General features: G+C 45.9%; 1 protein-coding gene across 2 annotated transcripts; it reads left to right on the top strand.

Annotated features, from left to right (window-relative positions):
- Positions 1-30,913: 30,913 nt before the first annotated feature.
- FAM78B (family with sequence similarity 78 member B) lies at positions 30,914-119,821 on the top strand. 2 transcript variants are annotated; one of them, XM_063107036.1, is made up of 2 exons: positions 30,914-31,176; positions 119,767-119,821. In XM_063107036.1, the coding sequence occupies exons 1-2, from the start codon at positions 30,914-30,916 to the stop codon at positions 119,819-119,821; spliced, it is 318 nt and encodes a 105-aa protein (XP_062963106.1). The 2 variants fall into 2 exon arrangements, with proteins under 2 accessions (XP_062963106.1, XP_062963105.1); XM_063107035.1 differs by lacking the exon at positions 119,767-119,821 and adding an exon at positions 109,615-110,137.
- Positions 119,822-124,648: the final 4,827 nt, after the last annotated feature.

Raw genomic sequence — 124,648 nt, 5'->3', positions numbered from 1 at the left:
TGTCTTGCCCCTCCTATGCATATAAAATTTACCTGAAGTTATAAGTTAGTAAATGTACTCAGGTAAGTATAACACTGAGGTGATAGATGGGACTCTAGGAGTAGATAAACTCTCTGAAGGAGGCACAGTCATGTTCAGAACCTTGGAGAGAGCCAGCAAAAGAAGCAGATTTAGAGGAAGCAGAAGCCAGTCAAATGCTATGTCAAGGCTAGAGTTGTAATCAGTGCCAAATGCTGGAGAGAAGTCAGGTTAGGTAATCCACACAGGTTCTCTTCTGATCCTTGAACACATCAAGTCCGTTCCTGTCTCAAGGTTTTTGCCACAGGTCTCTCTTTGGACAGGAACCCTGTGCCCTCATAACTTTGCATGGCTTTCCACTTCTCACCGTTCAGCTCTCCACCCTGATGACGCTGCAGAAAAGCCTTCCCTCAGTCATGCCATCCCATTTCCGCTTTTCACTTTCTTCAAACAGTTATCACTGTTTGAAGCCACGTTATTTGTTTTTCTTTACTTGACTGTTGTCTTCCTAGCCTCCACAAGCTCCAGGAGAGAGTAGACCATGTCTGTGTGATCCACTGTCATATCTTTAGTGTTTAAAACCATATCTGACACCTAGAAGATGCTCTATAAATATCTGACAAATAAGCAAATGAAATAAGACAAGCAATGAGAACAAGAAATTAGACTTAAAGTTTAGGAGACTTTTGAGTACCTTGAACTGAACAGTTTGAGCTGGTGGCTGACACTTATTTCTGGGTTTGAAGAAACATGACTCAAGATGCCATGTAGAGACAGGTGTCAGCATGACCCATGGCAGAACAGGCATCTAACACACTCATCCAATGGCACTGCCAATACTGTATTTTAACTTTCAGAATAATTAATATATTTTGAACTAATAAAAACTAGGCAAAGGCAATCCCTTATTTAGGCCTCCGAAAAAGCAGCTACTCTTTCTCCATTCACTCTAGTGAGGGATTTTGATGTTCTTGACAATATCAAGTGGAGACTGACCAAGCAAATAATTGGGTGACTGACCACTCCACAGAGGTCAGTGAGTAAAAACCACTGCCTCTAGGCCCTCACTTACAGAATTCTTAGAAAATGAGAAAGTCCCACAGCTGAGGAGTTTGATACTACCACCTCTGACTGTGGGAAAGGCACACACCAGGGTGGTGGGGCAAACTGTCTGTCCAGGAGTTGGATCTGATAATCATGTTTGGTTTGGTCTACCCAATTTAATTGGTCACTAACATTTTAAAAATCTGGAGATTTCACACAAAATAAAGATTTCCAGTATCTCTTGAAAATTCAGAAGTTCGACAAATGTTGGACCTAGAATTCCCACCTGAAAACAAACACCTGACATGGAGTAGCAATTTCTCTCTTTGCATAGGATTTGTGGCTTCAAGGCTGCCACAGTGTCCAGTGCTACACCTGTGTAACATCCAGCTTGCCCAACTTATTTACATGAACTGCATGGCCCCTGAGCCATTTGAGTTTGAGGTTCCCTACTATGAAATACAGTATAATGATCAGATGATTCTAAGAACTGGGAACATGGGGATAAGCTATCTGTAAGTAATCACAGTGTCCATTTTCCCAAAAGAGCAACAAATCTGTGGTACATTGCAACAGGCATGAAATTTGCAGTTGTATGGATTATAAAGATACTTATGAGGATATCACACATTATTTCACACAGCGTCCCCTTAATGAGAATCTAGAGAAAATGTATATATGTGTGTATGTGTGTGTGCTTGTATACACATGTGCACATAGTAGGTGCTCAATAAATATTTATTGAGTAAGTTAATGAGAGGCACAAGAGTGGTCACCAAAATCCTAAATCCTAAAAATATTATGAACTACTGCTGTATATCTTACAGCTCTGAATCCCCTGCATTTCTCTTTTTTTCTCTTATTTCCCCTCAATTTTAGCCCAAGACTAATAAAGCAGAGACTTAATTAAAACCCATTGATAACTATAAAAAAAGAGTGGATTAATCAATCATCACTTAGTCAGTTTCCATTAGTGTGATGTGGTTTGATAGTACATTCATTACATTAGTGAAACCAGAACTTCTTGATTTGGAGATGTGGGTTCTGGCCCTGGCTCTGCTACTAATTGACTGTGGTTCTATGAGCAACTCACTTGGCTCTCTAGTCCAAAGTTTGCTCATCTGCAAAATTATATGACCTCCAGGGCTCTTCTCAGCTTTATGTTCTCTGTTACTGTGAAAAACAAAGATGCATGAGAGGTAAGTGACTGGAAATTCAGAGCCAGCAGAGTCTAGCAAGGAAAGCCCAAGAAAAGGTTTTATTTCCCCAATAATTAAGGCAAGGAGGCCTCCGAATGCCTGGGCAGCAATCCATGGAGGGCCAACAGTGGAGCATGAACTCATTAGCAAGATGTTGAGTAAAACTCAGAGAGGAAGAGAGGGTGATGGGGAAGGAGTCCAACTGGAGGCAGAGAATTATAAAAAAAAAAAAATGGAAAAAGTGCTGCTAATTAGGTCATTTAGAAACTGAACAACTGAATTGTAATTCTTGCTGAAGTAATAAGAAAACAGCCAGGGGATGCATAATAGTAACAAGAATATATGCTAATAGATAAAAACAGGATCCCCAAGTCACTTAGGACAATAAACACAATGCAAGCTGATAGATGTCAGATGGAAAACAGCACCTAAATTCCAACCCAATCTCATTTGAATACACAAATTTTAAAAATATATTTTAAAATCACATAGTAAGTGCCCAGAAAATATTTGTTGAATTAAATTATATTTTTAAAAGCTCAAATGTGCTTCACTATTTAAAAACTCTAACTTGATGAAGATGAAAAATATGACAAATCTCAGAGTAATTATTTCTTTTTACAAAAGGATTCACTGCAAGTATATTTTAAACAGAAATCTTTTGCCTTTAAAATATAGAATCAAAATAATTCTATTTGCAGAGAGTTTTCATTAACAAGACAGAGTTCAAAATCCACATTTTATTTAGTTTTGCATCCACTTTGCCTTAACACAGTATCAGGCACAAATGAGTAGTAAAATAACTTTCTTTTTTGTATTTAAAGATGACCGGTAAGGGGATCTTAACCCTTGACTTGGTGTTGTCAGCACCACGCTCACCCAGTGAGCCACAGGCCAGCCCTATATGGGATCCGAACCTGGGGCCTTGGTGTTATCAGCACCGCACTCTCTCGAGTGAGCCACGGGCTGGCCCTGGTTAAATAACTTTCAATGAACGAATACATACGTTTTGGTGATCTTTGCTGCATAGCAAACCATCCCGATTTATTGGCTTTTTTCCCCCAGGGATAAGTTGTTTTTATTTATTATAAGAAAATAAATGTATTCATAATATACACGGGTACTTCAAAAAGTTTGTGGAAAAATAGAATTAAAAGATGATACGAATCCTTCCATGGACTTTTTTTTAGAGAAAAAAACATTAATTTTGTATTGAAACACTGTACATATTTATGGGATCCAGAGTTATATTTCAATACATGTATACAACGTGTGATGATCTAATTAGGGTAATTAGCATATCTGTCAACGCAAAACTTAATCCTTCCTTTGTAATGTCAACATTTGATCCCCTCTCTTCTAGTCATTTGATAACATGCAGTAAATCATTGTTAATTATAGACTCCTAGGTTGACTGTACACCAATATAACTTACTTTTTTCTATCTAGCTGTAATTTTGTGTCCATTATAGAACTGAGATTCTGATACATGCTCCAACATGGATGAACCATGAGGACAACTATGCTAAGTGAAGTAAGCTGGTCACAGAAGGACAAATATTGTGTGATTCCAGAATAGGCATATTCATAGACACAGAAAGTGAAATAGAGGTTACCAGGGGATAGAGCAGGGGAAAATGGGAAGCTAATGTTTAGCGGGGACAGAGTTTCTTTTAGGGAAGATGAAAAAGTTCTGGAGATGGATGGTGGTCATGGTTGCAGGACAATGTGAATGTTCTTTTTAAAAAAAAAATTTTTAATAAATACATTCTAAGATGCTGCTGGGGGGGAGATGGGAGAAGGGAGGCTGCGGCTAGCCCCATGCCTGGTTCTGTTGCTATCCTGGTTACAGCGGTGGGGTGGCGGGCTGATGCCCTCAGCACCCCATTTCAGGACCTGGGGGTCTTCTGGCTCTGTTGCTGGCCTGTCTTCAGTCGGTGGTCCAATTTAAAGGCTTAAAACAACAACCACTTTCTCTTTATTTTTTGAATTAATTAACTTTTGCGGTATTTTTATTTTATTTTATTTTTTATTGTAACCTAGCTGATTGTACATAGCTGCAGGGTACAAAGTTGAACATCAATATGTGATGCTCAAATCAGGGTATTTAGTACATTCAACATTATACAACATAATCGTTTTTCATGAACATCCACTTTCTTATCTCTCAAAGTTCCACAGGTTGACTAGACTCCATGGGAAGTTCTTCTGGTGGTCTTACTTGGGTTCTGTCACGTGCTTGCTGGCAGATGAAAACTCAGCATGGAGTTATCTGGAAGCTTGACTGGGATGCTGCGATGACTTGGCTTCTCTCTCTGTCCATGTGATCTTTGCAGCAGGGTAGCCAGCATTCTTACCTGGTGGCTTAAGGATCCCAAAAGCACAAAATCAGGAGCTGTCAGGGCTTCTTAAGATTTTGGCCCAGGCTGGGCACAGTGTTACTTCCGCGGTCTTCCATTGGTTCCAGCAGGGCACAAGGTCAGCCTAGATTCAGTGAGTGAGGGAGCTCCAGAGCATATGGGCACCAGGAGCTGTGGTTCACTGGGGCCACTGTAGTTTGTGTTCCCTTTGGGCCCCCAACTTTCCATAGGGCAGGAAGTAGGCTTAGAGCCAAGCAGCTACAAACACAGGCCATTCTTATGAGGGAGGATGAATGACTCAGGCACAGAGCCCAGAGCCCAGAGGGGAACCAAGAGCTGGGGAGAGCCACTCCTAAAACACAAGAGTGAGACCTAATCAGGGAATAGCCCTTGCCTCAAGTCAGAAAATTGGTACATGCGCCAGGCTGGACTTCAGAATTGCTACGAATCAGTGACTGATAAAGCCCCCTTTTCTCTTCTTTTTGAACAGGGGTGTCAATTGCAGCTTCCCTGTCTCTTTTTCACCACTACATGTTCGTGAGTGGGGAGCAGATAACTTGTCCTTCTCCTTCCTTGGTCTTTGCACCCAAGAAAGTGTACATGAGGGACATAATCTAAGGACCCTCATCCACACTGGGACTTGATTTATAGGACAATGTCCTGTACTTTAAGCTGATGTATTGGGATGAGATTGGGTGAGTGTGTTTTTCCTACAGAAGGACATAAATTCTTAAGAGCCTGAGGGCAGTAGCTAGTCTCCAAAGATGACTCCCAATGATCCACACCTCCTCACATTCACACCTTTGTGTAGAGTCCTCCTTCACTGAAGCTGATCTTCCCTGAAACCTGATTTAACTAACAGAATATGGCAGATCTGACACTGGACCAGTTAGGGGCCTAAGCTTTATAAGTCTGGCAGCTCACACTTTTCATTTTAGGAGAGCCTGAGTCTCCATGTAAGAAGTCTGGTACCCTTCTGGAAAGACCACATTGAGAGATGACATGGAGAGGCCACATGGAGAGGGAGAGGTCCTGAGATTACATGAAGAGGGAAAGAGACACAGCTGTCCCAGCATCCCTCCATCTGACTACCACCGACCGCATGGGAGAACCCAGGAGAGACCAGCAAGAGAACTGTCCAGTCAACTCACAAAAATATGAAAGATAATAAAATGGCTGTTTTTACCCACCAAATTTAGGATAGTTTACTAATGCAGCTACAGAAAACAAAAACAGCATCAGTGAATGACTATAGGCAAATATACTATTTGAGGGAGTTATATTTTCACATGCTATGTGAAAGTTCTTTTCTCCGTCCAAGGAATACTTGTTGAGCTCTTACACTGGTCAACACATCCCTCTCATGTATGAAAGAATAGCGACCTTTCCTTTGCCCTACATACATATTCTCTCCTGAAGAATCAGGCTGAGACTTAAATCTAAGAAAAAATCTTTAATCGAAAGCTGGAGGTCTCCATGTCATTGGCTCCAGCCTCCTCAGGCCTTAGGGGCGGTGGTCTTGATGGAGTAGCAGGAGAAAGCTGGTGCAGATTCTCCGTGAGTGGCGCTATGTTGGAAGTGATGTTGGCAGTGGGGCACAGATGGGTTGCAGGCAGCGTGATGCGAGCTGACCTGGGTCCAAGCCAGGGTGGATGGGAAAGGAGAGGACATGATTAGAGGACTTGATTAACTACAGAAAATGAAAGAGAAAGGGCCGAAGATTGCTGAGACTGGGAGGATAATGGTGCCATTGACATAAAAAGGTAAGAATGTGAGGCACTTGGAAAAGGAGTTGGTTATGGGAAGAACAGACTTATTTGGACTTATTCATTTGGATGGAGGACGACTGAACAGAACAGGCAGTCAGTGATAAATAAAGTGCTGGGGAAGCAGATGATGGTCAAGAGAAGGGAAGGTAGGGAATCAGGATCTCGTTATCTGTTTCCATGCTTGGCCCACTTGAATCAGACATGGCTTTGCCCACCAGCTGGTAAACAATGTGGTCCAATTTTCAGTTTGTTTGTTTGTTTATTTTTAATTCTCTACAGAAAATTCACCCAATTTTTACCTGCACCTAGGGTGGACCATTCCCACCTCTCTACCCTTAGTATGCCAGATAGGGCTTGATTCTGAAAAACAACAGCATGGTGATGTGGCACTAAACCACCTCAGTTTCCCCAGTGTGAGTGGCCACAGACCAGAATGAAGAGACACAGATTGAAGCAAGTCTTCTGCATAGATTGCACAACCCACCTGGGACTATTTTATCTGTCTTTAGGATCAAAGAGCAAGCATTTAGCCTACCGCAGACATTCTCCTTGTTACACAATAATCAAAATAAGAAGAAAAGCCACCTCTTTTACCACCCCTTTTGTGTCAGAGTCTGTGTTAACTGCTTTGCATAAAACGATCTCATTCAATTCTCACAATAATATTAGGCAGCATTTTTATCTCCTCCATTTTACAGGTGAGGGAACTGAGCTCAGAGAAGCCAAGTAACTTGCCCAAGTGTCTAGTTAATAAGTGGCTGCAGGGAACAGATGGCTGATACTCACCAATCTCTGTCTTCTCTCTTCTTGGCACTGCTGGATGTGTTCCCAGCCCCCTTGCATCTAGATGGGGCCATATGATTAGCCAATGGAAAAAGAGAAAGCGATTTATGCCACTTGCAGCCCTGTCCCCTAAAACAAGTCCCACCCGCCTCTCCACACTCCTTCTTTCCTTGTCTGCTAGCTGGATGCACAGGATGCAGTGGAAGACTTGGAGGAGACATTTGATGAAAGGAGCCTGGGTTCCTGTATGCATCAGGGTTCTCCAGAGAAACAGAACCAATAGGATATAGATTTATATTTACATTTATAATTTAAATTTATGTAAGAGATTTATTATAACATATTGGCTCATACAATTACAGAGGCTGAGATGTTCCACAATCTGCAAGCTGGAGACCCAGGAAAGCTGGTGGTGTAGTTCAAAGGTCTCAGAGCCGGAGGGCAAGAGGTCAATGTCCCAGCTCAAGCCTTCAAGCAGGAAGCCATCAAATCCTCCTTTCCTCTACCTTTTTGTTCTATTCAAGCCCTCAATGGATTGGGTGAGGCTCACCCACATTGGGGAGGGTGATATTACTCAGTCTACCGATCCAAATGCTAAACTCTTCAGGAAACATCCTCACAGAAATACCCAGAAATAATGTTTAACCAAATATCTGGGCATCTCATGATCCAGTCAAATTGACACAGAATTAATTGTCGCAGTCTCTGAATCTCTACATAAATATCTGTATAAGTATGATGAACCTCAAGCTAGTCTTCTGGAGAATAGGACACCACATGGAGCAGAGACAACCCACCCCAGCTGAGCCAGACCCCCAGCCAGCTCTGCAGCTGATCACATACGTATCAGACATCAAATACATATAAATGAACTGTGACATGGAAGAGAAATATGCCTTTGTTGTTTATTACAGCCATTAGCCCACCTTAACACAGTGCCATGGCTTGAATTTCAGTTGACTCCAAAGCTTGTTCTCCCAAAGGGCAGAGAGCATGATTAGTAATAGATCCCACCCCCTAGCCCAGATCACCCAAGTTTCACCAGGCTATATAGAAACCTGTCCCTAAAATACCAACAACACACATGATCTCACCATTGTTACTAGTCTCTAGAAAAACCCTCAGGAAAATATCTATGTTTTGCTACATAACACACAACCCCCAGACCAAGTGGCTGACAACAAAAACAAAACAAAACAAAACATTGTTTTAGCTCACCAGTTTGAGAATCTGCAATTTTTTTTTTTTTTTAAAAAGATGACCGGTAAGGGGATCTTAACCCTTGACTTGGTGTTGTCAGCACCATGCTCACCCAGTGAGCTAACCGGCCATCCCTATATGGGATCCGAACCCGTGGCCTTAGTGTTATCAGCACCGCACTCACCCGAGTGAGCCACGGCCCGGCCCCGAGAATCTGCAATTTGGACTCTGTTCAGCTAGGTGATTCTGCCAGCCTGGGCCAGACTTCACTAACATCAACTGGGCTCCCTCATACATCTGTGATTAGCTGAAGGGCTGGCTAGGGTCTGGCTAGCCTAAGATGGCTTAGCTGGAACAGCTTTTCTCTGCTCCATGTGGTGTCTCTTCCTCCAGCAGGTGGCTTGAGCTTGATCTTTTGGTGGCAGTGGCAGAGATTGCAAGAACAGTAAGAGGGCAAGCCCTGAAGCACAAGCACTTTTCAAGCTAGTCCCTTTGGCCAAAGCAAGACACATGGCTGCACCAAAAGGCAGTGAGGGAGGGGATTATCAAATGCATGGACACAGGGAGGTGGGAACAAATGGGGCCATTACTGCAATCAATCTACCCCAATATCCCAGGACCACTGTGTGGGGACTAGAGTACAAAACAAGTATGTTACAGACTTTAGAGCTCCCGAAGTCATTTCTTCCAGAGTCTGACCTCCAAATCTCCTGCAATCCAATGGTAATAGATTCTAGAGGACAACAGCATCAGTCAGCTTTTTTTGAAGTGTATCAGAAAACATGCTTGGAAAGAAACGACCAATTCATTGTTCCCGTGGCTGGTTTGGCAGAACCCTGGAGGCAGAGAGCTGTCTCCATCTGACAGAAGGATAGTTCCACAGGGTGTGAGAAATCTTCTTGCAAAAAGTGAGTCATGAGAAGAATAGAGCGCCAGGCCTCCCTTGTACTCCTCAATGTGGCAAGGAGGATGTGACCAAAACCCTGATGAGTTCACCCCCTTTCCTAAAAGAGGAGGGGTGAAAGAGGATGGCAGGAAGAAGAAAACTGCTACCAGAGCTGCTGCCCAAGTTGTTATATAAACTGCTCTCTGCTACAGTTTCCCTTTTGCCTGATTTCTATGTCCAAGGGCTTCTCTTTGTAGCTTGTGGTTGTTTCTATAAAAATACCTTTAACTTGGCAACATCTTAACCAAGAAATGAAAAATATCTAACAAGAAGAAACGCAGGTTGTCTGTCATTTCGGTGACTTAAGGCCAGAGCAATAATGAGTTGTTTTGAATTTGAATTGCGTCCCTCCCCAAAATTTGTGTGTTAAAGTTCTACCCCCCAGAATGTGACCTTACTTGGTAATAGGGTTATTGCAGATGTGATTAGTGGAGTCATACCAAATGTGTACACAGGGAGAACCCCATATGATGATGAGGGCAGAGATTGGGGTGACACACAGAAGCCAAGGATCACCAAAGATTGCGAGCAAACCACCAGAAGCTAGGAGAAGGCATGGAATTACCTTCACAAGGAACCACTGTGCCAACCCCTTGACCTCAGACATCTAGCCTCCAGAAATGTGAGACAATAAATTTCTGTTGTTTAAGCCACTCAATTTGTGGCACTTTGTTGTAGTAGCCCTAGCAAACTAATACATGAGCAAACAACCTCCTATGTCATGGGCCATTTCACATGCATTCTCTTTTTTGCTGGCCCCAGTTCCAGATTAAAACATTGAACTGACGCTTGCCCATTGCTCAGCCAGCAGGGCCAAGTCCAGACTCAAGGCTATGCACTTTCCCTTGCACAGTGTGGCCATGTAAGTGTTGCTGACAAAGGTTAGTAGCAAAGCAAAGACTGGAGCTGCAATGTCAAGGTAGCTACACCTCCATTGTGCAATAGGTTGGTTTCTAAAATAATTAGTCCTTAATTGATTCCTTATAAACTCAATGATATTTTAAGTGCTCCAAAGGAGTTTCCTTTTTAAAAGAGCCCCGTGGGAGATTCTTTCCTATATCAAAGGGTCTTTTTGCATTGTGAATGATCATCTGCCTACCTCTAAATTCATTTGCTTTGCAAGAGTAATTTGTTTTCCTATGAGAGCTTTTTGTGAAAGTGGGCCTGCCTTAAATTCCACACCTCTGCCTTGGCTGGCGGGGGTTCAGTAAATGCTTGCTGTTACCATTGTGGTTAATGATAGCAATGAAGGACGCCCACAAGTAGTGCTGCCTTTTAAATACAGGTGATGTCTGGCATGATTTCCTCCCATTGCAAGCCATTTTGAGCATCCTCAACTTAAAAACATTGCTTGGGTAGAAAAAAGGAAAAACATCATTTTGTTAAGTGCCAACGTTTAACTATTAATTACTCCCTAACTATTAGTGAGCTCTGTGTTAATTACTATTCCAGATACCTAGGTGTTTGTAAATTAGCAGGTGCTTCATTTTCTTTTCTAGATCTGCCTTTAGGCTGCCTGTGCAGAAAGAGAGTCCCCTAGGGGGTGCATGTGGCCCACTGGAGAGAGGATGGCTGTAGCTGAAGGGACTAGAATCTTCTGACTTTAATAACAGCCTCTGTTTGGGAATGTGGGTTACCAATGTTTTAAATCAGTTTCAAGTTCTTTCCTGCAATTGCTTTTATTATTGATTAATTAATTTCATAAGCATCAACTGAGTACTTACTAAGTGCCAGGCACTGTCCTTGGCCCTGGAGATGCAGAGATGAAGAGGACTCCAGCTCTGCCCCTCACGTCTTCACTGTCTAGTGGGAAGATACACAAGTAAATCAGTAACCACACCAACGTGGTAAGCACTGCATTAGAAGGATGGAGAAGGCACTTGGGGAGTACAGAAAAATGAGCGCTACACTTTGCTGGAAATGGCAGGAATGGTTTCACAGAGTTTGTGGCATTCTCATGAAATCTTGAAGAATGAGTAGGAGTATGCCAAATGCATGACGTGATAAAGGACATTTCAAGAAGAGAGAGTAGTGCCTCTAAGATGCAGCAGTGAGAGCCTAGTGTATGGAGACTGGTGGGTGGCTGGACACAGGAAATGTTGAGGAAGTAGCAGGAAGTGAGTTTAAAATAGTCTTCTGGTGCAAGATCACAAAAGGAGCCTGGACGCTAACTAGTCTGCCACTGAAGGATTTCATCCTAGAAGGAACAGTGACCTGATTAAATCTGGTGGCATGGAAGGTGGCCTGAATGAAGGGGCAGAAGGCAGGGAGCTGAACAAGGACACAAATAGTATGGATGAAGGTCTAAGCTATGGCAGCAGCTGTGGGGCTGGGGGGAAAGACAATGATTTAAGGAATAGTTATGAGGTCAAATTCTGGTCTGTGACTGAGAAAAGTGAGAGAGAAGAAGGGTCTGGGATGACTACACATCTCTGGCTTGGGTATCCAGGGGTACTTACCAAAAATGGGTGATGCAGGCAGAGGAGCAAACCAATATGATTCATTCCCAGTAAATTTAGAGTGCAGAAACTAGAAGGAAGATTTCAGAAGTGAGGTTTCCATTCACTCCTTCAATGGTGGTTTGGGACCTTGCTTATTCTGACCTAGCAACTCTTAGGAAGTTGTACCTTGAATTTCTGTGATTCAGAATGAGTTCAGTTTGCATTCACATAAACAGGAAGCACTGGCCCTTAACTAATAACCAGAGGTGTGTCTGTCAGGTTCTTAATTACACATAGTAGAACTCCCCTCTTGCTACCCTGAGGAGAAAAATAACTTATCTAAAGATATTGGGTAGCTCAGAAAATCTCCAGGAGGCCCAGACAGCCAGGCTTGGAGGTGATATAACAAGGATAACACTTGGACCACACTGTGGATGGCTCCAGCAAAGACCCCACCCCTGACATTGTGTTCTGGAAGCCCAAAACTCTGCTTTTGTTGCTCCCTGTAGCCAAGTGTCCCATAGTCACCATCATCAGAAAATGAGTTACAGCTCTTGCTTCCTCACTCTACTTTTATCCTAATTGGAGTCTTCCTTTGGCATGTCTGATTGACAGAACTTGGATCTGTGAATATGCTCTAGCTCCAAGGAAGATGGGAAAGCAAGTAGCTGGCTTACCCCTTGAAGAGGTAAGATTCACAATGCAAAGAAGTGCCCCACACATAGGAATGGTTTCAGAACATGCTGATTAGAAAGCAGATAAATATTGTTTCAAAAGATTACTGTTTACGGAAGAAGCTAGAACTAACTGATCTCTTCCTCCAGGTGTTTGTGATTCACTGCTTTTGCAGGCATTATTAGTCTTGCAGACTTTTTACTTTATACAATAGTTCTTTCCCCCAGACTGGAAAACTCCCTGTGGCAGGTGAGGTATTGTTTTCAGCTATGTATGCCACATTGTTCATACCATGCACCCAGGAGGAGCTCAATAACTGTGGCCCTCTCCAAGTCCCTGACAACTATGAAACTCTTTCAGCATTCACAATGAGTGAATAAGTGAAACTTATTCACTCATTGAGCATTTACTGTACACCTATTGTGTGTCCTGATCTATGTTGGGCATTGCAGCTGATTCACCAGAAGTATTGAACACACCTGTGCTCATACTCGGCAGTCAACAGGGCGTGATATGTAATGTGCACAGATACAACACCTGGTGTATGTCATCACTACAGTAATCTATCATCATTATAGGAGCAATCACAGTTTGCCCTCACAAGGAGGCCTTCATGGTTATCCAGGGGGGTGAGAGCTTCCCTTGGCAGGGCCATCTTGGCTGCATCTGCTTGGCATTGGTTCCTATGTACTCCAACAAAAAGAAACCAGAAATAAAGTGACACTGAGAACTAACAAGATACAAGGAAAAGATCTTCTAGGCCATTAGGCCAGACTATCTGAAATGAGGACTCTAGCCTGGGTTAGAGGCTTAGCCTCCTAATAACTCTTTCAATTTGTCTTTTCCAGACAGCAGGCATCAGGGATGCTCAACCATCTAGGCCACTAGTTCCCCTGCAGCACAGGGAGCTTCCCCAACTCTTATTCCTTATTTCAACAAAGTCCCTCCATCCTGGGAAATCTGAATTACTGTAAAGAAAGGAAATCATTTATCATAACTCTTTGCTGAAGAGTTAATCAAGATCCCAAGGAGCAGAATGAAGCCCTGGGAGGACAGGCTTTACTTCTCAGTCTTGAATTTTAGTGTTGGGTGTTAGGAGACCCCATGGGGTTTGGGCCTGTTTCCCTGGAAACATGGTTGGAAATCATCTCCAAGGAAGCCAGGCAAATCCACTATTAACCAGCAGCACAGGCTCAACATTGCCTGCTGACTTCAGTGCCTTCCAACAGACTGGATTGGGGAGTTCACTAGAACTAGGGATGAAGTCAATGACTCGGCATCCAATGACGCCTGAGGGCTCCTCTGCCTTGCTCTAGTAGAGCTTTTGGCAGGGCCCAGTGTGTGCTTCTGATCTGAGGCCGGGATGAACTGATGGTATAGATTTCAGGCACATTAAGTTTCCTTTCCTGTTCCCTATATACTCTAGGTTTCCATGCTCTGTAGTTTTATGACCATGACATTATATTTTTGAATCTGAGATCCCTTAAAAGTCAGAGTTGTAAGCAATCTTATCGTAAGTTATTTTGTGTCCACTTCCAAAATGAACCAAATGATAAAAAAATAACCAAAGTTAGTCGTATCAACTTCAAGTAGTTGAGGTTGTTATAGCTTACCCTCCCTTTTTAAACAACTAGAGAACTGAACAAAGATATAGAACAAGGCTTCCGACATCAGGCAACAGGCAATAAAAAACAGGGCTCCCTGAAAGAGAGGAAACAAACCAAGGGGCACTCTATGATTCCAGCAGATTGATACCTGGGAAGAGTTTCCTGCACATGGAACAGAGAAGGGGGTCACAGGCAAAGGGGTTTCCCTGAATTGAAGAGATGGAGTTGGGAGTTTGGGGAGGTCAAGGTAGTTAGATTTCACAGGACAAAGTACCAGAGAAGTCACACCTGCACACAGAGACAGTTCCAGAGATTGGCAGACTCAAAAATCTGAGTCAGCTGAATACTGATTAGTGCTTGTACATGAAGAAAGTACTGGAGGCAAGAGAAAGAACCACCAGAAAAGAGCAGGAAAAACAATTCCTGAAGCTTGCACAGGGCTGGGAATAGTTAATGTTACCCACAATTAGAGTGGAGAAACCTGTAATTTGGAGGGTCGCAGGAAGAATATTTGAAAGAAAATTGCCAAATTAGCTCCACATAGGTTGTCTGGTCTCACCTAACAAAGTTCGAAAGCAGGCTTCAAAAGGATCACACTGTTTAACCCTTAACTTAAGTGTATCCCAAAACAAAACACAAAAATATTTAAAGTAGTACAAAAAAACAGCACCAAAAACATAGAAGGTAAAATGTTTAGCAACCAGTGAAAAATTATTAAACATAAAAACAAACAGAAAAATATGAGCCATGAGGAGAAAAATCAATCAACAGGAACAGACATCACCAATGACAGAATTATTAAACAAGGACATTAAAATATATTTGATAAATATATGACATATGTTCAAGAAGATAGTGGAAATCATAAGCATGGTTAAGAGATACAAAAGATATAGCTTTAATAATCCAAATTGAACTTCTATTGATAAAAAAATACATCTAAGGTGACAAAATACAATGGAAGGTATTAAGAGTGGATTAGACACTGTGGAAGAAAAGATTAGTGACTAGCAATAGAAACTCTCAAAAAGAAACAGAGAGAAAAAATCTGAAAAAATATGCAGAGCATGGATGAGCTGTGCAGCAACTTCAAGCAGCCTAATATATGTTAACTGTTGTCCCTAAGAGAGAGGAAAAGAAAAAGGGAGGAGTGGGCCGGCCCGTGGCTCACTCGGTAGAGTGCGGTGCTGATAACACCAAGGCCATGGGTTCGGATCCTATATAGGGATGGCCGGTCTGCTCACTGGCTGAGCGTGGTGCTGACAACACCAAGCCAAGGGTTGAGATCCCCTTACCGGTCATCTTTTAAAAAAAAAAGAAAAGAAAAAGGGAGGAGGATGCAGAAAAAATACTACTGAAGAAAATTTTTTTCCAAAGCATAAACACAAACTCAGAAGTCCAAAAGAAGAAACATTACGAAAAGTTTATCAAGGAACATCATAATCAAATTGTTTAAAACCCATGATCAAGCAAAAACCTTTTTAAAAGACAGATGAAAAAGATACATCACAGGCAGAGGAACAAAAATAAGAATAACAGGAGACTTCTCTTTGGAAATAATGCAAGTGGAAAGAAAGTGGAGTAACATCTTCAAAGCACCGAAAGAAAAAAACCATCGACTTAGAACTTCCTGAATAATTAAAAATGAAACAACACACCTATAAATAAACCATAAGTCGAAGAAGAAATCACAAGGAACAATACAAAGTATAAATCACAAGGAGCAAAATAAAATATAAAGGAACAATCTAAAGTATTTTGAACTGAAATAAAATGAATACACAACATGTCAAAGTTTATGAAATACAGTGGAAACAATGCTCCGAAGAAAATTTATAGCATTAAACACTTCTGTTAGAAAAGAAGAAAGGTCTCAAATCAATGACCTAAGCTTCCATTTTAAGAAACTAGAAAAAGAGTAAATTAAACCTACTGTAGGAAGAAAGGAGATAATAATGACAAAAGTTTATATTAATAAAATAAAAGAGAGAATAACAATAGAGAAAGTGAGTAAAACCAAAAGCTGATTCTTTGAGAATATGAATAAAATTTATAAACTTCTACACAAATGGATCACACACAATAAAGGGGAAAACACAAATGACCAATATCAGAAATGAAAGTGGGGGTGTGTGGTGAGATAACAGGAGAGTGTGGTGCTGATAACACCAAGGCCAGGGGTTCAGATCCCATATAGGGATGGCCGGTTCGCTCACTGGCTGAGCGTGGTGCTGACAACACCAGGCCAAGGGTTAAGATCCCCTTACCGGTCATCTTTTTTAAAAAAAAAAAAGAAAAGAAAAGAAATGGAAGTGGATATTGCACCAGATTCCATAGCATTAAAAGAATAACAAGAGAATATTATGAACAACTTTATGCCAATAAATTTAGCAATTTAGATGAAATTGTACAAATTTCCTAAAAGGCACAAACTATCAAAGTTCTATCAAAAATAAGTAGATAACCTGAATACCCTTATATCTATTAAAGAAATTGCATTTGTAACTAAAATCTTTCCACAAACAAAACTCCAGGCCCAGATGACTTCACTGGCAAATTCTACCAAACATTTAAGAAAGAAATATTACCAATTCTATGAAAATGCTTCCAAAAGAATTAAGACAAGTATGGCAGGCAGAATAATGGTCTCTCACAAATTTTCATGTTCTAATCTCTGAACTTTGCCTTACATGAAAAAAGGGACTTTGGAAATGCTATTAAGTTAAGAGTCTTGAGATGGAGGGTTATCCTGTACTATGAGGGTGTGCTCAATGTCATCACAAGGGTCTCATAAAAGAAAAAGGAAAGCAGGAGAGTTAGAATAAAAAAGAAATATCAGAAGATACTGCACTGCTGGCTTTGAAGATGAAGGAGGGGCCATAAGCCAAGGAAGTGAGGCAGCCTTCAGAAGCTGGAAAAAAGAATGAAACAAAATCCTTCCTAGAGATTTCAGAAGGAACTCAGCTCTGCCAACACCCTGATTTTAGCCCAATGAGATTCATCTTTGACTTTTGACCTCAAGAACCATAAGATAATATATTTTTGTTGTCTTAAGCCACTAAATTTCTGTTAATTTGTTACAGCAGCAACAGAAAACCTATACAAGGAGGGAACACTTACAACTTATTCTATAAAGTCATCATTCACTTGATACCCAAACCAGAAAATAACATTACAATAAAGAAATCTGTACAACATAACCACAAAATGTCATTGACAGATTTTAGCAAATCCAATCTGACAATATACAAAGAGGATAATTCGTCAGGAACAAATGGGATTTATCCCAGGAAAGCTGTTATGTATTCTTCCTCCATTGCTTCCCAACCTGCCCCAAATTTCTTTAATGTGCCTGGCCTCCAGCAACCCATCCTGTATGATCCTTCCTCTTTCCCCAGTCGACCCTGCTCAGGCTTATCTGCATCAGCCTTCTCTCCATTTCCTAAAAATATACGGCACCTCTATGTGCTCATGACTTTGCTCATGCTATTCCCCTGCAAACACTGTCTTCTCTTTCCCTCTCACTGCGGAACTCTTAATCCTCCGTCACATCCCAGAGCAGATGTCAGTCATCTCATGCTCTGAGGAAACTTCCCCTTCTGCCTCAGGCTCCTCCTCCCCATCTCTCTTCTCTCTCCCACAGCACTCTCTTAGTACTTCTATTACAGAACGTCATCTTCTATTCTAATTACTGCTTTCTTCCTAGACTGTGAGTTCCAGCAGGGCAAGAACAGTGCTTAATTCATCTTTGAATCTCCAGTACTTAGCACATACCTGACATGTGGTAAACCCTTCATAAATTATTTATCAATAGACACCTTAGTAGAGAGTAGTTGATAGTCTCTTGTTCTGGGGGACAGAGGGAACTAATCTGGAAGGAAGAAATGATCTTCAGAGGGGATTGGAAGGGTTCCAAAATAAACACATCATCTTTTCCACTCAAAATTACATCATATAATTTACGTGTGTTCAGAACCTCACCATGTCAAAGCATTTATACATATGACAGTTTATTTGAGGCAATAAGGAAAAAAATCCTATTTTCCTGATGAGAAAATTGAAGTTCAGGAAGCACACATTATAAATTACACTCAGGATCGTGGTATGAGACACAGGCAGGATCCACTCTCAGCTCGACCCACTTTCCAACGCCTCACTCTGTCTGCTCCTTCGAGTGTAAGCCACAGGTGGCTACTCCTACCTAAAGGAAGTAAAAATTAACAGGGCCTTTGTGCTGGACTCTGTGAATCTCATCTGTATTTCTGAATTGGATTCTTCCTTTTCGGGTCCCATCACTCTCTGTCATCTAGAAAAAGAGCTGAATTCCCTCCAATTGATCATTGATCTTTTTCATTTGTTTAATGTCGTATTTTAATTTCCTCCTTTTTAAGCAGGAAATTGCTCAATCTCTTTAGACCTCTGCCAAATTTCTCAGCTTTGCATTTATTTTAGCTACTGCCATAGCATGCTTTGAAAGATGCTGTTCCATCACATGGCCCTCGATATCCAATGACAAAGAAGAACAAATAATAACTTTTGTGTAATGCTTTCCAGGTTGGAAATGAAGTCACAAAGTTTGGGGGCACAAGCAGAGAGGACTTTAAGCCCTCTAAAATAGCAATAACAATATCTGACATTGATAAAGCTTTTCATGTGCATTATTCACCTGATGGCCCTTCCTTGCTCATGACAACCATATAAGGTAATCAGGGCAAGGCAGCTTTCAGCAGTAATAAAAAATAATTATTTATCCCACTGGTAGGTTCCCACAAGGATTTCTGCCCTTCTGTTGTGTTTATGTTCCCCATTTTGCATGTGACCTGGGTGTACTCAGGTCTCTCTTCTCCATGAGAAAGAAGAATTGGATTGGTTCAAATTCTCATCCCATGCCCTCAGAAAATCCATTCCCCTTTCCAAGATTTCTGTCAGTTCCAGGGGCTTATGTCCTCATAGTCTCCCCTGACTCTGACTTTATGCCCTTTCTCAAGTCTAACAAACATTTAAGAAAGAAATATCACCATTTCTATGCAAACTCTTCTAAAAAGGGTCTTGGTCTCCATTCAGACTCATAGTTTTTCCTACATCTTTGCCCCAGAATTGACCTAGATATAGAACTCAATCCTATTCTTTATTCTACACACACACATACACACAGCCTTTGTATGTAAAGAAAATTGTGTTGCAGGTTTGGATACACAGAGGAGTGGGCCTTTTACATGAAAGAATAATACAAACCCCTTAAAACTGAACATTAGATCTCCCTATGCTAATGGGTAGGTCTCCCTACCAATTTTGGGAGGCCATCCACTATCTCCTCTCTCCCTTGTCTTCTCTTTGTTCTATTCTCTTCCCACCCCCCAAATTCATACTCATTGCTGTGGGAGAAATGACTAGCACCTTATCACCAGGCCTCAAGTTCCTTGTCATCAGATGCTCATCTTCTGTCCCAAGCAGTTTTATCAAGGTATTTCCCAAGACCTCCCAAAACAGGAGGGAATCTGGAGACAGCCCTGAAAATAATCTTTTCTGAATTACAAATACAAACAAGGAAACTAAGGCTCAAAGAATGTATGTGACCTGCCCATGACCAGAGGAGTTAATATCACTGCCAATCCTTTGTTAACTGAAAGACACAAAGCCTAAGAGACACAATTTTCCAATAAAGCTCTCAGTTCCAGGCTGTGGGCCTATTTTAAGACACAATCAATTGTGCTTTGAACATTTTAGGGAAACAGCATGGCCGTCTCCATCTAGCTCCACAAGGGGTGTGTGAAATGAAATTGTGGTGTGTGGCCTGCTTGGTGCTTGTCTCGTGATGGTACAGGATTGTGGGTGTTGTCTCCAATTGCCTCAGGAAGTGTAAACACTAATGTTATTTTCCTTCTACTGTGTGTGATGCTTATTGAGCAATACAGATAAAATTAGTTTCTAGTCCAGTAAACACAATACTCAATTTAAAGAGAGTCTTGGGTTTTCTTCTTCCCTTTTGTACTGTTTTCTTCCTATACTGCTCACTCTCTTTATTATACTGTGGTTTGGACTTGCTTTCTATTCATAAATCAAAAGTTTCCAGCAGTAATAAAAATAATTACTTATTCCAATGGTAAAGACTCACAAAGATTTCTGTCGTCGTGTTATGTTTATTTAGCCTGGACTGAGACCTATGTTAGATTTTCTAAGTAAACACAGCACATGTAGCACTCCCCAAACAATCTGTTCCTGAGGATCTCACCAGCTCCTCAAATCCTCCTCTTGTATCTCCAGACACTTGTCCCCAACACTATATGGATGGAACAGTCTGGGACTAATGTGGAGACCCCAAAGCAGAGGCTGAGAGAAATGTGTCTAGTCCCATAAGCACAATGCAATGTCAAGCAGGTCTGGTTGTAGCACCAGAGCCTCCGACATGCAGTGATGGATGTGTCTTGGCAGGGGGCAGAACAGGGACAAGTTCAGGAGCAGCGAGAAAGTAGGCATATGAGGGAAGTCTGTGAATAAGAAGCAGGCTCCACCTTGATTTTTCTCCCACCCAGGGGGTGAGGGAAAGTCCAGGGTGAGATGGGACAACATCTCTAGGAGGACTGAGATATTGGGCAAGTAACCAAGACAAAGTTCCAAACTCATTCATTTATTCAACATATATCTCATGAACAACCACTACATATTGGGTATTGCTTTGAGAGCTGGGGAAACAGCAATGTAAAAGATAAACATAGTCCCTACCCTCATGAAGCTTGTAATCTAGCAAGAAAGACAGATCATAATTAAATAATCATAGAAATGATTAATTACTGATATAAGTGCTGTGAGGAGGAAGTACGGGGGCTTTAAGAGTGCACAGTCGTGAGCTCTAGCTGGGTCAAGGAGATTTAAAGCATTGCTGGGGGAGTAGGATTTAGATTAACATCTAAAGGATGAGTTGGTATGTGGAAGGGCAGAGACTGGAGGTCAGAGGCTAGAGGTTAGGGAAGCAGTAAAAGAGGAAGGGTGAACCCAACCAGAAGAAAGAGCTCACACAAAGGTCCCGAGGTGGGAAGTAGCTCAACCTATTCAATGACATGAAAGAAGGGAAATGTGCAGACGGAACAGATGAGACAGAACATGGTGCAAGATGAGGCAGAGAGAGGCAGCCAGGAGGTTGTGAAGTATCTTGGCATAGTCATGGCATGGGGAGACTGAGAATGAGGTCCCAGGAGCAGTAGAAGCCATTGAACTTTTTTTCGAGAGTAAGTAACATGATCTAATCTGAATTTTTAAAAGATCATGTTGACTCTTATGTTTAAAAAAAAAAAGAAAGACAATAGATTGGGGGCAGAGAAGGGCAAATGTGGAGAAACCAGCTGGGAGTCTCAGGAGAATCAGAGAGAAGCCAGGTCTCAGAAGTGAGGCGTGGGGTGAAGAGTGGATTCTGGGGAGAGATGAGGACTCTAGGATCAGGACCAGAGACTAACTGGGCACTGGTCTTGGCAATGAGGCCCTAGGTCAGATTTAGTCCACAACTAGGTTGCCCTGGCCCTGCTAAGGCTCAGAGGGTGTGGCTGGGCCTCCTTGGCAGCTCCTGGTAAGGTGAAACTTGATCTTGTACAGGCAGGGCAATGCAGAGCCTGCAGGGAGTGACGAGTGGCCTCAGCTGAAAGAGAGGACGTGTGCCACTTTCCTAGGACTGCTGTCACAAAGCACCACAAACTGGGTGACTTAAAACAACAGAGGTTTATTCTTTCACAGTTCTGAAGGCTAGTAGTGCAAAATTAAGGTGTTGGCAGGGCATGTTACCTCTGAGACTCTGGGGAGAATCTTTCTTTGCCTCTTTCTAGTTTCTGCTGGTGGCCATCAGTCCTTGGCCTTCCTTGGCTGAATCACTCCAATCCCTGCCTCTGTCATCACATGGCATTTTGTCCACCTCCTCATAAGATTGTCTTCTTATAAGGACATCAGTCACAGTCGATTAAGGGCACACCCTACTTCAGTATGACCACATCTTAACTAACTATATCTGAAATGACCCTATGTCCAAATAAGGTCACATTCTGAAGTACTGGCATTAGGACTTCAACATATCTTTTGGGCTACACGATTCAATTTATAACAGGAGGGTTATTGAGATGGAGGCCACCAGGGCCTGACCCATCCCTTCATACATGACGGTCTCTCTGCCCAGCAAGACCTGTAAGGGTATCAGCCCTAGTGAGACCTTAGCTTCCAATATCCCCATCTTTCCTTTCTGAAACAATTATTAAACACTTAGTCTGGGACACACACTGCATTACAAAAGTGAAAAAGACATAATGACCACCCCCAAAGAAGATGTGCACTAAGGAAACACCAACACATAAACAAGCAGTTACAGGACACCCTGGCAATTGCTAATATGGAAGAATATACAGAGCAGCAAGGGAAAGGAAAAAGAGCTCTCTGTGCATGGGAGAGTGTATGTGGGGGGCAGGGAGTAGGGAGGCTTTCAGGCTTCACAGAGGAGGTGGCTCTTAAAGAGTAGACAGTCATTTGCCAGAGAGAAAAGACCTAGAAGAAGAATCCGCATGTGCAGGGTGTTTGTGCATAAATACATATTCAGTGCCTACCATATGCCCAATACTGTACTAAGCATTTGGGATACGTTAGTGAATGAAAAGGCAAAAAGGCAAAGACCTCTGCCCTCGGAGAGCTTCCACGTTTGTGGGATGTGAAAATGAAAAGCACATGGGTGAAAACTGTCTGGGCAACGCTAAGAACCTCAATGTGGCTAAGTGACAGTGGGGACGGGAAGGAATTTAGGCTACAGGATAGGAAGGGGCCAGATTATGAAATCTTTTTGATCACACAGAAGAGCATGAGATCACAGGAGCCCATTTTCCTGGATTCTGTAAAGGCAAGGACAGTATCTAAGCCATCTTTGTATCTCCAGCACCTCATGCAATGTCTGACAGATGGCAGCTGCTAAGCAAGTAAATGAATGAATAAATGAATGCGTGGCTTAAGACAGGCCAGAAAACAATGAAAAGTGTGTTAAAACACACTAATTCTTAGTGTAACATAAAAGAAATAATTGAGAAAGGGAGACCAGCTAGAAGAAATTGCAATTGTCTAGATCAATGCTTGCCAAATAGGTTTGCTTATTTATTTATAAGTGATATACATCACTACCAAAACACTGATATATACATTAATGAAACACACCTAAAAATAGCAATTTTAACAGGAAAAGTTAGAGATAATGGAAAATAGAAATTCTACTATTTTCTTCCTCTGCTCTGGTGAAGACCACTTTGGAGACCAGTGCTCCAGCTGATGAGGATTGAAAGGTGGCAGTGGCAAAGGAGATGGACAGGAGCAGCTTATCTGTGGATGAATGGTGGCTCTGCTTCCACACAGCACAAGAGCTGAACAGCAGCCAGCCCTGCTGATGAGGAACATCAACGCTGAACTGCTGCTCCAACGCTGAGCTGTACAAATTCTAAAGCTAACTCCCACTCTCTGACCCATGAGGAGGGATTGTGGTAAAACACACCTTGTCCAAGATTAGGAAAACCCAAGGGTGAAGTAAGAAGAGAAAAAAAAGGGTGGTGGGGGGGAAGGTGGCTAGAAGAAATGTGAATGAGGTCAAGGCAAATCCAGAGAAGGTAACTCCCTTCCTTGGAGGGTGTTTACTGACCTAGATCTACCAGCAAGTGGTAATCCCACCTGGGGCCTCAAGCGGTACAACCAATTCCCAGTTTATCCCCTCCTGTCATGAAACCAAAACAGAGGAAATTGAGGGGCTGTAGCCAGGAGGTTCATCCACACTGATGATCTGCCTACTCTGGAAATTCCTACAGGCAGGGACTGTCCCTTATGACTTTCCCACAGGCTATCTTCTCTTGAGTACTTGGATAGCCTAAGATCAAGACCACTGTTTAGCTCCCAACCCACCAAGCTTTCCTCTTCTCATGTAATTTACCTTGACAATAATATTGTCATTCTCTAAGCTATTAGCCTAGAAATCTTGCACTTAAACTTGACACTTTCTTATCCTTTGATCTTTCTATAAATCTACTATAAAATTCTGTTGCTTTATTCATTTATGTATCAGTTACTCAGTGTCCACTGTATGTTCTGAGCAGGAGTTCAGGAGAGGTTTTCCAATGATCTTTTGATGATTTATAGCTGAAGTGCTCACAGACGTTCTTACAGGGGTCAGAGGGTCATTAGTATGTGGTCAGACACAGGTCTGAACCTTGGCCCAGGCACTCACTTACCAGCTGTGACCTTGGGGAAATTCCCTATTCTCTTTGCCCCTGCACCCTTATCTGCAAAGGAGGATAATGATATTACCTCACAGTCTTGTGTAAGGAATAAATGAGACACACATCATTGTCATGGAACAGAATGGGATTTGAATATGCTGTCTGAAACCACGGCTTAACTAAACCAGGGAAGAGGAAAGAAGGGAGATAATGGTGAGTCACCTATTTGAGCTGAGGTCCAGGGTGGATGGGAAGTGAGCAAAAACAGGCTAGAAAGGCAGGGTAGTTGGGGTCCCATCATGGAGCACTTCAATACCAATCTGAGGGAATTGTGGTAAATTTGATAGTTACAAGAAAACACTATATGTTTCTACAATAGGGAGAAACATAATAAAGATTTGCTCTGACTTGATCTGTCAGATGAGAGTGGCTGAGATGGACAGTGAGGAGCCCAAGATGCTTCTGAGCTTCAAGTCTGGGAAGACCCTGGTGCCTGCAGCTGGAAACAAGAAGCTGGGAGGAGATACTGGCTTTTAGGAAGAGATGTGTCAACTCACTGAGCTGGAGGAGAGGGCGGTACATCCAGACAGAAACATCTAGCAGGCGGATAGGAGTGCTGGCCTCAAGTTCAGGGGAAAGGCTGGGCTGGTGGGACAAACTTGGAAGACATCCATGAAACATAATTGTTCAAACATGGATAAATACCCTGAGGAAGTTCAGGTGCCAGAGACCCTAGGAAATACTACTATGGGAAATGGGAAAAGCAAGAGGAGTCGGAGAAGCTAAGAGAAGAATTAGGATTTGTAGAATCATGGGATTAAAAGAAGAAAAGTGTGTCAAATATTACAGGTAAGGACTGAGAAAAGGACTTTGAATATGACAGGGAAAGCCACAGGCAACCTTCAGCAGGACAGCTGAGGAAACAGGGCACCCTTCTTCATAGTTTCTGCAGCTTAAAATAACCCAAGACTGGTAGGAAAAGCTTGATAGATATTGGCTACTTGAAGCACAATAGCTGCCATATCTTTGGCTGAATGGCTTCCACAAAGCACCTGAGTCCATTGCCACGGTCCACTTCATGTTAAATTTCTTAGCCTGTCCTAGAAGAGAAATTGGTTAACTCTGCCTCTGAAGTGGTGGTAGGGGGAGTTCACAACTGTATTAGTCATTTTTGTTGCTTCTAACAAAATACATGGAACTGGGTAATTTAGAAGAAAACGAAATTTACTGCTTACAGTTTCTGAGGCTAAGTCCAAAGTCCAGGGAACGCAGCTGGTGAAGTTCTCAGTGGTGGTGACAGTGATGGCAGGGGATCACATTGTGAAAACGGTGGAGCAGAGAGAATACAGAGAGACAAACTCTCCTCTCGCTTCTATTAAAACCCTCAGAACCACACCCCTGACCACCATTTTTAATCCATTCATACTGTATGGTCCTACAATCCAATCACCTCTTCAAGACACTGTCTTTCAATTACCATAATAGGATTTCCCACCCTCTTAATAGTCACAGTGGGGGCCAAGTTTCTAATAGATAAAATTGGGAGACACAATTCAAGCTTCAGTCAGCTTTGGGTGGACATAATTTAATCCACTATAACAACCAAAAAGGAGTTGTTTCCTTAATCCTGTACTCTTGGACATGAGGATTCATTTAACCTCTTGCCTGTCTTTGGTCCCTCTAAATTAGGTAGAAATCCATCTCTGTTTTTAACAGCTCCAGAGGCAATTCTTCAACATCTTTTGGAAATCTGGCCAGCCCGTGGCTCACTTGGGAGAGTGTGGTGCTGATAACACCAAGGCCACAGGTTCGGATCCCATATAGGGATGGCTGGTTGGCTCACTTGGGAGAGCGTGGTGCTGACAACACCAAGTCAAGGGTTAAGATCCCCTTACTGGTCATCTTTTAAAAAAAACAAAAAACTTTTGGAAATCTGTTCTATGGCTTCTGAAAACCCTTGCCAAGGTCAACTAGAAAATAGGCCCTTGTGACCCAGAGTTTCTAAAAAGCTCACTTGAAAATTGAGTAATGAGTCAATCAAAAGGAAAAATAAAGTCAGAGATCACACTGCTTCTGGAAGGATCGAGTGCAGAGTCATCTGCTGCTGAGGGAGTGGATTGTAAAGAAGGCACAGAGGCCAGCATCCTGGAAAGTGTGCTGTAGGGCTCTAACTCGGGGAACTGAAGAGCTCTGTCATGCCCCAGAACATCAAAAGCTTGAAGTACAAAGGAGCATTTGTGCTATGCCCTGAGAATAAATTCCAATGAAGTTATTCACAAGAAATGATTGTCGTCAAGGTCTTGCCATTGGAGTTTTTCCATTTCTTGGTACCTAGAACTGATAACCTTCAAGACTGTGTCTAATGCTCAAAGACAAAGGGCACCACTTAACATCAAGGAGGCACACTGGGGAAAAAAAGTGGGAGGACAAAGAAACACAGTGAAGAAAGCGCTGGGCTAAAAACATGCTTGCTGTAGACGATGAGGCAGAGCTTATAGGGGAGATATGGGAAATCATGTTTGAACAGATCTTTAAGACTGCTTTCAGTTATTCAAACATACTGAGCAGCTCCTAAGTACCAGGCACTAGGCTGGGCAATGGGGCACGGTGGCAATATTCCCTGGAGGAGTGAACAGCCTATTGAGGATGACACGTGTGTGAGCAAACACTGTGAAATAGCACAAAAGGTGTTTATAGAGGCAGGGGAGATCCACTATGAGAGAAAGAAGCTTAGAAGAAGAGTAGCACTGAGAAACTGTTGCACTTCTGGGGACTTCATTCGAGTGACATGTACTGGTGCACTAGCATTTGCAGACTGAATATTCATAAATGATGACAGTCTCCCGTGAACAACCCGAAAGGTCCCTGTCATGAAATAATTTGCTGAGACAGAAATTTGAATGGGCTGCTGGGAGACCACAGTGTACTTGCCAGCCACTTAGCTAGCAAATGGACCACACCCAATACCTGGCATTTGTGTCCCAGTACAACTTAGCTCTTCTTTTCTCATTGACATACACAGTAATTCTCATACTGTGATTAATTTTTTTTTCTTTGTAGGGCCAGGGAAACACAGAATTAATAAGGTAAAGATATAAGGTAATGAAGTAAGAAGTTTATTTTAATGGCAAAATTTATTTAAATAGCTTTAGAAATTTCCTTGGCCCCATATTTATAGAATCATATAGGATTCCTTAAATTTTTCAGTTATACTTTACTGCATTTTATGGTGGAAATTATGCGCCATGGTGACATTCATGATTTTGGAAACTTACCAAGGTCATGGATAAGCCCTTCGAGAATGTCAAGTCTGTGAATAATGAGTTATATTTTACTGGCACTCTAGTGGATATAATAAGGTCTTATTTTAAGTTTGCAAAATAAGATATATACTCCCTTACATGATTTTTCTATAATTTGGGAAGGCTACCATCCCCCTTCAATGTTTATGAAGACTTAGCATGTGTCATCCATCAGAAGATAAAGGAGATATTTATCTACAAAACTGTAGCCTGACAAGTAACTCAAATTAACAAAGATAACTAAATTCCCAAATAACTGCTTTTCCTTTTGTCTATTTCCCAGAACTCAAACCCTGGCTCCCTCCCCAAAATACCCTCCAAGCACCTCAACTTAACATGACTTCACCCACAACCCCAACCTGCTTCCTTCCCCCTTCTGTCTCCTTCTGACCACATGTATCTGATCACTGAAGCTGGAAAACTCAGAGTTGGCTTAGACCTTCCCCCAACATCTAATCAGTTACCATGTAAATCAGCTTTACCTCTTAAATGACTCTCAAATGCAGCCAGGCCTCTCCAGCCCCATGGCACTGCCCTAGCTCAAGGCCAAATCATTTGTCATCACAATATCCTGAAACCCTGCATCCTCTATCCTCCACACTAATAGAGTAATTTTTCTCAAAATGCAAATCTTGCCTTCATCAGCTTCCAGTAAAGATCAAGATACTGTCCTATCAATAACTGGTTCTTAAACAGTGTTTCTGATGTCCATGGTCCTCACATAGAACTTTGAGAGACCCCTGGACTGTGAGATGTCTCTACTTCTCTCCCCGCATGAACACACTGAGTTCTTTCATACCTCTATAAATTTTGCATTTGCCAAACTCTCGTCCCACGCTGCCCTTTCACGCTTCTCTTCTTGGTGAGCCTTTATCAGTCCTTTAGGATCCAGTCTGAATGTCACTGCTTCAGTAGAGACACATGCAGATCTCCCCTTGGCTCTCCTGTTTGGCCTTCCATGGCACTGGGTACACACCCCTACAAGCAGTTTACTGTAATAACCTGTTAGCAGGTTTATCTTCTCCAGTGATCCATGTGCTCTTGTTCAACTTTGAATCCCTGGTACCTAGCACTATGCTTGCTTGGCTCCTGCCTGGCAGTCAATAAAGGTTTATGAATGAAAGGGCAAGTGATTGAGGTCTGTGGCTACACGGTAAAATGAGAGAGGCATGTCATCAAAGGGAAAAACTGCTTTTTTGTTAACTATAAAGTGAACCAAGGTGTCAGAAAAGTTAAAACAAGGATGAAGAGTGCTTTTAAATCTCAACCAATTTTTAAATCACTCATCACATCTGTCCTAGCTGAAGACTAACTCTAGCAGCCTCCTGTGGCCTGTTAGTCAGAGTATTTCACACTTGGGCACCAGATCCAGCAAATGTTCAATGATCATGGAAGAAATACCTAAAAATACCTTGAAAATATAAATGTAAGATGATGCCCAATAAGAGCACCTGCTAAACATTTTTCCTGTTTGGTACATTAGATCACAATATCAGACACATGACAGTGGTCATACCGTACACAATGTCCAATATCAGTGGTGGCAGTTTCCACAGGATTGTTGCAGCCAGGCTGTTCTTCTTTCATTCATTCATTCATTCACAGACAACTGTTGGGCAGCCACTAAGTGCCAGTCACTGTGTTGGGCTCTGGAAAAGCAAAGTCAAAAATGGGTCCCTGAAATTCCAGGCTTTAAGTGGGGTAGATGGATTACTACACATGGGTATATTGGACTTGTATTATTAAGCAGTTACTATTTAATCCTATCTGGTTCAAAACATGTTCTCAAGTTCCCCTCGTACCTCGCTGGTCCTGGGTAATGTGAAGAAGGCTACTAAATGCTCTAATCCAGCTAGATAGACGGACATACTATGCACAGTCTGTCTCAGAATGCAGAGACGTTCAAAACGCAGCGTTTTTCAAACCAGGGAGAGTTCACAACTGCTCTAATTCTCCAATGTGTGTGGTGTTTGGTTGAAAGAGTGTTTTCTAAGGAGGAAAAGATTTGGATGAAGGCAGGCAATGAGTAAAAGCTGAGCTCGTGCCTCAACCAAAATCCTGGCATTTGGGTGATCTGGCCTAAGGATACGGAGGGATCCTTCGGGTACCCTCATTACACACAGCGGTGGAAAGCTTCCAGAGCAAACCCAGTCAGGGAAAGATATCTGCACTGCACTGAGTACCACGGGTGGAGCCCGCGATTCAGCCTTCCTCAAGGTAGGATACTAGAGGAGCTCAAGCCTAACCCTAATCTAACAAGCCATTTTATTAATAACGACCAATCTCAGGTAAAGTTGCTCCACCAACCTCTCGGCTGCCCCAACGCTCAGTCCCCGAGCCCCTACTGGCCGCCGGGCTCCCACCAGACTCTGGACAGCGCCGCGCCCTTCTCGGCCCCACCCATCCCACGCGCCGGGGCTGTCCCGGCACCCCACGCCCAGCCCCCGGGCGCCACCTGCCGGGTCCCGTCCAGGCCGGGCCCCACGTGCCGAGCCCCACCCCGGCGCTGGCGGCCCTTTAAACACCCCCACCCTTACACATTACCCACCCCCCACACCCGGACGGCAGCCGGAGAGGGACAAAACTTATGGCGTACAGCCAGTTTCCTCCGCGGAACACGTTCCGAGAAGCCCTAGTCCGTGGGTCCTTCCATCCCGGGCTACAACCCCTTGGCGCCCCCCCAGGCCCGGGCTGCTGAGCCGAGGAGTGTCGGCGCGATCCGGCTGCGGGGCGTGGCCGGCGGGAGCGCGGGTCCCCGCCACCCGCCGCTGCCTCCGCCTGCCGCTCGGGCCGCCCGCTCGCCCGCCGCTGGGTGCGCTGCACGCGGGGGGCAGCCGCGGTGCAGAGGTTCATGCAGCGGCGGCGGCGGCGGCGGCGGCGGCGGCTGCTGCGGCCGCCGCGGAGACAGACAGATCGGGCTCTGCCGCCGCCGCCCTCCCCCGGCTCCATGCCGCCGCCGCTGCCGCCTCCTCCTCTCCGGCGAGGGGCGGGGGGCTCCGGCCCGGGGTGGGCACCACTCCTCGCAGCGCCGCTCCCCTCTCTGCCCTCCGCCCGGGCACTGGAGCCGGCGAGGGTGCCCGCCGCCTCCTAGGAGCGCACGCTCCGCGCGCCCCGCCGGAACGAGGGGGCGGGCGTGGGCGGGCGGCGGGGCAGCGGGGACCCCAAGCGGCGGCGAGGGGAGGGGGCTTCCCCGGAGGATGCCCGGCGGCGGCTCCCGGCTCCAAGGCGCAAGCTGAGCCGGACCGGGAGCGAGCGGCGCGTCGCCATGCCGGCGTGACAGGCGCCCCCGGCTGCCCGCGCGGGCCCCCGCGCTGCCCCACGCCGCGCCGCGCCGGCGCCGGGCGGCAGGATGGGCTGTATCCAAAGCATCACCTGCAAGGCGCGGATCCGGCGCGAGAACATCGTGGTGTACGATGTGTGCGCCACCATCGACCAGTGCCCCACGCGCATCGAGGAGACCTCGCCCATCGTACTGCGCTACAAGACCCCCTACTTCAAAGCCTCGGCCCGCGTGGTCATGCCCCCCATCCCCCGCCACGAGACCTGGGTGGTGGGCTGGATCCAGGCGTGCAACCAGATGGAATTCTTCAACACCTACAGCGACCTGGGCATGTAAGCGAGCGGCCGCGCGGCGCCGGAGCGGGGTCCCGGCCCCCTTCCGCACTCCCTCTTACCGCTGTCCCCATCCTCTTTCTAAACCTTTCTCCCGCCTCCTCACCCACCTCCCTCCTCCCTATGCTTTTGTTTCAGTGACAGGGCGGGTGTAGGGAGGCTCCTTGCGAAGGCATTTTCTCGTGGATTGCTTCTGACTCCCCTGAAACGCGAGGAGAACGGTGCGGGGCGGAAAGAACGCGGCAAGGAGGGTTCGAGAGGCGGAGGTGGGGGTGGCTGGCGAGTGCCCTGGGAGTTTCGGGCGCCGTCTGTGCTTTGCGGGGAGCTCCGGGAAGAGTTTGGGGGGAACCGTAGAGAGAAGAGTGGAGTGGAGTGCCGAGGGCGCATGGGCTGTGCCGCGCGTCCTTTGGAGAAGCCGGAGCGGGCTTGGAAGAGAAGGTCCCGGGCGTCCGAGCAGGAGTTGATGGTTCTGCCCTTGCCCACTAGACTGTTGGATCCGAGCCCTTGCACCCCAGGCCAGGGAGCCCGGAGGCGTTTCCATCTGGATCCGCAAGCCGGCAGAGCCTCCTCTCTGTCTCCGCGCCCTCTGGCTGAGTTCTGGGGCGGTGGGGAGCTGGAAGGCACCGGGCGGGTCCCGGCCAAGCAGGGCTGTTGGTCTTCTTCGAGCAGCCGCCGGCTGGCGCGGCGCGGCGTGTTTCTTATGCTCAAGAAAAGAATGGGTCTCCTATCTGTCTAGGGTCTTTACTTTTCAAAACTTTCCTAATTGCGACGTAGGAAGGGACTCCCCGGTGCCCACCGCTGAATCCTGTCGGAGAGCTGGGAGCTCTCCAACTTCTTTCAGCATCGCCGGTTGGTGCGCCCCGGGCTTGGCGGCTGCGGCGGAGACCCGGCATCGCCCAGGCTCTTCAGCCTCCAGGGACCGACAGCCTGCACCGGAACCGCAGGGCGCGGGCGGTCGCGTTCAGGACTTTTTTATTTACTAAATTTTCATAACTCCCCTCCCGACTCCTTTGAGAAGTAGACTGTGAGCAGTTGGCAACTACAATAGCCAAAAGGTTTGTGGCCTGCATTCTACCTGCTGTTTCAGTGTAGATCTAGAACACCCTAATTAGCCCGCAGCCTACAGGGAAACCCTTTTTCTGGTAATTCAACCTCATTTCAGTCATTAATCGAAAACTTTAGAGCTCCCAAGGTTCACCTATTTAGTATGGGTATGGGGTGGGAGAGTTTCCATTTTAAATGGTCAAACCATCTTTTTAGCAGCAGTTTTGAAGCTTTTTGTTGCACTCTGAGAGCATGTAAGTTAACACTAGTCATAGGCGCTAAAAGGAATTTTGACAAGTCGTTTTGTTTCCTTTTTCCTCCCAAAGGGTTTGCAGTTTCTGTTAAGCATAAAAGCTCTATGCTGAAGAAAGCTCATTCCTAGTGAAGAAATGTGAAGCCCAGTTTCTAATATGCCTCTGCACACTGTGTTCTTGTCTTTCTGGAAGACAGCTAGATGTAAGAAATGGGGGACATATTATTTTGTATGAATCATGCCATTGAGAAACAGACACACCCTCAAAAGAATGACTATATCCGAATACAAGTGTCTCTTAAAATTGTTTATTTATTTATTTAATTTTTGAAACCCATTATTTCCAGTCACAACAGGGAAAGCCATAGACAGGGCAAGGGCCCCCTTTCTCACCTGCCTGGTCTCACCCTGATGGCTGTGGGTAAACTTGCTGGAGGATAGTAACCACTTACCCCGGCAACCTGGGCTCCTGGTGGAGTAAACTGAGCAGGAGAGACTGAGCAGAAGCAGCCTCATTTTTCCCAAGACTGCATAATGGGACTCTGTTACCTTAAATCTGTTGTAAATCAGTCAATCAAAAACAAACATTTAAATAAATAATTCTTCCCAGAAAATATACCGTATATTCTACCTCAGGAGAAGTAGAGCTGACATATAAACAGACATGATCCTTGAATTTCCTTGAATCTATAGGAGCTGTGTCCACACTGGGACCAACTTCAGTAGGAATGAATCAGTGACATGGATTTCCTGACCCTTCCCCATTGAATTCTTGCATTTGAGATTAGGAAAGAGGTTTTGTTTTTCAACCGCCACTTTTGGTATTTTAAGATTCTTAGTTTTCATGTTGTTGATGCCGGGGAACAAAAATAGTCCCCTAGAAATCATAAAGCATATTATTACAGATCTCTGTCCAGAGTCTACCTGTCTCTTCGTGGTTGTGATAATTGCTATGTGTTTAAGGCCACTTTGGAGCCTAGTTTTGATTGAACCAATTTCCACAAAATGTTTACACCCCGAAAACTTTGCCAATGTAAACTTTTTCATGGGAACTCACATTGCTTGACAGTCACTGTAGTCTATGAGTTATTATGTCTGCTTTAGCCATTACCTTCAGTGGAAAAAATACCCCAGATTGAATTTTTTTTTTTTTTTAAAGATGACCGGTAAGGGGATCTTAACCCTTGACTTGGTGTTGTCAGCACCACACTCAGCCAGTGAGCGAACCGGCCATCCGTATATGGGATCCGAACCCGGGGCCTTGGTGTTATCAGCACCGCACTCTACCGAGTGAGCCACGGGCCGGCCCCCAGATTGAATTTTGACCCATGTGCAATGTTCTGTCATGTGAAGTGTGATATGGTGAAAAGGTTTGGGTTAGACTGCTGCCTTTTCAATATTTTGGAAAGGACTGTGCCAGAGAAAATCTACAGCTTAAAATGGCAAGAAACCTCTGTCTACAGGATTAAAATAAAATACAAGCTTTTGTGGTTTAAACTTTAAACTTTCCAAGAAGGAGTAAGTTTCTAAAAGAGCATTTGATAAAGTTGATGGCTGTGATGGCCAGAGCTTAATTTGAACTTGAACTCAAGTGACTTGAAGCTTCCTAAAATGATTCTGTAGGAACCAGGCTGATGAATACTTGTAGCACCTATTTATTTCTCATTTGGCCCTGGCAAATCTTGCTAATGCAGCCTTGAACAGACTGCTGCAAATCTTCACATCTTTCAGGGAGGAAGGGCTTCTGGCTTTTCTCAATCAACCCATCAGTAAACAAATATTTACCAAGTACCTCTGTTGCGCAGGCACCAGCAAAGAAAACAAAGGAATATGCAGGGAGACTCTTGCTCCTACATTGGTAGGAGGTATGAACACATGCAGAGAAAACCAGTGTTCCCCAGCAGTGTAGGAGAAATGCGTGAGAGGTAGGAGACCAGGCAGTGTTTTCTAGAGGTGAAAGGATTTGAGCTGGACTCTGGGGGATGGATAACATTCAGCTAGACAAGGAGGAAGGACTGATTCCAAAGGGAGAAAACAATGAATGTATGGAGGTAGGAAAATATAAGGTATTAAGGGTGTAAGTAGACTAGAGTAGAGTGTTCAAGAAGGACTGGAGTGGAGATGAGGTCTGAAAGGTAGGTCAGGGTCTGTTGGGGAGAGCCTAGGATAACACAGTCTGGAAAAGAGAAAGTGAGGGTCAGATCTTCTTGACCAGACAGGGTGTCAGGAGGCTGTCCATACCTTCTTCATACTTCTTGGGCATGCAGAAGCTTTCTGATAGAGACTGAAGACTTTTGTGATGAAACAGTTTTGAATGCTGGAGCACAATACCCAAGAGGTTTCCTGCGTGAAGTTGGATGTGGTTTGGGGTTCTTGGGCCTGGGATAAATGAAGTAAAGCTGAGGTCAGGGGCACATCTGGCCATAGCTAAAGGCCCTTCCCTCTCTCTGAGCCCATGTGCATTGTCTTCTAGAGCTGTAAGGGAGCTCTTCATGTTCAGTCCCTGGCTGATGGTTTGGAAGCCATCACGACTGCCAATTTGGAGAACACTGGCCTGGGTGAAACTTCAGGAGGTCATAACTCACTCCTCTCCTTCAGGAGACAGCTGCTGCTTGTCTCTCTACTCCTCCTGGAGGATTTGACTCTACCCGCCCACGTTGTTGCCAGTTCACTTCAATCCAAGCTGGTTTCTATCCATTTGGAAACTGCTTCTGCTAAATTAGTCCATGATTTCCATGTTGCCAAACCAGCAAATACTTTTGAGAGACACTCACCTTTTCAGCAGTATTCCTTGTAGTTGACAGCTTCCTCTGTCTTGAATCACTCCCATCTTTTAGATTCCATACTATTTTTCCAGCTGTTTCACTATCTTTATCTCACCTCAAAATATAGTTCATCAGGACATTTTCCTTCTGATTCTATTCTCTCCTTGGGTAATTTCATCCCCCGCAATGGCAGAAAATGCTCTGTGTGATATGCAGTCACCTCTGGTCTAGGTTTGTGTGTCTATGCACAATTTCCACGGGGCTGTCTGAAAGACATCTCAAACATAAAGTATCCACACCAGAAGTCATGATCTCCACAGTAGCTCCCACCTGAACTCTGCACCTCCACCGTTCTTCCCCATCTTAGTAAATAACACCTCTACTCCCTGAGTTGCTTAAGTGAAAACATCTGTGTGTCATCTTAGACATTTTCCCACACGTCCATGGATCCATCATCAAATCCTACTGATTCCATCACCAAGATATGTCTGTAATCCAGCTACCACTCTCTTATGTCCACGTCTACCATCTTAGGACACGTCATCATAAACTGTCATCTGCCCCTTCAGGGGCTCTCTAACTGAACTTGTCACCTCCATTCTCACCCTCCCTCCAGTCATTTTCCCACACGGCAGCCAGAGGGACATACTAAAAACAAAGATGTTATCACTTTCTTGCTTAAACCCTTTAATGACTTTCCATCACAATTGGGATAAAATTTGAAAATCTCTTTTCATTCTCTGAATTTCTGTTCTAAAGCCATGACAGCCTTCTTCCACTTCTTCAAAGGAACCAACTTTATCCCAACTCAGAACTTTTCCATATGCTGCTCTCCTTCTGAAATGCTCTTCCTGCCTACCCTGTTCTAGCTAATTCCTACTCCTCACTCAGTTTTCAACCGTTACCTCCTCAGAGAGGCCACCCCTGTTTCACAGTTTAAATTAGGAGCCCCTGTTCTCTTTCATAATGCCCTGTTCTTTTACTCGTAATGGTTAGTAAGAATGTGGATTGTTTACTTAACTCTGACTTATCCACTAGGATGTAAGCCCCATCAAAGCAGATATTGTATCCATTTTATTCTCTATGAAACAGTCCCTGGCCCATAGCAGATGTTCAGTAAACATTTGTTACAAAATAAATGAGCCATTTTTCTCACCTCAGATAGTCTGTGTCCTCTAGAACAAATCATGTCTCTTCAGAATGAGTTTTTCATATTAAACCTAAGCCTAACCCCACAGAGCCCTTGAACTCAAGACACTCCGGCAGTTGCTTAGTACTAACATAGTTTCACTCTGCTGTGCTTTTGTCATCTTGTTCTGTAGTAGCCCACCACATGGTCTGCTCCTCAGCACAGGGCTTCTGTCTGTCACTTCCTCTGTCTCCCTGCCACATTCTATACACTGGCAGTGGTGTTCTGCAAGCACAGACGCCTACCCCTCATATCACCTACCTGCTACAAGGTGGCATTTGATGTCTGCCCAAGGAGACGTGACATAGAAACCTTGCTGTAGCACTGTTCCACCTGCATCACTAACTCGTAAATCCCAGGACATGTGGAGGAGTTGGCTTAAAGGCCTTTCCTGGTAGAGTCATTTTTCTCTAAGCTAGAGCTCCCTGTCTTGTTATCAGATGCCTGCAGTTGTGTGCCCAGCGTGGCTTTCAGTGTGGCCCTCACTGATCATAGAGATGCCTCCTTTGGGCAACTTGCTTGTGAGGACCAGATCGGCCCATCTGTCCAGGGAATCTGATGGGTCTCCAGGCCACTTGTGCCAGTACCCATCCCCCCTTCCCATTACATTCCAGCCAGGAGGCTTACCACCTGGACGTAGCCAGAGCTGCTCCTCACCAGAAACATGGGGGACCCCGGTCTAGAGCATCAGATGGGAAAACAGGATCCAATTCCCTTATTAAAGTCCTGAGTGCCCTTGAAGGAGAGATGGCCTAACCCTTTTGCCTCTAATCTTTTCCATCTCTGCAAAAGAGGAACAGCAGAGGATTAACTGGTCTTATCAGCAAAGCACTAAGCTCACTGGAGATAAAGCACAGCTCTGGAGTTGGAGGGGGGTTGGAGGCATAGGGAGGAGACAAATGATTAGGGAAAGAAGTAGAAGGTGAGAAACAAATGAAGAGTTAACAAGATGTGGCTTGTGTGCCTGGGATGCTCATCTATAGCTGCTTGGGTGCTGGTGGATTGGGGAAAGCAAGGACAGGAGAGAAGCTGAGAGGGCATTGAACTGCAGAGTATCAGTGACTTTCCATGAGGCAGCAGGGGCAAATGCTGTTTTTGAGGCCAGGTCTGCAAGAGGTGTCATGTTCCAGGTTAAAAAATGAAAACTGGCAATTGAATAAGGAATCGCCAAATCCAGTGTGGAGTATAAGATCCTAAGTATCCCCTTTCTCTCTAATTTGTACTATACTCTCATCTCATCTGACCCAACCATGTTAGGAGCTAGGTACTGTTATCATGCTTACGTTGCTGATGAGGAAACTGAGGCTCAGGGAGGTCAGGTGGCTTGCTTGAGGCCATACATATAGTAAGTAGCCAAGGCAGGACTATAAGCCATGTCTTCTGACCCTGTGTCCTGCCTTTCTGTACACTGCTGCAGCTGGCCCTGTAAAGGGGACAGTCAGCCGTCAGTTCAGATCAGCACTAGAAAACCTATTAGTTATGGCAGCTGTAACCATGAACCTAGCTCTTTTCCTCAAAGCTTCTTGTGGGGAAGCTAGGGTTGCCCAGAGGCCCCAAGTAAATGATTATATAGCCTCCTTCTTCCCTTGGCCACTTAGGTCCACAGGTAAGTTGTCATGGATAACAGAGGGGCCATGATTCCCATTGTGTTAACACTAAATAGGCCACAAGAAATGGCTGTAATTTATAAGTTGGTTATTAAAGACTCCTTTGAGAAGAGAAATAATAGGAAATTAGCAGTAACAGAGCATTCTGGTGAATACTCACTGAGAGGCACAGCCTGTGTGGTGCTGAAGGTCCCTGGGAGGACTTGGAACCTGTACATCAACAGCAGAGATGCCCACACTGGGATATTCCCCCACATGAGTGGAGTCATGGGGTAGGTTGCCTCTTGTTCTCACCAGTCCATATCAGTGTGGCATTTAAGGATGGTTCTGGAGTTGTTGATGTTATGGGTTTTAGTAGAGAGGGGTGTGAGTGTGCATGTGATGGGAGAGTTGTCCACATCAAGGAATGCCTGGTGAGTCTGGGAGGTGCTACTTGGGAAGGAAAAGGAAAAAGAAGAGAATAAAATAGTACACATGAAAGGTCTATGTGCCTGGCACAGTGCTGGATGCTTTCCATTCATGGCCTCTTTGAAATCTCACTGAGTGAGGGAGTTCTACTACGAGGCTCAGGGAGGCTCAGTAACTAGCCTGAGGCCTCAGGGCCAACAAGGAGCCGGGCCAGGAGTCAAGCCCACGTACTCCAACTATTGTAACAGACTGCCTTCCCTCCCAGGAAAGAGGCTCTCCGAGCTTCCTCTGCAAAATAATAATGATGGACCTTGCTTGATTGTTTTCTCTGATTTATATATTCCCTCCTTTGGAAATTGAGTACATTGCTCCGAGATTATGTTTGTGCGCCTCTTTGGATACCCCCTGAGAATGACATTAGTGATTAGCAGTAAGAGGCGCATCTTGGTGAGAAGATTGGAGCAGAGATGGCAGGGAATGAGCTCCATCCGTGCTGAGGAGCTCATTCATGCCCTGGGAGCAGAGGGCCTGAGCTGGCCGGTCTGGGCTGCAGGTTTTTGCCCTATGCCTACACTTCCAGGAGCAAGGAGTGTGTTCCCAGCAGGCCACATGTCAACCCTAATGGGCAGCGCTGGGTCCCAGCAGACAGCCACCCAGGCCACTCAGGTACTGGATTTGGAGCTGTTAGTCTCTCAAACTCTCCAGACAGTTGCTATTTCAGAAGGTGATTAGGAGGAGGAGAAAGATGCTCTTTTGGTGGTGGAAGACACCCGTGGCTCTATCTTCAGTTCGTTGGACATTCCCCTGGCTTCCAGGAATTCCTGTACTATTCCTTGTATGGAGGCCCCCTCAGGCCACCATGTTAGCCGTGTGGCCCCTGCTTCCTCATTAGGTTCTGGGATAGAAGACAGCTGGAACTGTTCCCTGTGCCAGCTGGAGAGATAGCTGCTGGCTGCCCAGCACAGAGGTTCAAGACAGAAGACCTGGGGCCGAGCCCGTGGCGCACTCGTGAGAGTGCGGCGCTGGGAGCGCGGCGACGCTCCCGCCGCAGGTTCGGATCCTATATAGGAATGGCCGGTGCCCTCACTGGCTGAGTACCGGTCACGAAAAAGACAAAAAAAAAAAAAGACAGAAGACCTGGGTTCCAGTGTCAGCTGTGTGACCTTTGGCAGGTCCCTCCTTGGTTCAGTGTCTAGTTTGCCTGTACATCAATGGACAGTAATAAGATCTGTCCTGTCTCCACCACAGGCGTGAGGAAAAGAGTAATGTGCTGTGTACATAGTGTTTTTTATTATTACAGAGTGTGTCTGTTACTAATACTAGAGGGTGACTCTGGATCAGCCTTAAGGAACAGGAGGGGTGGTTGTGGCCCTGTGGCTTCGCTGAGCAGAGAAGCATTCATAATCTGCTGAGGGGTCCCTGACATGGCAGCCACCACCCACTCACAGCTCCACTCAGATCCAGAGGGGAAGAGAAAGGCTTGTTTTGTACCTCTGGAGCCAGGGCTGTTCACTCATACTCAGAGCAGGGCGATGGAAATCACCCATCCCACCCAGAAGTCTCCTCCTGGCTGTGCCCTGGCTGTGGACTCTGGTCAGCATCTAGAACCTGGCTGCTCCTAATCTCTGGGCATGATGCCTGCAGCTTAGCCACATCCTCCTGGGGACTGCCTGCCCCACTCCTGAGCCCTCCCTCAGTGACAGTATCAGTCAGACTCGGGTAAAGAGTGACAGCTTGTCCAAGCCAAGGACTCAAGGCGGGGGCGGGGTAGGGGAATATCACCGGAGTGTGTGAGCCATGCTGTTCGTGCTCAGGAAGGCTGTGGAGTGTTCAGCTTGGGTGGGTCGATGAAACCAACCCCTAAAGTCGTTTGTATCCCAAACTATACTTTATTCTAAGTCCCTTTTGTCATTTCATCTCTTTGTAAGAGGACCTGACATCACTAACTTCACAATATTTGTGAAACATATTTAGGGCCATAGTTATTCCCATTTTAGATAAGCAAGCTGAGGTCCAGAAAGATTAAATAATGGGCTCAAGGTCACCCTGGCAAGCACTGGTACAGTCAGACCTGCAGCCCAGTGCACGGTCAGCCAGCCAGGTACAGGAGTTAGTTGGAGCAGGAGGGGCCATCCTCAGAGCTGTGTGCATTGGGCACCCCGGGTCAGCCGCCATGTGGGCACTTTGAGGGGCATCATTTATAGTATCTGAAGACAAGAGAGGGAGGGCAGGAACATGTAAATGTGTTCAATAAATGCAAGGGGAAATTTTCAGGCTGTCAGATTAAACTAAAATAAATAGGGCCATGTGCCATTTGATGGCACATCAGTGGGGTTGCTGTGACAAACCTGCCTGGGAAAGCCTCTGGCTGGCTCCTGCTCCCAGGGCTGACCTTTCCGAGCTGGCTCGTGGGCCTGTGTCAGGCCCAGGTGGAGGCTGTCAGAGGTCTGGCTATTGGGAGGCAGTACACTGGTATCTTCAGTAGTAGTCTCTGCTGCATCCTCAAGGGGCAGGCAAGCCAGGCAGACCAGGCAGGCCAGGGCTTCTAGGGCATGAGAGGTGTTAGGGATAGGCTTTGGCAAGTCTGGGAGCTGTCAGAGACAGGCAAATTAGATGTCATTTCGTCCTGGGCATGGGGCGTCAGGGGCCAGGATACGTGGGGAGGGAGAGGCTTGAAAGGAATCAGACGTGTGTTCTCGGAGAGCAGGATGTTACCTTCTCGTTCCTCCTCCTGAGAGCCCCACCGCTGACCCTGCATTTCGGAATGACATCCTCCACACCCGGGCTAGGGAAGTCAGTTCAAGAACAGGTTTTTTTTTTAGATGACAGCTATTTGAGAATCTGTTTCAAACTCTCATCAACCATCTTTACATTCTTTGGGGACGATGAGAGATTTGTACCACAAAACTAAACCCCAATCTCCTGTTGAAATATTTTCTTGGCCTAGGGTGCTGAGGAACCTGTCTTCCTGGGACATTTGTACACTTTGAGTGATGGGCGATGTCTGCTTACTGTCTGCCTCCCCATGAAACCACAAGCAACTTACTCAGCTTAATGTTAATAATGACAACTATTGTTGAACACTTAACTAGTGCCACATGCTTCTAATGCACTATCTGTGAAGTAGGTACTGCTGTTATTTTCCAAATATTAGAGATGATCAAAGAGGCCTAAAGACGTTGGGTAACATGCCCAGCATTACCCAGCTTACTAGTGACAGAGCCAGATTTAGAAACCAGATCAAACTAATGCCAGTGACTCTTTATGATGTTGTCCTGCCTCATAAGGGTTGAATGAACAAATGAACGAATGAATGGATAACTGAATGAATGAATAGGGAGAGGGCATGTCCAGAACATTGCATGAGTGCTTGCTTTGGTTCTTGCTGAGGAGACCCGGGAAGCAAAGGTTTTAAATCAAATTGGAAATGGCCGAGCTGCCTGATGCACTCAGCAGGTCAGGATATGATGCTAATAAAACCAGAGTCATGGGGTCAGATCCAGGAGCCATCCCCATGCTTGAGTTAGTACTCCTTGCCCTTCCAGTGACATTGAAAATGACTGCTACCAGCCACCAGTCACAGCAGGGTCTGGATTAAAAAGTAGAGGAGTAGCCAGAAAAATGCTTGTGGTATGTCAACAGAGTCATCCTTGACACAGGTGGTATTAGGACAGTGCAAGAAGTCATCCAGCCCAACTGCCCATTTTACAGATAGGAACGCTGAAGCCCAGAGAAGGGCAGTGACATAGCCAGTGAGTGGTAGAACCATAGCCAGTGATCTTGACCACTGAACCTTTACCTTTGGCTCACTCCATGGGTTGAGGCTGGAGGCACCCCTAGCACCCCTGACCTGTAAAGCAGTAACTGGTGGTCACCACCTCCTATTTTTTTCATCACTTCCCTCCCCACTTTTAGATTGCTGAGGGTCCAAGTCTTCAGGCAGAGATGGCCACTTGCCCAAGAGAGGAAGCAGCTCAGGGTACAGGAAGAACACATCCCTTAGCAGCACAGAGGAACTCCAATCAGCCAGGGAATATTTACACAGTTGCTGGGAGCAGAGAGACCAGCCTATCCCCAGTGGCCATACACAGTGATTAGCAAGCAAGAAAGGAGAGGGTCTCCCTAGAGACTCCCATCACAGATGGCAGGAAGTGGGCTGGCTTGGCAGCCTGAGGGAGGAGGAACGTATGGGGAAATTGACATAGATGCCCAACAACCCACCTCCACCCCTCAGTACCCCCAACCCCACCCCAGCCCAGACGCTGATGGCATGCCTAGGCTTCCTGGCCCCCTGCCTACAGACAGGCAAGGTATCTTCATGGCTCCTGGCAGCTCCAGAAGAAACAAGATCCAAGTGGTGTCAAAGATGACAGATTGTGAGGGGGCCAGGGGACCTCCCCTGACAGCAGGGCTCAGCTGGGAAGCCCCTGTGGAGCAGAACAGATGGGTGAAGTCTGAGAGGGATATCCTAGCAGCCTGGAGGCTCTGTCTCTGTTGTAGCTTTTAGTTGGGTTTTGCTCAATTTTTTCTTTCTTTTTTTTTTTTTTTTCTTTCTCCTTTTTTCTTTTTGCTTTTGTTTGTTAACTTAAGGCACTTTAGCATAGGGGCATGATCTAATTTGTGTTGTCTCTGCTTACCCTAAAAGAAATGGGTTGGGGAGGAGCAGGAGGGAACAGGTTCAAGCCACTCCACATTTTGTTTTGCCCTTTTTGGGATCTTCCTTATAGAGAAAGAACTGCAGAGGGGGTTGAGTGTGTACCTACAAGCAGCCTATAACCGCTGCCTGTCTGGCTGACTCCAGAGCTGTAGTCTTAGTCTCATTCCAGGTTACTTCTCCTGAGGATGACTCTGGAAATCAAGGGCACTGTCAAGTGTCCATCTCCCCCTTACATAGTCCTGTTCCAGCCTGGCCCTCCCTCACAAAACTTGTACTAACCTACCTCTTGCCCTTCCTGGAGGCCTCCCTGGAAGAGGAGGCATCCTCAGGTCTCCTGGCCTATATGGGTCCCCACTATTATCCCACCCACCTGGTGTGGCCTGTTCAAGTCCTATAACTCTCAAGGCTCCTGACTTTCTGATCGGGCGCGCTGCCTGATTCTTCAGTATTGGTTGCCAGGCTCCTGCCTGCCTTTGTGGAGGTCTACTAACTGTACTGTCTCTGTGTCCAGCCCAGCGCCTACCTGTCTGGTTTCTAGCCCTCTGCTTTTCTCAGGCTAGTTACTCTTTCAGACTGCTGGTCCTTAGCCAAATCCTGTCCCCAGAACTGCTGTTCTTCTGTATCCTCCTACTTCTAATTGGCTCCCTCTCTTGAGCTCACCCTCTCCCACTGAGGTTGGAGAGACAAATCCAGAGGGAGCCACAGCTGGAGGAGCAATGCTGTCCTTCCCTCCAGGAGCAGAATCGCCCACCCTTCTCCTGGGAGCCATGAGCCACTCTGACCTCCACATTCCCTCCAGCCTGGCTGGGCTTCTGCTTTCAGCTCATGCATGGGTTTCCAAAAGCCATGGATGATCTTTATAAAAAGGATGACTACTTGTGATTCAGAGGTGCAAGTAATAGAATTCTGAATGTCTGGTGAAAGAAGCTGAAACACAGTTAAGACCAGAGTATTGAGTATTGAGGACTTCCCCAGAACAGGTGGGGTTTCTCCAGTGTAGGTGGCATTTGAGGATGCAGGGAGAAGGGGGATTCAACAAGCATTTGGGCCAGTTCATTCATAGAGTCTGTAGCAAAGAGAGGGGGTACAAAAGAAGCTTAAGAACATGGTTTACTGCCCTTGTCCTCTTGGTACCATCAGAAATGCCCTCATGTCAAGAGCAGACTCTAAGATGTAGAAAAGAGGACAGTTAATGGGGTGGAGACAGGGCTAAGGGAGGCCACAGTGGGCCTAATTCCTGCCCCTCAAGAACGGACAACCTCTTGACTTTTTGTCCTGCCCTGTCCTGCTGAGTATGAAACTGGGAAGCCTGGGCAAGGTTGGTGGCTGCTCTCATCCCTGTTCCTGGTACTGGAGAACAACTAACTGCCCACCATAGTCCTCTGCTGCAAAGATCCCTCAGGTAAATCTGTAGCCGGGTGGCTGAGCTGAATGGCTTTAGCTAAGAGGTTCCTAAGAGGGAAGGAGGGTAGGAGCCAGGAACACCAAAGTGGCCCTTCCACAGCCAAGGTGGGGGTCCTCCTGTACTGGCCAGTGCCTGGGCTTCTCAGATGTCTCCAAGAGACGTTGTCTTTTGAGAACCTGAATATCACAGAGAATCTAGACCATCTGGGTACCTGTGGGGTTGCTTCATCACAATTGAAAGATTCTCAGAGATGGAACCATTGCACAATTAGACCGAGAGCTGGACCTGGAGGAAGGTTGACTGAAAAGGGTCATGGTGCGGATTCAGGGCTAAGAGGCCACTTCCTCCGGTGGGAACCACCACGCCCTGAAGGTGAATGGAAGGGGAGAAGTAGCATTTTTCCACTTGATAAAGTTTTTGTGGAAACCCTATCTGTTGACCTTTAACCTTAGGATCTGAACGCTGTTACTTTTTCATGAAAAAATAATTGTCTTAAGCCAAATGGTTGAATAGCGGAGGGGGTCTGGCACTTGAAGCAGAGACACCTGGGAACAGCCCCTGTTGGGATTGTTTGCGAACGCCCAGAGCTTCAGGGATTTCCTCTCCACTTACAGAGGCTGCGGTTTCTGTGCTTTGTTTCAGCAACTTCAGGCTCCAGATTGAGAAGACCTAGGCCAGGTACCCCCACGGTTGGACAAAAAGAGCAGGGATGCTTCTGCATCAGGACGCAGGAGTGTTTAGCTCTTCATTCTAAGGGGGAAATCCCTGCTTGGATGCTGAGAGGTTTTTTCAAGATTTACCTTTAGCATCTGCTGCTTCCTGAAATGTCTGGTCATCAGAATTAGGATCTAGAATTACACGCTAGTACGTATGACTTTCCACAACAAGGAAAAGCATCTTGGAATATTTTCATGCCATCCCCCAAAAGCAAAGACATTGAATAAATATTCTATTAGAAAACCCCTAGTTAAACTGAAGCAGCATAATCAGAGAGAAAGAAGTGGGTGGACAGTCCGGTTGTCTTCATTGGGACATGTCAAGAGCTAGATGTGTCCAGAGTTCAGGAGCACAGACAATTTAGAACGTAGCACTGAACTCCTGAGCTGTTATAACTCTACATGCAATTGTTTTCAGTCTCAGGTGTTTACCTTCTTCTCTGATGCCATCCGCATGACCATCAAACTTCTACACATTTCTGATTTGCTTGTATGTATGCTTTAAAAAAATGTGTATCTTTTTTTTTTTTTTTTAAAGATGGCTGGTAAGGGGATCTCAACCCTTGACTTGGTGTTGTCAGCACCACGCCCAGCCAGTGAGCGAACCGGCCATCCCTATATAGGATCCGAACCCGTGGCCTTGGTGTTATTCAGCACCGCACTCTACCGAGTGAGCCACGGGCCGGCCTAAAAAAATGTGTATCTTTTATGTCCATAAGACCAAGCTAGCTAATTGTATTGTGCAAATGTTCTGTATTCTTGATCATTTTTATCTGCTTGACCTATTATTGAGAAAATCTGTTGAAATTTCTCTCTGTGGTGATACGTTCTTGACTCTTCTTATGGTTCTTTCCATTTTTGCTTGTCTCTATTTTGAGGCTGAACCTGTTTACTTTTTGAGTTTTCGGTTTCCTTTTCATTTTTGACCCCTGGGAATTTATTTTGCAAACTCAACCATGCATTCAAGAAGAAATTTGTAATGGAGGGTTTTTCCAACATATTTAGTCTATTATGATTCGCTTACTAGATTCTTCTTTTTCTCAAGATAGACAATAGTAAGCTTTTAATGGCTACTTTTTACAGTTTGAGTGATTGTCTTTCAAAGCAAGCTGCCTATCTAGGCAAAGCTCTTTGATTTAAACAAACAAACAAACAAAAAACACAACTAAGGTTTCTTAGCACTCTGCTGTTAGGAGTGGAGAGAAGAGCCAAGGCACTATGAGGGTTTGTCTAAGGCTGAGGACAAAGGAGTCCAGCAAGTTGCCCTACTGTGCACTGGGCACAACCACCTGGGGCATACCTCTGCCTCAGCAGACCCAGTTTCTTAGAGGTATTGTAAAGAACTCTTCAGAATGACTGTGGCATTTGTCACCCACCTATACATACACCAGGGCCCTGAGTCTGCCTTGATAAGCCGGAATGTTCTGCCGGAGAGGAGGCTGCATTCCTAAGATGCCTCAAGGCTTCCCTAAAGCACAACCATCCTCAGTGTCTCCCTGCAGCATCAGAGTCAGAAGTAGCTGGCTCCAGCATTCGCCGCGCTTGTTCCCTGGCCTTACCCCAAAGGCTCATTTTGCGCTGGCATTTGGCTTCTGGCAGGCGGTAAGCTTGTCTGCTTTCTTCTCTTCCAGATGGCTCTGAGAAGGACCAACCGAGGGAGGGGAGGTGGGGGCTATGGGACCTGGAGGCAAAGCTTCTGCCATTTGGAAGGTACAACCAGGGAACCCCAAGAAGGCACATGCCAAGTACCACCCTGGCCCTCAGCAGGCTGACTCTGTCCACAGGTAGGGAAGGGGCATGGGAACTCCCTGTGTTGAGCTTTTCTGGAATGGGCAGATGTCAAGCTGGTTGGGGCAATATAAACCTAGAATCTAATGAAAAAGGCTAGGCTAGAACTCCAACATTTACAAAAATGTTTTCAAGTAAGTTACTTCTTTTGAGCCTCACACTCAATCTTAGAGATGGTATGATTGTTTTCCATGTATCAAGTGAAACCCAAGGCTTAGTAAGCTGAACTGATTTGGCTGGTATACACAGTTAGGAAGTGGGCACACTCACCATTAGATTCCAAGTTAATTGCTCCTTTTAGGTAGCTGGTACTGGTAAAAGAGAAGGTGATAGAACTGTAGAAGCTGAAAAGACCTTGGAGGTTCCAGTCTGACGCTTTTATTTTGCAGATGAGAAAACAGATGTAAGATGTAAAAAGAGGTAAAGGAAATTGCCCAAGGTCATATGAAAAGCTAAGAGATCCTGAAAGAATGGAGTTTGTTTTGAAATCTGTGTTTTTTATAACATTTCCATTCAATCATTTTAATTTTTATGAACACTTATTTATCTGAACACCCCACTCTGTAATGGGATGACAGTCTGTAGGAATGACCTAGCCTATTGCATTGGGAGGAAAGGATCTGAGCCCCCATTATCACCTGGGCCTGCTGGTTTAGGGTGACAGAATGGGTTGTCTCCTCCCTCATTTCTGTTTAGTTCCTGTTGGAAATTTGAGCTGCGGACCACCCACCTACCTGACTGTAAATCCTTTCCTAACACAGATATCCATCATTGATTGTTCACCTGGTAAGCACAGGATAAACATGAGATGCTAGGTGCTTACACAAATGGTATCTCATGTAAAGTTCATTCAATTTCTTATTCCCTCTGTTTCACACATAAAGGAACTGAGGCTCTTGAAAGAACTTGTAACTTTCCTAAACTTGCGGTACTGGAACCAGAACTCCAACAGGTTCAAAAGATCCCAAATCGATGCTTCTCACCACCATCATGCATGCAGGTGCTTCACCTAAAAGAGAGAAATGAACCTCAGACTCTAAGCAGTGTGTGAGAAAGCTGAGAACAGCAAATAATTTGGATGTCTCATAACAAAACTATTTTAAACGCTCTTACCAAGCTACAACTATATGAAAGGTCTTTCAAGATTTACCCATAAACCAACAAACCCTCTTTAAAACCTGTTATCAAAAAGTTGAGTTCTTTGATTTTCCAGCTTTCTAGACCCTTCTTCCCATCTTACTTTGCATTCTTCTGAGGTTTCTGCATGGGTAGACCACAGAGGTAGAGATTCATGGTTGCTGTTGTTGCAGTTGAAGCAGTAGATTAACAGGAAGGTTGTACCACCGTGAAGAGCAAGAGGTTCAGAAGCCACCAGTCTCCAAGAATTCATTGCCCTTAACTCCTCTTTGACTGGAGGCAACATATTAAAAAGCACAGACTCTGGGACATTAGTACATAGGTTCAGATCCTGCCTCCACCACTTATTAGCTGTGTGACTTGAAGCAGATTAACTAACCTCTCTGTACCTCTGCTTTCCCACCTGTAAAAAGGGGTAATAATTGTATCTACCTTCTAAAGCTGTTAGGAAGATTAAATAACTTAACATTTATAAAGTGCTTGGAACAGTGCCTGATGCACTTCAGGCACTATGTTTTTGTTTAATTTTTTTTTAAATGGATGGACAAACAGCAGAATGGACAAATATTTATTGAATACTTGGTTCCTGTGCCAGGAACTATGCTAGGAAATTTTTCATACTATGAAGAAAAACTTGTTGTGGTTGTATAAAAGCCCTTTATACAGCTGAGTCAGCCAGCGGAGCATGTTTATCAGGCACCAAGGTGCTCGGCATTGTGGTGGGTCCACTGTGGGCTGGTCAGGGAGGCCCACCCAGAGCGGGAAGAACCAAATAGACCCATCGAGACCACTTGACAACACCATAAATTGCCTTTTCATCCAGGCTTCTCTGGACAGAATCGTGCCAGTTCTCTGATGCATCCGTATGGATTCTAACTTGTTCATCCTTTGACAACAAGAGAATATCTGGCCTGAGCCGGCTGCAACCGTGGCAGGACTTCACCGTGCCTCCTGCTCACTGATTCCCATCTAGGCATTATTATCACAGCATTGTGCCTGCTTTTTATCGCTGAAACCACAGCATTCTGGTACGAGAGGTTGGCTGTTAACCTGGACAACCTAGGACTTCTGTGGCTTTTCACCACACATTCAACCAATCGTTCCTGTGCTGATGTTAAGCAAGTTTCCCTTCCCTGTGTCCCTTGCTGCTCTTACTAAGCTGAACTTTGTTCTTTCCTGACTACCTCTGCTAGGGTGCGGGTCTTTCTGATCATGTCCTCCTAGATCTGGTTTCTTCTGAACTCTAACAGGAGAGAACCAGACCCAGAACTCAAAGTCCTGGTATGAGATTACGAGCTCAGAATTTCTAGGAACTCTGATGGTTTTGTGGGTGTGCTTGGTGGCATGGGGATTAGATCTGCAAAGAGATATTATAGGCCAGGGGTAAACTGAACTTCAGCACTGAATACTGAGGAGCTTACAAAAGAGGAAGCTCAGGATAACTCCTGCCAGCCAAGAAGAAATGAATACTAACTGCTCAGGAGACGATTTTTTCCTTTGCTGAGAGGTTGATTGAGATGTTGCCTAAGACTCATTATCCATGATTTGTCCACTTTGCCGTCCTCGTGGCCTTCTGGGTTCTGAATTTGAGCATCAGCTTAATGTGCCACCCCTTCTCCATTGTGTACTTCCAACCTCCCTTGTCCAAAGCATCTGGGTCCCCTTACAGGCAGCCTCAGACCCCACCAGCTAATTTCATATCTTGCCCTTGGCTGGTGAGAGCTCTGACCCTGGAGTGCTTGCAGCCAGTTACAGGTTACAGAAATCTTGTCCTAAAACTGGTGAACAAGAACAACTTTCTGTCCATCCTCATTCCCAGAGGACTGCATCTTCCTAGCCAGTCATCAGCCCTTTGTTCATTGTCAAAAATATTTCAAGCACCAGCTTTATATCAAGCACCAGGCTAGGCACTAGGGAGGGGTCTATGAAAACCAATAAGTTTAATTCAGAGATAGAAAAAAATGACTCAGTGTCCTAAATAAACGTAATGCTTTGTGGTCCCAGATGCTGTAAAACCCTGAATGAGGAAGATAGAAATTGGCCCTTGGGGTTGAAAGGCTTTTCAGCAACATAGCGGTGGCAATAACTCCAAGACATCAGTCCATTGAATTAAAGACCTAAAGCATCCCCCTGAATTATCCTCAGGGAAGATTCTGGACCTTCCAAGCCATGATGATAATAACTATCCTTCAAGTGAATATTAGAAGCTTACAAAGTGCTTTCATTCGCAGCATTTCTTTTGCCCTTTGCAGTAGCTGTGAGAGGAAGGCAGAGAAGGTATTATCTCTCTTTTGCAAATGAAGAAACTGAAACTCCAAGAAGTTATGTGACTTGTCCAAAGCCAAAAGGAGCAGACAAAAGACTTAAGAAGTATCTTCTGATTCATAACCCACTACCTGTCCACTCTACCATGCAGCTAGCCTTTGGGCTCTGAATTTGAGCATCAGCCTAATGTACAGCCAACCAAGAAAAAGTGTTTTTCACCTTTCACTTGGAAAGCTTGTATGGACGGGTTCCATCTGGTGCCAAAAATGTGTCTAACTTGAGCTTATCTTTGATAATGTACAGATCCAAGACTGGACGTTTTGCTGACTTTTGCTAAGTTAATGTGTTGTGGCCTGTCTTAGAGTCATAAAGCAACTGGCGGGGAATTGGGAAAACATTTGACTCATCTGCTCCCCTCCTCCATGCAACCCAGAGGCAGGTGGCTGTCCTGTGCCTTGCAGGCCCTGCCATGCTCCTCTTTGCCCATTGATAGCAATGTGCTGATACCAGGGTGGCATCTGGTACAATCTGCAGGCTGCCCTGGAAGGCAGGTTGCTGGCTACACAATGGAACGTTGGGTTGAGGTAGGGGAGGGAGACAGCACCCCCAGAATATAAAATCTTGCCTTGGTACCATGTGTAGGAGGCACCTCTGACTTGTGGCATGAACTGGATGGCAGCAACTATGGTGGAAGAGACAGGAGTATGAGGCAGTGCTAGTGGTTCCTGCAGTTCTTGGCCTACTGAGTTCGTGGATGTGAGAGAGAGGTTCAGCTTTTTGGTCCCAGGGCCATCCAGGTTGCACATCCTTCACTGTGACTAGAATGGACACAACCCAATTGGGGGGCATTTTCCCTGTCCCCCCACCTGTCTTCTTTGGCACAGTTTGAGATTCAAGGAACTAGGGACCAATGTGTGGCTTTAAAATGATAGTGAAGCCTAGTAGGCAGTGTTGAGTCCCCCTATCCCCTACCCCACCTCTGGCTTTTTCAAAGAAGCCCAAAACTGCTCCCTTCCATGGGCAGATGTGAGTGGCTTTTTTTACTTCAAGATGAAGCATTCCCAGAGAAGCCTCTGGGTGAGGTATCATGATGACAAACAGAAAGGGGCCTTCTCCCCTGAAGAAATGGCAGCTCTCTCCTCCCTCACAGGTTCCATTCCTTTGATGTGCTTTTCCCCCTTGCAGGGGAAGGTTTTGCCCTGAGGAAAGTTAGTTTACACCTCGTTACTGAAGAAAATAGCTGAGGTTTGAGAAATAAACAGCCACTCCCTCTCTGTCCAGAGCCAGCAGTTTAAGATGAATGGGGACCTCTCTCGGCCCCCCTTCCCGCCCACCCCATTACTCTCTGATTCTTTCTGCTCCGTGGTGAGGACAGCCAACCTCCTCCTCCCCATCCCTGCCTCCCACCTTTGGAGGGAGACAGATCGGGATTGAGCTAATCCTTTAAAAGATATTTAATGTTCACATGCCTCCCTTGCATAGAAGCATTTTAAGGGTTCCTGTGATTCTGGATTTAAATCTGTCTCTTTCATTTCCTACAAATTTATTGCCATCTGTTGATTTTATTTCTGTGACACCCACGTCAAGATCATTCATAAGGAGTATCGGACCCATTTCTAGACTCCTTCCTTACTCACAGCTCTCTCCCATCCAAATGCCTGAGCATGGATCTGTGAAAACGCACACACACTTGACAGACTGTCAGGCAGATTAGAGTTTGGGTTCATAAATAATTAGAAGTGGGCACCCACCAATCCCTTCATCCCTTGGGAACCCTGGTTCATGGACCTGTTAATTTGGTTTCAGGATTTCTTTGGTACCTTTTATCAGCTGATTTGGATTCCTCATCATTACTTACTCCTTAATAAAATTGCCTTCTTTTTTTATTTCAGTCAAAGGTGAGTTGGCAGGTTGTCTCATCTGCCCTTCAGCTCCTAAGGGCATCCATTCCCTCCCCTTCCTGCTCCGCCATCTCTCCGCCCCACCCCCACCCCTCCCTCCCTCCCTCCCTCTCTCCCTCCCTCCCTCTCTCCCTCTCTCTCTCTCCCTCCCTCTCTCTCTCCTCTCTCTCTCTCTCCTCTCTCTCTCTCTCTCTCTCTCTCCCCCTCCCTCTCTCTCTCCTCTCTCTCTCTCCCTCTCACACACACACACACACACACAAACACACACACACACACACAGACACACACACACACACACACACACTGAGGTTCATAGGGCTTGGGCAAAGACTAAATGAGATGCTCTATGCAAAGTGTTCAGCACAGGGCCCGGCATGTAGTTAAGAGCTCAGTACATGTTAGTACTGTTAGTCGTGCTGTTTTAGTATATTCCGGTCCTGATGTTGAACCTCCTAATCTTGCTCAGGTTTGTCCTCTTCTCTCCACCCACACCACTAGTGCAAGCCTCAGCATCTCTCCCCTGCGTTGCTGCCACAGCCTCCTGACTGGCCTCCCTGCTCCGCACTCTTGCCCTCCGCCACCTGTCCTCTACACCCCAGCCAGAGTGGGCATCTCAGAATATAAATATGATCATGTCACCCTCTTCTACTTAAAAGCCTCCTCAAGTTCCCCATTCCCTTCAGATAAAATTCAAACTCCCTGGCAAGGAATGCCATCCATGCCTCTGGTGACCTGACCTTCTCAGGTTAGGGAATGAGGAGCATCTCTAACTTGTCTTGTCTGCCAGCCCCTCCTTGGTACCTGGGCCAGAGCCACGCCGCGTGGTATGCAGTTCCCAGCCATGGCGCCCCTAGGCCTTTGCACATGCTGCTCCCCAGCCGGCATCACCCCCCTTCTCCTAGAAGACACCTGTGCGTCTCCCCAGAGAGCCGTCCCTGGATGTAGTGTCCCTCCTTTCTACTGTCTCAGCCTCTACCATATATTAATAGGTCATGCTTGTGTGTTCCCTAATATTTCATATGTCTTAACTCATTTAATCCCCACAACGACCCTACGTTAGGTACTGTTGTTATTATGGCCCCTTATAGATGAGGACATTGAAATAGAGAAATTTAGTGATTTGCCTAAACTATTAAGAGCTGGGATTTGAGCCCAAATGATCTGGCTCCAAAGTCCACACTTGTAACCACTGGACTCTGTGGCCTGTTATATTACTGTACCATTGACTAAACCACAGCCCTATCTGGACTGAGCTCCTTGAACTGGGAAACTGTGCTATTCATGTGTGAATCCTGGAGCCTGGCACAGGGCAGGAGCACGTTTTTTCAGTTAACCCTTTAGTCCACCCATCTCTCTAGGCCTGTGACACTCAATAGATTTTAAGAACTTTTGCAACCAATAGTCCACACATCATTCCATTAAAAAGGGGCCTAAGGTGCCTTTTATATGCTACAACTGCAGGGGTCAGACACCTAGAAGATGAGGCCCCACCCTTGGGGAACTTACAGTTTGGTTGAGGAAATAAAAAAGATTACACACAGCCTAAAGTAATGATAATGATCTTCAGATCACAAACAAAACACGTTTTTTTGTTTTATAGTCAATTCTCATGTAAAAATAGGCTCCCTCTTTTCCCAGCTAGACCCTAAACCCCTTGAAGGCAGGGACCATGTGCCATACATATCTCAGTGCCCAGTGCAGGTGCTGGTGCACCACTGAGCCTCTCTATGGGTTCAAGGCTTCTGCTGCTGCCCATGTCCCAGCCTCATTTATGCATTCTTCCCAGGCCCACCCAAAAGATCCAGGCCTCTGGGAGAGTTCAGGTTGAAAGCAGATTTCTGGGCACAGAGTCCCGAGTTTCAATAGACCTGAGTTGTTCAGGATATGAGAACCTCCTTTAAGTGCAGTCTAACCCCCGACCCCCTAACAATTATTTTTCATTGCACAATGTCCCTGGTGACCTGCCTAGATATAACACCTCTACAAGGCAGCTGTCCCTTTCCATGCAGACATTCCCCAGGTCAAAGCAGAGCTGGTCACCACATGCCACTCACCCTCACAGCCTGATAATCGAGGAACTGTGCCCAGGACAAGGAAACGCAGGACCTTTCACAGGAGGCATGCCCTGCATGCATGCAGAGAACACCTCAATTTTGCATGACTATACTAAACTGCCAGCCTGCCTCCTCCCTTTCTCCATACTATTCAGCCCAGAACAGTGTCCTTCCTCGAGTTTAGAGCACTTGCAGTCTGCCTGGCATGTACAGCTATGCATCTGTCAGTGTGCATGCAAAAGACAATGCAAGCTGTCTTGGACTGTGCATCAGGTAGCAGCCAGGACAACCAGAGGTGGCTGCCACTTATCCGTGAAACACCCTTTGCCAGACCCCATGTGGACATGCACCTCCCATCACCTCCAAGCTGGAACACACTTTCCTCGTCTGTAAAATGAGGATAAACATGCCCACCTCATCAAGTTTTTGTGAAGATCCTACATTTATTAGTTTAGTACGTATTTGTTAAGTACCTATCATGGGCCCAGCTCCCAGCACATAGTAAACTCTCAATTTCAATAGCTTTAAGAAAATATGTTTTAGACTAAGGAATTTTAAAACTGCATGAAAAATACACAGGGAGAAATATTCCACTCTCTTCTTGCAGTTGTTTGACAATCTCTGTGGCTAGGATGTTTGCAGAGAGGAGTATCTTGCTCTGTTACCGGAGTAAAACTGAGAGATTTCCATGTCCCCAAACCTCTGGTGTGCTCAGCATCAGCCTCTGCCCCATCAACCATTTGTCCCACTGTGATGTAATTGCATGTTGGCTTGTCTGTTTCTCCCACTAGAGACCATGAGGGCAGAGATCAGATCTGTGTATCTTACACATCATTGTCCCCATACCTCGTGCAGCTCCTTGTCCCTAGGACGCACCTCACACATACTTGTTGGACCACAGCAGGTGAGTCCTTTGTGAGTGTTCCACCAGCTCTTTAATGTCGAGGAGAGTCACTGACACATTAAGAGGGTACACATTTTGTAAACATTTAATGCCCCTCTCATTTGGCTACTTTTATTTACAGAGGCAGTGAGGCAGCCTGGGCTTTGGTGTCCAAAGACCAGATTGCAGTCACAGCTCTGGGGTTGATTGGCTGTGAACTCTGAACAAGTTGCAGTTTCTCTGAGCCATAGTCTCTCCATCTGAAAAATGGGTGCATTGACAGTAGTAGTATCTACCTCACAGGGTTGTCTTGAAAGTGAACAGAATTATGGGGAACCTTGTTGTAAACCTCAAGGCACTTTCTAAAGTATAGACCAGAGGTGAACCAGTGATCAGCGCAGATACAAATCATGCCTAAAAAACAGGCTTCCTTGTGTTTACCATCAAGCATTTCTTAAGAGAACCTCAGCAAACCACAGTTTCCTAGTAATCAGCCGCTTATTTCATTGTTTGCAAAAAAGGAAACTGAGGCACTTCATGATAACTTATTTAGCATCAGCAAGCTGGCAAAGGACAGGCCTCCTGCAGATCCGTTTCATCATCCCTCCCTTGAGCAGAGATGATGGCGCCTCTCTCCCTCCTCTAGCTCAGCTAAGACGTCAAGTTTCAGATTTATTAGTCACCCTAACTATCGTTTCCTGAAGGCTCTTAGCTCTGTAATGCTGCTGTCTGGCTTCCCAGATTTACAATTGCGGTTTCTAGCCCCTAATATCGTCTGGAGTCTGATTTGCATATTCTCTTTCACTGTCCAATCCAAATGCTCCCAGACAGCAGTTGCGCTGGGCTGGGGTGTGGCTGTGAGGTTGCGGTCTGCTGTTTCCCAGCATGTCAGCCTTCTCTCTCCAGGACAGTGCAGCACTCAGGGGCCGCATGTTGGTGGTAGATTGTGCTGTAGGGAAGAGTGTATGTGCCATCTGCACATTTGAAGGCTTGCAGGGATAGAGAGCAATGCTTCTGCTCCTGGAATGTCCAAGCCACTACTAGAAAGGTTATCTTATGCCTTAGAAGGGTCTAGTCTGCTGAAGGGTGTCACAGCATCTGTGCTCTAAACTGTCTTTCCTGCTCACTTAAAGCTGTCTTTTAAAGAGTTCTGCAGAAACCTGTTTCTACCCTCCCCCTCATCCTGCATGGCCTTTGCCACATCCTATCTCCAAGGTGCCACTGGTGATGATAGTGGGGAGGCTGCCACTTGGCCACATATCCAAGAGAGTCCAGCCTCTTACCTCCACCCCTAAAGCAGGACAGCCCAAGTCAGATTTTCATGGGGAAGCAGCAAAGGGACTCTCAAAAAGCTCTTCATCTCTCTAATTGAAAGACCTTATTGTGCTACAAGGGTACTTCAAAAAGTTCATGGAAAATGGAATTAAAAGATAATACGAATCCTGTCCTGAACTTTTTGAAGTACCCAGTACTTCTGAGGCAACACAGACCTGACCAATGGTGTCTACAGGAAGGGTATAGCCTTTGGGATTCACCAGTCTAAGACCAGCCCTGCCGCATCTGTGCCAGCTGCACACCAGATTTGTGCCAGAGGTCAAGTTGAAGCCTGTAGCAAGCTCAACCCAGACGAGTGTGGTCTTGTTGGCGTCCAAATGTTGCCCCTTCCTCCAGGAAGCCTTCTCTACCTCCCTAAGGCTGCCTTTACTGGTTCCTTCTCTTTTTCCATTCCCTCTGAAATGTGCCCCTATATCACTGTGGCCATTTTATAGAATTTTAATTATTTGCTTGGGTGTCTCTACTAGACAGACTATAAGTGCCAAGTGTGTAGAGACTTTTTTTCAACTCTGTATCCCCAAAACCCAGCGTATTTCATAGCACATACTATACTCTTAATACTTGTTAAATGGGTAAAGAGTCTGATTACGTATAAAGCTATAGTGGTTTGGTCTATGAGACACCAATTTTGAAGTTCTGCTATTCAAACGGACAGCATCAAGAAGATGGGAAATATATTGGTCTGGGATTTGTTTTGCCTATAAGGTTCCTGCGTCATGGAGCTTATCTCAGCTGTTTCTGATGTTAGCCCATCTCCTTCTAATAAAACCCTGATCCCAGGTTTCTCCTTCTATAGCTGCTATACCTTTACGGGCCTCCATTTTTTTATGTGTGAAATGAGAGCGTGGACTAGCTAGAAAAATTTCTGGTGTCTCTCTTGCTGCTTTGTGATTCTGGAGAACACCCCAAGATGGCAAAGGGTCTGGGTATTCTTCATATAATGTTCAAGGAACTGTAAGTGCTTAGTCAGGGAGGGAGATGACTCAGAGAGCGTGACAGCTGTCTTTAGTTATTTGAGGGGCTTTCATGTAGAAGACAAAAAGGATTAGATTCTTTTGAAAGGCCCCCAGAGCTATAAACAAGACCAATTATTAATTCATTCGACAAATATTTGAGTACCTGCCATATGCCAGGCACTATTTTAGGCAATAGCAATGCAGTAATGAATAAAACACAAAAATTCTTGCCCTTATGGAGTTTACATTCTAATGAACAGAGACAATCCAAAACTAAAGTAAATCCAGTGGATAGGAGTTTCTCAGACTCTCATAATGAATGACCTTTGAGCTATTGAGTTCTTTGTGTTCAAGAATATATTTAGTACTTACAAATCTGCTTCCAATGGCTGCTTAGACTAAATGACCTTGTTAGCTCCTTTTAGCCCTACAATCCCATGAGTCTAAGGCTAGTTAAGATGAGTGATCTCTCTAACACCACTAGGCCAGCTCATGACCTCCACTCTGGGCAACTGTCATTCTAAGAGAGAGACAAGGTAGATGCACCCAAAACAGTACTTTTAGAATGTGCATTGCAGCGGCAGGATTGCCTTTTCTGGAGATCACTGTGGTATTGAGGCTAAAGAAAGAGGGCCATGGGGGGTGGGCACCTTGGTTGAAGGACCAAAGGGAGTGAGTCAGAGGAAGAGAAGGAGGAGATAGAGAGTGGGGGAGGTGGAGATGGAGCCTTTGATGAAGGAGTGAGGATGGGGCAGAAGCAGGAGACAGACAGGAAACCCAGCCTCACTCCTCTCTAGACCCTACTGCCATCATCTTGTCTCCTGAGGAGGTGGGAGTCTAGGTGCAGTGTCCCAGTTTCCAATCACAAGTTCAAACTCATTAACTAGATCTGGGACATCCATTCTGGGAGCAGGAAGGAGGGGATGAGAGGGATGGAAGCCCTGCCTGGTCAGGAGTTTTCACCTCCAGCCACAAAAACACTCTCTGTCCTGAAATGTACCTGGGACCAACAGCCTCCAGGGGATCTAGGGTCTGCTTCTGCTGTTAGCCTTGACTTCCTCCTGAGCCCCTACATGTGGAGATGTAGAGAGGAAGTCTGCAGGTGTGAGAAGCAACTGAGGAAGGATCTAGGGCCCCAGACTCCTTACTTCCCATAATACTCTGCATTTTGTCAGGCTGCTTATGCTTTTCAGTGTTTTCACATCTAATGATAACATTATGGTGCAGTAGCAAGAACGTGGGCCTGGGAGTTCAGTTCTGGATTCTGACATTTCACTTGATTGTCAGTAATTCTGTAAGACAGATAAAACAGGAATTATTTCTTTGAATTTGCAAGTGAGGAAACTGAGTCACAGGGAACTCATTTACCCATACTTATGGAACTATAAGTAGTATTAGGTCCAGGATAGCATGATATAGTAAAAAAAGGACTGGACTTGTAGTCAAGAGTCGTGGGTTCAAATTTCACTTCCACTACCTCAGCTTTGTGACATAGAATACATCTGTTCTCTGATACCTAACTTTATTATCTATAAAATAAATAGGTTGGAGCAGAAAAAAAGAAAATATGGCAAATAGGTGGCATCTTTGGTCCTATTAGTACTTTCAATGCCTGTGACAGACATGGCTAATCAATCACAGCACACTGTCCCACTGAGCCAGATGCAGCCCCAAAGACCTCAGTACACTGCTCCTTGGGAACCAGTAGCCACTGCTGAAAAGTCAGAGTTAGCACATGAAGTGAAATTGCTTGCCATCCTTTTCTATAGATCTTATACATTCCTTTTCTGTAGATGATTAGAAAAAGCAACAGACTGAGAATGAGAAGACCTGGGTTCAGGCCTCTTTTCTCTCCCTTACGAGCTTAGTTTCCTCGCGGGTAAGTGGAGTGTAACAGCACCTACCTCATGTGGTAGTTATGAGAAATGAAGCAGAAAAGGTGAGCAAGCATTTTCTATACTGCAAAGAGCAGTACAAGTGCATTCACTTAGCAGACGTCAGTGTGTGCCCGCTGTGTTCCAGGACTGTACTAACGCACATGGACTTGAGCTCCAACCAGGCAAGATCCTCTCCCCTCCTGGGGACTGAGCAAGGGCCCAGACCATTGACACCAAGAAGCCTTGTTGCTGTAGCTATTCTTGGTCAGATACGCTGCCCCGATTAGGGGCAGGGTAGCCCAGGGCCTCAGATAGAGGTGGACTTTTTTGTCACATAATGTGACATAATGAGCTCATTGCTTTTTCCTTTTGGCAGATCTTCCTGTTCCCCTTTACTTGCTTATCTGCTTTTGGGCTCCTTTATCTTTTGCTACTATTTATTGATAAAATTATATTTTGGTTAAAAGAGAGAGAAGGGGTCCTGGTTCATAATAACACTGGGAGTGGGAGTTGACAGGGACAGCAGTAGCTGTGAGGACAGAGGGGTGAGGTGTCTCGAGATGGCTGTCCTGTTGCCCACGTCACTGATCCACTTACAAGGCCAGCACACAGCTAGAAGTCAGCTTCCCCAAACCTAATGCCCAGTCCCTGCAGGTTCAGTCCCATTACCCAGGCTCTGTGAAGATTAACATGTCATCTTTAAGGCACGTGGCCCTTGGAAAAAGCCGTGCTGTGAATTCAGGCATTTTAAAAGATTGAGCTCTTATTAAGCCTCTGACACCCTCCACGCATCAGGATTCTTACAGCCTTTTTCTGCTCCGTCCTTAGTGTCCTTTGCTAGTTCCCAGCTGGTCCCATAGATGAGCAAATTACTGGCAGGGTTTGGTTAAGACAATGTACTTCATTCACCCAGAATACTGCTGAGTGACCAGTCTCCCTTAGAAGGGCTGTTTGAGAAGAGGCTTGCCACGTTTCTGTGTTCCTTCTGCTCCATCTTGGAAATGCAGGAACCCCTGGGGATTTCCTACGCCTTGGTAAGCTAGATCTCTTCTCAATATATCAGAAACCAACTTCTGGAAAATAGATTGGGTCTGTGCCAATTCTGAAATACCTCGCATTGTTAACCTGCGCACTGTCTTGCAGAACACACACAGAATGTGATTATTCAGAGAGAAAACCCATTTGGGCCTTGGCCTCCCCTCCCTACTTGACAAAGTCGTGGTGTTGAGTTGGAAGTGCTGTGCTGTGCTGTGCCTGTGTTGGGTGGGGCAGGTACTCTGGAACCCTGAGGCCATGGTAGACACTGTTCCATTTGGAATTTCGTTTGGCTTCGTTCCTTCTCCATCTTTTTCCTTGCCTGGCTGCAAAAGGAGACTCAGTGTCATCTATATGTCCTTTCTTTGAATCTTCAAGGAGAATGTCTTCACACATGTCTCATGCTATTGGAACGAATAGAAAAGCAACAGGAGCTTATTACTTATTACTAGTGAAACAGACAAGGGGCAATACGGGCTTTCATTATAAATCCTGATCCGGAAAGATTCAGGTAATGCAATGTGAATCTTCCATCAGGATGGTGTTCCCTGCTATCGAATCTCTCAACTTTAGATACTGAAGTTGGTTAACCATTCCTGGTCTCCCCTTTGTCCAAAGAGAAATTGTTTTCAGAGTTTGGGACTTTGAAAACAAAAGAATGTGTTTTCAAGCTGTCATTGCTTATCATTATACTTTAGTTATAGATCATGTATCTCTGACCCTCTGTATTGCTTTTTGCATTTTGCGTCTGGGACAGATATAAACCATGTCTATATGGGTGTCTAAAGAAAATTCCTACCAAAGTAGGTTCTACCTGGAAGTTTTATAAAGAAAGGAAGATTCTGCAGGTGGACTGAGCTTTTTCAGGGAACTTGTAGGAACCTCAAAATTGGCCTAATTAATGTGTTCACATGGTAATATACCTGTTTTCATTGTAGACTTAATTAGCTTCTTTAAAAATAATTCTTCAGATGAAAGATGTTAATGGCTTCTCATCTTGCCCTGCTGAGCAGAGCCAAGCAGAGCTTGATAGTTTTAGGACGAATAAAAAGTAGTACTTTACCCTGCAGGTAGTAAATGTGTGAAAACCGTTACTCCCAGAAACAGTATGGACTGAAATTATAAATAGATTCCAGGAATGAACTTCTAGAGAATGTCATAGATGAGAGTTATAAATTGGGCTATGAAAGGGAAGTTAGAGGACATTTACTAAATTTTTAAAGTTAAAATTATGGATGGGTCCCCCATATTCTCCCATGAACCTCATTATGCCACCGTCAGGGACAGAATATTAGGTGAACGATTGCTGGACTGACCTACTAAGGTGTTTTTAAATTCTCATGCTCCAGTTTAACCTCTTTTTTTTTTTTTTTTTTTTTAATGTTCTGATCTCTTTCAACTGGGTACTTACTTCTTCAGAACTCTGTGAAATTCTGAAATGATCTGGAAAAGCTAGAGGGTACTCAGCCCAACCATAAGACAGGAAACCTGAGCTCCAGTCCTTCTTCTGCCACTAACGAGTTGCTTGACTAGGGGTGTCACCCCACATCTTATGCCTGCAAAGAGAAGGGGTTGGATTAAATGCCTTCTAAGGTCCTGTTGGAGTAAAGCTACATGACTACACCAGTTATCAGGTTGAGGCAATAGCTACGCTAATTGTCTGGTTAGGGCCATTCATAACTAAAGCCAAAATGCTTCATTATTTTAGTTATACTAAGTTTCCATTTGTATTGTCAGGGCTAGGGGTTAGGGCCCATAGATCCTACAAACCCGTTGTACAGACTGGGTCACCAGACCCCTCACACGTAGGTTCACACTAGGTAATTGGGGAAGATCCCAGGAGCCATTATCAGACAACATGAGCTCAGTCCTCAGTAGCAGCAGCGGTGACCTCTCGGGGCATCCCGGGGGCACTGGCAGCAACAGCTTACAGCAACAGCCTCTAGCAGCAGTAGCAGCATCCCGGGGGTAGGGGGAGCCGTGCATCAGAGCCGCTCATCCTCTCTACTTAAGTCCATAACCCAGGACACCTGGGTGCACATGTGCAATTACATTAGACAATAGCCAAGGAACACCTGGGCACACGTGCATATTTACATCAAATTCTCGGCAAGATTCTGAACCTCTGAGGGGCCCTGACCATTTTCCTTCACTTTCCCTACAGTTGGCAATAAAATTCTGTGAATCATTCAATAAATGTTATATGCACACTCATTCAGGGAGTCCCTAGAATAAAAGAATAGTGGGGTGGGGAGACTGCTTTGACTTATTTTCCAAAAAAGGAAAAAGTAGAACATTTTTGCCTTTTGACAGGAGAAAATGAGCATTATAGGGACAGTGTAAGCATGGGGAAAATCCCCTAAGCTTCCTTTCTTCTGAATCTGGGGAGGGATATGGTGGGAAGAGCATAGATAGGTGTGGGAGTCAGTCAATCTGGGTTGAGATGGGGCTCAGTCACCAGCTGAATCGCAGTCTCCGTTGGTAAAATGGAGATAAGAACATGGGACTTGTGGGGTTGTGGTGAGGATGAAATGAAACTAAATGAGACTAGGTGTAAAATGTCTTGCCTAGTTCCTGGTATAAAGTAAATGCTTAATAAATAATAATGTTTGGAGAAAGGAGATAGAAGTTTCCAAACAGGACAATTACAATGGTAAACTTATAGTGGCTGTCCAGAAGAAGCCAGCAGAAGGAAGTATCTTGGAAAGGTCGCAGCCTGCAGCCTGAAGCACACAGCCGTGCAAAGACCTGCTCTAAATAAATAGGTATTAGGTTAGTGTTGGAATACATTCCTAACCACTAAAAATTCAGTGTTCTACATTGTTACATCTACTGTTCTCTTTTTGTTTAAGGTTGCTCAACCTTACAGATTAATATTGTTGAAAAGTTGCACATATTTGAATAAATCATTGGAAATAACAGTTATACATTTGTGGAATTTGAGGAAAGATCCGCACATGAAGCAACGACATCTTGTGGTTAGTTCATACTGATGTCATCTACTGGCAGAGTATGCAAGTTGTGGGTTCTTTTGTTTAAGAATTGTACCTCTAATGTATATCTTGGGAAAAGTGTAACGTTAAGCCTAAAGTTATACAGTAAAAACAAATATCCTCTCTTTTCCTGAGAGTTCTCATAACCAGCTCTTAAGAAGATCAACAGAGACCTTATTTGGAGTTTCAGCTGCCCTGCAGCTGCTGGATCAGGGCACACTGCTATGCAAAGCTCAGAGCTCCTTCCCCACCCAAGAAGCCAAGCACACTGAGGTCCAGCCTCTAGCGGAACTCTTGTTCTCAAAGAGAAAAAGGTGGCCTCTCTGCGATTCCCAGAGTCAGCAACTCCCTAGTCCCGTCAAGATACTGCCAATTTAATAAACAACCCATACCTTCCTTCGTACATGGAAGCTCCAATTCCCCAACAGATTCTCAGTGTTGCTGATGATCTGAGACTAGCCCCAGAGACTGTTGCCATATCCCAGAAAACAAATAGGACAGTTACACCCCAAACAAACCCTTACCACTTTCATTCTGGTTTATCTTGGGAAGCCAGAAGATATTATGAAGCAGTTTCATCATGCTGATGAGCCAGTGTTGCAAGTCAGGGGACTGTTTATCTAACAGTAATTTGGGGCAGTAGGTTACAAAGCTGACTGTCCTGGTTCACATAGTTGATGTAGTATATTTTTTATAGTGGTCCCTTCACAGAAAACAACTAGAGGCAAGTGGCTTTTGAACTTGGTGCCTTCATCCTAACCTGAGATTCTTTGTCTAATTAGGTGGAATGATTTAGCAAGAGACAGCAACAGTTAGGTGAAGATTCATCTGTTGGAGGGATGGAATGTCTTGCTGCCACACCATATGGTGGTACAAGGAGAAGGGAGATGACATGTGGGAAAGCACTTTGTAATGGCGACTGACATTCACCAGCCACTTTCTGTGCACACACCCTGTTATGCACTTCACAAATGTCTCATTTAATCCTCAACAATTACTCTGTAAAGGGAATAGTATTGTACCCCATTGTATAGGTGAGGAAACTGCAGCCTAGAAATTGAATGACTTGCCCAGGATCACACTGTTCAATTGTGTGCCAGATTTTGAACTCAGGCCATGTCAATCCAGTCCAGTGTGTCATATTATGTCACACTGTGAGGATTAGGGGAGACGGGAGGTTTTAAACCACTCCTATAACTAATGAAGAGAGAACAGAAAAACCAAACATCTCCCAGTTATCTATGTGGGCTGCTTAATCCCCATGCTGCACAATGGTAATGGAGGACATCACTGAACGTGTCTTATTCATTTTATAGTAAGTCTTGTTTCGTCATGACAGCTAAGGCATGCCCAGTCTTTGTAGTCTGTTACTCTTACTGTAGTCAAATTTTACATCTGCTGTAGACAAATTTTACATTTTATATCTGCTGACAAATTTTAAAGCTTAGAGGAAACTGTGGTTAGGTGAGTTTTATGGCCTTGCTGACTTTCGGCCTCAGACTGAAGCAGAAGTCTTTCTCGTCTGAAGTCGGCCACTTTCATGAGGAGAGCAATGCACGTGATGCCGCTACCACTGTGATCGAAGGCCTGGGCCTGCTGCGCCAGCTGACTGTCCCTGCCATGGGGGCGGGGTGTTTTCAAGCCACACCTCCCACCCTAGACAGCCCTGCTGCTGGGATCTTCAGCCGAGGCCATGTAACCTTGCTTTTTTTTATAAAACGGAACGGGACCTTAAAGGTTCCCAATTAGGAACTTCTTCAACATCATTTAGAGGTCATCCAGTTACCCTGAACCCAATGTCATGGAACTTTGTGCCATTTTAGACATTTCTCGCCATTCTTCCTCATATTGAGCACAGATCGGTCAAATTTTATTCTTCCCAAGAATCCCAGTTTTTCCCACCAGAGGCCCCCAAGATAAATCTTCTCATAGATTCACATGGCTGCCCTGCAGGTACGAGGAAGCACTCAGGCCCCCAAGTCTCCTCCTCCCGACAGCAGTCCTCCCTAGTCCTTTGGGATCCCACTGCTGTCCCGCACGCAGATGGTAGGTTTCAGGACATGAGCCCAGGTCCTCAGAAAAAAATGGCCTTCTGTCAAGCCCCTCCCTCTCCATGCCAGCGTGCTGGCCCTTTGCGCTTGTGAGTCAGAGGATTCAGTAACCAAGGCTTGTGTAGGATTTCCCAACATGGTGTTCTCATCGTGAGGATATCCACTCTCCTTGGGCTGCCTCCCAGACTCCGTCACAGTCTTTGAGCAAGGAAAATTGACCTTACTGTTGTTTGGTCTCAGCGAAGTCACTGTCTGCTGGAAGCTCAGTTATCCATTGTCAGGAGGTATTTCTCGCTCCCTGACCCCCTCCCCCTCAGGGACCGGTGGAGTTGCTTCAGCCCCGCAGCAGCTTTGCCTGTCCCGCTGGAGTGAGACTGTGCTGCCCTCCAGGCTTCTGGTGTTGCCTCCCACTGCCTTGTCTAATTGGGAAGGGCTATAAAAAATACCTATGCTTTTTCATATAAGCTCAGGGGAGGCTCTGGTAGGCCAAGTTATCCTACCTGGGCCTTGTGGTCACCATCTAGCAAGCTTAATAATAGCATCAACCTTTGTTGGGTCTGGTGCTTCTCAGCCCTGCCATGGTATCTGGCTATGCAGATGGACACAATCCAAGAGAAAGAACACAAGTCTGGGAATCAGAGAATTGGGGTTTAGACCTGTTTCTCCCACTTAAATAGCTGTGATAACACTTGGGAAAGACAACTTATTTGTGCCTCAGTTTCTTCAACTCAATCATGGGGTTAATAATGTCTATTTTGCATTAGTTCAGGGTTTCTCAACAGCAGTACTATTGACATTTTAGCCTGAATAGTTCTGTGTTGTGGGGGCTGCCCTATGTGTTGTAGGATGTTTAGTAGCATTCCTGGTCTCTACACACTAAATGTCAGTGGTGCCTACCGGTTGTGATTATCAAAAATGTCTCCAGACATAGCCAAATGTCCCCTGGGGGGTGAAATTACCCTAGTTGAGAACCACTGCAGTAACTCATAGGATTATCAGGGCACGTTAAATAACTATATGGGGAAATGTGGGGCATCATGGCTGTCTTTATCCTCCTCCTCTAGCATTTTGGTCTTCTCTGATGTGTCTGTATTTACATAGAAGCAGAAAGAAGCAACAGCATATTCTACACCTCACCCCTGTGTGGTCCATCGAGTAACTTGATATGTCCATGCCTTGCTTCATGAAATTCAAGTAAGTTCCTCTTTTTAAATGGATTTAATGTCTGCTGTGTGTGAAGTGAAGAGCCACACAGATGAGTAGCAGTGTCTGTTTTCGTGGGTGGTAAATTCTCATGGGAGGAGTATTTAAGCACAGAAATGGCTAGAATGCAGAGTGCGCATACCAGAGACCAGAAAGAGGTGCTCAGGTAGCAGAGAGGGAATGCTTCACAGAGAAGGCGAGGTTTGGGACAGGCCCTGAGGGTCCGAGAGGATTTCAACAGGCAGCAGCAGCCCAAAGGTGGCCAGAGCAGAGGGAGCAGTGTGGTCCAGGTGGACGGTACAGAGGATTCAGTGAGGAGGCAGCAGGAAGCAAGACCTGTGGTCAGTTTATGAAGACCCCAAATACCTGGTTTGTCCTTAACTCAGCCAGCAGTGGGGATCCATGGAAGGTTTCTGAGCAGTGGAGTGGCATGTTCAGAGCCATGTTTAAGGGGGTTATGTGGTGGTAGTGTCTGGAGTGGATTGAAGTGATGAGAAGCCGTGTACAGGATGACTGGGGGACCTGCACAGAGTGATAGTAGGGGAAGTGGGGAGGACGAGGCTAATGGAGGAGAAAGTAGAGAAAGAGAAGCAGAAAGCGGGCCTGTGAGGGGTTCAGGAAGGGGAGGAGACAGAGGAGACTAAAATTTCAGATCTGGATCCCTAAGGAAAGGGTTTCCATTAATAGTAACGAAGAAGCAAGAGGAGGAACAGAAGTCAGGAACTCTGAGCATTGGAGAAAGGCCAGGGAACAGCATTAAAATTGAGAGTTTCCCAAATTCCTCCACATCTATGTCTGAAAAGGCCTTGCACACTTCCTGTGTGAAAAGGCACATAAGCGTTTGCTCTATGCTTTGGTTTTTTTTTTTCCCCATGGAGATGGGCTTCTCACATACATTTGTCACTTCTAATGGATTATTTATGTGACCCTCAAAAAATAACATTCAGAAAAAAAAGAAAAGCAGCTTGCCCTGGGGTCTTAGTCCCTGTGCAACGCACCTTTTTATAAGCAGAAAGAATAGGAGTTTGTGTTTAACTGAGTTGACAGCAGGAGCAGAATTGCATGCAGAGCATATACTATATGCTGTTTTTTCCTAATATTCTAACAATACACGGGGATGCTCTAAATCTGTATACACAGGAGTGTGCCCACAGCAGGGGCTCCGAGTGCCGAATTGGTACTGCTGGGCTTCCTGCTACTGCTCACACACCCAGACAGGAAACAGAGCCCGGACTCTTGCGTGTGTGAGCAGGATCCCCACGTTTGTGTTCTGGCAAAAGGCTTCTGTCCCCACCTCAATCACATTCTCATCTTGTGCCCTCAGCAGGTGACCTGACTTGGGTCTATTTTTCCTCCCGTGAACTTTGCTTCGCCTTCCCACCCTTTTTATTATTCCATTCCAGCACTCCATGCAGTTATGATGTTGAGATTGCTTTTTTTAAATTTATTTTTTATTATAATTAGCATATTCATTGTTACAAACCATGATTTTTCTTTACGCCCTTTACCCGACCTGTCCCTCCCCCAGACCCCTTCCCTCCCTCCCCCCATCTCCAGTAACCTTAAATGCATCTAAGAAGGAACAGTCAAAGTGATGGTTCTCAGGACACCCATCCATCTTCCGCCCTACATACATGTGTAGTCATTCACATTTATCTGCTGCCCAGCCAAAGGATGTTCCGTGCCTCGGTGGGTCTGCCTCAGGGAGGAAGGATGTCCTGCCTCAGCCACTCCTGCTCACAGGCCTGAGGCCATGTTCCCTCCCAGTGGGAAAGTGGGAGGGGATGCCCAAGGAGTGGGTCCCCCCCAGCTCCAGGCTATGGATGTTGGAAGTGGGATACAGCTGTGAAATCTTCTCCCCTCGATTCTCCAACTGATAACCAAAGAACAGTGGTTTACATGTGCATAGCTTTTCACAATCAATTAGACATTTTCACCAACATTAGCCCAGTCAGTTGGCACAATGGAAACTAACACAGGTGTGAACCCTCTACTTCATGAGGGATGGAGGTGCGGAGAGGGACGTGACTCGGTGCTAGTGTAAGCACCAGACCCCAATCATCTGACTGCCAGTCCCAGCTCTGTCCACGGCCCTGCTTCCTTTCCTTCAGCTGACTTCCGTCACAGCCCTTTGCTTCCTTTCCTTCTCTTGCTGCGGGCTTCCTCTTGTCCAGTTCTCTGCTCATAGGCCTTCATAGAATGATGGATAAATAAAGGAGTAAAATAAATGAACAATATAAATAAATGAGGTATGAATGAATAAATAAAATAAGGAATAAAAGGAGATGAAATGCAAAGAAGAAAAAAGTTTAGCTCCTGTTAATAGGTCTAATTGGGATGTCAAAATTGGTTTTGTTGGCTTAGCTCTCCTATTTCTCAATTTCTGAATTTCCTTCAGCTCCTGTGTCCTAGGCTTTTATTTTTTATAAATTTTCCAGTGCTCCTCTATAACATTTATACTAGTGAAGCCAGTTTCATAGGTTGTTTTTTTCAAGTAGCAAAATGCCTTGTCTGATACGGTGGCTCTATATTTTATACTGTTTTTTCCTAAAATAATTATAGGTGCATGCCAAGTAATTCTGCATGGATCCATTTGCCATCTGATGTACCGGGCGAGGCAAATGGATTGCAGGTGAGGTATAGCCTTGGTACCATCCTCAGCCTTCAGGTTCACCCCAACAGATAGTCTGTGTGCTCCCTGGTCATTTATTGAGCACCTAATATGTGTCTAACACCTTAAACAGAGCTACAAGCACATATATAGGACCCAGATGGTGGAAGCGTGACTGTGGAGTCTGAAGGTCAGGGGCCTCTGGAGCACCTGTATTTTCTCCAGGTCGGGGCACCTGGAGCATCCGTAGTATTTCCCCCTAACCTACTACACAGATCCTTAGTCCCCTGGGAGGAAGTTGGACTCTCCACATGTGGGGACAGAAAAGGGCTCAGTGCTTCATAGTCCCAGGGTAAACCCCTGTCCCTAGAGTCTGGGGGAAGGCTTAATCCCAAGCTCCCCACTGGATTGGTGGTGAATGGGGTGGAGGCTATCAATACATATGTCTGTCTGGGGCAAGATTGGACTTAGAGATGGATTGTCAATGACTGCAGCTGCAGGAAGCTGGGGAAGGAGATAGGAAAAGAAAGAGGAACTGTGAGCACTTTTCAAAGCCCTTGTAATATATCATTGTTTTACATATATCAGTGTTGATTGTCTCCATTGTACAGGTAAGTGTACTGACTTTCAGAAAGATTATGTCATATGTCACCCAACAAAAGAGAGGAAGACCCAGGCTTCAGCCTCTCAATCTTTTGTTCCCTCCACCACACCAGAATTAGATGAGGTGATTTCTGGGATTCCTTCCAGCTCAAAAAATTCTGAATCTCAGGTCTTGCTCAGCCTAACTTGGCTGATATGGGAAAGCGTCATGAAAATTCTTGGTTTGCCATGGTGGGGAGGGGTGTGTAGAATTAAGATGCACACATGAGCACATGGGTTCATTCCCAGCTCCAGTACTTACAGATCATGTCACTTTGGACAAGATATTAACCTGTCTCTGCCTCAGTTTCCCCATCTGTAAAATGGGGCTAGTAATAGCACTCCTATTTTAGTTTACATAACGTAATAACAGTACATATCATGGCCTTACATGATATGGCTCGTCCTTGCCTCCTATACTCATCCCCCACCCTCACTCCCCAGCCTCATCTGCCCCCTCACCATTCCCTGGCACCCCAGGCACACTCCTGCCTTCAGTCCTTTGCCCCGAGGGCTCCAATATAGAGCCTAGCTTATACAGGCACCCAGTCATAACTCTCAAAACGATTAACACAGAGTTGGGAAGATTAAGTTAGATGGTATTTGTTAATAGCTTAGCTCAATGCTTGACCCATAGGAAAGACTCAATAAAAGGTGTCTTTCATTGTATCTGACTTTGATATTGATTAAAGCTACATATGTTTGGTTGTAGTTCAGTTTCAGGTCCCACTGGTGGGAAACGTGGGACTGTTTAATGACCAGTCTGTGATGGTTGCAGTCCCTCTTGCCACTCAGTGGCCTTCCTGGTGGAGACATATAGACCCTCTTATTAAGCTCTAGGACCCACTAAGGCAGGTTATTAGAGTCAGCCTCAATATGCAACTGGAGAAACTGAGTCAGGGAGCATGTGATAGCCTATTGAAGGAAAGGCAGTGCGTCAGAGACCTGCCTACCTGTTGATCCAGCTACTGTAGGAAAGTGAAACTAAATTGAGGGATGTCACAGCTCTGGGTAGAAATCACCCCAGCATATGCAGCACACGTTGACATAGGCCTTATCAAGCTATACCTGGGAAAAAACTATAATTGTGAGAACTCGATGCAGAAGTCTCCTTTTTATGCTACCAGGCACGTCTCAGTTAACCATAGGAAAAGCCAAATTTGCATACAGAATGTCGAGACAAGTTGGAGAAAGTGTGGCTGAGTTAGGAAGAGACATTTTACAGAGGCGAGCTGGTGGGCTTAAGACTCTGGCTGGTGTCTGTGTCCCCTCCCCCATACCAGGTCTGCCAGAACACAGACAATTTGGGGCTGGACTCCTCCGACCCCATGCCTTCCACAGCCCTCCAAAATCCAACTTGCAGGGACCAAGTGGCCTTTTCTCCTTCCCTCTTCCTCCTCCTGCTGCCCACCAGAGGAAGTTCTGTTCATGTATGTCAGGTGTTATTTTCTGAGTGAATCAGCACCAGGAATGTGAGGACAGCTGTCACAACCCCTCCCCTCAGGGATTCACAGCCCAGCAGGGTACACTGAGGCCTGTTAAGTCATTTCTAGAAAGCACAGACTCAGAGCCACACTTCCTGGGTTTGAATTTGGCTCTGCTACTTGTTAGCTCTGTGATCTCAGGCAATTTACATAAACCATCTGTGCCTCAGTTTCCTTCCTTGCTAATAATAGCACCTACCTCATAGGGTTGTTGTGAAAAGCAAGTGAATTAAAATATGCCAAGTGCCTAGGACAGTGCCTATCATATAGTAAGTGCTACATATGTTTGGTTTTATCATCACAATCATTATTATTGTTTACTGTTATTCTGTAGTAACTACAATAAAGACACGCAAGTGTGCTAGGAGCCCAAAAAGAGATCCTTCATCTAATCTTAGAGCTTTGGGAAAGATTCTCAAAAGCAGCAAAAATGAACTGTCATAAAGGAAGACTAGGCATTACCCAAGCAAAGAGGTGCAGAGCTGTTCCAGGAAAAGGGTGTTGAAAACTATGAGCAAAACCTGGAGGCATGAGAAGGATTGGTGTGCGCTAGAAACTGCAGGGAGACTGGTGTTGCAATCACGTAAGGTTCCTGGTGGGGCACAGTGAGTGGTGAGGCTTAGGCATGGTCAGACTGTGGGGGGGGGGGTGTCTTTATCAGCTCAGCCCCTTTCTCTCAACTCCTTTTAGCCCTGATCCCACTCCTCTTCTCACTTTGGAGTAGGCCCAGGCATGGGACCCAGGTACCAATCACATTCTCCATTATGCTGGTCATGATAATTGAGGGCTGGGCATGTGACCCAAACTGGCCAGTCATTGTGCTCCCCTGGGATTTCTGCTAGAGCTGGGGTGGCAGAACCCAGCTTGCCCCTCATGGCATGTTGCTGGAGGGGCGTGGTTCTGGACCACTAAAGGCCCTTCCTCCCCCCATGGAGGAGTCTCCAGTCCTAGCTCCTGAGATCCTAGGAACTCCCCAGGTTTCCGCGGTTCTTCCTTCTCTGCTGTGAACTTTTCCCAGTATCCTGCCAAAAAAACAAAACAAACAAAAAAAACACCTCTTTTTAAAATCTAGGTTCCTTCAAGTTGGTTTTTGACATTTGTCAATGAAAAAGGCCTGCCTAATAGACTAAGGAGCTTGGATTTCATCCTTGGACCAGTGAGGAGCTATTGAAGGGTGTTAAATCGGGGTCAGCTGTACGTTTTTAGAGATGTCACCCTGAAAGCACGGTGGAGGATGAATTAGAGACAGATTGCACACGGGGACACCAGTGAGGGGCTGTCGTTTTCCAGCAGAGAAGTGGTGAAGGCCTGCCCTGAGGTAATTGAAGCAGGAATAGAGAAGAGAAGCTGATCTGAGAAACACTGAGGCCATTCCCCACGTGAGGTGGCCAAGAGCAGGCTGAGCCAGAGACCGCCTGCCAGCTGTGTCTCCACCCACAAGGCCCTGCGCCAGCTGCAGGTGGCCTGGGTGTGGGAGGCCTGGCCTGGCTTTGAAGGTCAGATCCAGAAGCAGGCAGTCAGCGGAGGCAGCCAAAGCGTTTCAGCCATGCCACACTGTCCCCTAGCCATGTTGGGTCTAGCCCCCACTGCTCTGTTGTCCCTGAGACCGAGAGATTTATTTTCAATGTGTTTTATCTAGTGTTCTGCCTTCCTTATAGTGGTCCCTGATCAAAAGGAGGCCCTGCCCGCTGCTCTTTATGTGCTTCCTTCCTGGCTCTCCAAGTCCAACTGCATTTCCCCCCATGCAAAAGAGGGTCAGTAGCATGAACAACCTACTCCATGGGATTCTAAAGATAACCTGAGGACAGAGGCCTGGGGGAGAGAGGCGTGGAAGCCAGAGATGGCCTAATAATGGGGAAAATAACATTTTAAAAGTACATATTTGTATACTAGAGACTTTCCATCCACTGTTTTATTTAATTCTTATAATAATCCTGTTAGAAAGACACTTTCCTTCCCCATTTTACAGGTAACAAAACCATGGTTCAGAGAGCTCAAATGACATACACAACACCACACAGCTTGCTAAGGGAGAGAATTGGGATTTGAACCCAGATCCGAGGTGATTCACACTGTGCCACCCCTCCCACCTTTATAAAGATCTTTTTAACCATTGTGAGTGGGTTGCAGCATGTCTCTCTTTTGAGGTCTATTTATTTCTATGATATGAGTTGGCTTACAGTGTTGGATGCAAACTTTACAAATGTGTAAATATCAGGCTGCTGGTGTTTTCCATGGCATTCATTATCTGATTTAGGTAGAGGAGGTCATCCTTTCAAGAGAACTGAGATGAAGCACAGTAGCTCTTTTTTTTTTTGACTTGTACTTTCAAGGGCAGCTGCCTCCTCTGGCTGCTAGAAGCCCTGCTCACCTGGGGTGTTTTCCATCTTTCCTGCGTCAAGCAGACCTGTGCTCTGAGCAGAACAACCTCCTCCTGATCATCAGCTATGGGTCAAACTACCAATGCCCTCAGACTGTGCTCATCCCCTCCCCTAGGGATGGTTCCATTCCTTATCCCAGCTGAGGCAAGAGGAAAAGCTCCATCCCCTGAGTCACTTCCAACTTTCCAAAGTGATGCTTCAGCAAGTCCACTGCACAGACCTGGGAGTTAATCCATGATTCAGCAAAGCACTCAGAGATGTGGGGATGTGGCAAAGAGTCATTCCAAACATTCATGAATATAGGCCACGAGCATGCAGTAGGCACTCCATAGTGCCAGACTGGGATTTTCTTCAGGGCTGAGCTCTGGGAGACTGCCATAGAAGCGAAACATATCCTGAAGGTGGACTGTGCCATGTGTGTAGGGGAACGTGGTGTGGTCGATAGGAGTGGAGCCTGCAGCCAGATGCCCTGGCCCCCTCACTCATAACCCTGGCAATCAGCCTACCCACTCTGGGTCTCAGGTTCCTCATCTGTAAACTGACAGTAATAATAGCACCTCACAGAGTTGTGAGAATTAAACAAGTTAGCACATGCAAAATGTTTGGAAGGCAAGCATTAGTACATGAAGCTAATTATTATGAGCATTATCAGTGCATGTTGTTCACGGTGTGTTAGCAAAGATCATTACCACTCTTAGACCCCTGCCCTGGGCCCCATGCTTTAGAGAGCCCTGCTCTGGCCCTCTCCAATGTCCCTTTCTACAGGGCATGGAGTTCTGAAGGGCCAAGGACACATGCCCATACCCCTCCTTCTAGACCATTCTTCAGTGGTAGCCAGGACCCAGGAATTTCTTGCTTAAATCCCTGAGCTTCCAGGACCCATGTGCCTAATGCAGACCATGTTGGTTTCATCCTCTTTAAGCTGTGAGGCACTGACCCTGTAGGAAGGGGTGGGCTGAGTCCAGAGGCACAAGTTGCAGCAGATCCACCCGCTGAGCTCCAAGCAGAGCTGCCCTTGTTGACTCGTGTTCGTTCTCATCCCCAGCTCTCCTCCCTTGGCTACAAAATGTCACCCTTGAAATTCAAGCTTGTGTCTGAGCTGGGTGGGAGCTCTGCGGGCCCAGGGAAACATGCACTCAAGGCTTTGGGGAGTCTCATGTGGCCACTCACAACGCAGATCCTTTCTTCTCTGGACCACTATGTGAGGGCTACTGTTGTGCTTTACATGAATATTCATTCCTGTTTGTCCAAGAGAGGTGTGCAATAGAGGTGGAAATGCGGAAAATGTAAAGGCTTACAAATGGCAAGGAAGGGGACCAGCCCTCTCAGGGAGGCAGCCGGGAGAAGGGTTAAAGTTGGGCTCAGCTTTCAATTTATACTTTCCTGGACAAATGTAGATCATTCTGGTGGTCTGATTGATTCTTGTCACTCTGGGAAATCTCCCACGTAGAAAGCCAGAGACCTGACTTGGGCCTCAGATTGGTTGTTTGTTCCTTTAAATATGATTGTCGGTAGATAGGACTTAACTGATTTTTTTCGCTTTGCATCCCTTGCTTTGGAATCTCTTATTTCAGAGGAAGGTAAATATCAGGTTTTCATATATTTTGCTGTTTGTAGCAGAAGCCACTGAAGGAATTGAAGGCAACTGGGTATGTTAAAATCGTTTTAACCCATCAGGGCTGCTTGGAGTAATTTCCCTGGAAACCTGTGAAAAGGGTTTTCAAGTTGAACTCGAGACAGTTGTAAATGTGTCCTTTTGTTGGATAACAGAAGGTGAATGCTAATGCTGAGAGGGACTTGGGGAGCCAGTTGAATCTTGTCTTCACAGCTCTTAGAAGCTCTCTTTGCCTTCCAAGGCCTCACTCAGCCTCCATAGCGTAGCAGTTTGGAGCCGGTTCTGTCAGAACTTGAAAGTAGGGTCAGAACTTGAAAGTAGGAGGCCCAACCTGTGGCTGGCAGCTGCCACCCGAGTGATGCTGGGCCAGTCAGTTGACCTCTGCCCCCCAGGTCCTGTGTCTATAAAATGACAGTGAGGTATGACATGGAGAGGTCATCAACAGAGCAGCCCGGGAATGAGCACCGTGAGCTAGAGAAACACAGGCCAGGTGTCAGATGTCATGATTCTTGTCCCAACTCATTGACCAGCTAGCTTACCTAAAGTAAGTTTCTTAACTCGGATGGCCTCAGTTTGCTTATCTATAAAATGGGGGAGTAGGTTAGATCAAAGGGTAGCGAGCATTTTCTCTAAAGGTCAGATAATAAATATTTTAGGCTTCATGGGCCAAATGGTTTCTGTTGCAACTACTCAACTCTGCAACTGTAGCACAAAAATAGCCAAAACAATGCGTAAACAAATAAGTGGGGCTATGCTCCAATAAAACTTTATTTGTAAAAATAGGTAGCAGGTCACAGTTCGCCGCCCCCTGAATTAGATGACCAATAAGGTTCTTTCCAACAATAAAGTTATATGGCTTATCTTGTGAAGGCATAAAACCTATTAGAATGGGAAATTATTGGTTCTTTTATTTGCTATGTGACTAACACATAATACATAAGATAGCTATCTTAGTATCGGCTTTTTAAAAAAATCTCATGGCATTTCAGACTCGTAGAGCTCAAAGGGATCTTAGAGATCACATTGCCCCCTCCGTGCTGGAAGCTCCTCTACAAGTTCCTAATTCCTGGTTATCTGCATTCTGCAAAGAGCCCATCATCTCAGGAGACAACTCACTCCGTACGAGCCCTTCCATCTGTCGGCAAGTTCTTAGTGAAAGCAGAGTCTGCTTCCTTGCAGTTTCCCCAGTGGTCTCAATCGTGCCAGTTCCTTTGTTTTTCCTTCTCTTTTGACTTTTGTCCCCCACGGATGGAGCTGTATTTCTTCTATAAAGTCCACAAAGTTTGCCTCAAAGGACCACTTTGGCTCTGCCTCCTTCCCTCTAACCCGAACCTAATCTGGTGTCTCTGGGCCCAGCACCCCTTTCCCGCAACTGCCTCGTGTTGGGTTTATGTGCCCTTGCCCAGCCATTTAGAATGAATGATACTGTGGACTATCTGTTTGGCTTTCTGCTCCAGCTGCACTCCCGACTGCCTTTCAGACCCCGCCTTGACTCAGCCTCTGTGCTCTTGCCAGACATCCAGAAGCTCTGCCTGTGTCCAGCCCTTGGGCCCCAATTCATCCACGAAGAAGGTTTAGAATACATGATAACCCTTTCAGTACTCAAAATCTACTCTTTTCCAGACCGATCAGACCTCCAGTGCCTTCCACCTAACTCTATACCCACGCTTCAGCCATTCCTGCTGTGAGTAAAATAACTAACTGCTTTCTTGGCAGAAATCTATGCTGATGAAAGCATACAGGTGTAGAAAAATAAGTGCCATTAAGGCTGGAATGAAGTGGAGGCCTTGGAGATGCACTTCTCAGATGGGAGTAAATGGATACATACTGTTATTAGTATATTGGAGAAACAGCAGCTTGTGCTGATAAGGAAATGTGGTATGGGGGTGCCAGGACTGTAACAGCTGATTGTCTAAGTAAAGAAAGGAAAATGTGCTATTTAGGGCTCTATTAATCTGCTGTTGCATTTATTGAGCACCAACAGCAAACTATATACTCCAGAAGATGCAAAATCAAACAAGAATCCTACATGGAGACTTGCGTTTCCTTAAACTGGGGAGGAAAGCAAAAAGAGACCATGGAAAGGCAGAAGTCAAGGGACATGGTGACTCCTCAGCCAGGACAGGTGACAGGGTGCTACCATTAGAAACAAAGGGTCATGGAATCCTAGAAGGCTGGAGCTGGAAGGACCTTGGGGCCATCAGCTCTAATCCTCCCATTTTACAGATAAGCATTAAGGCCCAAGTGCTGCTCAGAGTCACAGAGCAGAACCAGTGCTTGAACTCAGCCAGTGTTTTCCCATAACTCTAGAGTGAGGAAGGTGAGCTTACTGTAGGACAACTCTGACTGGAGAAAATACACTGGGAGATGAAATGCCCAAAACCTTGGGGTTGGGGAAAGCTTTTTAACGCTGAAGAGGGCATGTGGGTCACACTTTATCCTAACTTCATTGTTGGGAGTAGTTTGGTTTTAAACTATGATCTTGGCAATCCGCTGATGGAAATTTACTTCCCAAATGCACCTTCTTTATAGAGAGGGCAGACTCTTCTGTTTCCCTGGCTGAGTGCCTCTTGCTATGGAGAAATGTACCTCTGGATAGAGCCAAGCCTGACTTATGTGGGAACGGCATCCCCCTCCTGAATACAGACAAATGGTAGTGCAGGGTGACCAGACACCTGCAGCCCAGTGGCCACCTCTCATCTGGAGTCTGGGGAGCTGGGGCAAGGTCCTGTCTCTGGTTCTGGCTGGAAAAGATGAGGAACCCAGAAGCAAACAAGAGTCTGCTCACATGTTTGAGCAAGTCCAATTAACTACTGGAGCAAATGCCACAAAGATGGTGTCTTCAACAGCTCCACTGAGAGCCACAGTGTACATGGAGGCCATTGGATGGAACCAGGCCTTGGGCCAAGAAGTCTGGCTCTAGGTCTTCACAGACTGAGCAGCTATCTTTGCTGGATGGACAGGAAGATGCTTGGAGCCTGCGCACTCACCTGTGCACTCACAGAGTGACAAGTGCACAGGAAGAGAAAGCAGTGCGGTGAGATAGTAGCAGTATTTTACATCTGCTAGGGCCTTACAGTCTCCAAACCACTTCTGCACCTTTGACCTTGTTTTCTCTTTAGAGAACAAGTATGCGCAAGGCAGTTGAAGCTCAGAAGGATAAAAGGATTTGACTGAGATGAAAAGTGAGCAAAATTGGGTCCAGAACACAGCTGACTTGCGGCTTATTTCACAGCCATTCCTGCCAGCTTTAGTGTCATCTGCTCTGGAAGCTCTTTCCTAAGCCCTCACACCCTCCCAGTGTTCCCCAGCACTTACCATGTGGGTCCTGGACTCATCTCCTCTGTCTGTTACCCCTTGCTAGATCATAAGCTGCATGAAGGCAGGAGCCATGACTTGTTCATCTTTGTGTCCCCAGATCCTAGGACATGCCTGGCATATAGAAGAGGCACAATAAATACCCAGAGTCTTTTCAACATGGCTTCCAGGGCACAGAAGATCTGCACAGCCACTGTGCCTGCTACCTTTTTGACCCCACCTTCCCCAAGCTACCTCATATGCACAAGGCACTTTCCCACCTCAGGGCCTTTGCCCTTGCTGTCATTTCTGCCTGGAACTCTCTGCCTCCAAATATCCATGCAGTTCCTCCCTCACTTCACCTGGATATTTGCTTAAAGTAACAATGTGACATCATTCCCAAAAAGGCCATCTTTGCACTTCTGTCTTACAAAGCAGTCCCTATTTCTCATTACCTTTATCTTTGTTTGTCATCTGTGTCCCCTACCAATATATAAGCCCCTGAGGGTAGGAGCTTTGTTTTGTTCACTGCTTTGACCTCAGAGCTTAGAACAGTCTCTGGCACTCAGTAAACATTTGTCAAATCAATGAGCAAACCATGCTGTTTCATGTTAAGGCATCAAAAGCTGTTTTCTGTCATATCTTGAAAGGGCAATAGTACCGGATGTCCCTCCTGAATCTCTCATCCTTTCCTAACCAAAATTTGAGAATCATCATGTCTATGGTATAAATGGAGAAGGCTGAAGGGACTTGTCCTATAAGATCAGACTACATCCCTGGCAGTCAAGAGTCCTGGGACACACACGAGTCCGACACAGTCTAATTCTGCTAATATGTTGGCCAGGATAGCCATAGTTTCTGAGTTTGGGGAAGAAAAAAAACCAAAAAACCTAAGCTATACTGTTGTCTATTTTACAGTAAAGAGTCCACATTGTTAAACTGTCCTGAGCAGGTTCTGTGTCCCCCTCTTCTGTGTCCTTTAAGGTAACTAGCACAGGAATGGGTGAGTGAAGGCTACCTCGTCCCTACCCCTCTATTAGAATGCAAAGTAAACCAAGTTTCTTCAAGTCCTGCTGGAAATCTCCTAGCTGGAAACCTTCCCAGACACCCAGTTTTCTTGCTTGAAGTGCATTTCTTCTTTTCTCCTTGAAAATTAGTAAGGGAGAATTTGTCTCTATTACAAATCCCATCCTGGTGGGAAGTATAGAGTGTTGAACATTCACACAGAACTTTCTAAATGCCATTCTTTTCCAAAAGATGACACATCTTTACCAAACTGCGTCAAAATCAATTCTGAAAAATTCCAACTATTTCATGAGTAAATGGATGAATGAATAAATGAGTGGACAAACCAATGGGCTTCAGCCCAAGCTCTGCCATTTAATAACTATGACCTAGGGCACCATCTTGCCCTGACCCTCAGCATCTGGACCTCTAAATGGGCATTAGGCTCTGTTCTGCACAGGTTTGTTTCCAGTATTCAGTTAGATCATGCATTTATGAGCGCCCCAAAAATTCTAATGTGCAATAGAAATGTATTTTTATCATCATGCACCGTATCCTCCAAAAGTACCCAGCATAGAGTGTGCACAGAGGAGGCCTTCAGCTAAATGGTGAAAGGATAAATGGCATCTGTTTGATTGATTTATTGCCCTGTGTCTTGTTACATAAAGAATTTGCATGTCGAACAAGTGCCTTCAGTCTGGTGGATCCTAATGTGGTGGGCGGTGCTAAGGGTTCTGATGGGCTGCCTCCTTTTGACCTGGGTTGACTTTCGTTAGTTTACACCGGTTTGGATCCTAACACCATTCCTGCAGAGGTGGCATCTCCCCACTTGCCCCACCGCACAGGACAGAGCTGAGTAAAGGCCCTGTGGTTTCACAGCTGCACCCATCGCATGCAAGCCCTCACTCCCTGTGCCCATTCAGCAGCACTTCTGTGCCAGGAATCACCAGCTCATTGGCTGCCCAGGGCCACTCAGGGCAGCACTTGAATGAGAGTACAGGGAAGGACAGCTGGAATAGCACAGCAGCACGGCACCTCTCAGAGGCAACAGGTACTGCTCTAGTCCCTCCAGCCACTGGAGGAAGCAACAGGACTCCTGAATTTCTGATGCCACACTCACTTTTCACTAATTTGAGCATCATTTGTTTAATCAAATTCCTCTTTTAAAATGCAGGTGTACAGGCTGGCCAGTTAGCTCAATTGGTTAGAGTATGGTGCTGATAACACCAAGGTCAAGGGTTCTGATCCCCATATCAGCCAGCCACAAAAAAAATTTTTTTAAATAAAATGCAGGTATTCTTGGAGGGTAAAACCTACTGGTCAGTCACACCCTGATGAAAATAAATTGTTATATACTTAATTGCTAGTATTCATAAAGCTTTTACATGTGATCTCTCATCACACATTTCATTTAATCTTCATAACTCTGTATTGTAGCCATTAGCTCTGTTGAACAGATGAGGAAACTGAAGCTGGAGCAGTAAAGTAACCTGATCATAGAGCTGTAAGGAGAGATAGGATTTCAGACCCAGTGTTCTCATCCTGCAAAGTGTTATCTCTTTTCACTAAACCACACTGTCCCGAAGAGGTCTGCAGGAAGCGGGACCCTGATTGGGCTATGAGTCCAGCGCTTACCACAAAGGAATCCTGGCCAAGGACAGCAGATCTGGTCCAGAGGCCACAGTGTGAATCAGCATGCTCACCTGCTGCCCACCTCCCAGCTTGACCAGGACAGGGCATGCAGGGTCTGGGGGCCATCGACTGTCTTTAGGCTGAGGGGCATAGCTGAGCCTGGTTCACTACAATATTTTTATATTCTCTCTCTCTCTCTCTCTCTCTATATATATATATATATATATATATTTTAATTGGAAAACATTTTTTGAAACCTCTTATCCCTGTTGGCCAGTTTAACAATGCACTTTAAATGGATCCCCCAAGAATACAGATGTTAGAGTCTAATGATTTGGGTTCCTATTCCACCTCTGGCACTTGTCAATGATATGACTTTTGGTAAATTCATAACCTCCCTTGGCTTCAGTTTCCACATCTGTAAAATGGGAGTAACCCTTGTATGTGCCTCCTAGGACTGTTGCAAAGATGAAGTGAGGTCACTATACAGTGTGCTTCCACAGGGCCTGGCATGGAGGAAGTGCTCAGAGAATCGTGGGTGGTCCGGGGCCTTCCTGCCATATCCCCCATCCACCCTTGGTTTGAGGGCGGAAGCTTGGACAGCGCCTGCCTCTTGGAGAGACAGAGCAGCAGCATATTCTAGCCACTCCGTGGACAGTGGGGCATCTGCAGAAAGGAGCGGCTGGAGTGGGAAGTTAGTGTGTACTCTGTCCTCCGTGCAATCCGAGAATTAACCTCTTCCTTCAAGGCCTTTCTTCAGAGACCCATCTGTTCTCAGACAAGACCACGAGAGCCTAGAACTTGGTCTCACAGCATTTGGAGGCAAATTTTAAGGGAAAGTGCCATTTCAGGCTCCAGAGGTTTCTCCCCTAGGCTAATTCAGACTGTTAACCTGAAAGAGCTGATTAATACTTTTTAATAAACAGGGTGAAGTGAGGTGAAGATTGGAAGAAAAGAAATACGCTGGGCTTTGTAGAACCCTGCTTTGGGCTCACACCTTTATTTTCCCTCAACCTTAATCTGTTTTGTGTCTGTCTATCCAGGGACCAGGGTTGTGAGCACAATTATAATAGAAATGTGATAAATGAATAAGAAAAACTAATCCCTTGTAAATCTGTTTTGAAGAAGGGAATGACTAAGCTGAAAGAGAACTGCAGAGCCAGTGGAAAGACACACCCCAAGAATTTAGACAAGGCAGCCATGCCAGAGAGGCCAGGCTGCTTCTGGAGACAAAGTTGCAGAATTACTGCCGGGGAAGGCAGCAGTGCTGCGTAATGTCTCCTGATGGTAATAAAGTCTTTGAGAGCCTGGATCATGCAACTTACTGAACTGGGTTTATATTCTATTAGACAAAACCACTATGACCTGGATGGAAATTTAGCCAGAGAGCAGTAAAACATGGAAAACCACAGGTGATGAAGTAGCCTCTGGGAAGGCAGGAGTCCTGCTGTGTGGTTGGTTATTTTTTAAGTATTACAGGAAATTAGATAATATCAAACATTACCAAGTGTTTATTATGTGCCAGGAACTGTTCTGCAAACTTTGATGATCCGCATTCGTTGGATCCCCTCAAAAACCGTGTGCAGAAGGCATCCCCATCCAGTAACCACTGGACAGTTTTCTGTTATAAAGATGTATTCTTCCGCTTTGGAAGTCTGGCTTTTCTACTACTTCAGGTAACCAAAGAGAAGTGATATTCTCGGTTACCTGTAACTAAAGCGAGAGATGTATTACATTCCAAAACAGACTCTGGGCACAGCAGGGACTCCGCACATGAAGCACAGTTGATGTGTGTTGCTGTGTGATAGCTGTTCCAGCCTCTGTGACAGGTAGCCCTGGACATGTCTGAGATTTCTAGCTTTCTCTCTATACTCGGTGAAATCATGCTTCTCAAGCCTCTGGACTCCATACCTTGCTCTGAAAGCAGAGACCCATTGGTGGGGTGGAGAGAGCAAATATGAAGCCCAATGTAACCTACCCTTCCTATCCCTGCCCATCAGTCCTGGAGAGAGTTCCTGTTTCTAACAAACTCCATAAATTTGGTGTCTCCTTGATGCAGAAAACAGTAGATGCATTGATCCTTGGACAGATTCTAGCCACCTGGACCTCACAGTTGCTTGAGCCGGAAGAGCTATAAAAGAGAAGGGCCAGATCTGGACCAACACCCTCCTGCGATGGTCAGGAGACCCCTTTTTGCTGTGGCCACATCAGCCCGTCTTCACACAGAGGACTTATGTCTTCCACCCTCCGAGTTTGGTCTTCAAAGATGACAGTAAATACTGGTCATTTTATTCGTCACTACTCCTGTGTCCATATGTGCCCAGAAGAAACCTTTCCAATTTCTCTGACATTCCTGTATACATTATAGGACACAGGATGTTCTGAAACTTGATTGTATAGTGCCAGTTTATGCTCACACTGTAACTTCTCAATTTACAGCCTGTCCTAGGACTGCTTTATCCCATATCCCTTCTGCCTGGCTCCTCACTGGTCCAGATGTGCTCAGTTTCCCAGAGCTCTGCCAGATGAGGTAAAAGTGGAGACTCCTCATGTGTGGCTCAGTTCTAAGCTATGTGGCATCTGAAGTCACTGTTGCCCTCTAAGCCACGAGCCAGTGTGCACGTGTGACATACTCACTGCTTCAGTGGCAGGCAAGCAACACAGGGTGGTGAACTTGACTGTCAGCTGGGCTTTGGGCAGTGTCACCTGGGAGGAGAAGCCAGGGGTTGCTCTCCACTCACGTTAGCTCTCCACTCACAGGACAAGAAAGGTAATGAATAACATCCAAAACAACAGAAGGAAGAGAGCAGTTGCAGTCTCCTGCTGCCCGATGCCTCAAAGATGACCAGCTGCATAGAGGGAGGATCTGAAGTTGGGATTTCATGATACCCAGGGAATGGCAGGATTAGGGCCAGTGAGAAATCCCTGCTCTTTTTCTTTTGAAGACCAAAGAGAAAGGGGCATTTTCTCTGGATCTCAGGACTTTAAGTTGCTTTCCCTGGCAACTAGCTGACTTCCTGAGTCACAGGAAGGAGTGGGATGGGATGCAGGCGTCCCCACCCTACTGGGTGTTCAGGGATTGGGAGAGGGGATGAGCACATTGAAACAGACCCCTCTGACTCCTTCAGGACAGTTGGAGATACTCTTATCCTCCTATACAGGTGAGGAAACAGGCATAAAGTGGCTAAGTGACTCACCTTGGGTCACATAGCAGGACATTGTAGGACCAGGAATTACATTTATCATGGAGCAAGTTTTCATTCTCAACAAAGACCATGCCACTGCTGACCAGCCATGGAGAAGTGGTGCACTTAGAATTATGTTTCTTGGAGAAAAGCTCGATGCACAGTGCGTGGGCTGGACAGCCGAGGTGAGCTGCCTGTCGCAGATGTGAGCAGACCCAGTTCACCGCCCCATGCCAAAGTGGCCAGCCCATGTGCTAACCAGTGACCCGCCTGTCTCCAGCAGTGGCTCCTGGGTAACAATAGGGACTCCAAGATGCAAAGGAGAGCTGAAATCCAAACTTCTGCTCTTCCCAACAGTCAGAGCAACTCAGGATGAAAATGTGCTGAGAGCAGCAGAAGCTCCTGGGACGAATGGCAATTTGAGTTTCTTAGAGACAGACAATGTGTAGGTACCAGATGTCATTTTAAGCTAAAAACCTATGGTTACGTTGCTTAGATGATCATCTTTATTTACTCTAACCCATCATCCAGAAGCCATGCTAGATTGGATGTGGGCCATTGAGCATTCCTGTGAGAACCACAGCTCAGTATTTTTAGGTGTTGCCATTTCCAGCTGGAGAATTACATTTCTCTATGCAGCTTCCTGCATTTAGTATCTGATTATCTATGTCTCTGTTTATTTTGTCACTGGTCCTCAGGAGCCGGCACCTTACTCCTCTCTCTTTGCCAGTGGAGTGTCACTCCCCATGATAGGTCCTGATAGGCTCATCTACTCCAGTCCCAGAGACCTTCTCCCTGGGAGGGTCTGTGCACCCCCTTCTTCTGAGGAGAGGAGGCTTTGAAGAGGCCTGGGGCATAGGCGGGGAGTGAGCATTCCCTGCAGGGCAGTGACTGGCAGTCTGTGGTGGAGGTGCCAGCTATAATGCTCCTATCGAAAACAGGAATGATGGCCATTCTCCCCATGTAGTCCCTAATCTCCCCTCTCCTGGAGGCTTCAGACAGCCCATTTCCCAGAATTGCAAGACTATGAAGAGTGCACACCCCAGACATGCCCAAGTCAGGCGGGCACCAGGCCTGGGCAACCAGACTGTGTGTTCCGGTTGCTCCACCTCCTCAGCCTCCTGCCTGCCTGTCCTGCTTTCCAGCCCTCTGTCTTCACTGATCGCTCTACCCAACCCTCTGCCCTCTTTTCACCTGTCCAGACTGCTCACCGCACCCCTGATGCCACCTATGATACCTACGCAAGTCTTCCACTGCCCCAGTCCTCCTGAGACTGGCACCCCCACCCCGGCTGCTCTGGCCGGCCTGCCACTTGTAGCGCCAGGACTACAGGAGGGTCTGCTGCATCAGGTTTGCCATGCTCAAAGGAAGGGAAGCCACCCCATGCACAGAGCGTGGGCGTGCTCTTTGGGAAAAAGCAGAAAAGCAGCCACCTGGAGGACTGGCCTCCTGCGCCCCTGAGGGCCGGGCGTGTGTCAGGGACTGCACCTGCAGGGCCCTTTGAGGGCTGTACTGACAGAGTTGACCATGTCTAGTGATGAGGGCAGGAGTGTCCTGAGTGTTGCAGGGACCTGCCAGCTCTGCCTCCTGCTGACTTGATCATCTTCGACAAGTCGCTTTAGCTCCCTGAACTTGTTTTCTTATGTACAAAATGTGTAAGTCTAATAATATCCTCTGTGCAGAAGGGTGGTTCTGAGGATTAAATGAAGAAATGTGTGTAAAATGTGCTACACCCTCTGGCATTAAATAGGTGTATAAACCTCACCAGTAACTGGTACTACCACTGTTGCTATTGTCACTACTAAGGAAGCTCTGTTTTGTCCCTCCCCAGCGTGTCTCAGCCACATGTAGCCCCTGACCATCCTCTTGCTCCTCTTGGGACTCCCTCTAGAATATGTGGCCATTTTGATTCATGGGAGCATCTGTACAGGGTCAAAATATGCACTGCAGAAAAATTGAGGCATATTCTGTCCCCACGTCTATAGGACACTCCTGTAGTCTTCCAAGAAAAGTGCAGACCATGTGAAGCCAAGGAATATCTGTGCTGACAGAACATGACAGCACGAATTCACAGACTCATTTCAGCACAATGCAGCATGACCAAGGGCAGCTCCAGGTTCACCTTGCCTGGAAAGTGCCCACGGCGGCACTCTGGAAGTGTGCAGGTGTCAACATTGCACACACTTCCCAGAGGAGAGCCCCACCATATCGTGGAGCCCGATTCCTACAGGAGCCAGGACAGCTTCCCTGTGCACCTGCCCCCACAGCAGGGGGTGGCCGTCTGTTTCTGTCCCTTCCTCCTGGCTGCAGCCTCCCACTCCATCAGGGCCCACTTGACTCCCATCATCCCCACCGCCCTGTTTCTGCCCCTCGTTTGCCACCACGTTTCTCTTCGCTGTGGGCATGGGCACATTGCTAAGTGCAGTCCCCCTCAAATGACTTCTGCTCTGGAGCTGCATTCAGCGTTATGTGTTTGAAATAGCCCTGCATCCCAAACTCCTGCTTCCCTCCCATTGCCGGACCTGTGGCCTGATAAAGCAAAGACTCAAGAGCACAGCACACACACTCACGTGCCGCGTGTGCCGCTCTTCCCTGTCCCGTTTCCCCCTTGTCTCCCCTGTGCACAGCCATCGATCGTGGGACTATGCTTCCCTCTGCAGCAGCCCTATCCCGCAGCATCCTGGCCGCTCAGGGCATGTTGAGGAACAATTTACATCTTTCCTAAAAAATCAATGCCTGCCTTACCTCCAGCGCCCAATCTACATCTGCTAATTTTGCTGCTTTCTTTAAAAATATTAATAAAGAGCACTTCCCATGTGACCAGCTTGTCTGCCATTTACAGTCCCTGAGAAGCCTCTGCTGATCAGAATTCTTTTATTCTGCAAAGAATTGCTCTGACACACTTTCTCCCATGAGTTTGTCCTCCATTAATTTGGCACAGGTTCAAACTCTTAGAGCCTTGACATGTGAGAAGGGATGGAAAGCTATTTTATGTGAAAGAAAGCAAGCCCTTGCTTCACAGTGGGGTTCCATGAACTCCAGGTCATACAGGGCCAGACACATTAGGGCAGGAATGTCTCTGTCCCTTTCCTTCTGCCTTTGGCCCAAGAGAAAAGGAAATAAAAGGAGGCAAATGCTTCATCGGCCCCTCGTTTCTTGGTGAGAGTCATGTGAAGGGCAGCGTCTTGCCTGCCTGAAGATTAGAATGTAAGATCATCTGCACTTTTTCCTGCCGCTCACAACCATCATTCACACCTAGGATGAAAATATGACTCGGCCATGTCTTTCTACCACCTTTTTGCCCAATACCTGCTCTGGGCCATTTCTCAAAGACTGAAATGCCTTGCTCTAAGAAACTGGAGATACATATACATGTAAAAAAAACCATTTAAAACAGGAAAAATTAATGGGTGCTTATTTATATATTGCGTAAAGATTTTTCTATTCCAAAAGTGCTTCTCTGAGAGGCTCCTTTAAGGAGTAGCTGCCCAAGTATAGTTCATTGCTTCTTTGCATATCCTTAACTACTATTGTTACAAGTGAACTTGAAAGAATGTTGGCTTGAAGTTCAGATAGACCCAGGTTTAATTTCAGCCTGGCCACTTTGTGGCCCGTTAGACTGTCTCTGAGATCCAGTATGCTAATCTGTAAAGTAGAGAGGGTGATCATATCCACCTAACTAACGTTGTTGGGAAGATTAAACAATTACTTATTCCTTTGCTTATCAAAAATGTGTACATATTAGAATGGTATATCTGAGGGCCTCTTTTACTCTCATCGTATGACAAAAAAAAAAATCGCTAGACATATGACATCAAATTTAAAGTGTGTGTTTGAGATGGTTGGACCTAAAATAAAAGCTGTGCTGCACATGCAAAATTCACTTTGGGGAGCCCATGCCCTGGGCTCACAAGGGTCGGGGCAGGAGTTCTGGGTGGACAAGGCCAGCTAGCAACTGAGGAGCATGGAGTAAAGGGGAACCAGAGTCTGCATCCTGGATGACAAAAAGAGGTTCACAGAAGCTTGAGGCTTGAAGACCGATAGGCAGAGAACTGGAATTGAATCCAAAGCGAAGGATCTGCGGGAGAGAAGAGGCAGGGCAGGACTAACGGGGTGGGAGGAAGTGAAGGGACCCCTTTGAACAAGCTCCCAGTGGGTAGGAGGTGGTTAGTGACACCCTGCAGGGCTGGGGATACAGACTGCATAGGGCAGGCAGCCTGGGACCCCCCACTGGAAGGTGGAGGACAGGGCCACAGCCCCACCGACCGAAGGACATTTTTCCACGTTTTTTATTCTCTATATCAATGCTTGCTTCCATTGGCACAGATAATTAGCATTGATAGTAGCTCATTAGCTAATTATTTCTGGCTCATGTTTACCAAGTCCATTACAGGCAGTTTGGACAGATCTTCTCCCTAATAGCCAAGTTCTGGAAAATTCTTCAGAAAAAATAGACTTTGGATACATAAGGTTCCCTCTCTTTTTGTTTTACAGAAAATGATGGCCCCACCATGTTAACCAGACAGCTCCCAGGTTCTCCTGCTGTCTTGCCTCAGCAAGAAGGTGGGGCGGGGGGGAGTGTGGTAGAAAACATGACAGAATGTGGATATAGACTCAAGACCTGTCTCTATCACTTAACTAGTTGTTGGATCTTAAGAAAATCATTCAACCTTTCTGAGCTTTGGTTTCCTTGTCTATGAGGTGGAAGCCATAATATACTTCACAGGATTATTGTGAAGATTAAATGAGATCATTTATATGGGGAGTATTTTTGCGAAATGTAAAGTACTAAGTCAATATCTGGTTATGATTACTTTCTCATTCATCGGTCATCAGAGACTTGTGGAGCATCTCCATGGCAGTGGGAAGTCGTGGGTCCATAAGGAATTATGCCTGAGACACCACCTCCTGGCACCAACCCAAACAGATAGCTGTGGGGGGTTGTCAAGGCCATGCTCTCCCCTCCAGCCCGGTCTCCCCCGTCTCTTGGCCAACCTTATGTTCAAGTGATACGGACACTACTTCCACCCTTTTTGCCCACGCTGTGCCTTGAGGCCGTTGCTGAGCTGCTTCCTCCTCGGCTACTCATTCTTCAGCCAGGACTCTGCTTGGGAGCCAGTCGCCAGTTGCCAGTCGGCCTGCATTCAAATCCTGTACTGCCCTAGGCTAGTTTCTTCACCTCCCCAGACCTCAGTTCCACCCCCTTTAAAGTGGAGATAGTGCTGGTATCAGCCTCACTGTGTAGTTGTGAAGATTAATCAGGTAATGCATGTGAAGTGCCACGAACGTGACTGCACAGAGCTATTGTCATTGTCATCACCACCCCCTGCCCCCCCATGATGTGTCTCCGTCCCCAAATATACCACACTGTATGGAAGAAATCTGCCTCCTGTCCTCCCCAAGTAACGCAGATACTCCCTGAGGCAGGGACCCAGTCTTGTGAGTCTTAGTGTCCCCTGCACCCAGGGCAGTGCCAAGCACGAGTCAGGGAATCAGGGTATCTGAGGTGGTTTTTTCTTAATTACTGATCTTGATCAAGGCTACATTCCCTTCAACAGCGTTAGTTGTAGCCACAGAACGATAGAGTTAATAACCTGTGACCTAGGATGACTCTCACTCCGTCGTCACTGGAGAAGTGGCCTCCTCCTTGGGCTCATGGCACCTGCTTCCTCTGCTGACTTTTGCTTTTTTCAGCCCAGTCTTGCTGCCGAATTAGGGGTCCATTTAAGTGGGTGAGGCTTGGCTCTCCCTATCTAGGGCTGGGCATGTATCAGTGAATTGGACAGATGGTCATGATGGTCCTGGCCTGGAAAACGTACAGTGATCACCCGTGGTCATGTGCTCAGGAGCCCAAAAGGGTGGTGTGTGCAGTGTATGGCTTTTGTTTCCTAGCTTTCACATCAACATCTTCTGACCAGAGCTCAGGGTCAGAAAGAGGACACCAGGAAAAAGAATTACAGGACTCTGGGAGGGACAGGAGGAGTGTTGTATAACTGACCTGGGTACGAACCTCAGGACTTTACTTTTATTTTAAAAGAGCTACTTCTGCAAGAAGCAATTATTAGCTTCCTGTTTGGCTTTCGATCCTCCCCTGCCTCGGCTGCTCAACTTTTTAATTGCTGCCAGGATGACGGAGAGCGCCACTGTGGCTTGCGGACAATGGGAGCCAAGTCTCGGGGAGTCCACGAAGTATTGCCAGCCACAGGGCTCCAAAAAAGCTGCTATTGAACCCCCACTGTGGTTATGTTAACAGAATCTCCTCTCCCCAGAGAGAGCTCCCTCCTACTGAATCCAAGGGATACTGGTGAAATTCTAACTCCCTCAGACACCTGGGGGACAGGATCACCCCCTAACACAGGGACACAGACATCAGGGCCCTCCCCACACAGAGCTCTCTCCCACTTCCTGGCCGATTTCTCAGATCCCAGGGCACTCTGCATGGCCTATCCATGCAAGACTCCATTAGAAGGCTACATCCACGCCTTTCCAGGAGCCTCAGCACAGACCATCCTTCATGGTCGCTCCTCTGAAATCTTATGTTCAAACAGCCGTCTCTAGCTCTTTCTGCCTGACCTGTTCTTGCATATCACAGAGCCCTCTGCTTTGTCCCTGCCTGCACCACCGTGTAACCTCTCAGGCACATCACTGCCGCCACTCTTTCCCACCCTCCCCCATTCTCTTGCCTCTTGTTGAATCCTCCCTCATGCAGACATTCACACTTTCCACACATTTATGAAACACCACTGTGTGCCCGACGATGGTGGGTGCTCAGTCTGTAGCAGCAATCGAGTTAATATGTTCCAGCCCGCATGAAGAGACAGACATTAAACCACGAACAGGTGCACACATAACCTAATTACAAATGGTGATAAGTTCTATGAAACAAGAAAACATGGGGTTCTATAAGAGAGACCTATTTAGTTTAGTGTGGTTAGGTGGAGATGTGTGGGTCAGAGAAAGTGACCAGAGGAAGTGACACTTGCACGAAGTTAAGCAAATGAACAGTGGGAAAAGTATTTTCCAGACAGCATGTGCCAAGGCCCTGAGGCAGAGACCTGACATGTTTGAGGACTGTAAGGAAGCTAGTGAGGATAGAGTGCTGAGAGCATGGGGGAGTGTGGTATGAGATGAAGCTGGGGAGAGAGGTAGAGATCAGATTATGCAGGACTGTGGAGCAAGTTAGGGGTTGGGGTTTTATTCAAATGAGAAGACTTTGAAGAGTTGTACACTGGAGAGGCCACCAGCCCAGCGAAACCCAAACCGCAGATTAACACAATGTCTGCCTTCTCTGCCTCTCCCCCTGGCCAGCCAAAGTTCTTTGGGGGAAGTCAGGAGGGCTGGAACGGTCAGGAAGCCCTTCACAGAAGATTGGAGGTAGGAATGGCTTGGCTATAGCCAAATACCACTCAGTAAAGCCTGGAAATTGTAATAGGCATAAAACCTAACATTCCACATATTTCTCATATATCCTGTGTGTCTGCTTTAGGAGAGGGCATTATTATTCCCATTTCACAGCTCAGAAGACGGAGGCCCAACATCCCCTCAATGACATAGTCGTGCAGCAGAATGACAGACTGGAATGTGGACCTGGATCTTCTGACTCTAAGCCCAGTGCCCCATCCAGCAGGGTCTGCAGAAGAGATAACTCCTGTGGGAAGATAGTGAGGAGACACATGGAGTAGAGGGCCGTGCAGTGTGATGCTGGTGTTCCTTCGGAGTCCACATAGCTCCCACGCAGCTTTGATGGGCTCTTGAATAAAGGAAAAGGCATAAAGCTCCTGATTTCGATTTCACATCTAAAGAGCGTGAGGTTCCAGAGGCCTCTGTTGCTTGCCGGCTCCCCTACTGCCTCTCGCGCTGACACCAGAACCATCAGAGCACAGATGATCCGTCCAGGGACAAAAGCCTGTCTCCTGAGTGTTGGAAGGAGATGACCAACAGCTTGAGCAGAATTGGCTCAAAGCATCTACAGCCAGGCCTTCATACTGGGGGAGGCTGACCTCTGAGCCACCTTCCCCAGGGTGCAGGAGGAAACAGCAGCAGACTTACGCACTCTCTGCCATGCCCAGCACGCCAGAACGTTCTCTGGCCTGAGCGGCACTCCACACATTCCTCCTTGCACTGCAGTCATTTATGTATGGCTTATGCCTGCCAGGACCCAGATCACAGTCATCTTTGTGTCTCCACCCCACATACTGCTTTGGACACATACGGACTTCAAAAATTACCTGTTAAAGGAATTAACCAATCAATCAACAAAGCCGAAGGGGGCAGATAAATAAGGTAATTTTCAAGAATTGAAAACACACAGTCATGTGGGAGTCCCTCCTGGGTTTAAGTCCCAGCTCTGCCACTTACAAGCTGGGTGAATATAGACAAGTTACTTAATGTCTCTCCATCTAAGCTGCTGCATTTGTAAGACAGAGCTAAACCTGCTTCCTTCACAAGGACTTAGGACGACTAAGTGAGTTAACCCATGTAAAGTGCCCAGCAAGGTGCCTGCAATATAGCAGGGGCCCCAGAACGGAATTTCCTTCAATGAATGCTCAAGGTTGGGCTGTGGAGGTGACTGCCCGGGTGAGGATCATGCCTCTGTGGCTTACTCCAGCTGCCACCCCAGGCATCAGTTAAGCTTTCTGTGGCTGTTTCTTCCTTTGCAAAATGAAGATGAGGATCATAGTGGCCACCTAGTAGTGTTGTTGCAGAATAAATGACAGCAGGTGTGTGAGCCACTTACATCAAGCACTCCTTCCTGAACTATGCTGCATGTGGCCACCACGCCAGGAGGAACATTTAGGTGTCTCTAGATATTTTGCAGTCTCCCTTCCCTTCTAGTTTGATAATACCCATGTGAACTCCTCTGTCCATGTGTGTGTGTGTCAGTGTGGCCCCACCTCTGCTCACTTCAGAGAGGCACCCAGTCTGTGTGCTAAACCAGGTCTTGACTAGTAAGACGTTTACAGGGGCCTGTCACCAGGGCACACGCTCAGCTGCCAGCATCTCCTGCCCCCGGCTCAGCTGCTGCCGGTAACTCCCTACATCTGCTGCCTGGCTCAGCATGCAGTGAAATGTGGCATGCGAAGAACACACAGCAGAAAGCTAATGAAAACAATAAACTGATTTTGAATATCTGTGCCACGAGACCACGCCACCTCCAGCCTCGACCTCGTCCCTTCTCTTTTCCTGCCTCTGCCTCCCTCCTCTGCTCAGATCTCATGAACCTCTTCCTTCTCCACTCTCCCCTGCCCTCCTTGGGCATTATTTGATGGAAACTGGGAAGCTCCTTCCAACTTCCCGCCCTCACCCTGCCCAGTGCCAGTGAGAAAAATGACTGCTCCCAGCAGCCGGCCAGTGGCCCCCAGCAGACTCTCATCTCTCTGCCACTGTGCCTCCTTTGGGGTCATGCCTGAGCTCTAGTGTCACCTGTGAAGAGAACCAATGCTTTGGGGATGGTAGAGGAGGTGGACCGGGTTAGGGAACCTAGGTCAGTGCTGGCTGCAATAGCCTTCAGTTCTGCCTGAGGAGTGGGCACAGGTGCTGGAGATTACGAGTTAGCTTCATCCCAGCTCGTCCATTTATTTGCTTTGCAATGTTGGAGGTGGTTTGGCCTGAGCCTCAGCTCCCTTATGCAGAAAAAGGGGGGAGGGGTAACATAGTACCTACTTTGAGGTTGCTTTAGCAAGCATTTAGTAGAATGCTTGGCACATGGTAGCCTATAGTAAATATGAGTATTACTTGCTCTTAAGGGTAGTAGCACTATTAGTAATACTAGACTTTTTAGACTCCTGCCCTCTGCCTGCCTTGGTCATCTCTACCTTGTCATCAAAGCTGTTTTGCCCTGTGGCTCCTCTGGCCTTGTTCTTGCTCCAATAAGCAGATCTCTTTGACTTTGACCATGTTTCCTAGTTTCCAGACTTTGGACCCCTTCAGACTGATGAGGCCAAGGAGCCCCCAGCCCAGACCACACTGACCCCTAGGTATCCAGACCCTGCGAGCCGTGTCCTAGTTATGGTCATTTCTCACAGGGTCACTAAGGCTTCAGTAGCCAGGGAGGCAGGAGAAAGGTAAGCATGCTGCATGATGCCAGCAGGTGGCTGGTTCCCTGCCCTCCTGTTCACATGCTTGTGCCCAGCAGACCTGCTCTGGTTCATTCATTCATTCATTCAGCTGATAAATACCTAGTGACTCTCAATTCATCTTGGATTCAACTAGATTAGTTTCCACTCCTGTTTTCTTTCCCCAAAATGCTTCATAATCATGCTATGCAATCCTGAGAGACAACTCATCACTTTTATTGTAGAATAAATACAAATTAAATTTTTTATATGAGAACATATACAAAATAAAGATAAAGAGAAAATACCCATAATCCCATAATCATAGATATCCACATTTCACATGTTGGTGTAACCATCCAATAATGTCTTTTCACAATCATACTAAGCTTCCACCTGCAATAACAGAATTCCAAAAAAAAAAAAAAATACAAAACAAAAACAAAAACATCCACTCCCCCTCCCCCTCCCCTCTACCCGCCACTTGTCTGGCTTCAAGGGATGGAAGTAGAGGATATAGTCACTGCATGGGCTGGATTGAATGTGTTTACCCCCCATGCACCCCGACACCACCATCTGGCCTCTGCAGCCTCTCCCAGCTCAGGGGCTCACATTTGATGCTGTCAGACAAAGGGCATGCAGCACCTAGCCAGGAGCCCCAGAGACACTTATCCCAGTGCATCTGCATCCCATCCTTTTGGATCCCTTTGGCTGTCACATTGGGCTCTCCCCGGACTATAGAAGAGCCTTCTCCATCTTATCACCTCTACTGCCCTCTTGAGCTAACCTCACCAGCTAGCCCTGCCTGCTCTGCCAGGAACACTCACCCCATTCATTGCAGCAGCTTAAAGGAAGTGCCTGCTCGGGGCTCTTCTAGAGGTGCTGGAGGTGCCTGTCCTCAGGATGCATGTAGTCTAGCAGGAAGATGGGGTGTGGAACCAGCAAATATGGCACACTGAAATGCATATGCAGTTGAAGGCCCCTCTCAGAGGTGACACTGAGCTGCAAATTGAGGATGAAAAGGAGTCAAGCATTTAGAGAGCTGAGGAAAGAAGGTTCTGGGCAAAGGGAGCAGCACGCCCAAAGGCCCAGAGGTGGAAGGGAGCATGTCTTGTTCAAGGACGAGGAAATTCGGTATTGCTAGAGTCTACAGAGCCAGGAAGGAGGTGGTGGGGTTGAGGCTGGAGAACTGGTGGGGGCAGGTAATGCCACATGGATGTTGTAAGGTCAGTGGAAAACCATCATAGTGTTTTCAGAGAGACGAGGCATGGTGCAATTTTAAAAACCACATTTGTGGCTCTGGGGCCAGGGCAAGCTCGTCAGCACGGGCCCAGTAAAGAGGGCATCGCATGGTCCTGAGAGAGGAGACATGGCTCAGAGCAGGGTGGTGGGTGCGGAGTTAGAGAGAAGGGACAAATTCGTGCCACGTTATGGAGGCAGAGGGGAGAAACATGTTGATAGAAGGGCACGGCGAGGTTGGCTGTGCAGTGAGGGAGAGGCAGGGGTCCCCACACTGTGCCTCTATCTCCCCTGGAACGCTGTCCACATCAAGTCCCCCTCATCCTCTGAGGCCTTCCTCCAGCCCTTCTTCCCTGTGAAGCCTCCCTGATCTCCACTCCCATACCCGGACACCTCTGCCTCCCCTCATTGTCCCCAAAGCCTGGATGTGAGCAGTGCTTTACTCCTTCAGCAGGGCGTATGACCCATCACCTCAAGTGGGCTGTGAGTTCCTTGAGGATGGGAACAGACTCCCCTGAGCCTAGCACAAGGCCCATGCCTGGTAAAGAGCCAAAAGGGCCTGCTGCATGGCCAGCAGACAAGACCCTCTTAGGAGACCCAGGCTGCTCTGCACAGCCACCCTGAAGCGTGAGTGAGTGCTCCGTGTGTGAGGCACCGGCTTCTGCAGCCTGTGTCACTGGGGAAAGGCACTCTGCTCCAGGAAGCTCGGAATTGGAGTCAGAGGTAAACCATCTTCAGACATGACCCAGAAAACTGGCCACCGACCTGAGACCTCAGGGCTGTCAGGTAGAAACAAGCCAGCGGCGGCATCTGGGAACCCAGCTGGCACAATTTAAGGGAATCAACCTGAACTGACCTCCACATAATGAAGGATAAATACATGGTGAAAAGGTGTCTCCTGAGCTGGAGAAACAGTCTAAACAAATATGAGGGTAGGATAGGAGAGAGCCCCCCTTAAACATGAGGCCTCTCCCAGCACTGATGACTCTTGAAAAACACTGGAAGTTGTCTTTTTTTTTTTTTTTTTTTTTAAAAGATGACCGGTAAGGGGATCTTAACCCTTGACTTGGTGTTGTGAGCACCACGCTCAGCCAGTGAGCGAACCGGCCATCCGTATATGGGATCTGAACCCGGGGCCTTGGTGTTCTCAGCACCACACTCTCCCGAGTGAGCCACGGGCCGGCCCGGAAGTTGTCTTTTCTGCAAGGGGAAAAACGGCCTCCCCGTGTGCCAAAAAGGAAGGGATGTGGTCAGAAAGGAAGGGGAGGAGGGGAAGGTGGGAGGTGGGTATTTACTAGCTTCTTGGAGCCTGACATAAACAGTGCAGAAGGAGGGAGATCCTAATTTTAAAACTTACTCTGCAGTCCTGGTGCAGACCATCTGAGAATGGGGACGCGTGCCAGCACCGGGCTGGGAGTTGGTGTCTGTGGGGCTCAGTAGCTGCCCAGAGGCAGTGGGCTTCGTGACTCGCCAGGTGGCTGCTGGCCCTGCCCCCACCTCCCCCATGCCCTCCTCCCCCTTCACCTCCCCACCAGGGACAGTTACTTCCAACTCCTCTTGTAGAGGGTTTGGAGGAGGGAAAGTGCTGCCAAGTGAGAAATGACACTGAGCCCGAGGCTCCCGTGAATGGGGGCACCTTGCCTGCCTCAGCGCTAGATGGAGACCAGCTGGAGCTCTCAGAGAATGTGATGTCCTCTTTAACTAAACTTTCCACATGCCTGAATAGTAACTCCTTAGATTAGAGCCGTGAAGATAAGGAGAGAATGGAGGAGCCTCTATCCCTTCCTCTAGGTGCAGTCAAGTTAACACAGGAGTCAGTATTTCCTTTAAGGAGCAGGTGCAACATAGTGGTTAGACCCCAGACTCTCTAGCAGTGCCTGGCGTTCAGGAAGGTGCGAGTTAGCTGCCATCAGGGTGATGTTATCAGAACTGATATCCAGCCTTAGGTCTGGAGCAGGCTGTTGGAGGACCTGTGCTGTGCCTGCATTAACCCTTAAGGGGGTGGATTTTGGAGACGTCCAGGGGCCGTGGGGAGGAGCCTGGATAGGCAGGGAGGAGACACTGTGGAAAGATGGAGAGTCTGTTTAGCAATTGTCCCAAAAATGTTTCAGTGTGTTACCAACTGGTAAGATCATAACAGTGTGTATCAGCTAATATCATCAATGACTATTATCATTATTTTTCAGAGCTTTGGGACTATTATTTTGTACCAGGGAGGCATCATGAGAAAGCATGTGATTTCGAGTCAGATCTTGGGTTCACAACACAGTTCTGCCCCTCACTAGCTATACGACCTTGAGCAAGTTTTTCACTGTTTTTTTTTTTTTAATTTTTATTGAATCATACTTGATTATACATATTTTGGGGGTTCAGTATTGACATATGTTGATCAAATCAATATTACTAGCATATATATTGTTACAAATCGTACTTACTCTTTATGCGCCTTGTTCAATCTCTCCCCATACCCCTCTCCCTTCTCCCTCCCCCTCTAATTACCCTAGATTTCTTCTCTTTCTGAAAGAGTAATGGTTACTCTGCTGATTTGTTGCCTAGATGATCTGTCCAATGCTGAAAGGTGTGTCCAATGCTGAAAGGTCCCCCAATATTATCGTAGAGCAGATGCTTCTTGTGTCACTCTGGAATGGGCTTTGTGGATAGAGACATCCTCTTCTTTTCTTTGATCTCTGCTGGTGACTCTCCTTGTGTCAATGCACTCCAGTGGCTGGCGGACCATCTGCACGGTAGTTGTGGCATCTAGCCACTTTTGCAGCAGCTATGGTTATTATGATGGCTGTGGTGGGCCACCCACATGGAGGTGATGTTTTTGGCATGCTCCTTACCTAGTTGGTGGTGGTGATGGCGGTGTGCCTGGTTGTGGGAGGGGATCCAGTCCTCAGATCCATGCCTCAGGGCCCCAGTTGGGCCCTGTGGCACTGGAGGTGTGCCTGGTTGTGGGAGGAGGGTCCAGTCTCAGATCCATACCTCAGGACCCCGGGCAGGCCCTGTGGTGCTGGCAGTGTCCTTGGTTGTCCCCCCTTTCTGGCTTGGTAGCCCAGGGGACTTCCAGTCCTAATAGATGTTATGGGTGTTCTTTCGTGAAATGAGACCTTTACTAGTTAATATCAAACTTTGTCTCTAGTTGTGGGTACTCTGTTTTTTCTTTCAGTTCTGTGTTGGGTTATTTGCTGTTCCCACCACTTAAATTCTGCACTGGAACTAATTTGTTGTCCTTTGCTTACTTCTAAAGTGGGGGAACTTCCTGTTGGGACCAGTACTTGAGCTCTGTGGTTGAGCTAAATTGCTGCTTTGCTGCTGATTCCCTGGGGAAGGTTTTTTTGGTGGCTCAGGTTTTAATGGTTGACTTTGTAGGACTTCCAGGTTTAGTGAAATTCAATGCACCTGGGTAGTATAGAAACACTGATCTGGTCCTGAGTCTTTTCATCAAACTGCACCCCATGCAATTCTATCTTCCTGACCAGTCTCCTCTGAGTGGTCCTACGCTGATAGGGGGTCAGATCAGCTGTCCTTGCTGTGTCCCACTGTTCTCCTGATGGGCCTATCTCCGCCACCACCCGTGCTCCAAACACCTCCCATGGAATAGGCTGTATGCTAGTCCCTTAGGATGACTCACCAGCCTCTGAGTAGCTCCTTTTTTTCAGTTGTTGTGGCTCCTTGCTCCTATGTGGGTCCATGTGAACCTTATTAGTGGTCTTGCTGGCCTGGGGGTCATCAAGTTCCTCTTCTCTGCTACCGCCTCCAAGCAACTTCATCCGAAGGGCACAGCTGCAGCTTTTGCCAGCTCCTGCTCCGTGCACTCAGCAGCTACAGCCTGGAAGTGGCCAGGGCTTGAAATGGTCAGAGAGGTTTTTTCTTTTTCTCATCATGGCTTGTCTGGCCTTCCTGCACTCTGTAGGTCTCTCCTCCTCTTCTCCTGAGCTCTAGCAGCCCCAGATTGGCTGTCATTGCTTTTTAATAGTTGTAAATTAATTGATTTGTGGGAGAGAGTAACAATGGGGACCATCTATTACACCATCTTGACCAGAAACCTTAAGTCCTTCACTGCTAATGGAAAATAGAAAGATACCTCATGCAATAGAGGTACGTTGTGGATGGGATGCTGTTTGTAAGAGGGCTTTGTAAATGTGAAGACTAAAAGGTGTGAGTAAAAGCAGATAAAACGAAAGAAAAAAAATCCCAAATTGGAACTGTCCAGGGTTGCAGAGCTGTGCATCCAGGTCTCCCACCTCTGCCCAGCCCTAGCATATGTGGGCCCCAGGGTGAGAATACAAAGGCTTGGGTACCATATTTCTAAATATTTAAAAGTTATAGGTCAAACTAACAAAATACTGAATCAGGTAAGTTCTATCCTCCTACCTAGACAAACACACTTTATAACAACCTGAAGTCTAGTCGATTCAGAATTCTTGGACACCTCAAAGCTCTGGGCCAGAATGCAGCAGCATAAGAACAGCCAACCCTCAGCCCCCAGCTCCCCCTTCCCCCACACTCTCCCCCTTCTAAGCCCCCAGCTGTGTACCATATTGAGAGAGAGGTACCATCATGCATGGGTACGAGGATACCCAAAACACGTGCTGAAACTCCATGCTACTCCAACAACAGCCACCCTCTGGCCACTCCTTGGCCCAAAAGTGCATTCACAGTGGAGTGGACTGCCCTTGGGAAGACAGGAAAAAAGCCTGCATAGGCCCTGGAGGAATGTTTAGGGCCATTTGGGTTGGGAATATTGAGATCCCAGGTACCCAGAGGATGTTCTAAAGGGAGGGGCACATCCTCTCAGCCCCACAACTCCTCGCCCAGTGTGGAAGGGCAAGGCTAGAAGATACCAGAGTGGTTTCCTTTAAAGTGCAAGGCCAGGCCATGGCTCCTCTCACCCAGGTCTAAGGGTAGTACCATCCTGGATCTCAAAGCCTGCCCTGAAGCTCTCCAGGCTTGAAACAATCACTTCTCCATGTGTGGTTCCCCTGACTCCCATCCCACACTCCATGAGGGGAAATTAGTATCAGGAGAGCCCCCACCCACCTGCCACACACTGACTCCAAGAATGCTGCTCCCAGCACCATCCGCCATCTCCTCAATGACTGCAGGGCTTCATGGGGAGCAAAGTGGGGCTCTTCTCAGAGAGGTTGGTCTGCCCCTCAAGGGCACTGGGAGAACTAGCTGGGTCTGGGTGGAGCCTGGACCTTAACCCAGGGGCTACTTATTTGAATGAAATGTTTGACATGAGCTTGTTTTCTTGAGATTTGCCTCTTCTAAAAATGGGATGCAGATAGCATGAAGGTTCCAATAATCAATGTTTTCATTATTAGGCCCATTGGTGAATCCATTAACTGTGAGCTTTGGGTCAATGACTGATTGTCTAAAACGAAAACATGGTGTTTATCACCGTGAGGAGAAGGGTTGCAGGAGATGGAGGGGAATGAGATAACAACGAGCAATGGCATGGTGTGTTATAGTTTACAAAGCATTTGTTCATACAGCATCACTTCATTTGATCCTTATAATAGCTCTGAGATGTACAGACACCTGCTGTTATTTTTCTTTCCGTTTTACATATGAGGAACTTGAGGCTGACAGGAGTGACTTGCCTGAGGTCAGACAGCTCTTAACCCAGGACGGGCACACAAGTCTCCTGTGGGAGGTTGTGGTACTTCCTCTGTTCACTGCACCAAAGACTTCAAGGAAGGAAGGAAGGATGAGATTCAGATCTCAAAGGAGCTCTTCCCATGAGTATGGTACCATAGAAAAGGCAGGGTTTGAGGTCAGAGAGTTGTGGTTCAAATCCTAGCACTGTCCTTCCCATCTATATGACTTTGGGTAGTTTACTCTGAGCTTCTTTGCCTTGTGTATGAACGGACTATAATCATCCCTGCCTCATAGGATTACTGTCAAGTTCTTGCACATGGAAGGGTTCAGTGGCTGTTAGTTTCCTTCTTTCCCTGGCCCTGCCTCCATCTCTGTTACTAATACCTAAACTTAAACTTTGGCCACACACTGGGCTAAGAACTTCCCATTCATTATTTCATTTAATTCTCACACCAAGTAAGTGCTGCTGTCTTCCCTGTTTTATAAACGGAGAAACTGGTCCAGGAAGGGCAAATCACTTCTCTAGGTTCACACAGCTGGTAAGTGGTAGCTTTAGGTTTGCCAGCCTGGGCAGTCTGGCTCCAGAAATCCTGCTTTCAGCCATTATGCCCAGCCAGCTCCCTACTTCATCTCTCTCCTCTCTTTGTTGTCCAATTTCTTAAAGGAATTACCTGAACTCTTAAGTTTTTCTTGTGCTTCTTCATTCCCTCCCTAACCTCTTACAGAATGGCTCTATCTTAACCCCACTGTCTTCAATTTCTGTGGCTTTTGATGCTGTTGATTCCCTGAAATTCTCTTGATTTTGGAAACTCGTCATCCCCCTTCGTTGGCTATTTCTCTGCTTTTCAGACTCCCTTTTGTCTCTGGCCATCTAAACAAGCCTCCTGAGAGCTCTCTTTCATCCCCAAAGATCTCACCCCTCACCATCACATCAGCTGACCCTCCGCCATGCAGATGGCTGCCAAATTTACTTCACAACCCTGACTTTCCCCTAAGCCCTAGGCTCAGCTTTGCAACTACCTCATAGACACAGTGTCCACCTGTCTAGCCAATTCCACAAAAACAGCAGCATCCAAATTGAAATGCATAGTCTCCTCGCATCTTTCACTTCAGAGCAATTTGATACTTATTTATTCAACAAATAATTTTGAACTCATTCTATGTGCCAGGCACTGTTCTCGGTACTGGAGATACAACAGTGAATAAAATATATAAAACCCCTGCCTTCTTAGGGGTTACATTTGGGAGTGAGAGATGAGGGGAGACGGACCATTAGTAAGGTAAGTTATATGTATATTAGAAGGTTCTATGGAGAAAAATAAAAGCAGAAATGGGGATTGGTGAGTGCTGGAGCAAGAGGTGGCGATTTTAAATGTGATTATCAGGAAAGGTTGCACTAAGAAAATGGAATTTGAGCCAGTTCTGACGGAGGCAAGGAAGCAAGCCTTTCAGATATCTGAGGGAAGGATGCTTCAAGTAAAATCAACAGTCAGTGCACAGGCCCTGAGGTGGAAGTTCATTTGGCATGTTCAGTGAACAGCACATGGGCCAGAATGGGCGAGAGAGAGAGAAGGAGATGAGGTCAGAGAGGAAATGGGGAGCCAGATCACGTAGGTCCACATAGGCCATTTTAAGTATTTGGAGTTTTCCTGGGTGGTTTCAGAGGCATGGGAACATTTTGAGAAGGGAAGTGACATAAATGTACACATGTTTAGCAAGATCACTGTGGCTGCCATGTTGAAAATAGACCAGGGCACCGGAGCAGAGGTATTAGCAAGCAGACCAGTTAGGAGGCAACTGCACTAATTCAGGAAAGACCAGGGTAGCGGAGATGGTGTGGGGTGGGGAGGGGGGAGTCGAATTCTAGGTATATTTAGATGGCATCAACAGGATTTACTGATACATATTATGTGCGATGTGAGAGAGTGGTCAAGAATAACTGCAAAGTTTTTGCAAGTGGGCAGTTGGGTATATGGATCTGGAGCCTTTCCGGCTGGAGATATAAATATGGAGGTTGTCAAAGTGTAGATGGTGCTTAAAACCAGGGGACCAGAGGAGATCACCAAGGAAATGTGAATAGACAGAAAAGAGAAGAGGACAAAGACTGAGCCCTTGACTCTCCAATGTTAAAAGATTGAGAGATGGGCAAAACCAGCAAGGATACTGAAAAATAGAGTGAGATACAAGAAGAAACAAGGGTAGTGAGTGTGTACCATGTGCCAGACACCACGTTCTGGGCAAGGGATGCAAAGACAGACAGGATTCCACCCTCACTGTCTAAAGGAGGAGTCAGGGGCTTTGTATCCAAAATACCATAGTGGGTGGATCCAGGGATGTGTGTAGAATCAGCTACTGTGAGACCACAACCTGTGAGTTCTCGAATGATTTTATACACACACAGACCAGTCAGCCATGCTTGGCTGTTCTGAGTAACTGTTTCATTTTACCTTCTCTTTTGTCTCTAATTGGCAATTGGTCACCAAACCTCAGAGAATCTACTTTTGTATTATTTCTTATATGCGGCCCCTCCTCTCTGTTCCCTCAGCCATCAGCCTAGACGAAGTCCTTATCAAAGATCACCTAGCATGTTGTAAAAGCTCCTAAACATCCTCTTTCTCTCCCTTTAGCCTTCAAATTCTCTCCATTACTCTTCTTCCCAGCACATCACTCTCCTGAGCAAAAATCCCACCACCTCTAAGATGAAGCCCAATTGCCTAAGCTGTTTACAAAAGGCATTCTGCAGACTGATGCCACCCTGCCCTCCCAGCTTTGTCTACACTCTTCCCAGCACTCGCCCTTCCAAGTGGTCTCTTCCGTTTCCTGGAGACTCCATGTTCATGCTTGTTGTCACCCATGATGGAACCTCCCACCTGAAAATGCCTATCTTTTTTTTTTTAATTTTTATTCAATCATAATTGATTATACATATTTTGAGGGTTCAGTGTTGACATATGTTGATCAAATCAATATTATTAGTACATATATTTTTACAAATTGTACTTATTCTTTATGCCAACTGTCCAATCTCTCCCCATCCCCCTCCTCCTTCTAATTACCCTAAATGTCTTATCTCCTTCTGAAAGAGTAATGGTTACTCTGTTGATTTGCTGCCTAGATGATCTGTCCAATACTGAGAGATGTGTTCAGGTCCCCCAGTATTATCATAGAACAGATGCTTCTTCTGTCACTCTGGAACAGGCTTTGTAGAGAGAGAGAACCTATTCTTTTCTTTGGTCTTTGCTGGTGACTCTCCTTGTGTCAATGCACTCCAGTGGCTGGCAGACCATCTGCATGGTGGTTGTGACAGCCATGTTTATTGTGTTGGCTGTGGTGGGTCACCCACATGGAGGTGATGTTTTTGGATTGTTCCTTGGTGTTGGCAGTGTGCCTGGTTGTGTGTGGGGGAGTCCAGTCCCTGGCTCTATGCCTCAGGACCCCAAGCAGGCCCCAAGGGGCTGGCAGTTGCCTGATTGTGGGAGGGGGGTCTGGTCCCCAGCTTGACACCTCAGGACCCCAGTTGGGCCCTGAGGCACTGGCAGTATGCCTGGTTGTGGGAGGAAGTCTGGTCCCCACTCCATGCCTCAGATCCCTGGATGGGCCCCGAGGTGCTGGTGGTGTGCCTGTTTGTGGGAGGGGGGTCCAGTCCCTGGCTCCATACCTCAGGACCCTGGTCAGGCCCCAAGGCACTGGCAGTGTGCCTGGTTGTGGGAGGGGAGGGTCCAGTCCCTGGCGCCATGCCTTAGGCCCCCCCCCAGCACTTGAAAATGCCTGTCTTTATTCCCAACAATTCATATCCTATTTTCTCCACAAAGTTCCCCTGTGATAGCCTGTATGGATGTCCATGTTTCTGAATTCCTATACTGCTCAGAGTCTGTGCCATTTATTTTTGTATGTAGTAATATAATAGCATGAATAGTCACTGAAATACGTTCATGTTCATTAATCCATTCGGTTTTGTTTAAGACTGGCTTTCCATCCCCCCTTTAAGGATAAATAATTTTCAGTGCAAGGCATGGTGCTATTCTAATAATAGACTCTAAATGAATGCTAGATGTTAGATTATTTTTTAAGGTAAGAGAATATATAAATGGAAAAACTGTGATAAAAACACTTTGTTGTATACAAGTTCCACCAAGCTTCCAGGTATATATAGGCATGAAAATGACTGAAATAAAATATTTATTCTTTCAGTAAAGATTTGCTAAGTTCTGCTATGTGCCAACAATGTGCTAGACGCTAATGACTCAAAAGTAAGTCACTATCCCAGGCCCAAGGAAATCATAAGCTCATGGGGAAGACAGACACATAAATAAATAGTTATAATACTATCTGTCACCTGTAGATCTGGATATATTCATGGGCCTACAGAAGAGAAGGCTTCTCAGAGGAGTTGATGTGTGTAATGATTCTCAAGAATGAGTAGTTAGATACAGTAAAACTTTAATAGGAGAAAGAGCAGGATAAGCAGAGGGCACAGCATGAGCAAAGAAGCAGAAGTGAGAAACAGCATGGTATGTGGGGATGGGGAAGCCGGATCATTGAGAGCCCATCTGTCCTATTAAGGAATTTGAATTTGATCCTATGGGTGATGCCAGAGAAGTCTATGCAGAGGAGCACCGGAAGGGTTTTATATAGAGAAAAGGCATGACCAGATTTGCCTGTTTTAACCTTTGTGTAGCCTAAAAGATGGATTTGAGAGGTACCAGGGTTGGATACAGAGAGACCAGTTATGGGCAATTACAGTAGACCATGTAAGAGATGCTGAGGGCTTGGGTTAAATGAAAGCAGTGAGAGGTGGATGGAAAGGAGATAGACTCAAGCATCATTTATGGGGCAAAATTCACAGGGTGTAGTGATATAGTCACTGTGGGAGTCTAGGTGAGGGGGTGAGAGGAGCCAAAGATGACCCTCACTTCTGACCTGGAAGATTGGGTGGGTAGAGGGCCAACCCCTGCAGCAGAGACAAGAGAAGAGGGCCTGGTGTATGGTGAGATGATGAGTTCAGCTTGGGTCATACAGAATTTGAAGTGCCTCTGGCATCCTATTCAAAGTAGTCCCCTAAGTGGTCAATGAGTATCTCCAGTGGTGCTATTATTCTTGGAACTTTTCAGGGACTTCTTCTCTGAAAACCATTATCAAAGCCATTTTATCAGCTATATAAACCAGTCATGCATTTTATAAGCATAACTCTCTTTTTGAAGAAAAAAGAAAGAAAGAAAAGCCACTGCCTTGGGATGCACACTAGTATCTCTCTTTCATAAAAGAAATAAATATATGATACTTTTCAAATAGAAAGCCACTCTCTATTCACTAGACTTAAGGCATAATGAATTTTGACTATTTCCAAAATCAAACCATCCCTTAATGATGTAGTCCTGGGGTCTCTAGACCTGTGAAAGAGAACATACCTCAGACCCAAGGAATTTCCAAAAGAGCAGTCGCAGATGTGACAGCTGGGTAGATGGAGCCAATTTGTAGCCTCCTGAGATCACTGTGCCCAATGACTGCACTTGGCCACGTGTCTTTGTTGTGATGTGATGATTAGGAAGCCTGTCATATTTCTCTATTCCAGAGAATCCTCCAAGAAAAAGGTCTCTTTCTTCTCTCCTGTGACAGGCATAAGAGTGCACCTTTATTGTATTCTCTCTGTTTTTGAGAAAACCTGACACCAAACTAAGTTTTGTGATTTTCTCACAAGACTGACTCTCAATACTGGGTGCAAGTGTCTGCTCCCATGGCTCTGGGCAGGAAGAATGGGGCAAAAATATGAACTGTAAAGTTTCTATAGAAAAGGTAACTAAATTAACTGGCAAGATAACCAGTGCTTAAAAGGATAAAAAGAGCATCCACCCAAAACTAAGTTCCCCAGGCAGTGTGCAGTTAGCACAGTATTTAAGATGGAAGATCCTGGCACTGCTGGGAATAACTGTCCTCTAATCCCACAGAGGAACCCAAAGGTTAGTAGGGCCTGATTACTAGCGAAAATGGAAAACAAGATTTAGGCAACACAGAAAATAAATGCCTGATGACTGAATAATTGTCTAGGCCCTTTGGCTGGAGGCACCAAAGCTGACTCCAGTGTGGCCATGTCATGAACCAAACAAGCAGATTGGGTCTTCACCACACCTCTGACCCTCGTGTGATTGTATCCCATTCCAGTAACACTTGCTCCCTTTTGTACAGTAAGAAATGGCTATAGAATTACCTTTGAGCTCCTGCCTTCAGCACAGCTACATTAGCATATGTTGCAAAATTAGCTCTCCCTGACTTTCTGTATCAGGTAAATTCCTATTACTTAGTTTCTGCCAACCATGATGCACTGCAATTATTCCCAGCAGTTATCAAGGCCATGGAGACAAGAGAATAGGCTCTTGTGGTGTGGGCTCACCTCCTTCCCAGGCAGTCCAGCCTTCCCATCCCTTCTGGCTTGGGCTGACTGGCATAGGAGGTGCTATGGGGAACCAGTGGGAGGCAGCAGTTAATGTCTTTATGTCCTCATGTGATGGTAAGGGATGCTGAGATGTTAGCATCAACTTGACAAGGTTGCTCCCTTTTAGGCCATTTGTATGATGCCCTGCAGGGTCTTCTTCACTTCATAGGTGGAAAACTTTATATCAAACAAGGCCACAACCTCTTAGCTGATGAATGAAGCACTCATTCCTTTCTTTGTTTATTAAATTCTTATGCATTATTACCAATCATCTTTCCTCATCCCGGGAACGGAAATACAGATAATGCAAAGCCAGGCTCTGGTAACTAAACTTCTGCCCTTTTTAGGGTTCAGTCCAGCTCCCCATGGCTACTCTGGGAGCTGCTAGCTCATTGGGCAGCCTGAGTCCCCTCCATTCTGGCTTTCTTCAGCAACATGTAAGGGAATTTCGGGTGGCAATATGATATAGTGGTCAAAAGCATGGACTTTGGGGCCGGCCCCGTGGCTCACTTGGGAGAGTGCGGCGCTGGGAGCGCTGAGGTCGCGGGTTCGGATCCTATATGGGGATGGCCAGTGTGCTAGATGGCTGAGCGTGTTGCGGACCACACCGAGCCAGGGGTTATGATCCCCTTACCGGTAAAAAAAAAAAAAAAAAAAGCATGGACTTTGGAGTCAGACATCTCCTAACTCCACGTCTTATAATCTGTAGGATCCTTGGCATGTACCTTAATATCTTTAAGCTTCCAACCCCTCATGTGTAAATTGGAAATAAAAATTCATTTATCCTGTGGAATATTGTGAACATTAACTGAGATGACGTACTTAGCACAGTGGTTGGGATAGAGTAAGCATTCAATAAGTATCATCTACTACTACTACTATTATTATTACTAGCAATAGTCCATGGCAGGAGGAAGACACATGGGCTAAGAGTAGGGCACATGTCTCCTCCCTCCTGCTGTACAAGGTCAGAGGCAGCCAGGAGGAGAAGGCAAGTGCCCAGAATAGCAGGTTTGCCAGACTAAGCAATGAGGCTTCCAGGCTGAACTTGAAACCAGAGGAGAGGCAGCATATTACAGACTGTGTATTCCAGCCTGTAGTCCAACCTTCACATTCAGGTGGCTTCGAGAAGGTGACTGTTATCTCCTTGTGTTATCGTTTTCTGTGCCTATGTTTTCTAAGTGCTAGATTGGCTGATGGCTGAAAGTTAAACAATGCTCTTTGTTGAGTGGGAATTCCACCACTGTGATTTCCTAAAAAATTAGTATAAGCTTAAACTTTGCTCCCTTTTGCCTTCCATTCCTCCTGCTACTTCCTTCCAAGCGCATCAGATTTCAACTGCCACCTCCTCCCAATAAACAAACCTTACATACCCTCCTGCTTCCCAAGAAAGCAGTCCTTGCAATGGAATGCCTCTGAACTGCTAGTTACCATCATCCCAACTAGTTGATGTCTCTTTGTCATCTCACAACTTTCTCTGTGAGCTTCCTGCTTTCAATTAGGTCAGCTATAGTTTTATTTAACTTGTTTTGGCATTGCTTTTTTATTTTTGTTTTGATTTGTTCTCGTTTAATCCTATAACAGCACAGCCTAGAACTTTTTTGACCTGAATTCCCCTCTGAACTTCCCATTTTGCCCAAGTTGACTATGTTAGTAAGTGATGGGCACCTCTCCAGCTTTTGAAAAATTTATTCAGCCTCTTCTTTTCTTGTGCATCTCTTCTGCTTTGCCAGGTCAAGCTGGGAACTGCCTGACTTGAGGGAAGGGAGAGTAAAAGCCATCAGTGACTCAGATGGGGTGAGCTACCCTTGGTACGGGAACACCACAGAAACTGTGACCCTGGTTGGCCCCACCAACAAGATCTCCAGGTTCTCCGTCAGCATGAATGACAACTTCTACCCCAGTGTGACATGGGCGGTGCCAGTGAGCGACAGCAATGTGCCACTGCTCACAAGAATCAAGAGGGACCAAAGTTTCACTACCTGGCTGGTGGCCATGAATACCACCACGAAGGAGAAGATCATTCTGCAGACCATCAAATGGAGGATGAGGGTAGACATTGAGGTGGACCCTCTTCAGCTCTTGGGGCAACGGGCCCGGCTGGTGGGCAGGACTCAGCAGGAGCAGCCCCGGATCCTGAGCCGGATGGAACCCATCCCCCCTAACGCACTAGTGAAACCCAATGCCAATGATGCCCAGGTCCTCATGTGGAGGCCTAAGCGGGGGCCACCTCTGGTCGTGATCCCTCCTAAGTAGAAGCAGACTGGTCTGACTGTGTGTGGAGCACGTGCTGTGGAGACACGCAGGGAGGTGGCAGGAGCCTAACTGAGTTTCTGAGCCAAAGCAGACCTCTCGGTTTGCCAGCCTTTGCAGCCACTTGTGAAGAGCAGGGCTGCTCCTTGGGTGGTAGACCATAATCTTAGAAAAAGCACTTCCTTTTAGGAATAAAGAAATCACTGATTTGACAGACTTGCTGTGATTACCATGCAAGTAGCCATATTTTGGAGCTGACCAAGATGATTCTTTTATCTGAACTGTTGACCATTTCTTTCCCATGAGATGCAGGGGATGGAAACAAAATTAAACAGTGCCTGTGGCAAGTGCTGCTTCCCAGCCAATTAGAAGTGGGAGTGAAAACATCCACACCAGGTGTTCGTAAGACAGACAGTCCCTTTGTCTCACTGGAGGGTGCTGGGGAAAACGGGTGGAATGAAAGACAGGTGGTGAAAGAATGGGTGATGAGGAGAGGAAAGAATAAGTTGTTATTACAAATTAATACCTGTGCATTTATTAGTTTGATTGTCAGATTGTCAACACACTCACCAGAATGAAAGAAACGCTTAGATAACTGGAGAAATGTTGGTATTTGCTCTATTCTGAGGTGGGTGAAAAAAAAAAAAAAAAAAAAAAAAATCTTCCTTGGAACTGTCCGTGGTGCTGATGTGAACTAACCGATGGGGATTCTCGCTAGTTTCATCTACCCACCTCTTTCCAAAAAGGTTGCTATTCAAAGTATTTCTAATCATAGAATTTGGATGTGTAGTTTCCGTATTCTGCAGTAGCTGTGATGTCTGGGGCCCTTAGCCTGTTTTTAGTGTAACTGAAATGTGATTTTGTTTACAGGCTTATTCTGTTCCCATCACCAGCCCTAAATTTAAAGAAAAACTAATAAGCCATGGATCCATGTAGAGTTTTCAGACTTTTCAACAAATAAGAATGCTATTTTCATTTTTGTTTTTACTTTCTGAATGATTTCAACACATAGAATGCACACATGTAGGAATGCGCGCACGCGCACGCGCACACACACACACACACACACACACACACACACACACACACATGCCAGGATGCATATAGCATAATTACTAGCAGATTTGCCAGCAGTGCCTGCATATGTACCTGCAGCTTTATGCATACACAACTTTGTGCATACACTATATATCCATATGTTTATTTTAGCTCTTTTTCACAGAAGCTCAACTTTGACTGCATGAGCATTTGTGAGAAAGTGCTTTCTAAAGGTTTCACTTCAGAGCTCCTTAATGAAAATCTGAGCTACTCACATTAAGCAAGGCTGTATTGCTGAGATCCAACCAATAAAGATTAGAGGCCAGGTTTTCTTTAGTCAGTCCAATAAAAACTTTTTAAAGACTTTCCAGTCTTTACTATGAGGATTTTTTTCAGCTTTTGTAGCTTAAATCACCCTCACTCCTCCCCATCCCTCAAAAAAGAGCTTTTCTTTTTTTCTCAATAGTGCACATTGTCATAGATATATATAGGGTTGCTTGTTCAAAAACCCTCCATGCAAACTGATTATGAAATTTAAACAATATCATTGTGGGTTTAATGAGTAGTTACTGCCAGCCTAATTTCAGAAGTGAGAGAGTTGAGGTTCAAAGCAATTATTACAATCCCATGGTTGACTCCAAAGACCTTTCTTCTACCAGAAAAAAGCAGAAGCAAGAGGACTTATTTATTACTTTTATTAAAAATGCAATTTAATCTAATTTCTTTCCGGTTCTAGTCCTGGGGGGTGGTGGCACTTATTTACATGACAATGCTAACAGATCCACTCCAAGTTATGTAGTGTTAACTTCACATTTCAACCATTTGCTATTCTCTTATAGATTAGTTATTGATGGCATGTTATTTATAACAGCACATTAATGACACATCAGTGACAGAAGACCTGGGGACATTCCATTTAGAAATAATCGAGCTGCTACATTTGGATTCCTCTGTCTCTTTCCATGCTTCCTTACATTTTATGAGAGAGGTAGCCCCAAAGAGCACCATGGCTGAAGTATAAAGCTGCTTACTTTTCATGCTGACATCAGACACAGCAATCTCTACCTTGGATTGAATCCTACCCTTATGGGATTCTGAAGAGTGGATACTGATCCTGGAATCTAATCCATGCGGCCCCACTTTAAGAAAACCTGATATTTAAAAATCCAAAATTGTAACAAGCAACAGATTAATGAGAAAAAAAAATTACATTACAAAATCCTTTACAAGATTTTGTTTTCAAATTCCCCTAGCCATTAAAATAAGATATGATTTATGCAATTATATTTACACATAAGTTTTTCAAGGGCGTATCTGTATTTATAAAGCAAGGTGCAGCATACTTTATAAAAATAAATGAGAAAGTGGTTATAAAAGTTAAAGGTAAATACACATTATGATTATTGTCATTGATACTGTGGTGGACTCTACAGTCGGGTCTCTCAATTCCGAAATCAGCTGGCAGAATGCTCTATTGCCCTGTGGCCAATTATTTTAAAGTTATCTTTGTTTTACAAGGAAACAACCCCTCTTCTTCCTGTGATCTGTGGATCATTACCTTTCAGCTTAGTCAGGATATTGCCAAATGAAAGTTCTCTTACAAGAGAGAATTCACCTTGAAATTTCTGTTGGGGTCACCTCCATCCTGCCATCTAGCCTTCCTTCCCTTAAAAGTGCCTGGGTCTGACACCAGATGCCATCAGTTTAAAGGGGCTCATTCAGTGCCTTGATTAAGTTTTAGTTGGGTGGCCTCAGGGCTATGTTTGAATTCTGTACACACACACACACACACACACACGCAGAGTTTCTTAGTGGCATAAGCGTTTTGAATTCCTTAGTTGGGTGGCCTCAGGGCTATGTTTGAATTCTGTACACACACACACACACACACACACACACGCAGAGTTTCTTAGTGGCATAAGCGTTTTGAATTCCTGTGTAGGAAAGAGCATTTCATCAGGTCTTAGATTTTTTGTTTGTTAGTTTGTTCTTCTGTTTGGCTGGCTGGTATGATAATCCAAGCCCTTGACCTTGGTGTTATACCACCACACTCTAACCAACTGAGCTAACCTGCCATCCCAGTCTTAGATTCTTAAGTCACTTTCAAGACCTTTTAGTCTATGATCCCAAAGGAAATTGAGGCCCAGTTAAATTGGGTCATCTAGTCAGGGTCACATACCTAATCAACAGAAGAGCCATAAGAAGGGTCCAGTCTCCCAAATATCTCACACCTACTGGGAATGTACAGTTTCCCCATGTCTCCAGCCAAAACACCATCATCATCCCTGAACCATTCACCCACAAACTGACTTGTTTAAAAACTAGGGACAATTGGATTCATCCTTTAAAGAACAGGGGAAAATCCTTGTTACTGTTATGTTGAAAATTAGTGTTCCAAATTTCCTTTATCCATGACAGCTTCTTCTGAGGTTGAATCCTTTATCTGAGCTCTTTGCTGCATGCATTTTACACTCCAGTCATTTCCATGGCCATAGCACATGGGAAGCTTGGAGGCTAGTCCCCTTTCCACCTCTTATTCCATGGACCTTTTTACAACTCCCTCTGTCCTGGTGCTAGGAATGAAATCTCATAGGTCAGTCAGATTCTAAGCAGCAATCCTGAGCAGTAAAATAAAAGAACTATGATTTAACAGAGTGTTTCACAAAACACTTGTACATGCATTTTCTTATCTCCAGACAGTCCTACGAGCAGTGTAATATTCTTCTTATTACTATTATCATCCCCATTTTACAGATAATCAATTAAGCCCAAAGAGGTTAAGTTACATATCCACAGGCACAGAAACAGGAAATGTCAGGAGCCGGGATTCAAACTGGGCCTTTGGGGCTCCAAATCCCATGTTGTACTATACCGTGCTGCTTCCCTGGTTAGTCCCTGCCTAGAGAGCACAAAAGAGAAGAAAATAAAGGAGAAATCAAGTCACTTTTGCCTACACAGCCTTGTAGTCTCTACCAATCTACTAAGTGGACATATTAAAAATAAGAGGACAGACACTGTTTTCTTATGCAGAGAACCTTGCAATCCCCAGGGAGGTTGGCCCAGAAAAATGCCTGGCAGGGGCTGCAGTGTGGGTGAGCTGGCCATCACTCGGCAGCTCTCAGCACAGTACTGGCAATTAGTAAAGCAGGAAATCTGCTCTCCTGGTCTCAGAATCCCTTAAAAACCACAAGTACAAAAAGGGGGAGGAAAGCATGCCTCCCGCAGCTGAGGTCCCAGCTGAGCGAGGCCCTGCCACCCGCCATCCCTCAGTGTGGCAGGAGCAGCCCATGGGGCAGAGACAGTGGAAACAATGGCTTTCTGAGCCCCAGTTGGCACATTGAACGATCTTGTTAGATCTGAGGGCACAATTAAACCCTGCCAGAGCCAGCTCCCAACTGAGTTGCAAAGAAAGATGTAAACACACACACACACACACACACACACACACACACACACAGACCCACTGCACTCACACCCTCTTCCAGCTGAAAAGAAAATTAATCAAAAACCCAATGAACGCCTGAACTCTATAATTAAGCCTAAATGATCCTTAGATAGAAAGAGAGTTGAGTGAGCAAGCTCAGTGCACACAGATATTTTTACCCCAAAGTCTTATTGCCATTAATTTCTTTTGAGATTTTGAGTACATCTGGTTCCAGTTTCCCTGGTAGGACATCTGCCTATGGAAGGCCTTCTGGAGAATTGCCAGTTCAGTGGCCAGCCAAGGTTATTTGGTCATTCCAAACACTTTTGTAGGAATGCGTCTGGGGAGACAGAGTGCCACTACCCTCCCAGGTCAGCCACGTCCTCTCCCATGACAGATCCCATCTCCAACCTCAGTCTTCCTAACAGCTCCTTTCATGTGTAAGTGCTTTACAGTTTACAAAGGGTTTTTAATTTCTTTTGTGTAGAGTAAAAAGAATCTCTGTTCAAGATGAGAAATCTTAGGACTGCCCTGATCTTTCTGTCATCATTATTATTAATAGCATCCTCTCCCATTTGATTAGTATGGTACAGTGTACATAACACAGACACAAATGTTTTATCATTTTATTCTCAGCAGTCCTGTAAGATTGTCATTATATCCCCATTTTACAGATGAGGAATTGGAAGCAGAAAAGTCAAAGATCTGAGGTCACACTAATTTAGAGGTGCTCTGAGAACTCAAGTTTCTGTCTTGCTGACTACACACCTTTACTCCATTTTCACAGAACATTCTCCCCCCAGTTAAATTCAAGCAACCTTCTCACCTTATCCAGTACTGCGATTCCTCAAGCAGGGCTGACTAGCAGAGGGAGGCTTTACAAGGCTGCCATAATTGATCCCTGAATGCTCTTTGACAAGATAGAATAAGCGCTACTGAAGACTCTGTTCAGGTAGCCCAGACTCTGTGCCTTCAGGTGATTTCTCTCCTTTCCCATATTTGAAAGGAGGCCCACTTGAGTGCTCTGAGGTAGGTAAGAAGCCAGAACCTAGGACCTCAACATGATTTGAGATTATCTGGACCAAGCTGGTAAGATGGACTTGAGCAAATCATTTAAACTTTTCTGGGCCTCAGTTTCCTCCTCTGTTAACTGAGATACTAATTAATAACAGCCCAGCTGACATCACAGTCAGAAAGACACAATGGGATAATGCCTGAAAACACTCCAAAATATCTAAAGTGCTGCTTGATAGAAGCATTGTCACATCAGTAGAATCACAGACCTTACTAGTTACAGGCCCTCAAGTCCCACCTACTTGGAAGCCCAGAACCATCTCAGGGAAACCCACTCTTCCTGCCACGTGAGGCCTGGCCTCTGTGGAGGTTGGTGGGCTCTAAACACCCCACTTTCCACAGCCACCTTGTTGGGGAGGACTGAACCCTGGTGGTCAAGGAAAGAAAGGAAACCAGTGCATAGCCCTGCAGGAAGTAGCTCTGAATTTGTAGCTGGAACTCCAAGAGACCTTTTGGAAAGGAGAGGAAGCTGAACGTCAGGTCTAGGCCAGTCTTGAAATCCCTGCAGGATTTGCCTAGTTTAAGCCAACTAGAGAAGGCAGCCAGGAACAGCTACATTTTTGCTTTCATGGGCTCAAGCAAGAGACACAGAGGGAGAAACACACACACACACACACACACACACACACACACATAATTTCATACATATATTCAAATATATATTACATGTATTCAACCTTTATGTGGATTTCTGCTGGGCTGTTCATCCCTACTCTTTCTGATGCCCCAGATCTCGACTGGGACCCCACAGTTTGGAATGGAATTACAGATATGGTAGTGTGGGTGCAAATAAAATGAGGATATTTCCTTCTTCCTGCTCTGCACCCTCAGGCTGTCTCATTACATTGGAGGCATATTTGATTACATCCCCTCTGTCTGCACCTGCCTGCGGTGGCCCCATCCACATGGCCCCACCTGGACCAGCCACACAGTTTGCCTCAGGGCTGTTTCTCAAGGACATCCCAAACTGCCTCTCTGCCAGCCAGGCCTGAGAGTGGTCCCTAATAGAACCTAAGCAGCTCTTCTCACCAGGACAAATGTGAGGCCAGGCCTCTGGGCAGCAGGCCAGGTGGCCAAGCATAAGAGCCCCTACTCTGCCTGCAGTCTCACATTTGTCCTTGGCTAACCCAGAAAACATGCGTTGATCCTTAAAACAGCTGAGTGCTAGGTCAGAAATGCCTGGGGAAGGGGAAAATAGATATTAGAATTATAGCAATGAGAGGAGAGGGCTGAGACACAGAGCTCAACCCAGGGACCACACTGGGGACCGGGAGGGGTTGCAGACAGTGCAGTGCTGTGAAGCATGTGAATGCTGAGATCGCTGAGTCTGGGGCTGGCCTCAGACTGGCTAAGGGCCAGCTTCACTGAGAGAGTAGACAGAAAGGAGGATGGGACGCTTTGCTTCATGCCGGGCCCGTGACTTGGGTGAGCCAAGCAAGACAGCTGGGATGAAGAAGTTAGAAGGCACTCACTCTCAGGTTTGTGCGAACACTGCCCCTGCACCCACATGCCCTTGAGAGAGCCGGCCTCCTTCAGTGACCCAGGCGCCTGCATGCCTCCCCCATCCCAGCCCCATGTCATGCCCACCTCCAACTCACTGCTTTCCTCACAAGAACAGTGGGACAGGAAGGGTATTGTGCAATCCCTCTGAATACTTACTCTTTCAATAAATCTGTATATTTAGTCTCCTAGGGGCCAGGCTCAACAGTCCCTGCCCTCAGGGCAACAATGCTCTCAGGAAGCTTTAAGAGCCACTCATTTCCCCCTTGGGGTCACACATCGCAGGGAAGCCCCTTAGTCTTCTCTCTATCCAGTGCATCAGCCAGTCTGCGTGAGGGGACATTGCCTTTCTGGCCCAGGGCTCTGTGAGGATGGGTAAAGTGACAGGGCAGGACTTATGTCAAGCACTTTGAGTTCTTCCAAGGAAAGGCACTGGGGAAAACCTACAGCCACATCAGGACATACACAGGCCCTGGGGATGAGGGCAACAGCTGGTTATCTCTCCGTCTGCTCTTGTTCCATCACCCCCACACTTCAGACCAATTAGAATATTCCACACAGACGTGATCCAATGAAATGTTAACTGGAAAGTTAATAGGAAAGATAATACATGCACTACAGGCTGAGAACTATTTCATTAAACTGGGCTTTCAAAGCAAGACAGCCAATTAAATTATTTCCCACTTCACTCCCTCACGTACCAGAAACTATGGAAAGCTATTACTTTTAATTAATTAGGAAAGAAAGAAAGTCTCCGTACATGCGTATCAGATGAACGGAGACTGAGAGGCAACCCCACCTACCTCTTTGTGTGCCCACGCGCGTGCATGTGCACGCACACACGTCAGGGAACTGAAGACTCGTCTACTGTCTCACCCAAAGAATTCCATGGGTCTTCTGAAACAGCAAGAAAATACCTGCTTTCAGAAGCCACTCGCAAAATCAAACAAAAGAAAATGCCTTCTTCAGGCATGTTTATTCAAAAAGAAATAGGGCATTTTCTGTGAAAGAACAAACAGCTTTAAACTCAGTTGGATTTCAAACCTTCTGCAGCCAAAAATTGATCTTGTCTTTTCCTCTTCAGTAAAGAAGGAGACATTTCCACGCCAGCTCTCTATATCAAACGCAGTGTTCATTGGCACAGGACGGTCTCATGACTATGGGACCTCAGGCCCCTGAGGCTTGATTTTTCAATTGGCTTTATACAGGTCTCATGGAAGCCACCTTTGAGACCTTCGTTTTTCATCTGGGAAATGAGAAGGCATACTCTAACAAAAAGTATGCTAACCCAAAGGCACCCTTATTGTATAATAAACACTATAGTGGAATTAATGTAATGATCCTATGAAACAGTTGTCCTGGTGACATGACTTTGGCACACAGGTATCTCTCCGGTGTGGTCTATGAGCGGCAGGCAGACTCTGAGGTTGTCTCAGGCCTCTGCCCACGTGTACCCCTGTCGCACTTGCTCCCTCCCCTGTCCCTGCCATGTCTGTCATCCTGTGCCATACCCGGTATCAAAGTCTGGCAAAGCCTAGCACCTACTCTGACCAATCTCATTACTGCAGGAAGGGTAACTGGCATTTATTGACACCAAAGAGCACGGCAGCTATTCCAAAGCACAGGGTGGACAGAGGAACATTTTCTAGAATGAATTCTAGGCTATTAAGTCCCTATGTGTATGTATAATGAGGTTGTCTACTAACTTTAAATAACGGAAGCACATTTATTTGACCATCTACATAAGAACTGGGGATTTCTTTTTTCCTAAAACTGAAACCATACGTAAAATCTGAAAAAGCAACAGCGCTAATTAATTTGTAATGATAAAAATGTGTGCCGTTACAGCAGTACACCCCTGTAAGCAAATCCGATACATCAAAAATCCAAAGAAACCAAGCAGAAAAGCGATCAGGGCAGAAAGAGAAGGATGCCCAATGTTTGACTTTACCTCGGAGCAACTCCGTTCATGCACTCAGAAATACCTTTTTTCCTTTTGTTTAAAAAATTCAGTTCACCCACTTCTTTAGAGCCAAAACTATTACATAAAGCAATATATACAAGTACCCACAAAAAATAATGACAAGTTTTGTTTTTTTAAGAAAAATTGATTGACAACTTCAAGTTGAATAATGTAGATGCATGTTCAAGAAATAAGTTTTAACACAGTTGGAGTGTGAGCCCAAGCACAGGACTACTGGGCAGGCTATAGGTCACTGGTCAGTTAGCCGTTCCCTCAAATCTCTATGCCTTTGATGCTAAGGAACAATGCCACAGGGGGTCTGGAATCCCCACCCACTTCTGTAGATCCTTTTGTGCCTTGCTAATGGGTTACACACGTAAATGACCTACAGTCCTTTAATATTTTAGTTTTTAATCTTTTTTTAGGAACCACATGAAAGTTATAGACCCTTTTTTATAGAGAAATGCATATGAAAATGAATACCCAAAGTTTTGCATAAAAGTTCAGGGTCATTGTCCCTTTGAAATCTATTTATGAAGCCCAGATTATGAACATCTGCTTTTAAGGAATGACATTTCTTTGGTCACTGTCTTAATGCCTACTCTATTTACATGTTTCCATGTCCACATGCAGGTCTCCTAGTAGGACAAGGCAAGCCCAGCAAGCAGAACCACATGGCAGAGACTAAGGAGGAAGAAATGAGCAATGGCTGGTGGCTCCAGAAGCTGAAGCCCTGGGACAGCTGATTTCCCATTAAAATGAGTGACAACCTGCCTGTCTCTTCACCATCCTCCCGTCCCATGACCTCCTACCCATCCCACCTTGTGCCACGCAGCACTCACCATGGGATGACTGGGCTGGCTGGCTGGGAGCTGTGTTGAAGCAGGAGTTGTGCCTGCCATATCTTTTTGAGTGTGGAAAGACTGGATTCATCCAGGTCTCAAGTCCATCCCCAACCCTTGAAGTGAAGCCTCCTAGGTCAGCCTGGACTTCAAATGCCTACATGGCCTAGCCTTGGTTCCCAAACTCTGCCTTCCTTTCCTACACCTTTGGGTGGGAAACAGAGGAATATGTATCTCCCCTCCTCCCTTCTCCACGTGGATGGCCAGTGTTAATACTCTTTTGAGATTTCTCTAAGGCCTCCAATCCTTGGAGAGCCAGGGCCAAAGCAATCCTGTTTCCCCTACCGCGGCCAGGCTGGGTGCCTTCAGGTGACCAAGGGCAAAGTGAATGTCACTGGGATCCATGGGATAAGGGGAGAACCACCCTAAGAGGGCAAAAATGATATGCATTATTTTATTTATTGGTTTATTTATTTCTTACTTACAGATTTATTTATTTATGGAACATGTATTTATTAGACAGCAGAAAATCCACTTCCATCTTTGAAGCATCAGCCCCATGATTTGTCTTCTTGCCCCTTAGAGCACAGTGAAGTATTCCTCTTTGAAGCCACAGAAAAGGGGGAGAAAATTTCCTCCGTATGTCCAAGCACCTCCACCCTAGCCAGATTTTCAACCAGTAATGGGATTAGAAACCACCAGCTAGTGAGGCTGTAAAGCCACACAATTCAGCAGAGGCTTGACTGCCCAGACAGAAGCTCTCAGAATCCTCCCCCAATCCCACCCCTCTTTTACACATCCTCCCCTGCTCCTCTTTCATGTGCTCGGGTGGGGACTGGCCAGCCAGCTCCAGCCTGACCTTTCAGAACTAGACTCCTCATTCTGCTCTGATGCGGTATCCTTAACACCAGATGTACATTAGCATCATCTGAGGAACTTAGAAAGAGATCCTTGCCTGGTCCCCTCCCCAAACCAGTTCCAGCAGAATATCTAAAGGTAGAGCCTGGGCGTTTTTGGTGTTTTATAAGTTACCTGGATGATTCCAATTTGAAAATAGGGTTGAGAAGTGACTCTGATGTCGTCTCTCCTTTGCCCCTCCTCACCATCACGATCTCTTCATCCTTTTGTTCTCCAGCTTCCTCTGGAGTCCTCTTCCCCTTCCCCCAGCCCCTCCTCCTCACTGAATCTTCCCCATCAGCTCAACCAATGTGAACAGATCCCTGGAGAGGTGGCAGGTCCCACAGGTTGTACCCTGAGGCTGGTCACTGCACCAGCTTTTCTAGGAGTGGAAACCTATCCCCTGCCAGATTCTCTCTCCACCTGCACCTCCCTCAGTCTCCCAAACTTCAAAAGTTTAAAGGGCACTTTGGTGACATTACTGTCTTCAAGTCCCAGTCCTGATGGTAAGGCCCATCCAGTCTTTATAACCCAAGCCTTGGCCATTTCTGCAGAGCCACCTGAATTGGATGAGGGTCTACTTATAACAGAGCAAAGGGTCACATTGCCCCCAAGCCAGTCCTTTCCCCCAGCAACCTGGCAGCAGCACTGTGCATCCAAATTCTAGGTGGCTAAGAAGAGACAGCTCACCCTTTACACTTATGGGATCTCTACTTCTGAGTGTGAATAAGCGTGTGTGTGATCATGTGTATATGTGTATATGTGCAAACACTATCTGTATACAAACCATCTAGACCTATAGAGATGCCAGATTTCACTTTCCATGTAACTAATTGAGGACTTCCATTATCTTTCACTCAGTGGAGTTTCACTGTTGGGCCCAAGTGAATTCCATATTAGGTATATACACAGAATGTTAAAATATGTACAAACTGTTAGACACACACAGACTCACACACACACACAGCCTAGGGAAACCTGGGATGTGGAAAGAGTTTATTTTGCTATTTCATCTCCCCCATCTAAGTAATTTCCCAGGGCAAGTGTTATTTCACAACACCCTCAGCTGCCCAGCTGCCTCCAGCACTCCATGCCACCAAGCCTTCTCTCCCCATTACTCAGAATGTCCCTGCCCTGTGTCCCATCTCTCAGGGTCCTACTCTCTGATGGATGACAGTTCAGTCAGTGGGTGCTAAAGAGTTGAGTGTTACCATTCCCAGGTGACATTTGCGTTTTAATAGGGGCTACAGATAATGCCTTAATCCGAAGGAGTGGCTATAATAGTGGGAATTTCAGGCACAGAAGTGGGCCAGTAAGGGAGATTACTTTTTATTAGGAGGGCATTTTAGAGCCCCCCCAGTCATACCTGTCTCTAAGATCAACCCTTCATAAGTGCGTGAGCACAGCAAGCACACTTGCCTACATACACTTTCCGTCATTTTATAACACCTCCCTTATATTGGCCCTATCTTTTAAAATGAAAGAAAAAAAAAAAGGAACCAGCAAAATTAATTTAAACCTCACTGGGAAATGTAGCCTATTTTTCCACCGGCTGCCAGCCATCTGGCCCACCCCACCCTGTTCCATTTCCCTTCTACCCTTCTCTTCTCTGCAACGACCATATCAGTTAATTTACTTGTGTGCGTCCTCTCTGCTCTCTCCTTACCACCACCAGCCCCCCACCCTGGTTGTATTTCCTTCCTACTGTTTCCCCTTGGAATTGTGCTGTTTTTTGGTGTCGTCGAGGACAGAAGAGCAGGTTAAGAGCATGAGCATGTGTGCATCACTTTGAAGAAAGACAAACCAGGTATTCTGCTACAGTTTGGAGAAAAAAAAAAAAACCCAACGAAGGAAGAGACGACAGCTGGCTTTGCAGAGTGCCTTAAAATGACTTTAATTAGGAAATTCTGAGTCATCAGTCTTTGGATGTTACATAAACTCAAACAGATGTTGCATTTCACTTCTCTGGGATTAAAAAAAGTTAAATACAGTATGTATTCAACAACAACAAAGTATGCGTTCTCTTTAATTTGGTCCTTAAAGATACAGTGCCTGGTTTTCTGTAAAACCTGGGAAGGCCCCAGGAATAAGCAAGCTCTGGAATATATAGAAGGCAGATACAAGAATCCTGCCCAGCTAGGAAAGCACTAGTAGGCTAAAGCAGAATGTTGCAATCAGATTTGGCCCAAAAGGCAACTCTAAGATGAGAAAGAAGCATGGACAACAATAAGGAAACTAAAGGGATCCTCATCCTTCTCCCTAATGATACACTTCAGTCTCAGTCCATTTGGGCTACTATAACAAAATACCAAAAAGTGGATGGCTTATAAACAACAGAAATGTATTTCTCACAGTTCTGGAGGCTGGGAAGTCCAAGATCAAGGCACCAGCAAATTTGATGTCTGGTGAGGGCCCACCTACTGGTTCATGGACAGCCTTCTTGCTGTGTCCTCACATGGTAGAAGCAATAAATGGGCTCCCTTGCTATAAGGGCACTAATCCCATTTTGGAAGGTCCCACCCTCATAACCTAATCACTTCCCAAAGGTCCCATCTCCTAATACCATCAGCTTGGGGATAAAGATTTCAACATATGAATTTGTGGGGGACACAAACATTAGATCAAGCCCTATCTTAGTCTATGACTCAGTGCTGTGAAATCTGGAGGAGAACATTCTAGAAACACAGGGGGTAAACTTTGCCCTTCCAATCCTTTTTCACTATGGTTCCTTCCTGGTGCACCCTTGATCAGCTTCTGCTTTGCTTTTTGCTAAATGATCTTCCTTTAGTTTAACATTTGCCACCTACAGATCTGACCGGGTTATTCTGAAGAGTCTGAGTTCCTGAAGGCAGTTAGGTTTCTGGGATGTTGCCTTCTCCCTGAAAATTGTATTTTACATGGTCAGACTTCGTCTAGGCAAGAGTGGGAAGTATAGAGGTGGGAGGGCACTCTTGATGTGTGCTTGGATTCTGAAAACTCCATGGAAATGGGAAGGAACTGAAGACCACGACTCTGTCAGCCCCAGCCCATCGGAGCCGTCCTCCTGCCCTCCCTACTGCCTGCACCCTGAGCCTGCCAGTGCCTGACTGGTAAGTGCTTGGTGTCATCTAGCTAACAGCTGTCTCTCTACTGGGACTTTTCTCCAAATCTATGATGGCTATTTTTCATAAGAGATGTAACCTTTCTGTGGGGTCAGCAGTTTTAAGAAAGCTGAGAGTCACTAATTTATTCATTCTCTCTCTCTCTCTCTCTCTCTCTCTCTGTCACACACACACACACACACACACACACACACACACACCAGTCAAAAGAGGGAGAGCAAGAAGGAGACCCAGATACTGAAATAAGAATGATACATTTTGTCCACTTCTGGAAAAAATATTTAAGAAAAAACCATATATCATGCATATCATAGGGTAAGGGGTACATTTTTAAATATACATATTTATAACCTAAGACACTCCCCTCCCCCACCAAGTCAGCCAAGCAGCACAAGCTCAATTCTGTAGGAAGCAGCTTCATAAATACATGTTAGAAAAGGGAGTCCTGCATCTTCTCTATCAGAAACCATGATCTGAGGTGCATTCTCTGTGAAAGAACAATTTATACTTTTTTCTTATGTTATTCATTTTGAGAAATAAACAGTGAGCTGGCGGTTGCTGGACACACTGCAGTACATATGTGCATCTATACACAGCTCAGATGTATGAGTGAGGACAGGTGGGACACAGTGACAGTTGAAGCCAACTGAAAATATAAGTGATATTTCTTTCTCA

The sequence above is a fragment of the Cynocephalus volans genome, chromosome 8 (assembly GCF_027409185.1).
Source record: "Cynocephalus volans isolate mCynVol1 chromosome 8, mCynVol1.pri, whole genome shotgun sequence".
Classification (NCBI taxonomy): Eukaryota; Metazoa; Chordata; class Mammalia; order Dermoptera; family Cynocephalidae; genus Cynocephalus; species Cynocephalus volans.
The sequence above is the reverse complement of the archived record's forward strand: the minus strand, read 5'-3'. Positions and strand labels throughout refer to the sequence as shown.

What these genes read in the sequence shown, in the direction of transcription:
- FAM78B (XM_063107035.1), top strand. Translation starts at nt 30,914, where the DNA reads ATGGGCTGTATCCAAAGCATCACCTGCAAGGCGCGGATCCGGCGCGAG. An exon ending in ACCTACAGCGACCTGGGCAT is followed by an intron (nt 31,177 to 109,614) that starts GTAAGCGAGCGG and finishes CTGCTTTGCCAG; the next exon opens with GTCAAGCTGGGAACTGCCTG.